The sequence below is a fragment of the Hydra viridissima genome, unplaced genomic scaffold, assembly GCF_058129835.1.
Source record: "Hydra viridissima isolate aposymbiotic clone 2 unplaced genomic scaffold, HvirCarnegie_v1 scaffold_1, whole genome shotgun sequence".
NCBI lineage: Eukaryota > Metazoa > Cnidaria > Hydrozoa > Anthoathecata > Hydridae > Hydra > Hydra viridissima.
In genome coordinates this window covers 10,546,142-10,658,211 of record NW_028324300.1, presented here as the reverse complement: position 1 = coordinate 10,658,211, position 112,070 = coordinate 10,546,142, and the positions used below count along the sequence as shown (strand labels likewise).

The 112,070-nt window shown below is 29.7% G+C and overlaps 8 protein-coding genes, 1 long non-coding RNA gene and 1 pseudogene across 16 annotated transcripts; 6 read left to right on the top strand and 4 right to left on the bottom strand.

Annotated features, from left to right (window-relative positions):
• Positions 1-3,439: 3,439 nt before the first annotated feature.
• LOC145187946 (alpha-methylacyl-CoA racemase-like) lies at positions 3,440-9,025 on the bottom strand. Of its 2 annotated transcripts, none has more exons than XM_090069829.1 (5): positions 8,555-9,025; positions 5,453-5,545; positions 4,761-4,894; positions 4,242-4,428; positions 3,440-4,169 (listed from the first exon to the last, which is right to left on the bottom strand). In XM_090069829.1, the coding sequence occupies exons 1-5, from the start codon at positions 8,904-8,906 to the stop codon at positions 3,763-3,765; spliced, it is 1,173 nt and encodes a 390-aa protein (XP_089925955.1). In that variant the 5' UTR covers positions 8,907-9,025; the 3' UTR covers positions 3,440-3,762. The 2 variants fall into 2 exon arrangements, with proteins under 2 accessions (XP_089925955.1, XP_089925961.1); XM_090069835.1 differs by lacking the exon at positions 8,555-9,025 and adding an exon at positions 6,715-7,265 and having other exon boundaries at positions 5,453-6,244.
• Positions 9,026-10,427: 1,402 nt separating this feature from the next.
• LOC145188081 (uncharacterized) lies at positions 10,428-11,458 on the top strand. Its single transcript, XM_080064641.2, has 3 exons — positions 10,428-10,563; positions 10,660-10,902; positions 11,185-11,458. Exons 1-3 carry the CDS (start codon positions 10,535-10,537, stop codon positions 11,390-11,392), a joined length of 480 nt encoding a protein of 159 aa, XP_079920767.2. The 5' UTR covers positions 10,428-10,534; the 3' UTR covers positions 11,393-11,458.
• Positions 11,459-13,391: 1,933 nt separating this feature from the next.
• On the bottom strand, positions 13,392-16,469 carry LOC149893309 (E3 ubiquitin-protein ligase RNF220-like). The gene is made up of 3 exons (XM_090096405.1): positions 16,137-16,469; positions 15,174-15,942; positions 13,392-14,325 (listed from the first exon to the last, which is right to left on the bottom strand). The coding sequence occupies exons 2-3, from the start codon at positions 15,926-15,928 to the stop codon at positions 13,926-13,928; spliced, it is 1,155 nt and encodes a 384-aa protein (XP_089952531.1). The 5' UTR covers positions 15,929-15,942; positions 16,137-16,469; the 3' UTR covers positions 13,392-13,925.
• LOC145188309 (cytochrome b-c1 complex subunit 7-like) lies at positions 16,450-19,007 on the top strand. Its single transcript, XM_090096413.1, has 3 exons — positions 16,450-16,605; positions 18,497-18,666; positions 18,888-19,007. The coding sequence occupies exons 1-3, from the start codon at positions 16,509-16,511 to the stop codon at positions 18,963-18,965; spliced, it is 345 nt and encodes a 114-aa protein (XP_089952539.1). The 5' UTR covers positions 16,450-16,508; the 3' UTR covers positions 18,966-19,007.
• A 6,568-nt stretch (positions 19,008-25,575) lies between these two features.
• LOC145188308 (long-chain-fatty-acid--CoA ligase ACSBG2-like) lies at positions 25,576-62,869 on the top strand. 4 transcript variants are annotated; one of them, XM_090081237.1, is made up of 19 exons: positions 25,576-25,676; positions 28,679-29,105; positions 29,841-29,929; positions 31,537-31,657; positions 40,747-40,827; positions 41,002-41,103; positions 43,444-43,491; positions 56,722-56,832; positions 57,117-57,185; positions 57,520-57,578; positions 57,714-57,836; positions 58,302-58,350; positions 58,479-58,724; positions 58,885-59,001; positions 59,201-59,234; positions 59,391-59,530; positions 59,674-59,865; positions 60,379-60,433; positions 62,664-62,869. In XM_090081237.1, the coding sequence occupies exons 2-19, from the start codon at positions 28,701-28,703 to the stop codon at positions 62,738-62,740; spliced, it is 2,118 nt and encodes a 705-aa protein (XP_089937363.1). In that variant the 5' UTR covers positions 25,576-25,676; positions 28,679-28,700; the 3' UTR covers positions 62,741-62,869. The 4 variants fall into 4 exon arrangements, with proteins under 4 accessions (XP_089937363.1, XP_089937380.1, XP_089937368.1 ...); XM_090081254.1 differs by lacking the exon at positions 25,576-25,676 and adding an exon at positions 25,887-26,025; XM_090081242.1 differs by lacking the exon at positions 25,576-25,676 and adding an exon at positions 26,310-26,540.
• Positions 43,868-56,706, bottom strand: LOC149893307 (uncharacterized; annotated as a pseudogene).
• Positions 50,721-53,446, top strand: LOC149893308 (uncharacterized). Its single transcript, XM_090081264.1, has one exon. The coding sequence runs from the start codon at positions 50,801-50,803 to the stop codon at positions 51,563-51,565; it is 765 nt and encodes a 254-aa protein (XP_089937390.1). The 5' UTR covers positions 50,721-50,800; the 3' UTR covers positions 51,566-53,446.
• Positions 62,870-65,412: 2,543 nt separating the features above from the next.
• Positions 65,413-67,977, top strand: LOC145180743 (uncharacterized). The gene is made up of 2 exons (XM_090074963.1): positions 65,413-66,456; positions 66,560-67,977. The coding sequence occupies exons 1-2, from the start codon at positions 65,874-65,876 to the stop codon at positions 67,945-67,947; spliced, it is 1,971 nt and encodes a 656-aa protein (XP_089931089.1). The 5' UTR covers positions 65,413-65,873; the 3' UTR covers positions 67,948-67,977.
• Positions 67,978-84,120: 16,143 nt separating this feature from the next.
• On the bottom strand, positions 84,121-93,510 carry LOC149893305 (uncharacterized). Of its 4 annotated transcripts, none has more exons than XM_090071727.1 (6): positions 93,390-93,510; positions 87,861-88,103; positions 85,531-85,709; positions 85,262-85,332; positions 84,904-85,154; positions 84,121-84,722 (listed from the first exon to the last, which is right to left on the bottom strand). In XM_090071727.1, the coding sequence occupies exons 1-6, from the start codon at positions 93,451-93,453 to the stop codon at positions 84,358-84,360; spliced, it is 1,173 nt and encodes a 390-aa protein (XP_089927853.1). In that variant the 5' UTR covers positions 93,454-93,510; the 3' UTR covers positions 84,121-84,357. The 4 variants fall into 4 exon arrangements, with proteins under 4 accessions (XP_089927853.1, XP_089927879.1, XP_089927861.1 ...); XM_090071753.1 differs by lacking the exon at positions 93,390-93,510 and adding an exon at positions 91,190-91,342; XM_090071735.1 differs by lacking the exon at positions 93,390-93,510 and adding an exon at positions 89,793-90,060.
• Positions 90,228-92,714, top strand: LOC149893306 (uncharacterized). The gene is made up of 2 exons (XR_016446903.1): positions 90,228-92,058; positions 92,406-92,714. It is a non-coding gene; the product is annotated as an uncharacterized LOC149893306 (long non-coding RNA).
• Positions 93,511-112,070: the final 18,560 nt, after the last annotated feature.

The following is a 112,070-nucleotide window of genomic DNA, read 5'->3' as shown; positions in this document are numbered from 1 at the left end:
GGTATGGGATTGAGTATAAATGATAAATTTAAGCCACTCTAATATGCTCCATTTTTATTTACGGTCAATTGTTTAAGAAATTAAGCTGGAGGAGGGGAATAGAGGTGGAGGTGGGGGGAGGGGGAAATAACTTTAGAGAACGCTTCTTTTGATCCTTTCAAATGAGTGGAAACTCTAAAAAAGTAGCTAAGCCTTTTTTTTTCTATATCAGATGGTGCCAAATCAGGGCTGTATGGAGGATGCGGCATCACTTCCCAACCAAGCTTCAATAATTATCCACGGGTTGCTAAAGACATATGAGGTCTTGCATTATCATGGTGGAACACTATTCCTTTCAGATTTACCAATTCCGGCCGTTTTTCCTTGATTGATTTATCCAGATTCATTAGTTGTTGACCGTAAGTCTCAGAATTGATTGTCAGGTTTCTCGGAAGCAGCTCAAAATACACAACACCTTTGTATTCCCATCATTTTGACAGTATGATCTTTTTTTATGCAATTCAGGTTTTGATGTGGTTTGTGATGGTTCATTTTGCTTACACCATGATCGTTTTCGAATGATGTTGCTGTAGACAACCGATTTTTCATCACCAGTAATAATTCGCTTCAAGAAAGGATCAATTTCATTGCGCTTAAGTTGCATATCACAAATGTTGATTCGTTGTGTCAAGTGAATCTCTTTCAAATCATGACGGAACCAGACATCGAGCTTCTTAACAAGTCCAAGACTTTTCATGTGCTTATCAATAGTTGTGTGAGATACATTTAACCTCTCTGCATTCTCTTGAACAGTTATATACGGCGATCATCTTGAACCATGACTTTGATTTCATAATCATTAACTTCAGAAAGCCGACCGGTACGCCACTCATCTTTGAGAGAAAAATCTCCGGAAAGAAATTTTTTAAACCAATTCTGACATGTACGCTCTGTTAGACCATAGACCTATAAGACATGGACGTGCAACCTTTTGTTTTACATCAAAGAGGCCGCAGAAATCAGGGAGCCATGTGAGTTTCCGACAAGCTCTAAATTTTCACCCGTCAACAAAAAAATCTATTAAAATGGCTGCCCACAGTTTTAAAACAGAAACTCTGATCACGTGGTATTAGTTTAAGCTTTTATAGCAATTGTTTAATAAGACTGTTCAGGATAAAGTAACTACTTCACGCGTTGACAAATTACTAAACAAATTACACCAAAGTAAAGGAAATTAGTTATCGGCACAAACAGATTTTCATCATTTTTCCAAGATAAACATTTGTAAGTTTGGGAACTTTTTTCTTGTAAACAAAGTTCCGTCAATTATAAAATAGACCTGTAAGGATAATTTTAAAATGACTAAAAAAAGTATAGCGAAATATAAAAAGCTTATGTAAAGTTTTCTGTCAAGATCTGGTTTCAGTCAACTCCTTGGTCCTTCATTCACCAGGCTTAATTTTGTGTACTTTTTTTTAATATTTTTTCCGATATGTCGACAGTTTTTGCCTCGACTACTCTATAAGCTCCATAATCTATATTCATCTATTCATTATTTTTTAGTAGGTGTATTTTCTAATGAGATTTTTTATAATTCATTTGATGAAGCAAAACCTTTTAAAAAGTTATTAAAATTTATAATCATCTTGCAAAATGTGGTCAGATACTTCATGTTTTCGTTTTTCATATTTTCATATATTATTTCATTTGTCATAAAAAGTACGTAATAACCCATTTGTTTTTGTCAAATAAAAATTAGTTTATATATAGCTGCCGAATCATGTTATGTTAATATCAAATACTTAGTTATTCTTGCGGTTTGCCAAAAATTGGCTTTGCTAAATTCTTTAAAACTGTGACAAATTATTTTTTTCTTTATTGTATTTATATTGATTTTATGTATAAGTTATTTATCCTTAACTGTATATATTTCTGTTGTTAAACATAAAAATTGAAAGTTCTATAATTCATAAACTGGAAGTCTGCAGCAATATAGTTGATGGAGTAGTTCCTTGGAACCATGGTGCTCTAGGTTGCTACAAAGCTAGTTGATATTTTGTATTATTTATTATATCTCTAGTTATACATGTACTAAAGTTAAGTAAATGATCTCAATTTCTATATTACCATCAGCATTATTTCTTAAAATATTAAGAATGTCTAGCTATATAAAATTAAGCATAAAATCTGATTCTATTGCTGTTATCTTAAATAGCTAAAAGGAAGTTGATGTGACTGGTTAAATGAGACCAAATATTTTCGACGAATCCGACTTTAATATAAATATATAATCCGACTTTAACATAATTAAACTTCTATTGTTTAAAACAAAAGATTTGTAACAATACGCAACGAGCATGGTTCGCAAAAAAAAAAAACAATAGGTTGCACGTCCATTTCTTACAGGTCCATGGTTAGACGATCAACACCACACACTTCGTGTATTTCTTTGTGAACTTCAGTCGCTTTCTTTTCTTTGCGAAAAAAAAAGCAAAATGTGCTGAAAATGTTCATTTTTGCACTCCATTTTAAAATTGATGCACAGCTGACATGTACACAAGTACTCAAGCACCACTTGCTTCTAAAATACCTCAATATGTCTTGTATTAAATGTAAAAAACTAAAGTACATAAAGATTAACTGGTCGTTAAAAAAATAAAGCATGCTATTTATGACGAGAAAACCGAAATTACTAAGTTGCCAACTCAATATTATATCCCATTTGCTAAATAATGTGAATGACGTAGAAAGGAGACAGTTTTAAGAAATTCGCATTGCACTTTAAATAATGGTTTGGTAGTTTTATCGAGCATGTTTTGAAGGTCAATTTCTGCATGTGTCGAAAAGGTTACGCCACCTAAAGGGTAGCAACCTTTTCGACTTACATAGATTATATGATGGAAACAATTAATATCCTGCCCTTAATGACCACTTCGCGTCTTTTTATAAGAATGACTAGTACATTTAGAGTCGACGTAATCAGCTAATGCCTCAAGACAATTCGACCTACCACCACAAGGCTTCATTTTATGTGATTTCGAACTTTTTCTAATTAAAGTAGCTTCTGTAACATAACAATCGATCAACGGCTGTGACTCTTAACATTACCAAACCTAACGAAAACAAGCAGCCCATAATCAGAGAAACACTCCCCTTACAATATCTTCATAATTTACCCTTGTTACAAAAATATCAAACAAAAAAATTCAGGTATTTTTAAAAAGATCTCTGTGATTCGAAAAATTATGGATAATTTGCGCGAATTTGCATAAAGATGACGATTGCGATTCGTCTACTTTCATGAAATTCCCCAAACTTTGTAAACAATTACTTCCAGCGCCGGTTGAGTTCCAGCACGTGGCTAGAGAAGCACACTATTCGACAACCTCTATGTTTCATAGTCTGGAAAGAAACGACGGAGAGCAAAAGCTATTGGCACCAGTAAACAAAAATAAAAACGTTTAGACACTAAAAAGTCACTAGAGCTTTACTATGGAGCTCCTTTTTTATGACACCTACATACACTTTATTTCTTAAATCATCTTACAAAAAACTAAACCGTGGTGATGACAATAGGCTTTGAAAATTTGCTAAAAATAAAAAGCAATGTAAACGCCGAAAAAAACAACAGCATCAAAAAATATTTTACTAATTAAAAACAAAAAAATTGCTTTAAAAAATCAAAAACAAAACTTCGTTAAAAAGATGAGTGATCAGTTATTGAAATATGAGGAAAAACAGTAGTAAGAAGGAAAAAAAAGGATGCAGTAAGTGTATTACAACTTACAAAGATGATTTCGGTTTATACTGTTCAATATCATTATTTCTTAAAAGCTCATTAATTTCGCTTAAGTCAAACCCAGACTCTCTAAGCATTTCTACAGTGTGCTCTCCTATATTAGGATCTGGCCTCCAAAAATTTAGGCCAGGAGTCCTACTGAGTTTGGGAGCAGGACATGGTTCAAAATTTCCGTCATCATTTTTCATGAAAGAATTATTATCTACATTGTGTTGATAGTGAGGAGCTTCATTTAACTCTAAAACTGGTGTTACACATGAATCTGTTTTAGAAAATATTTGCATCCATTCTTCTTGAGTTTTTGTTTTAACAATATTTTCAATACTTTGCTTCATAGAAGTCCACTTTTCAAAGTCGTATTGACTATTTAAAAATTCTTCTAAGTTTAAACCTAAAGAAAAAAAGATTTAGTGAGTTCTTAAGTTAATTTTTTTTTTCGTTATCATAGTAATTAACTGTTTACCTTGAATAAAATTTCTATAAAAATGTGTTTCAATTGCACCAACGGATATATACTTTCCGTCTTTTGTTAAATAGGTGTCATAAAAAGGAGCTCCAGTGTCAAGAACATTTTCACCTCTACTTCCCAACCAAATGCCAGTGTCACTTGAGCGATGGAGAAATGAGGAAATATAAGATGTACCCTCTGTCTAGTAATATTTAGAATTAGTCTATTAATAATAAAAAGAAAAACATAAAGATAATTCATTGGAATAATAAAAGGATTTTTTCACAAAATATATACATACAGTTTAAAACATAAATTTTAAACAAACCTCATATTGAGTAACAAGATTTTAGGCAAGATCTGATATTGAGTAAAAAAGAAACATGTTGAAAATTTTTGATGAAAATTTCAACATTTTTCTTTATTACTCAAAACATCATTTTTATGAAGGAAAAAAAAAGTTAAATATCTATATGAAATTGATGTGTGGTAAAGGAAATATGTAAAAAAAAACAACAGCACAAAATATCTTACTATTGAGGTATTAACTATTTGACCTTTTCCAGAAAAAGACCTTTCAAATAAGGCAAGCAGTATCCCTGTAACAGCTATCATCCCCCCTCCTCCAAAATCTCCTAACAGATTAATAGGTGGAGTAGGCTTGTCAGCTGTAAAAAAAAAAAACAGTCATTTAACAGTTAAAAAAATAGGGAGTTAAATAAGCATATTAGTTTTAAATTAAAAGTAGTGCTACAACATTGTTTTAAAAACAAGCAAAAAATATTAAGTTTTACAGATTCTTTAGAGCAACAGTTAAAGACTTAATGCTCATAGCACAAAACAGAGTTAATGCCTAGTGATTGGCTAGAGTTTCTAGATCTTTACCAAACTTCAAAAATATAAGAACATACATGCATACATACACATACATACATACATACATACACACACATACATACATACATACATACATACATACATACATACATACATACATACATACATACATACATACATACATACATACATACATACATACATACATACATACATACATACATACATACATACATACATACATAAATACATACATACATACATACATACATACATACATACATACATACATACATACATACATACATACATACATACATACATACATACATACATACAATTATGACAATGCTGATTGTTGTAATTGTTGCAAAAAAAATATTTCATACCTTTACGACCTAATCTTGACAAAACTCCAGATACTGCAAGATAGTTAATATCATGGCCAGCTTTTAAAGCCAAATCTCCATCTTTTCCATAGCCTAAATTGTGTTAACTAAGTAAATTTATATGATTGCTGGACAAAATTTTATCACAAGTATCTGCGCAAATTAGAAAGATCTGCAAAAAGAAATATATTGAGCTTTTAAATTTTTTGTAGCTACATATTTCACCATTCATATTGATTTATACTTAACAATCATTTAACTCTCACAATTTATGGCAGAGTTATACAAAATCGTGCTTTTACAAGTAAAAAGTGTCAACTTTTTGCATTTAAGTCTAAGTCAAGGCCCAAGTCAAGCTAGGCCAAGTTGACTCAATTCTTAAGTTAAGTCCAACAAAAACCAACTCAAGTCTATAACTCCTGATTCAAAAACAAATCATAATTTATATTTTAATCAAATTTAATCTCATTTCATATTTTAAACTAGGGTTAAGCTAATATAAACTATGTTAAGCTAATATACTAAATATCCACAAATGCTGTTATAAATTTATCTATTTCAAAATGCATTTATACATTTTATTTAATCTTGATATAAGTTTCTTATGATGAATTGCATTTGCAAAAGATCAATTTTGTCTATTTAACATTGTTGCCAGAGGAGGCTCAGTATTATGTTTTCATAGCTTAACATATTCCACCAAAGCACTAGATGGAGACACTGCCAAGACCCTGAAGGCTATTTAGGACAGTGAAGGTAGAGCTTCCATGTTTATTGCCCAGAACAAGAGGGCTTCTCCCCCAATCTCAGGATTGCCTATCATATGGTGTTCCACCCACATTAAAAAAAAAAGCTGGATCTAAGATAGCTACTTTGAGGTGGACTGGAAAATAAAGAAGTCATTTTATTTTCTGGCCTGATCATTTTCATGTTGATGAGGATACCAAGAAAAAAATAATTCAGGGATTAGTGAAAACTTTGGACGAGGTTGCACAAAAATTGAACTTGTTGAGCCTATTTTTACAAGTTATTGAGGGACAAATTGGAGGAAACAACAGAAATACTAGTGACTATCCTCTCCTCATGTAACAAATGCTTCTCCAAATGGTTTGAGAATGTATACCAATTTCTTCAATTGATCATATCCTCATACTGTTATGAACAACTCTTTATGTATGAGCTTTAAAATGTCACAAGTGAGTATGCTTGTTTCCCTAAATTTAATCTCAATTGCCTCTTTAAATTTTGTGCTTGTATGTAGCAGTGAACAGATCTTTAATAAATTAGAAAGAAAAGAAGAAACTATTTTTGCTTTTTTCAACTAATCTTCCACCACCAGCTGCAGGCTGTTAGCAAAACATTTAAACTGCTTTTTCTAGAGTTTTCAGTTAAAAATATCTTGCCATAACAAAACTCTATTTTTAATGTCAATGTTCTGCAACACAGGGTTGCACTAACAATTAACTACTGTCAGAAAGTAATCAAAACTCTTGTTATCCAGAATAGACAGAGGCAAGTTGCAATTGATAACTATGCTGGATATTATCACACTGGTGGTAGCTTTCTGCTTTAGATGGTTTTTGCTACAGGCCAACACAGCTCTCCATATAATGTACTTTTGTTTACCTGGTATTGTTCATATCTGTAAGATGTAAGCATATTAAACAATTGTTAAGAAATGCTTTACAAAGTGCTGATGTTTTACTATTCTTTGAGAAGCTTCAACTAACAAAGAAAATTGGAAGTTGTCAAGTCTCTATTTGTAATTTTAATTCCACATGATTTGCATGTTGCAACCTTTTTTTTTTTGCTTACTAAACTTAAGTATTTTTATCTAAAAAAAAAATTTTTTTTGTATCATATTAATCCTAATAACATCTGAACAAATAAGTTGATTCAATTTTAAATATATTTAATATCACACACAAATAACACAATGCAAGCAAATTAAATATTTACAAAATATGTACTTTGTAAACATTGCACTGCACTTTTGTCATAGGCTAAAAGAGGACATAAAAAAACTTTATATTGTGGGAGGTATTTACTATATTTCCCTCTCCAAATGATTCAAGCTTTACAATCACTTGAAGTTCAAGTCAAGTCAAAAGTTATTGGCATCAAAGTCAAAGTCGAGTTTCAAGTCTTATTTGATTTTGTCAAGCGAATAAATTTGTAACTTAAGTACAAGTCTCAAGTCCACAATTCTATTTTATGGAAAGCCTATTGCTCAATATTTTATTAGTCAGCTTTTTAATAAACAATGGTTAAGTAAGTTTTGGTTAATTTTGGTTAAATAAAGTTTGGTTGAATATGGTTAAATAAGTTTTGAAAATATTTAAATGTTAAAAGTGATTTTCTACTTATAAGGTAAAATTTCTTATTTCTGTTTTTCTTTATTTCTTGATACCACTGCAACAATATGCCTTATTAGTTGAAAAATAAATAAGATACCTTTAAAATCAAATAAAGAGAGATTAACCAAAAATGCAAATGCTTGTGTTGGAAACAACTGGATTGCTAACCCAGCAAGCACACAACGTTGAAATAACATTGATTGACGTTGATCAATGTTATTTCAATGTTGTGTGCTTGCTGGGAAGTCTATGAATAAGCACTCCCATATCCCCCAGATAAACACTAATATTCACAACCTTCACAAATCTACCCTGAGTTTGAGTTTCAACTTTAATAATATTCTATTTTAACTACTTCATAAAACATTGTACAATCTTGGTAATGTAACTTATTAGTTTTACATAGCATAGTGAAATTGGTTATGAATAGCCTTCAGATTAAGTAAACAATCAACAGTTCTTAACACAAAACAAAATAACTATGCAGAATTTCAAAATACACTTTATCATACTCTAAATATTTTTACCGTTAAATTTAATTATTTTATTGAAAGTTCAGAAAGTTCATTTTGGAAGTATTTCTTCAGATTTGATTTATAACACAGTGTGCAAGATTTATATTTATATTTAGACCATTACAAGAACTGCACAGTTATAGTGTTTAATGTAACAAATAAATTAAGTTTTATTCATATAAGTATACAGTTGTATATTAAAATTAAAAATAATACAATATTCCATTTACCATTTAATCTGACATATATTAGCTTTTCATTTTGTTGACAAAGAGATTTTGGACAAAGCTGTAATTTTTCCATAACACCAGGACGGAAAGGTTCGATAATTACATCACTCAACTTACTTAGCCTCTTAAATACTGATTTTCCATTTTCTGTTTTTAAATTAACCGAAATTGACTTTTTTCCTCTTGAAAGTACATCTTTTGAAGTGTATTCCCCAACTCTGTTTACTCTCGTAACTTGAGCACCAAAGTCAGCGAGAACCATTCCACAAAAAGGAGCAGGAGCAAGTCCAGCTAATTCTAGAACTCGGATTCCAGAGAGAGGAAGTTGAGATTTAGTGACTGCTGAAGCCATCTTTGATAAACTAAATTAACATGTGATTGAAAATAAATTGATAAAAACAATAACAAGTTTGTTTTTGTACCATGACGGAAACATCTTGTTTAAAATTAAACTTCCGCAGAGACATCCACATGTTAAACATCAGGGAAACTCAGGAACCTTTTTTTACGCAGCTCCGCAAAACAATAACACTCTATTATCTATTAATTAGCCCGTGCAATACCAGGTTAAACAACTCTGCTTCTGCTAAATAGCCAATCCCAGGGGGGAGGGGGGGAGTAGGGTGGCTGTCACCCTCCTTTTGAAAAAATTGGCCGGTTTCAAAATTTTACTAAATTTATGGTTTCGCTTATTTTTTCATTAAATGTGCACATCCACTATGATTATAATTTTGATTTAGATCATCTCGGATGCAATTTAGATGTTGTTTGCATTTAGATGCAAACGGCATCTAAATTGCATCCAAGAAGATTAGAATTTGTCACCTTTCTTTTAGACGATGAACATTTGTGGTAATTAGTTGAATACTTATAATTGTGACCAAATATTTATAGTTTTTTTTTTTTCAGTTACATTATATACTACATTAATTATAATATATTTTAAAAAATATCTTTTAAATTTCACTTTAAAAAAAAGTGGGCTGCAGTAAAAAGTTTGTCACCCGCCCCCTCCCATCGCCCCCGCCCCAAAAAAAACAAAAAAACAACAACAACATTAAATTCAAGAAAACTTATATAAAAATTTTTTGCAGTAAAGTTATTTGGTTATAATACAACGCAACTTGTTTGAAATAAGTTGAGTCTCAGAACTTTGCTTACCAATACTACACAATATTAAACGAGATATTACGAGACCTAAAAAACTTCATCATCTTACGATACGAAACGAGAAATAATGATACTTTACAGATAATTTTTCTCGTATTTTAAAAACGAAACTAGGATGAATTGAAGGATAGCAGTTGTTTAGTGATGTTTAGTTAGTTGAACTTTAACTTTTAACAAAGTGTAAATTACAGACCTTCTTGAAATTATCTTAAATGAGGTTGAAAATGAAATAAGATTAGAACATGTAAATAATAGAATATGTGATAAGTTATGAAGGTTAAAAAAAATATAATATGAATTTCTAAACGAAACAACAAATACTTGTGTTGATTATTGACTCGATTTCACCTCTTATCGGAGATACTATTCATAACAACCGTTAAATGTCATTCCCACCAAACTACTTTGAAATTATGACTTTATATAATAAAATTCGAAGGTTTCTGAAATAATTTATAACTTGAAGTAAATAAACTGAAAAATAGATATGCTTGATATATATCTTATTCCTAAAGCAAATCATTCTCTCGTTTTAAAGCAATCTGAATCTAGTCTAGCCATTTCTTATTTAAATCATAATATTAGCTTAGTCTCTTTTGCAATTGAAAACTACAAGGCCCATTTTGTCTCATGGTCACATCTTATATTGTATCGCATCGTTAAAAAGTAGCATAACGATACAAAATAATGTTTTGAGATGCAGATCCGTAAATTACCATTGTTTTAATGACGTCAAATATCAATTTGAATGAGCAACATTCAAACTAATTTCTCGTCACTAAACTTTCAGTTTAAAAGTGTGCTAAAATAATGGCAAGTAAAGCAACTGAAACAAGAGGGTATTAGAATAAAGTAGTATTAGTTTTAATTTTAATGACTTTTTCTTTGCAAGATTCATTCGCGTTTTTATTCTGTGTTCTTTATACTTTTCGAAGCGGGATATTGGAATTTTTGTCAAGACAAACTCGAAATTTACGTCGTGGAAGTTTGCCATGCGCTACAAAAGTTCAACTTTTTCGAGAATCTACTCAAATCAAAACGCAAAGCATACCCAACTACTTCTGTTCAAAACCAGTAAAGCTAGACTACACGAATAGTTACCACGTCCTACCTCATTTTCCAGAGAGCCGAACAAGAAGTCGAAGCATTCCCATCGAACTCTCTCAAGCAAAAAATAAGTATAAGATTTATCTTTTCATTTGCAAAAAATAAGAAATCATATGTAACCTAGTTATAGTAATATCATTTAAATCAATTTATAAAGCAATTAATTTATGAAATAGTTTATGACAAATTGATTTATGAAGAATTCCTCGGACTGAAATTTTCTAATCGTCATATTTTGCGACAAACTATGATTCTAAAAACTGTGATTGTAGGATAAAGTGTTAATCAAAATTGAAACACAAAAGTGAGACAAAATATTACCATTTTCATGATCGACCTGTTTTTTATTTTAGTATATTAATGAACATTGATTCAGAATGGCGAGGAAATTTCCTGCTTGCAGATAAAGAAGAGCAAGAATACAAACTACATCGGTGCAAAGCGATGTGCAATGCTCATGTTAAGCTGGAAGATTTAGTTGACACTAAGACAGATAATTCACTGGAAGAAAATGACTCAGTCTTTACTCAAAGTCAAGAATTAGAGTCTATTGAAATATAGTAGTTTGCTTTTTAGATGCATATTCTAATTGTATATCATTACTGGCATTTACATATTCTTCTCAAACTCTTTCTCTTTCATGATTAATGATATTACTAGTATATTTTTATACCGATTCTAAAGGGATAAAGTGCCGCGAATTTTAGAGCAATAAGAACGAGTTTTAGAGCAGTGAGTTTTAGGCAATAAAAACAAGGGAGTTTTAGAGTAATTAGGCCAAGCGAGTTCTTATCATATATACGAGTACAAGCGAGATTAAGTATTAAGCCTCAAAATTACTGGTAGGAAAAAGATTAAGTAGTAAGCTTCAACATTACTGGTAGGATTTATCCTGAGTTTTGATGCCTTATTTAGAAAAAACATAATGGTCCTTAAAATGTTTACTTTGCAAAAGTATTTTGTCTAATCTGAAAGTGACAAATTCAACTGTTTTTTTTTAATACTAGCCTCGACTTAGTAAAACAAAAGTTAGGTTATGGAAAAAGCGGCAAAACTTTGGACTAAACTGCTAAATAAAATTGAACATCCAATAAATGAATAAAATATTAAAACTATGATGCTTTATAACAACTCCAAGAGGAAAGTGAAAAATAGTTTTTTTTGGTAATTGGATTGCTCCTGAAACTAATTATTGACCATTTGTTACCTTACCAAGTTCCTATTTCTGTTCCATCGGGAGTTTTGTTACCAGATATATAGTTTATAAGATTTTAGCTGTCCAACTTGCTTCCATGCTAAACGTGCCCCACTCCATCCTACCTTCTGTTAATCTCTTTATTTTACCCCTCTTGATATTCTTCTTCGTTTACAGCTGTTTGTTTTCTTTCTGTTAGCACAATCTCGTTTTCTGCTTTTTACCTTTTTTATTTAAGTATAACTAACCGTGGTTATAAAAACTTTCCTGACAGTTTTTTGTTATATGTAGTGAATTCGTAATTAAAAAACATGGTGTGCTAAATAAAATCTAAAATTAAAAACATAATAGCAGTTAATTTTTTTAGTTTTTTTTAATTTCTTATTTGGCCCATTTTTAAATACAATTTTGGTCGTATTTTGAGAGAACTGTAGTTGATACAAGAAAACTGATTCAAAATACTTTTTCATCACTCAGAAACACATAAACACATAAAATGGATTAGTTTAAAAAGTTCTCATAACATATTTGCTCACTGGCCTGTGTAATTATCAAAACTGATAAATATCAGGCTAATACCTTTAATAAGTATAAATTAACAATATCTATCCAAGAATATTTTGTTTATGCATAGGCATAAGAAGCTGCTCCCACATCCAACACATTCTCCGATCAGAGCTCCCACAGACTATCAATTCAATTGCTCGTTGAAAAACTGGCAATTGAATAAAATTTACTACAACTAGGATGACTAAGTAACCTATGTTAGAGCGGGCTTGCATTCAAAAACCGTAACTTATCTGCCCATTGGATCAAGATCATAAATTATTCATAACAGCAGAAATACTTTTAGTTTATCAAACATTAATTTTAAATGAAACATGTTTTGTAAATACCTTTCAGTAAAATCAAGCATATTTCTCATGTTTATTTTATTTCTGATAGTTATTGAGTTTTTTTCTGGAAGTTGATTCACAAAGGACGAAAGAAATATACCCTCTTCATAGAATGGTTCTTTGGGCATCAATACAAAAACAAGGAGCTCAAGAAAATAACGCAATTCTTGGAAACAATGAAAATAACTTCACGGATTAAAATTCATTTTGCACAGATGAATCAACTTATATCAGTTAATTTTCTAAAACAGTTTCAATTTTTGGGACAACTGGCCTTTAAATTTTGATTAAATGTTGATTCAACTTAACTGGTTCTATTGACCATTTTGAAATATTTAAATTTCAGACCTGATTTAATTCGAACTTTAAACCCTGATTCTTAGTAGTGATGCACCAAACATGGCTTTTTTAAAATAAAAATCGTCCTTATAATAAGTGGAAAGCTAATTTCCGATTTAAAAGAACTAAATTCTCTAAATATGTATTTCCTTTTCCACTTCCACTGGCAAATAGTGTAATATTCTATAAATACCCAGACAATTTAGTCGAGAAAAAAGAAGCAATTATTCTATATCGGAATTCAGAATATAAAAGGTTTGCAACAATAAAATTGTAATACTGAAACTTAAGTATGATAATAAAAACAAATTTACTGTATAACTGAAAACAAGGCAGAAATAGTTAGCGTCTCAATAAAACGTCAACTTGATTAGTATTTCATTAAGTTTAAAAACCTTTTTTCAATTATTTCAATTTTGAAAATTGAAAAAATTGAAAAGAAAAAAAAAATGACATAACAAAAAAGTTCAATAAAAAATGAAAAAAATGACAACTTGACAGCCTGTAAATACGATAAACGCAGTAAGTGGAAAGTCACCGAGCGTATAAAACATCAGTTAACCAGTCCGAGTACTGAGTTAACTGTAACTCTGTTGATAAAATGAAAGTTGTATAAAACGGCAAATGGACCTTAAGAAGCAAACATTTTGATAGCTAATTTATTTTACAAAAATATTTTTCTTAGTTGTGCAGGAGACACTATGCTACCACATATAGGACACAATTTTTTTGTGCCTAGAGAACGTAACCAGCAATCAGTGCAACATACATGCCAGCAACTTGTGGATACCAATGGATTATTATAAGGGCCTACACATATTGAACATTTTAAAGAATTGTCTAAGTGTCGACCCATTTTCCGAATTTCGGCTTTTAACAACTCTATAAGTTTTTCAGAAACTCCGTTTGCATTTTTCTCTAACTGCTCGAAACTCAAAGTTTCTTCATGCACAGACACCTGATCAAGACTGTTTATATAAGATTTTTCATCTTCTACTTCTGCAGAGAAAATTTTTTGCTCGTTATCAACTTTCAACGAGGAAACCACGTCTGCTTCAGAAAACCTTTTTTTAAAAACGTTTGTTAAGGCTTTCATATTATTATACATAAACATATACACACATTTACCGATGTGATCGGTATTGTAGTCACGGCGATTGTTTATCCAATCACCACTAAAGCAAAGGAACTTACAGGCTTTGCAGGCAAAAACATTTTCTGATATTTAAGTCAATTATGGTGTTACGAATCAAATAGGTTCTCTAGACATAATTCCTTCATTTTTAATAGTTATTTTGCCATTGGTTGCTGTTCAGTGTTTTAGTAAAAATCAGTTTAATTATAGGTTTTAGGACAAGGAATCAAATGAACATTAAAAAAACAAAGCAGAAACATTTGAGCTGTGTCATAAACTCACTACTTTTTACTACTGCTTTTCTTTTAGAAGTTTACTAAAATGGTTTTGATTAAACCTGTGCCTCAGGATCCTTTTTTGTAATGGATTTAAGCTTTATTGCAAATATCTGGATTATCTTTGAGGACATTATTCTAATTTTTTGAGGATGGTATTCTAATTTAAAGAAAATGCACCAGTGAGTCTCTATAAGAAGAAAAGCTGGAAACAGTTGATTAGAAATTTTGAAAAACAAAGGATGAGAAGACTTATTCAAAATATTCTTAAAGGTGACCAGCAAACATCAGACGATTAAATTATCTAATGAAGAAAGGCCTTAGGTTGATTCAGAATTCTTACATTTCAATTATGAAGTTAGTCTTTTTTGGATACTACTGAAAGTTTGATTTTATTAAAGCATTAAACATCTTCAACCTTTTATATTTAAAAAATATTGACATTTAGGAATGGATAAATGTATATCAACAAATACTGAAGTATACAAGTATAAAAGGATACTGTGTTAGTCCATAGGAGTCTTCATGAGAGTCCCCATCCACATCCAATTCCTCATCTCCATCCTCCATTTCAAGTCTCATCAATTTTCCTTCTCTTCGTAAGAATTCACTATCTAACAATGGTGCTGTTCGAATCCATGTTTGTCCAGCCCAAGAGAACTCTTCTACTATTTCATCTTCTTCATCCTCACTACTTACATAAATACTAAATTCATGTTCTTTTTGTGATAAACATCTTGATAAATGCTTCAAAGTTGAATCATTTGATGGATTTAAAAAGCTGTTACATACAACACAAGATATTAATTCATCTTTTGATTCATCAAAATTGTTCAAATTTCTTGTAGCATCTCTATTTATTTTATTTGTTGAATTATTTTTTTCATAGCACTTTTCTTTACTGAGTGACATAACATACATGTTTGAGTATCTGCAGTATTTTCTTCTTTTAATGTTTTTTAAAGCTTCTTCTCTTTCTTCTAACTTCATTTCTGATGAATTTTCTTCATCTTCAACTGAAGAACTTTTTCTCCTAATATTTGATTTACTTCTAACATTCGGTCCTATTTGATCTAATGCTGTCATTTTTAACTCTTCCTCATAATGCCTTTCAAAAGCTTTCTTGCCACGAATAGTTAAAGTACACACAGGACAAAGTATGGAACTTTTAGGTTTTTTCCTTTCTGCTCGATTTGTTAAATAACTATGGGAATGGTCGATATGACATACTTTTCTTCTTTTGCGTATAGATTCCATTTTGGAATATTTTTCTAAAAAGAATATATGCTATGAAATAAATATAAACATAAGCATTAATTTAACATAATAGGCATTAAAAGTATATATCCTATAATTCATAGTAGCTAGGTACAGTATATGTATTTCTAATCATTTACTTTTAATCACTAATTATCCAGTTAATCACTGAATGAAAATAAAATTATAAACAGGTTTGTATACAGACCTTAGCGAGTAGCATATACTTTTAAGCTTTTTTGAAATGAATCAATGCTCATTTAAAATAACTTGTTAGATCTTTAGTTAAATCATAACTAAAATTTAAAAGTAACAGCGTGTGTTTAGGCCATCTATGATCAGTAAATATAGAAGATTGTCTGGTGCCATTTTCATATTCTCTTAGGATTTACTTTCATATGCCAGTAACACGCTAAGACATTTGACACATGAAAGGTGTGCAACATGACAAATGCGGAAAATAAAGTGACAGGTTCGGACTATGATTATATTTTATCCTGTATTTTAAGGACGACCTAAAAACCGTCTTTAAAATACAGTTAAGAATGACGTCATAAGATAGCAGTTGAAGCTTATCAACATGGCCGCCGCCAGAGTAGGCAATATATCCACCTTTCAAAAATATTTCAACGCCTTTCGAGGCTGGTATTTAAATATATCAGGCTACAAAAAATATGGTATATAATTTTTTGGAGTAATTCTTAAATGTTTTTAGATATTAGAAAGTCTAAATTATTTGCTACAAGAGAAAAAGGAACAAGCTCAGCAGATAATCGTTTTTCAAATAAAGCTTCTTCTATCCCTTTTCTTTATTTCTTTTGAATATCGTTTAAGTTATATATATATATATATATATATATATATATATATATATATATATATATATATATATATATATATATATATATATGTAAATTTAAAAGAAATTATATGTATGTATGTATGTATTGATTAGTGAAGTGCTTGCACTACTTCATAAGGAAATAGAAATTGCCAAAACAGTAATTCTGGTGGTTCTCCAGCAGTTCTTTAATTTTTCTCAATATGCTAATGTTCTTATTGTTGTTTGTTCCATCACATTATTGCTTTTATACTTGTACTTTTATACTTATTATAATACATTAGAGCCATAATCTGTTTTTTATCAAACCCAACACATCTCAGTTTCTTCATCTCATTACTATGTAAGTTAATCTCTTGTTTTCTCCAAAACTTCCTTTATCTCTTTATTTTACTAGGGTCAATTACTGTTTTTTGATTTTAGGAAGCTTAGATCTTTCAATACTGTATTCACAATTATACAAGCCTCTCTGTTACTGATCTGGAATTTATTGAGAGCCATACTTGGATACTTGTATCTATTTTGTAGAGAAAGCGAATTATCAATTGACTAGTCACTTAAGAATATACCATCATCACTGTTTAACATGCCCCTATGATCTTCTCTTCTTCTCCTTCTTCCTCTTCTTTTTTTTTGTTCTTTTTCTTCTGTTTTTTCATTATCATTGTAATATTCATCAGCCATTTCTGGTGAAAATTCAAGTTTAGTTTATTTCCTTTCTTCTTTCCTTACAAGCTTAGATGTTGTAGCCAATGTCAACTTTGCCAATAATGCATTTTCTACTTGTGTTTTGATCAACCCAAGAATTCTATTCCACTGCTGGTATTTTGCATGAAAATTTAAACCCACACTGATTTCTGTCAGATAATTTTGCACTTAAGCATTTGTAAGTGCACACGTCAAACAACTTTTAAAATGGTTGAACTTTATTTTCAAATGATTAAAATGATCTTTTTTCTAATGAGTTCCAGTAGCACAAATTGTCATATCTGAAGTATGCAAATTTATCTATGATTCAAGCTAATGCTATTAATATGATTCATTAAAAAATTAAAATTTTAATGACTTTATCCTGCAATAATACATCTGTTGTATAGTATTTTTATCTATGCTTTACTAAAGACGTGATTTTTCAACTTGTTTGCACAATCAGGTCAATATTTAACAAAGGCACAAGTTATAGTTACATTGATCACTCCACACTTTACATCCAAATTTTTCTCAACTCATCCAGTTCTTTTTTCATAACTAATGGTTTTTTAACTCAGATGTCTTCCAAAATGTTAGCATCATATAAATTTCTTTTCACTTTTTTGTTTGTGTGTAATCAGTATCTTTTACTTAAGCAGTTTTAAATTTAATTAGGAGCAAGTCACCTACAATTTAAAAAAAAAAATGTAAAATTGGAGGTAACAAGTAAACAACAAATTTCCTACTAATCATAAAAAATAAGTTTAACTTGATAGTGAAAGTCAGCAAACCAAGTTCGTCACTGTATAGTAATAAATAATTTGAAAATACTCATAACTGTATGTTTTGCACAGAGCACTGCATTTTCTGCTCTATGGTGTTACTGTTCTGACCCTAAAATAATGCTATGGTATATCTATATAGCATTCATTTCTAAGGGTTTAAAAATTTAGTTTGAGCAGATATTATTTGTATAAGTAATGTTAACCCTTTTAAATAAGATACCTGGATTTAAATCTTTTTTTTTTTTTTTTTAGGATTAAGACTTGATGATCTTTTAGCAGAAGATGATCAAGATGTAAAAAATGCTGTAACTAGGCTATCAGAAGAGGAATATAACTTGCGTGCCTTTAGACTTAAGAGAGCTCATGATCTTAGTTTGAAGCATCAAATATTACCCAAAGATCAATGGACCAAGCCTGATGAGGTTAAAACAAAATAAAAAATTGAACTATAGTTATTACAGCATTTTTTAAAAATGTCTTTTTAACGTTTACTTAATCCTGTCACAGTTTTCTACATTACATTATGTACTTGTTAACTATCATCATCAGTTGTTAGTGTTAGTGGTACGAATCTCTTTCACCTTTCTTTAAAATTATATTTATAAGATTTAAGTGTTTATAAACATGTAATTATTTAATTTAGGACGTGTTTTATCTGAGTCCACTTGTTGAGGCTGTTAAAGCTGAACGCAAGGAACAAGAGAGTTTGGATCGAATATAGAAATGTTAGTTAGCAGTTGCAAAGATTTCATTTGTCTTTTGATTGATCTTTTGAATTCCTTTGAAAAAAAATTTAGTTTTTCAAATCTGTTCATATTTGAAAGATCATCTAAAATGGTTGCAGTTTTTAAATCATAACTTCACATACTCAAAACAAATAATTTGTTTTAATCTGTAACTTTATCCCTTTTTTACATCGTAACTTCGCCGCCGTTAAAACAAATATTTTATGACAATAAAAAAATTTTACTGTTTTAAACTGAAACTCAATATTTGTTGAAAGTTTTTTTTTTTTTTCAATAATAAATTTAGGAAGAACTTTTCGATTTTTGCGCGAGACAACTGGATTATTTTCAAAACTATTTTATAGATGATTGAACTTACAAAATCTTGGATCAGTTTTATGTTGCGCTCAGCTCCATCATTTAGCAAAAAATGTTTCTAAATAACTTTGTGAAATGTTTTAACTGATTATTAGGAGCTAAATTTTTATCTCTCTCCCAACTTTTAATGTCTGGTTTAGTGATGAATTTAAGTCTTAAAATCAAGTAACTGTTTTCATTGGCTAGCTCTATTAGTTCTACGTTTTTAGAAATAAATACTTTATTGGTTTTTTCATCTAAAACATTTCAGCAACGTCGTATTCGAGTAATATTTGCCAAAAAAAAAAAAAAAATCTTCAATATATACAGTACTGTGAATAAGTTTTAGCCCACCATAATTTTATAATTAATTTTGATTTTATCGTAAAGATATGAAGGACCTATGAAGTAAAAAAAAATCAGGTTTATAGACACATGTAACAAACAAAGATATCTAGAAATAATTTAATAAAATATGATACAAAAGAAAAAAACAATTAATACTTCGTATGTCCGCCTTTTGAATTGATCACAGAAGCGAATCTCCTGGGAATTGATTCATATAAATTTGTAGTGAATTTTTGTGGAATATTGGCCCATTCTCTTTTTAGTATTTGGAAACATTCGTCGACATTTTTGGAGTTAAAGTCAGCCTTTTTTTATCCAAATAATCCCAAACATGTTCAATAATGTTCAAATCTGGACTTTGAGGAGGCTAGTTCATTACTTCGAGAACTCCCTCCTCACACATGTCCTGTAAATATTTTTTGGTCACTCGGGAACAATGTTCGGGATCATTGTCTTGCTACAGAATGAAATTATTACCAATAAGTCACATTCCAGATGGTAATGCATGATGTCTTAAAATTTCTATATGTTATTCTCCTGTCACCTTTCCATCAATTCTGATTAAATCACCTACTCCAGATGATGAAATACAACCCCAAACTAAAACAGAACTTCCACAATGCTTGATTGTTGGATGTAGACAATCAGGGAGATAAATCTCTCCAACCCTTCTTCTTACATATTGTCGTCTACTACTACCGAACAATTCAAATTTTGATTCATCTGTGTAAAGTAAATGGTTTAAAATTTCTTGCGTCCAATTATTATGCTGTTTTGCATATTTAAGTCTTCTTTCTTTCTTGCCACAACGTAGTAAAGACTTTCGAACTGCAACACACCCTCCTAACCCAACATTTAACAAATGTCGTCGAATGCAAGATGAGGAAACATTTGTCCCAGTAGCAGCCTAATGTCTTGGGTTAGTTCATTAGAGGTATTTTTCCGATTTCGCAGAGACAAATTATTTAAATACTTTATATTATGTTTAATAAGCTTTGGAGGTCTTCCACTTCGGGTTTATCATCAAGAGATCCCGTGTTTTTAAATTTTTTTAAATTTCTCTAATGGCTGTCCTTGAATATTTTGTTTTTTGGACAATTCGTTGTTGAAAATAACCTTCTTCATGAAGGGCGATAATTTTTTTTCATTCAAGTAGTGGAATTTTACCCATTTTAGTACTTTAATAACAATAAACATAATAATACAAAAGAAAAAAAAACTTAAATTAGAATAAGTTTTGCTCTTAGAAAAACAAAAAATAATATGAAACACATGTTAAATAATATTAAGTATCTATGAAATATCTTTGTAAACTGTACTATCATCTAATATGAAGCCTTCACAGCAATAAATAAACAAAAAAGCAAGAGCAAACTAAAAACAAACGAGCTGATATGAATTGGGTTCAGACCAACATATAATAAAAATAAACGCGTTAGATATCTAAATACAAAAATTTATTTAAAATTTTGATAAATATTGCTTTTGTTTGTTAAAATAGTGTTTAGTATTGTTTGAAGTTAGACATTATTTTATATAAAAAAATGTTCAAAACATACTATTCAAAGTATGTTAAAAAAACATGAGTTTTAATAAGTGGGCTAAAACTTATTCACAGTACTGTACATCTTTATCTCCGAGTCAATCACTATATGTGCCATCTTAAACTCTGAATTAAAGCTTAATTCATGTTAATGTCAATCTCTGTTATAGCGTATAAGGTTTTGATTGCCAAAACATCAATAGCTGGGACCTTGACACCAAGGAACTTTTTAAAGCGAGTGAACATTACATTTGTCAACAAAAGAACTTCCCACATTAATCTTTACATCATTATCCTTTGTCTGTCTTGAGTCTTGTAGGTAAGGATATTAATAGTATCAGCTATATACCTGGCCTTGTGGAAGGCGCCTAGCTGATGAAATCTAAATTTAGACATGTGCTCTCAAAAAAAAACACTTAGTTTACAAACAATTGCATAATCGTCTTGTGGAGGTTTTTTTACCTTTAGTACAAAAATAAAAAGAAAGCTTTTACAACCAAGAAGCCAACTGCGAACTTTCGGCTCTTTCAATCAAATTTAGACAAGCTTTCTCTCTTATTTACTTCTTTAAAGGTAGTAGGGAATCTCTTTTTAAGCTTGACATAAGGTTTTTTTCTTTAGTCCTTTGTTTTTTCTTCTGTGAACGCAGCCATATAGTTTGATACATGTACCTAATATGTCTCCACACATAATCCATAGTGTATTGGAACCTTCGAAGTAACAGATATAATCTAAACTTCATTATGTCAACCTGTATTGGTAGCTATTGTGTTTAGATTCGAAATGAACTGATCTTTGCAAAAAAATTTATTAAATCTTTGTAAATAAGACCTTAAAAAATTATTCGATCTTTTGTTCTTAAATTTCTCTTCATTGGTACTCTCATTTTCATATTCAGGCTCATAAGTGATTATTTGTTGTTCTTCATCATTTCAAAATAAAATTTTCGAGTTCATGAATCTCAATCATATCATTTAGCTTTTATTTTTCACTTTCTTTTAGTTTGTGTAAATGTTCTTCTCTTTCTTTTGCTCTTTATCCTTTCCAGTTAGTATAATCTTCATTTTCAGCTGAATCAATACCTTATTTTCTTTTAGATCTTTGATAAAGAAAGAATATGTTTTTTTTGGTTGGTTTTGTCATTTCGCATTATGTCAGCTCTAATGCCCTTTTCAAAACTTTTACTTGAGATATTAAAGAGTTTAAAGGAATACTCAGTAAAACTATTCTCTAAATTTGAAAATTTATCAGGACAGCTGTTGCAGTCACGCGTAGATAGTTTTATCTTATGTTTTTACTAATTATGAAATTTTAATACTTTGGTCTTAATGGAATGCACAAACATTAAGAATTTTGTTCCAAAGGCTTATATTTGTTACTATTATTACCATTATTATTATTATTATTACCATTATTATTATTATCATTATTACTATTATTATTATTATTATTATTATTATTATTATTATTATTATTATTATTATTATTATTATTGTTATTATTATTATTATTATTATTATTATTATTATTATTATTATTATTATTATTACTATTAATTATTATTATTATTATTTTTATTATTATTATTATTATTATTATTATTATTATTATTATTATCATTATTTATTATTATTATCATTATTATTATTATTATTATTATTATTATTATTATTATTATTATTATTATTATTATTATTATTATTATTATTATCATTATTATTATTATTATTATTATTATTATTATTATTATTATTATTATTATTATTAGTATTATTATTATTATTATTATTATTATTATTATTATTATTATTATTATTATTATTATTATTATTACTATTATTATATTTATTACCATTAAAGAGAAATTAGCTATATCGCAAAGCATCACTACTTTTGTTAATTGAAACCCCATGTTATTTTAATTAGCATATAAACACTATGCAAACCTATAACGCATGAGTTTTATGGCTCAACATACAAATTAAATTTCTTTGAGCTTTCTTTACTTTTAAAAACGCTTTTGTGGAATCAGATCAATAAATACATGTATAATACACATCGTATAGTAAATCTCGAAAGAATATATATATATATATATATATATATATATATATATATATATATATATATATATATATATATATATATATATATATATATATATATATATATATATATATATATATATGTATATATGCAATCATTACGTCATTGTGATTATGTTAATGTTTTACTAATAAAATAAAGGATAAAACCTTTGTTTATATGCTTTAATAATGATTCAAATTTTACTTAGAAAAAATACAAAAAATTGGAAGAAGTCTATATTATATGAATATAGGCTTATATAAAATCTACATTATATGAATATAGATTTTTATAGTATATAGAAAATATTTATAATATAGAATGTAGTAAAAATTTATATTATATGAATATAGATTTTTATAGTATATAAAAAATATTTATATCATAATATATAAAAAAAATCCATTTTATATGAATATAGATTATTTCAGTTGTATTATATTTGTTTAAAAAAACCGTCAATCAATTGCAGCTAATTTAAAAAAAAAAGTTCAGTGATACCAGTTAAAATTAACTATATACAGCTTTGAGCAAATTTATAGGTACAATACAACTTTTCTTACAATATTTTATAAGTAGATACATACATGCATCTCAAAGAAATGCACATTACATAGCAGAAACTAACATATTTATTGCATGTGATCAATATCAATGTTTTATGGCTGTAGCTGCTAAATCATTTAAGCACAAGACCTCATGCATACATGCATAAATCCATATTTTGTACATTATTTGTCAATTAACTAGGCACATGTTGCTGCATGGCTTAGATTACACTACCATGGTTTTAGCAATTAAACCTCAGTAAATGGTTAACCATTTAATTCCCATGAAATACTTCTGTAAGGTTACCCTATTCTTTACTAAGAAATACTTTCTTAGCTGTCATATAAATGAAGAGATCGTTTGAATAAAGTTTATTTCAGTGGAAATAATTGTTTGATAAACAATTGGAAAGTATTATAAACCTACGAAATGAGTACTCCCCACGGGGAATATTATTTACTTAAGAACATATTTAGTAGCCTGAAATAAATTGTTGGATTATCTTTTTACTAGTAAAATAACTACTTGAGGAGTGATCATAGGCTGCTACATTTACAACCAATTGTCTGTTAGAAGTGATGAACTTAAATTTAATTTAAAAGGTGGTCCAAAAGCTCATATTAAAATGTTTCGAATTTCAAAATTAATTGCAGAGCTCCTATGCGAACAGGTAAATTTGATCAATCGATTAATCTATTCAGTGAGTGAAAATTATTATATGCAATAGAAACCAAGTAATAATTAAATGTTTTTTAATTAACTTGCATCATTCATTGTCCAATTGAGATCAAAGTTACATTTCCCACAACCTCATTTAACTTTGAGTATTCCGACTTATGTTTACTTAACAGATATGACAATTTTTGTGATTTCTCTCGTCTGCAAAAATAAGTAGGTAAGGACATTAACTTTTTTAGTGTCTTCAGTGTGACCATTGTTAAAAAAAAGTTATTATGTTAGTAAATTATTTCGGTAAAGACCATATTATTTTGTATGTGTAATTGCTAGAAAGTATTCTATATATTACACACATGCTGGAGGTATTCCGTATTAACCAACCCTTTTCTCAATAAGTAAAACTGAACTTTTTAAACAATTTTGGGAATTAAAAATTTTTTTTTTTGGTTAAAATTTGCATCGTTGAGCAGCTGCAAAACTTTATTTCCTTATCTATTTATACTTTACCTCATGAGGTCCAATATAATCGAAAAAAAATGCATTTTCATATTACCCTTTCTAACACTACATAAATTGCTGTAAGAAAAAAAGTAACGTTAAACGAAAACAAAAAACTGTTTGCTTGGTAAAAAACATTGTTTATTAAAAATTGAAACTGGAAGTTCTTTCAATGAACTCTACTATTAAAATCTAGTTCGCAGCGGATGTCGGTCTTTAAAATAGATTTTTTTTCCTTCAAAATAGATTGAAATAATACTATTATTTTCGACGATAAACTTTTTACAACATTTTGACTCAAGTTTCTAATTAAAAAAAAGCAGCAGCTAACAAGGTTTTTATATATTCCTATAAAAATTTTGTTAAACTTCAATATGAGTTCACTTTGATAAACTAATTCAACCTATTATATTGGCGCAATAATTTCAATTCCAATAAAACCGACACATTTACTTAAAAGCCCGAACGGTCTGGTCTGAAGTTTACATATTAATGTCATTTAACACAGCTCATATTTTTAAGAAAAATATTGACTATTATTGATGATTGAAACATTTTTTTTTTTTTTTTTTACTTATTAGTTTTGAAAGGTATTAATATGTGTTTGTTTCATTGAACAAAGTAATAATACAAACAGACAACCGAGGTGAGTTTTGTAATAAAAATATGTTAAAATAGATGTAAACGAAAATAGTTTTCTATTTCTGAATAGACATTTTTTTTAAAGGTTTTTAAATATATTTGCCTTTTTGATTTTCATTTATAACTATATAAATTGTTTTCAATTTATATAATTATAAATTAGAGTTCATTAATGCGCGCGTTTATATACCCCGGTTGACAAAACCCAAGTTTTGTCTTCATTTAATGATCTCAATCGTTTAAAGTGGAGAACATGAACAAAGCAGTTGCTAAATTCTTGGATGGTCAATGACGCTTTAGTTTAAATACTAAATCTATCGTTAAAAAGATTGCATTTGCAATTATCAAGAAAGGTATAATACTGACTATTTTAAAACGTTTTATCATCATTTCTTGGATAATTTCTGCTACAGTTCTTTGCTGAACAGTTCCTAATATTTTATAAGGAAATTGTTTTAACAGAAAATACATTTCCTATTGAAGTGAAATATTAAAGTGATATTCTTTTTTTTTTTTTTTTTTTTTTAATACTAAAACCTTTAAATAGTTTGAATAATAAAATATTGATTAAATTAATATAAATTAATAATAAATATTATTTTATTTTATTTCAATGATTTTTTTAAAAGATAAATCTATCCTTTCTAATCAAGCAGAGAACGAACCAGTAGGCAGTTTCTCAACAAAAAGGAGTTTTTTTTTAACCAATAAAAATTTTTATTAATGAACACCAAGAGACTTAAAAGTTTTCAAGTTACTATTTTAAATCTCGGTTAAGAACGTCGAGCACGTGGTTCTACCGATTAAGTTTTATTATTAACGAATCACGGCTGTCCTTGGATTTTCTTGGATTAAACATTCATTGATGGTAAGCAGCAAAACATGCTTCTTTTTAATTATTACAATATAAACTAATATCGGGCGTGGTTCATTAAGATATGCGTTTTTAGTTTGACGCGGCGTACTCAAAATATTATATCAATGAAGGTAAATAGCTATGATGTTAAAAATATTTTTGGAGAAAGCAAACTGTTGAATAAAATAATTTAACCAAGTTGTTTACCACGCGTCAAATCTTGTAAATATATTATGCGTTTGAATTGACAGATTTGTCCGTTCAAATGCTGAGGTAAAAAACAGAATACACTTAAAAGTTAAACTATATGAATACGTATTCAAGAGTATTACCTGGCAATCTTAATATTATCTCTAATTGTTTTACTTTGATTCTACAAGTAAAGCTTAAACATACTTTAACAGATATTTATGCCCTAGCTTATTTGAATAAAGTTTTAGCTCGTTAAGTTTATTCCATCGATACCTACTGCCTGAATAATGAATGCATAATGTTTTGATTCATTATTCCATCGATACCTACTGCCTGAATAATGAATACATGATGTTTTTTCTACTTGAATGATGTTAATTGCCTTCATTGTAAACTTGGACTGTCTATTAGGCCAATTAAGCTTTAATGATAAAGAGTGTTTATCACGTGTGTGGAAGCATTCTATTGCTACTAGTACTTCATCAACTTGTAATTCATCCTTCATCAGACAGAAATTCTGGTCCAGAATATGATACTGAAAGTTATTAAAGTGTTAGTTGTAACAGCAAAGATCATCTTTCTTGCATTCCATAAGTTGTATTCATCAAGAACTGTTACTATCTTTCAATTGCAGTGCATCCAATTTTACTTTGATTTTCTTATTTTAAAGAACCACTACCTGATGCTTATTTTGCTCCTTAGCATCATGTGACCATTGTTTATATACTTTAGCAGCTTTATTTGTTGATACTCTTGTAGATGTAATCAAGCTAGTTGCAGCTTTGCATTTGTTGTATTTTCTGGCTGGTTTTTGTTCTATCTTTATATTTGCTGCTTAGTCTCAGTAATACTAGGTACAACTTCAAGAGTTTTTGAACTGAAACTGAGCTTTAAGAAATATGAGTTTATTAAACCTTTTGGCTATTTAAAAGTTATTTAAACGATTTGTTTATGGTTTTACAGTTTAAAATTTGTTAGATTGATTTAATTGAAAGTCTGCTGCATTTAGTGATAAAAAGTTTGATTGTAAGATTTTGATGGTGAAGCTGATTCAGTAAGCAGTTTTCATCTTTTTGAAGGGAGAATAGTTTTTTTTGATTGGAACTTGACCTTTGCTTTTCACTTTCTGATTAGCCATTAACTTTCTTACTTTGTTTCTGCTTCAAGAAAACCATTTATTTTTAAAAATTGTATGTATGCGCGTATGCATTTAATCTTTGGGTAAATATATTTTAATTACTAACAGGTGATTGCTAATTAATTAGAATATACTAAAGTAGTCATTTCTAATCCAATAAAGAAATTTAAATTTTGTAATAAGCACATGATGCAGCAGCTTGTAACTCAAGCAGATGGTGACAAAACAGCTTCACCTTATTTATGAACAGCATCAAAAATTTTGTAAACACTACTAATCAAAGCTTGTACAGAGTTCTTCCCAACCTTTTTCAGTGGTAATATAACTAAACCAAACACCAGCATTGGCATTTTTTTAGTAAAAAAAAAAATTGGACCTTGAATTTTCCAATTGACTCAATTTTTGTAATAATTTATACCAGTCCTTTGTAGATTAGTTTAAACGATGTGAGCGTGACTGCAACTGAATTAAGTTGCCAATTTACCACCAAAATCAAACTTATTTTTTCTACTTTTAATATTTAATACAAAGTTTTCAGGCTGTACAAGCCATTCATAAAGAGAGGTACCATTTCAAAACATGATTTGAAAAATTTAGTATGATTAATTAGTAATGACCTGTTACTAGAATCAATGGTAAGTTGATAAAGGTTCTTTTTCTTAAGTTTTTTATATTCAGGTCCATTTTCATATTTTACTCATAAAATTTTCATTAAATGAAATTTTTTAAAAAAAGCTTTTGATATCAGTATTTTTAATTTTTAAATTGAGACTTTAAACTTTTTAACTTTTATCTGGTACTTAAATACCTTTTGGTTTAGTTATACAGTAGTAAAGTATAAAATGGGCGACTCCACTTTTGATGTTGGAGATATAGATATTTCAGATCAACCAGAGGATAAAAATGATGCTGAAAATGCTAACAATGGGTTTGTAATCAATAAAGAAGCTAAAAATACTCCCTCAAATGAAACAGTGTGTGAGCCAAAAGGTATAGCATGTAAACTTGCAGATGCTGACGAATACTGGACTTGCAAACGTGATGGTGCTGTTAAAATACGTATCTCTGGTGAAAAAGATTCTCTCACTAATATGGCACCAATATCTGTTATAGAATATTTTTTACGTACTGTTAATAAGTTTCCAAATCGTCCTGCTTTAAAAGTGGAGAGAGATGGAAAGTGGATTACCTGGACATATAAAGAATATTATGAAGAAATACGAACAACAGCCAAAGCATTCATTCAGGTGAGATAAAGAATAACATATCTTTGTTTTTGTATCTTTGTTAAAGCATAAAAATGCTTCAATCAGTTGGGGTTTAATTATGTAATTTGCATGGTGAACTCTAATTGTTGTTAAGCAATATAGTTTCTACTGCACATAAAAATTCTGGCTTCCAAATAGTTATAGAATAAATGGAATTAGTTATGTATTAACACATTACATAAATTTTCATTATTACACAAGTCTAGTTGTGCAATTTTCAATTTCAAAGTATTAAATTTATTGGATTGATGCCTTAGTTATTACCACCATAGTTATTTATGACATCATTTTATTTGAAAATATAAACAAAATATATACACAAAACATACATACAAAATATATATTTAAAAAAAAAAGTAGTTTTAGCTGAATTTATGTTAATGCTAACAAATACTGATTTTTTATTGATACTGCCTTAGTTACCATCATTACCATCATATTTATTTTATGACATTATATGACAATTCCACCATAGTTATCTGCTGACATGTTGGAAATAGTAATACAGCAATTACAAAAAAAAAAAAAAAAAAAAAAAGCATTTAAAAAAAAAATTAGAACAGAAGACAGAAACCTTTATGATGTTTTTTTATTTTTGAAATAAAGTGGTGTGATTATGGAGCAATCAGTTAATAGTAATAGCAATGATGATAAAAGTGATGATTTTTACATGACGCATTACTATTTTATTTGTTGTCAACTTTTATGTTATAGCTTGGTCTTGAGCCTTATAATGGAGTTGGTATACTTGGTTTTAATTCACCCGAGTGGCTGTTTGCTGATGTTGGAGCAATATTTGCAGGGTTCTTATTTACTTTTAACTTTTTTATGTTTATTTATTTGTTTGTTTTTTTATATTTATTTTTTTATGTTTATTTAATCACTTAAATCTCTAATCACTGAAAGTAAAAATTGATGAAACATTAAATTTTCAGTTCCTTTTATTGACAGAGAATCTTACCCAATCCAGATAAGTGTACATATAATCACTTCCTTTTACATAAGTAGGAGCTTGTAAATAACTTGAGATTGGTTAGAATTTCAAAAACTTTTTTGATCATGATCCAGGATTACTTGTGTCAAAACTGGTGAAAGTTTGAATCGCACATTTATTAATGTATACTTTTTCAATTTATGTAAATATCAGTAATACTTTACTAGTTTGGTTTTTAGACTCAAATGTGCGTGCAGTCCAATGTAGCTGCAGCTCCAGGATAGTGAAACTTAAATTTGTGAAGAAAATTTATCCGAATATATATCGGAAATTCAATAAACATTTATAACCTGCAATAATTAATGACACTTTTTCATATACAATTATGATATTCTGAAAGTTCAATCAAAATATAAATTAGGCATTAAAAATTAAAGCTAAAGCCAATTTAAAAACTGAACATAATATCTTAACGTTGTGCAGCTTTGCATCAGTAAAAGCATTAAACTAACATCTTTTCTAGTAATTATCTAAAAAAAATTAAGCTTATCTTTGCTGTAAAAATAAGAATTTAGTTAACACGATTCAGGTTTATATAGTTTAGAGATTGAATTTTTAATTTCACAATCAAACAGTAACTTTTCTTTTCATCTTGACTCGCACAATTATTAGCAAGGTGGAATATAATGGAATTCAATCAAGTGTTTAAACTAACACAATTGACGCTAATAATTATTGTCTTATGAGAGAATGGTTTTTATCTTTAAGAAAGAAAAAGATTTTTTACAGCAAATTTTTAAACATTCTTTTGTAAAAAAAAAAATTATGCTGTCCCAATTGTCAAGATTATTGTTTAGGAAATATACAATTTATTACAGATGTCAATTATGGAGTTGTATAAGATTTCTTCAAGCACTCCAAGAAACAGAGCAAAGTTCCTTGAAAAAAGGCACTATATATATGCACTATTGCATATTATCAATAGTTAATTCATTTAAATTGCTTATAGCAAAAGAAATGATTTTGTGCCATAAAATTTTAATTATAGATTATTACAACTTTTTCAAAATTTTATTTTTTTTTCTGAACTTAAAAAAAAAATTTTTATAATTAGTGGTCAGCACAAAGTAAGAAACTCTGATAAAACTTAAAGCTTTCAAGAAACTTTGATCTGGATTGACAATATGATCTGCAATTTAAATTAAATAATTTTCAAATAAGTTGACAGTTAAAAAAAACCTGCAAAAATCATTCAGTATGAATACCCTGAAAACTTTATTTCAAATTTACTTCAGATTAACTTTACTTAGAAGGTAAAGAAGTAATAATCTCCTAAATAGATTTTTTAACTATGAAATAATTTAACAAAATTTTATTGTTTTTGTAGATTTTTTTTTTAATGTGGAGTAGTAGCTAAGATACAATTTATATATAGTATAAGAAATCTAACTTTTTTCTGCTTTTTATTAAAAATAGGGGCTTGGCAGTTGGTATATACACTACAAACAATTCAGATATGTGTCGCTTTGTTTGTGAAGATTCTTGCTGCAATATTCTTGTTGTTGAAAACAATTTCCAACTTCAGAAAATATTACAGGTTTCTACTTTATTTTTAACATAAGCTTAAGAGTGTTGATCTAATCAATAGTTCGTCTGTTTTAAAACAGTCAATTGATTAACCATCAGTTGACTGTTTGAAAATAAATGTTATATTTAGTGTAAGATACAAATCTACAAAATTTTATGCAAATGGGCAGAATTATATACAAATGAACAGAATTTTATACAAACATATAGGATTATTTATAAATGTACTCTCTTGTAAATGTTTTACAATTAGGATTTACAATTTTAATTTGGTGAAAATATCTCTTTAGGAAAATTATCTCTTTAAGAAAAATAATTCTTTAAGAAAAATATCTCTTTAAGAAAATTATCTCTTTAAGAAAATTATCTCTTTAAGAAAAATCTCTTTAAGAAAAATATCTCTTTAAGAAAAAATATCTGTAAATTTAAGATTGTCAATCGTTGAAATCATCTAAATGTAAAAGGAAATATTTTCTTGAAGTCTGAATTTATTCTGGTTTTGGTTCAAATATATTTAGCAGTTAGGAAATCAACCAGCCCTGAGATCTGCACATTCAGTTCCTTTTTCTTTCTCTTTCCAGCTCTCTTGTACTTCTTTTCAAATTCTGCCATCACTTTCCTCTCACTTTTCTGGTTTTCCAAGTAGTAAATATTACTTTAGCATTTAAAAGATCTAAGAAGTGCTAATACCCTATTATTTAAAAAATAAAAATTTTATTGGAGAAATCATTTAAGAACTCTCTTAAATGCTCACATTTAAAAACAACTGCAGCTAAAAAAAATTGGTCTTGTTTTTTAAAGATCATTATTTCTCTAACAACTCTAACAACAGTAGTAAATAAATAAAAAGTAAATGTCTTCAGATTTTCAACTCTCATACATTACAGTATACAGTAGCGTGCAAAAGTTTATAAACAGCTAAATTTTTCAAGTTTTTTTATCATACCTTTTAGACTTTTCAGTGAGAATAAATAAAATTTTCAGCAATTGTTCCTATAATGTGATTACATACTATAAATTACTCAAAAAATGATAACTTGTAATGGAATGGAGAAATTCAAATTTTATTGAAAACATAATCGTGCAAAAATTTATAAACAAATGAAAAAAATTCAAAAAAGAGATACTATTTCTAATTCCTCCATAATATTTCATCACAACACATTTGTATTTTGTTAGATAGCCCCTAGACTTTAACATTTCTTAACAACAACAAGGTATAGAGTCAACTAAGTTGATCAGAACATCTATGGGGATATTTGCCCAAAAATCCAAAAGCACCTGGAATAAATCATTTTTATTGATCAGTTTTCGCTTTTTAATTGACAATCGAAATATTCCCAAAGAGATTCTGTTAGATTTAAATCTGAGTTTTGAGAAGGCCAGTCTGGAATAAGAATTTTTTTCAAATTGAAAAAATTTTTGATAAAATTTGTATGGTGCTTTAGATTGTTGTCTTGCTGGAAAATCCAACCACGAGGCATTTTGTCCTTTCCATTTGGCAGCATAACATTTTTGATTATATCTAAATATAATTGGTGCATTGATTTACATATATTTAGATATAATCTATGTATCAATTAACTGTCAGTCTTGATTCTATTGATCCACTTCATTGCATCGATTACATCTAAATAATTGATGTGATGAAGTGGATCATTAGAATCACGACTGAAAGATCCCAAACCATTATTTGCCCCCACCAGATTTAACTGTTGGCATTTGATACTTAGGAGCAAGTCTTTCATCTTTCGGACGTATCATGTACTTAATACGATTGCTACCAAACATACAAAACTTTGATTTGTTACTAAATAAGACTTTTGACCATTCTTTGGAGGTTCAATGCATATGATTTTTTGCGAATTTCAATTGGGTTAAGCGATTATTTAATAATATTAAGGGTTTCTTGGCAGGATGATGACCAAACAAATTATGCTGATGCAGGCAACATTTTGTAGTATCTATGCTGCGCTTAACAACATATTTATTGCTCAAAATGCTATTTAATTCAACAGCACTTTTGTGAGGGTCTAGTTTTGATTTTCTTACAAAAGATCTGTCTTGATGTTCTGTAGTTATCTTTGGCCTCCCTGAACAATGCTTCTATATCTTTTAACTGGCATGCTAATTGTTGATTTAGTCACATCATAAAGCTCAGAAATTTGCTTATAAGGAACCTTCTTCTCTACAGCCTGTATTATTAAGTATTTCTTTTCTCTTGACAATTACTTTGATTTTCCCATTATTTTTTAAATTCAAATTAAGTTAAATACTACATCCAATAAATTAATTTTAGTATAAATACATTTTTCTTAATGAAATTTTAATTTTTTTAATGGGGTATGGAATTGTTTGTAAACTTTTGCATAGTTACGTTTTCAATAAAATTTGAATTTATTCCTTCCATTACAAGTTATCATTTTTTTAAGTTATGTATGTCAAACCTTAATTCGTTTTAGAGCTTTTTATTAGGTAGTCTCTTAACATTATTTCCTTATCTTTGTTAAATACTTGTGCGACAGTATATTTAGTTGTCAAACCAAGATTGGTCTTAGATGATAAATTTTTATACTTCTTTATTCTGTAATGTAAAGTATTACGTTTTATATTGTAAGTTATAGCAGCTTCGTTTGGCCTCATTAATCCATTTGCAACTTAGAGAACAGCATTATTAACACCATCCTCTATGACTTCTGTCACTCTCTTTTTTTATAACTTCGAACCATTTTTATATTTAAATAATCAAAATTCAAGCCCTAGTAATCAAGCAATAAAGTGCGAGAAGTTTAAACAACAATTCAAAGGTGCCCCATTCATTTTATTCAAAGCTGCCCCAAAAGCGATTTAAATAATAAACAATGATTTTTCCAAACAAAATTATCTCAACGATTGACATTTTCTGCTTAATTGTAAATCTTATGAGTTATCCTATCTTATAAATGACATTAAACATCTCACAATGTAAGAAACGTGCTAAAAAAATTCTTATAACTTTATATCGAAATGTTTACAATTTGTCCTCAAAAACAAACCAATCATATATTTTGTCCAGTTTATGCCAAATGCAAGGAAGGACAGGTGACAGTTGCAAAGGTAAATATTATCTTCACAAAATATTTAGTTTTATTAAGTTTAAATATAAAAGCGCTTCAAAAATGCATTTTTTCAAAGCTGCCCCCGTTCAAAGCTGCCCCCCTCTTCCCTACTATATAGTCACATTATAGGAATAAATATTAAAAATTTCATTCATTTTTAGTCGAAAGTCAAAAAGTTATGGCAAAAAAACTTGAAAAATTTAGCTGTTTATATCTGTATATACTGTGAGGTAGATCTTATTATGTTACAGGTAGGATATTAATATGTGATTGTGGCACTTTTTTACTTTTAGCACCTTTTGTTTTAAGTTGGACTTCTTATTACTTTACTTTGGTTAAGATTATGGAGTAAGGTGTTGGTGGTTTAGAAATTCAATGAATCGCCTGAGTAAGGGCGTGGGGTTACCTCAAGGTTCTGTGTAATGATAGCACTTAGACTTAACTATACTCTGTGTGTACTTCTTTGGTTATGATTTATTCTTTTTATATCTAATAATAACAATCTTTTCCAAAGAACATCTTTTTTTATCAATAACAAACTCTCAGCTTTGAAGTAAAAACTATTTCTTACTCTTTGTTTTCTCTCTTTAATAATCTTTATCTTGGCATGTCCATCTTTATATCTCCTAGCCTCTGTATACCTGCCCTGTGTGTCCCCTATGGTTGTAACTCTTCTTTTCCACTTCTAACTCTTTTGTTGCCTCATAATCTTGTCTTTAAATATTTTGACTTTTTATATTGATTCTTTGTTTTAAGCTTTGACAACTTTTTTTTTTTTTTTTTGTTGCGTAAAATATTAATGGTTGGTTTTGGGTGGTTAATTAGTTATAAATGCCATCTTGTTTACATTTTCTATTGGAATTAACTTTACGATGCAAAATATTAATGTTATATAAGTCTACCATTAAAAGTTATAGTTTTATACACATGTATTTTAAAATGTTGTAAGAATAATTTTAAAAAACCTGTCCTACAAATACAAATGAGATATAACTTCAATTTTAATAATTTTTTAACTTAATTTCAATTGCCCGGGTAAAATTTACTTTACTCTTTAAAATTTTTTTCATAAATATTATTGTTGCTAAAAAAGAATTTCAATTATTTTAAAAACTAAACAAACTGCAAAATATATTTTTTATATATGCTTAGTTCATTCTAAAAAGTTTTCAAAACAATTTTGATCATTACACTAATTTGTAAACACTCTATGAAAACAACTTTAATCTGTTCTTCTTATTTTATTATTTTTGTATAAACAAATAAGTCTATTGAAGTAACTGCTGGAATACACAGTCTTGTTCAAAACTTCTTGTTTGGAGAGTGTATAATTTGGAGAAAAAGTTTTTGTAAAACTAATTTACATGTCTTGAATAGAGGAGAGATTGCAAGCCTAAAAATTGTTTTGATATTTTATCAAAAAATATTTTATCAAAACAATTTTTAGGCTTGCAATCTCTCCTCTATTCAAGACATGTAAATTAGTTTTACAAAAACTTTTTCTCCAAATTATACACTCTCCAAACAAGAAGATTTTCAAGACATAGAAAATCAACTGCTGTTGATGCAAAGGCTAAATTGTCCAACTGATTTTATAATGCTAAAATACTTTTATGAAAGGGATAATATGATAAATTACAATAGAATATATATTCATATATCTTTATATATAATCTTTTGTAATAGCAATTACTCACTTTTGCTATAAAAGTCCAGCTGTTAAAAATCTGATTGGTTTATCAAAAGTACTGTGAAGTATATCCAGCAAATAAGTTGCTTCAATGATTTTGAAAAATAACAAAAGATCTTTTGAAATAGCGCAGAAAGTAATGTCAGTATGTCTGATAAGAAAATTTTAAAATATCCCTAAAGAAATTTTTTCAGTCTATTATGTATATTTGAAACTTGCTCCATCACCTCTGTTGAAAAAAAAACTTTTGGTTTTATAGATATCGAGTACGAAAAATTTTTGATAATGTAGGAATAATTAATTTCTTCTTAGTTTTTGTATCTTGATGAACCTGCACAAAAATTAAATAAACAGATTAGCACAAGATTTAAACATTGATTGGTATTATGTTCAGAAGCTGTTGTAGATTATGTTTAGTAACAATTCACAGAATGTTTTGGATAAACTGGATGAGTAAGAAGTAAAACTTTAGATGCTGATTCAGTAAAACCAAAAAAAGTTTTTCAACAACCATTGATTATAAACCAAATTCCCTTTTTTCATTCCGATGCTTTTGGAATGTCCCTATTTTAATTGCAAATTTTTCTTGACTGAAAACAGTCCTTAAACAACTATTTAAAAATCATCAGGTTTGCCTCCATGAAAACTCCTGCTACCAGTTAAGAATTAGCTCAAAATTTTATCATGTATATTTCAACTTATTCCTTTTTTCTGACATAGTCAGCATGGACTTTGCGTATATGCGGAAGATGTTGAAGAAAATGTGCACCACTTCACTATTAAGTGGGGAAAAAATAAGACTGTGCAAACATTTTGAGTAATTATTTAAATATTCATGTTAATGTTAATAATTGCTTGTAATATGCACTGTATACAATTTTGCGTAGGAGAATATTTTTGTTTTTTTTTGTTTTTTTTTGTTTAAAAAAAAAGTATTAAGTCGTTTACAGGGTGAGGCAGCAACTCGCAAACTTTTTAGAAGGTTTTTCAAAATGAATTTTTAAACCACTAAAAAATTATATTCATGGAATATTAATAGGAGAAAATTTTAAGATAAATACTTTTCCCACCTTAACATTCAATTAGGTTTCCTTTTTTTTTTGGCCTCTGGCTCAAGCCTAGGACAGAAGGACTGGCAGGTGCTTATTACATTAGTCCCTTGAAATTGAGTTCCAAGCACAGGTAATTGATGACTTTAGTGACTTGACACTTGAGTGGGCATTTTAGCAACCTTTACTCTCAACTATGCTCCACACACTAGTCAAGGGGTTTCAGGCCAGGGCTGGATAATGGCCAAAAGTGTTTGGGCCAAAAACTAGCCATATTGTCCCGAAGATATTGTTAAGTTTTTCTGGACCCATAATAAGGTGCATTGTCCTGTTGAAAAATGTTGTTATTTTCTTGGAATGTCTTCGTCAGCCATTGCACCACATAGCATTTTAGTAAGCTAATATACACATCAGAGGTAACTTTTTCTTTCTCTTTGATGTAGATTGGTAGACATTTCTCTCCATTAGAAGTGATGATTCCTAGCATCATGGTGGACTGAGGGTCCTTGGTGTGACATACAGGTGGTGCTTTGTCACTCTTGAATGAATCTGTCATTATGCCTATTTATCACCCAGTGAACACTAAAAAGTTTTTCATCTGAGAAAACTTTAACTGTTGACGAAGAATGCCTTTTTAGCTGATTCAGAAGCTTCTTTGATCACTCCAATTGTAAAGTTTTTAGTCTTTCTGTCAAAAGTTGACATGAAGGTTGAGCCACACTGACATTTCCAAGTGTTTTTAGAGTTCTTCTGACTGTTCTCTCATCAACATAGAATAGTTTTGCTGTCTTTCTGATGGATACAGTAGAATTCTTTTCAACATGCTTTTTAAGCTTTTCTGTGAACTTTTTATCAACTTTTTTGTTCACTGTAGAAGGCATTTTGGCTCTCTCAGCACTAACACATTTTTTCACCTTGTAAAATGTAGTTTTAGATACTCCAGAAACATGAATCACTTTATGTGCAGGCAAACCTACATGATTCAAATTTAAAACTTCAGTTCTTTTGGCTTCTATTGTAAAAACTTTAACAAAAATATTTTTTATTCACAATTTTATTAAAATCTAGGATGGTCATTGAACATTAATAAAAAAAACAACAAATTGCAGAAGTATTTTATTTGCATCACAAAACCTAGCCAAAAATTAGTTTGCAAATTGCTGCAGCACCCTGTAGGTTCTAAAAATTGTTTAGAGATATTTTTCCAACATTAGTTGGGGATGCTGGGGCTAGTTGCAACACAATTTAAAAAACTATACTTATTTCCAACAGCTTGGATTTTTTAAAGATATTTTTGTAGAATGATAAAATAGATCTTAGTGATAATCTATCATTGATAGTTACAATACAAAATATATTTCTTCCGCAATAGTGAAAATAAAATGAAAAAAGAAAAACAATAATTTAAAAATATAAAACTTGCAGAGTCCTCAGAATTATTATTAATATGTAAATGTAATTAAATATGTTTGTAATTTATATTTTTTCTAGTGTTGTTATCGACTAAATCGACTAAAAACTGACTAGTCAAAAGTCGAAACAAGTTGACTTTGAAAAATTGCATAGTCGATTTAATCGACTATGGATCTCCTACTAATCGACTAAAAGTTGATTTAGTTGGGTTATCGTCCTAATATCCATATTTCAATTTTTTCACTTTATTTTATCAATCTCTAACATTTAATTTTATCAATCTCTTTAATTTTATTTAATTTTATCAATCTCTAACATTGTTACAATGCTGAACAATTAGTAAAGAGATATATTTATAATAGTTTATATATAGTTTATCTTGTAAAGATATATTTTTTATAACTATTGAGCCATGCTTAAAAATATCATTCATAGCGGTTTTTTAATTTAACCAAAATATCTCAACATTGAACCTAATTTGCTGCATCATACAAACTTAACTTTTAGCTTACTGTATGTAGTACCACTTCATTAATGCTTCCTTTTTCTCATTATAGTAACCAGTTGATGCTTTCTAAACCAAAATGTTAAGTAATGTGTTATGGTACTCAGTTAAGGATGTGAAAATGTATTATAAATCTGCCACCCCAAAAAAAGTTTAGCTGCCCCATCTGCCCCCACCTATCTACGCCACCATTTTTTTTTAATTGAATTTTCTGTTAATTTTTTATTTTAATTGGTGTGAAAAATGGTATAAAATGCCCGTCTGTATTTTTTTTCTTTAGTTTGTGATAATAGTTTCTGTTTTATTTAGTTTGTTTATTTAATTTGCCATTTCACAAATAGCAGTCCATCTTTACTGCACTGAAACATAATTCACCTCTTTTCAGCTTTTTATTGATTTTAGGTAAATATTTTCTATTTTGTTGCACGTTCCTAAAGCGCCATCAACAAATAAAAATATATTCATTTCAAGCAAATTTTTTTTACAAAAGATGTCTAGATCAGCTATGTAATTAAGTGGTACATATATGTAACGAGTGTCTCGAAAGGGTTAAATTATGATATAATGATAAAATAATTAAATTATGATATAATGATAAAAATGATAAAATTTTTATTCAAAGATTTTGACTAAATTGACTTTTAGTTGACTAAGTCAATTTTAAAAATGTATTAGTCGATTTTCGTCGACATTGAAAAATAAAATATTTGATTTAGTTGACAGTTGAATAATATCAAAGTCTTAACAACACTAATTTTTTCACATAGCCTTTAGAAAAAAGTTCCAAGAGAAATTTAAGGAAACTTCTGTATATAAATTATGCCTAAGTATTGTAAAAAAACTAAATTAGAGTTTTTTTGTAAACAATTTTTGTCAATTATCATAACAAAAATGTCCATTATTGTTATGAATAAATAGAAAAAGTGTAAAATCAATCAAAGCCTCAGTTATATTTTGATTCAACTTCCTCCAAGAAATTTGATTCAACTTATCCCTTAGGCATCATGATCTTTCTAATCAATGTTTACAACTGTATTTATCTTAAATAAATTTTTAGCTTATTGTGTTTGAAAAAGTTTTTTTTACTTCCCTTTACTTTAGTCTGTTCATATACTCAATTGTTCATATACTATTTTGGAACAAAAAAATAAGTCAGCCTTTCAATGGCACAGTTACAACTTGCTCTTGTTGCAACTAGTCCTAGTCTCCTCTAATTATTTTTATGCAAAACGTTTGAGTAAACAGTGACAAAATTTCAGTTTTGCAAAATTTTTGAATTACTTAGTAATTCTTGTTAATGTAACTAGGTTTTATAACTCGTTATAACTTGTTTTATAACTAAAGGTTTGGGATCAACTTCCACAACTGAAAGCAATAGTCCAGTATACTGGTGAACTTAAAGAAAAAAAACCAAATTTATATACTGTAAGTTAAACTTTTTTTTTTTACTTTTTAGAGGTTAAAATTATCATGTAATTAAAATATTTGTATGATGTTTTTTAAAAAATCTTCTAAAATGAATTCATTTTAATGATAAATTTGGTGGTTTAATTGTAAATTGATTGCTCATTTTTACTGTTGTATTAATTTGTTTTGTAGTGGAATGAAATAATGGAGATTGGTCGTTCTATAAATGATTCAATTCTTGAGCAGCGTATGAATGCACAATCACCAAATAAGTGCTGTACATTAATTTACACAGTAAGGTTTTCTATCAAAAGTTTTTTAGAAACTAGAATTTTTAATTTTTGCCTAATTAATTTTCAATTTATTCAATTAAATAATGTTAAATATATATCATTTGTAATATATCCTATGATAAACTGTAAGCTATATATATAGCTTTCAGTTTTTTGTAGTATATATTATAAAAGTTTTAAATTTAACTTTGGCACCCATCCATTCTGTTCTTAATATTAAAAAAAAGTTGTGTGCAAAAAATCATTTAGGGTTAGCCCTCAAGCTATAAAGTTTTATATATATTAAAGTTTTGCAACCAGATTAGCAAATGGTAATATGTTTAATTATTATTTATTTAGACACACATCCTGGTAATATTAGAATTTAAGTTGAAAATTGTTCATTTCTAGTAAAATAATTTTAGTCACATAAACTGCAAGTGACAAAATGTACTTTCACTGCTAGTGACAACTTCAAGTGACAAAATGTACTTTCACTGCTAGTGTTGTGTCCAAGTAAAGCTAGTATAATTGTTTCATTAGAGTGTTCAAATGGATTAAGTTCAGTTATTGATCATTAGATCATTATGTGCTAAAAGGCTTCTTTCAGTACAGTCATAAACCTGATGTCAATGGTCCATGATAATCTAATCAAAGAACAAGTTGATCCTCATTTTTTGTCAGCTTTTTATTCAAATCTTAGATAGGGAGGTTCACTCTCAAACCTGACATTGAGAACTGCTAATCTTTTGAATACTTTATGTATTTGCTCATCATTCATCTTTTCGCTCATCAATCATCTTTTTGCTCATCATTCATCTTCTTCTCAAAGTGATCTCTGGTTAACAATGTGTCTGGGACTCCAGGAATAGTTTCTTTGAGTTGTCTTTACAGAATTGCTCAAGACTTGAAGTACCAAGAAATGCTTCTGGTTATTCATTGGGCCTTTTTTGTGGGTGATCAGATCTACTTCATTCACATTTAGCAAGCATCAATCTTTTAGAATTGTGTAACACCTTAATATCAAATAAGGTTGACTAAACCATTTCTTCTGATGTATACCACAAGTGAAGCCCAAGATTCTTGCTTGTAGCAGCCAAAATAGTTTTATGTGGATATTTCAGCAGTTGTACTTGTCTGAAGTTTTTCAGTTGGACTTCAATTGCAGTTGGTCTAGTCATCCAAATTCTTAGTTGTATGACAACAGAAAAGATTACAAGATTGTGATTTGCTTGATACTACTGAGAACAAAAGTTGAATATCTTGATGAAGTCTTTGTTCTAAAATGGATGATAGTCCAGGAGGAAGTATATTAGTTTGGGTCATTTTTGATGCAGTTGTCTCAGTTTCTGCTGGGAGTTTTCTTTTTTTATCTTTAAATAGATGAACAAGTAGCTTGCATAATAAGCTGGCTGAAATAGGCTTTAATATGATCATTTTTGATACCTCACTTTTACCTCCTACTGCTTTGATTTATGCTGTTTTTTCATCCAAAAGGATGATGTCAAACAGTTTGCCAAGCTATTCCAGTAATTCTTACTCTTCTATCTTATATCCTGGAATTGTTCTGGCTTTATGTTTCTAAAAGTTTTCAATTCAGTAATTATTGCTTCCAGCTTGTTGATGCGATGTTTACCTGCTCAAATTAGTATTCTAGCGTTTTTGTCAGCTAGCATCTCAAACTGTTATTTTCTCTGCTTTGTAGAGATGTATAAAGTAACCAAAGGCTTGGCAAATTGATGGTAGCTTTGCATCCAAAAACTTATGCTCATATGAACCAAATAAACATTATACTTATCCTTTGATTTCTATTTTAAATCCTAAAACAAATAATATAGTCAATTATTATGAGTAAGATTGTCTAATTGATTTACAGTTAGTAGGCTGAGTACATATATCAGTACAATTAACACAATTATTGGCTAAAAAAAACTAGTTTTGTACAATTAGTTTTGTGCATTTTCATTTTGTAATGGATGTAATAATTTAGTTACATTTTTACTTGATTGGTAGTGTAAAATGCTGCCATTGAATTATCAAATTACTTTGATTACATCAACATTGTACCATAAAGTATATTTTATGGCACAATGTTTAGGTTTAGATAAGTAAAATATATACTGACTATGAAATTAGAAAAAGATCATTAAACAAATGAAACAAAAAACAATCATGTTATACATAGAGTTTTTGCAGACTATCACTCAAACATTAAAGCCACTAGGGTTGCTCCTAAGTGTTGTTTGATTTTAATGATTTTTTGCATAAAACTTTTCTCCTATAAATAAAACAGATTGAAAGGGATTATTTTAACATATCATTTTTAAGGGCCACTCTTAACTTTTTTTTAATTAAATTTTAGTCTGGAACAACTGGAAATCCTAAAGGTGTTATGATTTCTCATGATAATGTAAGATGTTTTTTCTTTTAATCAAGGTTTACTATGTTAATCTAGCATTAGATATATCAAATAGCAAGTCTGCTGTTAGTATATGTAATAGGATAGATTGATTTTTTTTTTTTTTTTTTTGCGTATAAAAAAAAGTAGTGCTGCAGTCACTGTTGTTAGGGTATAACTATAGCTTCACCAAATTTCAAGTATGCTGTATTAAAAATAGGTTGCTGATTTGTATTTAAAGCCCTCAGTTATGGACTAATTTTGTTAAGTTGCTAAATTATTTTGTAGTTCAATCTTAAATTCTAAACTAGTTATCTCATTTCAAAATATCTTTTTTTGAATATGTAATGCAATACAATTTTTGTTTTGCTACAGCTACTAATCAAATTTAGCATATCTAGATGTAAAAAAAATAGGTATGAAATAGTAAACATAAAAGTTTCAACAAGAATTATAAATGTTATCAACAATACAAAAATCCTGAAAGTGATAGTTATACTTATTTCACGAAAATAAGTAGAAAGAAGTATGGTTGTGGTTCATGTAAGTTAATAAAAGATCCAAGTACTTGCAGACAGGTTATTCAATACTATTATCATCTTATTCATAAAAAGCTAACTGCAGGTATCATAGATGTAACTGATCCAATTAAAAATTATTTAAAATCAATTTGGGCTGCAGTGAATCCTAATCTACCTCTAATTACTGTCAAAATTTTTGCCAGAAAAGTAAAAGATCTTCTTATTCTCCTGAAAAGAATTGTTTGCAAGCATGATGGAGCAAGTACCAAACAAATTTAGATGAATACTTTGATATTTCTGCTTGTACATGTTCATCAGATACCTTGCGATGATAGAAAGTATCATGTAATAAAGCAAGTTGTTCAGAAGTACATGATTTTACTTATTTGCTCTAAAAATGTGAAAGTACCTCTTGAAGACAGAGTTTATCTTCAAAATCTATTTTCTTAAGTTGATAGAGTAGCTTTCAAAAGATATAAGAGGATTGATAATGAGCAGCAACAACTATTTGAAAAGGTAGTTGATGAAGCAGACTTTTTCTTTTTTTTTTGAAATAAATTTTAATGCCAATTACTTGTTTGAATTTACCTCACTGCTCTAGACATGAAACCTCCAACCATGCAACATTTTTAAATTCAAGAAGTTCAATGCTTCATAGACAATTCTGTTAAGCAAAATTTTCTGGACTTTCCATCTCGATCCCTGAGTGTAGAACAAAGTTTTAAACTAGTATTGGAAGCATCCCATTATGTTTACAGGTTTGAGAATTGACACAGCTACATCTTGACATAATTGCTTAGTAGAAAAATACGTCAAGTATATATATCAAAAGGATATTATTCTTATTCATATGATGATATTTTTGAATAGATTCAAAAAGTTAGCTATTTATATGAGCAACCTTTTGTAAATTTATAATCATAGATGATAACAATAGCATATAGAAAGCTATAAAACAGTCTCACAATTTAAATTTTTTTTCCACTTGTAGTATTATTTATAGCCTATTTTTTACAATCACAATGATCTTTAAAGTTAAATATACAAACAGTTTTTCTTCTAAAATAGCTAAAGTTTTGTGAGTGATCTTATTTCAACTACTTCTAACTAATACAATATTCTGAAATAGATCAGGGTAAAATCGACCTACTCTAAAGTGTAATACATTTTGTTGTTTTTTATTAAGCTGAAAAGTTTTAACCTTTTTTTAAATATATGTATATTTCTTATTTATTTTTAATTTTATGTAGTTCAAATTATTGGTTGACTTTATAAACAAAATTGTAGAAATCTTGTTCTAAGTCATTAAATAACTCCTCTAAAAAGCCTGACCATAAATTATTACTTTATCAAAAATATTGTTAAATTTCCACTCAATATTATAATTTGTGTACTGTGCTGAAAAATAAACAATAAATAAATTATTCTAATAGAGAAGGTTCTTTAAAAAAACTTCTTTTTTCAAACTTTTGTTTTCATTGAAACATTAGATAAAAATGTTGATGAAATTTTTAATAATTTTCAGTCTAATGAAATAGTTTTCTTTCTAATTAAAAGATCATTATTTAATTGTTATTAAATAAAGAAAAAAAAAATTTTATGTAAAATTAACAAACTCACTTTTCTCACAAAAGGGATAATTATTAATTTAAAAAGATAATTATCATAAATAGGTTTAGAAAAGTAATAGTTATAAACATCTTTGGTCACTGACAACTTGAAATACTATTATTCTAAAGAATATATAAAGTGCAATGGTTTTCTCTACATTTTATATTTGATCAACATAATTGCATTGTAGTTAAGTTTTAGTTAAGTATATCAATTTTAAAATGGCATTATTACATCTCCTTGCTTTGTTTTATCTGTATTATTATTATTTTTATTATTATTATTATTGTTTTTATTATTATTATTATTATTATTAATTATTATTATTATTATTAATTATTATTATTAGTATTATTATTATTATTATTATTATTTATTATTATTATTATTATTTATTATTATTATTATTATTATTATTATTATTATTATTATTATTATTATTATCATTATTATTATTATTTTTATTATTATTATTATTATTAATTATTATTATTATTTTTATTATTATTATTATTATTATTAATTATTATTATTATTTGTATTATTATTATTATTATTATTATTTATTATTATTATTACTATTATTATTAATTATTATTATTATCATTATTATTATTATTATCATTATTATTATTATTATCATTATTATTATTATTATCATTATTATTATTATTACTATTATTTCTATTATTATTATTAATTATTATTAATTATTTTTATTATTATTATTATCATTGTTATTATTATTATAATTATTATTAATTATTATTATTATTATTATTATTATTATTATTATTATTATTATTATTATTATTATTATTATTATTATTATTACTATTATTATTATTATTATTATTATTATTATTATTATTATTATTATTATTATTATTATTATTATTATTATTATTATTATTATTATTATTATTATTGGTATTATTATTATTATTATTATTATTACTATTATTATTATTAATTATTATTATTATTATTATTATTGTTATTATTATTATTATTGTTATTATTATTATTACTATTATTATTATTAATTATTATTATTATTATTATTATTATTATTATTATTATTATTATTATTATTATTATTATTATTATTATTATTATTATTATTATTATTATTATTATTACTACGGAGGTTGTATTATTCTGCAAGTGGTTGTATTATTATGCCTCTGTATTTTAATGGTTGCATTATTCAGCAAAAGGTTGTATTTTGGTTGTATTAAACGACTGGTTGAATTATTCATATTTTTGGTTGAAGTATTTGTTATGAACAAAAGTGGTTGTGTTATTACTCTTTGAAATCAGGAAGTCTCAATTTCAATCAAGAGATCTAGGTTCTTTAATGTTTCCAGCTAAATGCAAGGACTTAGCGAAACAATTATTAGTGAAAAAAATAATTAAATTATAGAAATACAATTATAAAAACAAATATTATTACAAATATTATTAGCGAAACAAAATATTAGGAACTTAGCAAAACAAAGTGTTAGGAACTTAGCAAAACTAAATATTAGGAAATTAGCAAAAAAAATTATTAGGAGCTAAGCGAAAGAAAACTTTAGAACTTAAAGATACAAAACTAAAATTTTGACAAGTTTTATTACATGGTTTGAAGACAGGTAAACAGTTTCTTAGAATCTTCCGTCCACGATTTTAACTTTAAAATTTCATTCTTTTCTAAGCATTTCTTTTGTCTTTTTTGAATATTTCACCATTAAAGATAGATAATTAGAATTAATTAGCATCTCATTATTATATAGTGCTTCATTTATTTTATACAAATTTATTTCAACATATATAAACTTTAAGTAGCATACTTCATCGTCTAGCCAGCCTTCCTTTTCAAATCTTTGAGTTTTTTTTCTCTGTGGATAAGACTTTTTATCTTTTAAAAGAAGTGACTGTTTCTTCCTCTAAATTTTATAATAATTTATTTATACGCACTTATTGCCATTTACAAAATGATTACTGAAATTTTATAATAGTAAAAATTGCAAATAAAAATATAAAAATTACTAACTTGAGAAGTGGATTCGGAATCAGATGAAAGTATGAGGTTTTCATTAGCATAAGCATTCTAAAATATAAAGGAAAATTGAGAAACAATCTAAGTAAAAAAACAACAAATTAGTTTAAAAAACTCAATATACTACAATACACGTTTGTATGTTAAAGTTTCAAATAAACAATATTAACTGTTTCCAACATTGAAGTGCTGACACTTGGTTTGCAGTGACCTGTTGACGCATCTGTATTTGAGTCAGATTCAGTCTAAACTCTGGAAAAATTTAAAGAAAAGTAATTTTTAAATATTTTTACAACTTTTTATAATTGCTTAACAATAAAAAAATTGTAAGAGTAATACCAGATTATTTGAACTTTCACATTGATCATTGTCAGTGTAAAATGACACATTGTTTTCTGTTTCTTTTAAAATATTCATTGTTTCAGACATTTCTTTTGGATCAACAATGTTTTTTGAGTTTAACCACTCTAATATATGTTCTTTTGAAGGGATGGTTTTTTTCTCCTTTATATATAGAGTTGGTGAGATCTTCTATTTCTGCCTTCTCTAAGATTTTCTTGTAATTTCCAACCTCAAAAGTATTTCCAACCAGCATAGCAAGCTTCAAAGCTTCTCTATGGTTTGAAAAAAGATTATAATAAATCTGTGTAGTGTCCTCCTTGTTTTTCATGAAGTGTTTGGCAAAATACCCACTATCAATTCCTTCACTCTTGCACCCAAATGTTGCACATGAGCAACGTATTCTTATTGGATAAATTCTTTTGTACTCTGTTTGCCCAAACACCTTGGTCTGTTTAAAAATTAATGTTAAAGCACTTCTTATTGCACCATGTGACTATTTCTCTGCATCAGATGAAACAAACAAAAAGGACAGATCTGATGGATTTAATATTGGCAAAAGTTGTTGTATGTAAAATTTGAGATGGTTAAATATATTTACAGGCGAACTTGTTGTGAAAATCTTTTTGTTGTTTTAAGTTTGTTTTCCTGATTATTTATTTCCTTATTTAAATATTTCATAATTTCTTGAACATGAAGTGAGCGCCCATACTTTATCATATGTGAAGGGCTCATAAGTCTTTTGAGCTTTGTTTTTTGTATATCTGTTTTCCGTTGTGCTATAGGCTTTGTGAGATCTGAATTCCACTCTTCCATGTAATCTTTTAAGTTATTTAAATCATCTCTTTTTAGGCCAATTTACAAATCTCTTCTTCTAGAAGACTTCAAGAAAAGTCTGAGAGCAACAAACTTCACTCTAAGACTTGAAGCTTCACTCCCACCATTACCAATCTGTGCAACACTAAGGTTGTGATATATATCTTCAACAAGCAACACATTACTAAAAGCAGATTTTGGATAGATACTCATTTTCTTATCAATAACTAACCAACTGAATTCTACATGATTATGATAGGCTACTGCTCTGCTAACAGGATGCCTTTTGCTAAGCTCATTCTTAAATCCATTTAGCAGATCAGAAGCATTTTCATAATACATTAGAAAGTTTTCATTTTGAATATCCCATTCTTTTGCTTTCTCATCAGAAATTCTTTTAGCACCAATAGGCACATATGTTAGATGACTTGGATAACTCTCAGTCAAAACTTTTTGAGTTTCTTCAACTGGCTTTGCCACAGTTTTATGCCAGAGCATGATTGATCTACACTCTCTGATAACCAATACTTTGTCCTTGCTTCTGAAATAGCATCTTTAATTTGATCTTTATAGAAATTTATGCTTTACAACTAAATGATTTGACAAACGACTTTGCTTTACCTCACAAACAGGGCAGATTATATAAAAAAACTCTAAGGTTGTTTACTACTTTTTTCTTCTTCATAGTTTCAGAAAGTCCAACATACTTATGAAGACAAGCTCTTACTTTTTTTTTCTTTCGCTCTGCTTTTTTTTTTTTTTAACAAGTTCTTGTACTTGATTTTTTTGGATGCTTTTTACAGATTGATTTTTATTTGTTCTTGATTGATCATCACTGTTAGACATGTACTCCATCTCAGCAGCCTTTTCTGCCATTTTTAACCTGCTTTGTAATATTTCTATTTCATCATGAAGACATTTTATTTTATCATTTTGAAAACCTGTAACAAATGTTAAATGTAATTATATGTAACACAAACATGAATTTTAGCTGAAATTGTTTAATTTTTTATATTATTAATTTATGAAAGTTTTTGTAAGTGTTTAATAGACTGGATGGCACAGAAAAATAATTTGAAAAATCAATACCATTTTCTTTTGATATTTTCTGACAAACATCTAAATTTTATAATGAAAATATATAACTGTAATATATAGTCAATTACAAAACAAATAGTTGGTATTATTGACAGTATGTATTAAAATTTTAAAAAGTATTAATATGTACATTGAAACACTGGGATTTTTTTAACATTTTGGAGATATTATGACAGTACATTTTAACTTAAACAGTGTTTTTTAGCAATAAATATTTTGAACTAATACCAGTGTTTGGTCTAAATAGTGATCTTTTTAAATGCTTTTTGTCTGGAATCTAGAGATTAAATAATGAATATATATATATATATGTACACCTATGCATGTTATGTATGTATGTATGTATGTATTTATGTATGTATGTATGTATGTATGTATGTATGTATGTATGTATGTATGTATGTATGTATGTATGTATGTATGTATGTATGTATGTATATATGTATTAGGCCGGATCATAAAAATTAATTTTTTTTAGAATTTGTGAAAAGTGGCGTGATATAGTGTTGTTTAATATTTACAAACAAAATATTTCTAAAGAATTGATTATACTTTGCATTTTTAAGTTTTAAGGTTTTATATGCTAAGTATATTTACTTTAGTACATGCATTAACTGAAACATGCATTTAACCCTAATACTAGATATAATCCCAAGGTTATGAAATTGAACCAAACCTATACCTACCTAACTAAATTAACCCTAATGATATGATTAACTCCAACGCTATTATAACTTTATATTATTATATTATTATTATTATATTATTCTATTTTTATATGATTGTTTATTAATTTCTGCTTTTATCAACTGATTGCAGAATTTATCCGTCTCATCTTGTATTTTTAGAAATTAACTGAAATTCTGATATGTTATAAAATTGTAAAACAATAATGATTTCAAGATCTAAAGCTTCAAAGAGTCATCATATACTTTTTGGAGAAGGTCGTGAATTACCCAATTTTTGCTTGCTAACCCACAAGCAAGTAGGCAAACCATACTTGTCTGAGAAGAATTATGAAACTGAACCACTACGGTCTGTTTGTAAGAGACTAGCAGAGAAACTTTCTCAGATATGGATTAAAGCATCAGTTCCTACTATAAGTCTTCGAGGCATAGAATTACAGCTGGAGAAGTACATAGGCAATGTTCAGAAAGTGATTCAATCAAAGTCTGCAACAGTCAAACAAGATGAAATAGAAAAAGATCTTGACACATTGTTTGACATTTGTTCGTGTAAATGCAAAGAACTTTCGTCTTGTTGCTGTCCAATGGTTCTGAAGGTGCCAGGTGTTGATTTTGGTATAGAACATATGGGGCCAGTGGATCGGAATAAAATTCGCAGAGAACAAAAACTACTGAGAACATCCTATAAAAATGCTGATTGTAGAATTACTGGATTGTATTTTGATGGAACGAAAGATCAGACTTTAAAACTTGAGGGGGATAGGCAGACTGTGATTTCTGAGGAACATATTTCCATTTTATCAGAGCCAAATTCAAAGTATGTTGATCATTGTACGCCAACAAGTGGATCAGCCAAATCCATTGCAGATTCAATAATTGATACTGTTGACTGCACGAACCTTGTTTGTATTGGTTCTGATTCAACTAACGTTAATACTGGTTTAAACAATGGAGTTATACGCAGAATGTAAATTGAACTTGGTCGACCACTGCACTGGTCCATTTGTCTTTTACATCTGAACGAGCTTCCTTTGCGACATCTTTTTCACTCCTTAGATGGTGCAACAACTGGACCCCATTCATTTAATGGACCAATTGGCAAGTCTATTTCAATGTCTGTTAAGAAACCCATAGTCAACTTTGCCATACTTGTTGGTGAACCTATTATATGCAATAAGCAGTTGTTAAGCAGTGATCAACTGTACTTTTTTGAAATTGTTAATGCGGTGAAGACAGGTATTGTACCAGATAAATTTAATTCTAGAACACCTGGGTGACTAAACCATGCAAGGTGGTTGACACTAGCAAACCGTGTTCTACGCCTCTATATATCTACTGAAGATCCATGAAATGAACTAATACTTTTGGCTAAATTTATTGTGAATTCATATGCGGTTTTTTGGTTTGACATTAAGAAACATTCAAACTGCTGGAATGCTGCTCCACACTATTATAAAATTATAGAAACATCACGATTTCTTCCTGTGCGTTATCGAATAATTGTTCAGCAAGTTTTGAAGCGCAATAGCTACCCGGCTCTTATCGAGAGCATTATTCTGGCTATGCTCAAAGACAACCGTCAAGTGATCTGTAAGCTTGCGTTGAAGAGAATTCTTCGTGCTCGTGAAGATGGCATACCAAATCGAAAATTTCAACTCCCTGAGATACGATTTCAAGCGACTAGTTATGAAGAACTGATTGACTGGTAAACACAGCCCCGCTTGGAACCTGTTCTGACAAAACATATTCCAACTGTACAAATATTGGCATGGCTTTCGTCAGTTGAAGACATAGTTATTGACATTGAGCCATTTCCATGTCACAATCAAAGTGTTGAACGTGTGATTAAAATTGTGACTGAATCAGCATCTAAAGTTTATGGTCATGAAAATTGTGATGGCTATATTCGCGTTCAACTGGAGTGCCGCAAGTTGATGCCTCACTTTGACACAAAATCTGAATTTAAGAACATTTAAGTATAGTTTCTAATCAACGTTTCAAATAATTTGAATTTTATTATAAATTCAATCAATAAATTATGTAACAAATGAGCGTTTTTAAGTTAATTTATTTGAAAACCTCAAAGGTAAAAATACAAAGTATAGCAAAGTAGTAGCGAAAAACGGTTTGCAGCATTGCATTCAGCGTATTTGAGAGCCAATTACTGGAAGTTATGATCCGGCCTAGTATGTATGTATGTATGTATGTATGTATGTATGTATGTATGTATGTATGTATGTATGTATGTATGTATGTATGTATGCATGCATGTATGTATGCATGTATGTATGCATGTATGTATGCATGTATGTATGCATGTATGTATGCATGTATGTATGCATGTATGTATGCATGTATGTATGCATGTATGTATGCATGTATGTATGCATGTATGTATGCATGTATGTATGCATGCATGTATGCATGTATGCATACATGCATGTATGCATACATGCATGTATGCATACATGCATGTATGTAATAAAAAAGTTTAACTGAATTTTAAAAAATATTTATTTGCTTTACTTACTAAATCAGGTTTTGATTTTTTGTGTTTATCACTAACCATCTTCCAAACATCTTTGGCAAGAATACTCTTTTCTAGGAAAACAAGGCATTTACACTAATTATAAAAATAACAATTAAGTCTTGCAAAAACTTGTTCAAAGTTTACCCTGCTGAATTAATAAAAACTGCCACTACCCTGCTCAGGGTAATAGTTAAATTTGTAAGCACAGGTTTTTTAAAAACTATACAAACTTAACAATTAGATTAAAATGTTGTAAGAATAAACTTTGGTTAGCACCACAAATAACTATAGTCATCAACATATATTACCAGAATTTTTTGCATACCCAGACCACCTTTCCATTTGAATAGTTTCTATTAAAAATAATTTTTCTGATATAAAATTGAATGAAATGCTAAGATGAAAAACAAAACTAAAAATATTTAAGAAAGTAGGCTAACATGCAAAATTGTTTTAATCCCATGTCTTCAAAGAAGATATTTCCTCACTATATTATTCAACAATTTGACTTTATAATTATATCATCCAGTAAACTGAATATGTGAGACCACTTATCTGTCTAATTTTAAAACAACTTCTTTTTGATAATTAGTTTTAAACTAACCAGATTCATCTGAACTAGAAAGGGATGTTTGAGAAGAATTTTCAACTTCAAGCAGGGAAACTAAAAGTTAGTTCTATGATACCCTTTTTCTTACAAGCAATATTTTAAATGTTTTTAACTAAAAAATAGCTTCAAATAGTATAAAGATAATCAGGAAAATCTCTGCAATAAAAGTTATTTAGAAATATTATTTACAATTGTTCTAATGAATGAAAAACTCACTAATATAACTCAGTAATCTACACAAAAAAAAAAAAAACTATTAAACTTAGAAAAAATGTTACGTAGCATATTTTAATGTTTATTCATTAAGAAACTATATTGTATCTTTATTAAGCCAACCTTGAACTTTGGCAAACATTTTTATGATTGCTTCTAGGATGAGGACTTTGTAGATATAGTCATTAAACTAAATAAATTTGTACAATAAGGCCAGAAAGTTCAAATTTTCAATTTTATTTTTTCAGATGATAATTTAAAATTTAAAAAAAAGATAAACCTTAAAAGGAAAATTTTTCCCCATTTCAGAAGCAAGGAGGTCAGCTTGATTTTCTGAGAGAAGATTAATCAAGTCAACATCACACATTTTCCCTGAAATCATAATACTTAAATTTATTTTCAGTTTTTGATGCTTCCAGCAGATATTACATACAAACTGATATCGTATATGAAATGCTAAATACAGAAAAGTTAGTTCTTTTAAACCTTTAAAATTTCTACAGTCACTATTCTAATTATACTGATAACATACTTTTTGCTGTACCACCTTCTTTAAATATATTGTGTCTGTAGCTATAGTTCTAGAAACAAACCAAAAATTGTTTTATTTCAGAAGCTAATCTGTAAATGTTTTGCAACATAGTTTAAAAATAAAACCATACTTCACTAGAAATTATCAATTTTAAGCTTCGTGAAGATGCAACATCTTTAATTATCTTCTCGGAAAACTTTTGAAAGGCTGCAGGAAAAAGATTTTTAGCTTCTAATTTTACATATCAAAACATAATTATGTATATTTATATGTATGTATGTGTGTATGTATGTATTTATATATATATATATATATATATATATATATATATATATATATATATATATATATATATATATATAAATATATATATGCTGTCAAAGTACCTGATATTTATATTGGATTTATAAGAGTTTTGATTCTTTTAGATAATATGGAGGAACTAAAAGAATCAAAACTCTTTTAAATCCAATATAAACATCAGGTACTTTGACAGCATATATATATATATACATATACACACACACACCCACATATACATACATACATACATACATACATACATACATACATACATACATACATACATACATACATACATACATACATACATACATACATACATACATACATACATACATACATACATACATACATACATACATACATACATACATACATACTTACATACTTACATACTTACATACTTACATACATACATACATACATACATACATACATACATACATACATACATACATACATACATACATACATACATACATACATACATACATACATACATACATACATACATACATGCATGTATGTATGTATGCATGCATGCGTGCATACATACATGCATGCATGCATGCATGCATACATACATACATACATACATACATACATACATACATACATACATGCATGTATGTATATATGCATGCATGCGTGCATACATACATGCATGCATGCATGCATACATACATACATACATACATACATACATACATACATACATACATACATACATACATACATACATACATACATACATACATGCATACATGCATAAACACACACACATGTGTAGATATAGGTAGATTTAATTTAAATATAAACGGGTTTAATTTAAATCGAGCTACTAATAAACATATACTTTTATAGTTGTAAATCATAAATACATAACTGAGCTTAGGAAACTCAATTAGTAAGTATAAGTTAATATTTACTTGGCATTAGTCATATTTTAATACACCTTAGTTTAATTTTCTTCCTACATAGATACCCAGTTAACCAAAGTTTATAGCTAGCTTATCGAAACATAGCTAAAGAATTATAATAAGTTGACAAAAAAAAAAAAAAGCGGAAAATTGATCCCAATAACGGTTGCAGATATGTGGGTTGATTATTCTGCAAATGACCCTTTAAAACTTGTTTTTTGAGTTAATTTTAAATTCTATTCACTAGATGATTTAATCTTACTTGTGCTCCCTATTTTTACTTGATTAGTTTTGAAAACTTGATTAAAGGTGAAAAATGAGAACACGTGAACTTTTTTTTATTACTATTATTACTAAATTATCCGTTAAAACAAGCATTCGTAGAACAGTATAAAATGTACTTGTATTTCCAGAAAAAGAGATCTTTCTAATATTTTAACAATGGTTATTAGGCAAAGAAATTTAAGCAAATGAAAAGATTGATATGAGAAGCTTAATAATACTATTTAATCAATCTAAAAGTATTTCAGGCTTGAATTATTGTCATGTTCAAATGGTTGTATTATTTGATAATTACTCCTAAAAGGAGCATTAAAGATGAGATTCCACCTTTTTTTTTTAAATTTATTATCAGGGGCAAGATATATTTGTATTAACTTAAAAAAAACCAACTCATTTCACTCATTTTTAGACATGTTTTTTTTAGGATTTTACAATAATTCAACCAAACCGCGAATATTATTACTATTATTATTATTGTTATCATTATTATTATTATTATTATTATTATTATTATTATTATTATTATTATTATTATTATTATTATTATTATTATTATTATTATTATTATTATTATTATTATTATTATTATTATTATTATTATTATTATTATTATTATTATTATTATTATTATTATTGTTTTCATCATGTTTTAGTTTCAAAATTGAAAGACTTTTACTTCCTTGACTTTTTTCATTCTCATTTTTTTTTTTTTTAATTCTCATTTTTTATTTTTTTAGCTTATAATTTGTACAATAGCTGGTGCAAAACATGTAGGTATAAATGCAGATGATCCAAGCTTCCAACATCAAGATGTCAGTTATTTACCACTGTCACACATTGCAGCACAAGTAATTGTTTTAAAATGAATATACAAAAATTACAATAAAAAACATGTAATCATTGAGTTCCTCTTTTTTAAATAATTGATTATTCTGATGTAGAGAGAAGACAAAACATTGTATAATGTTTTTTCTCAAAATATTTCAAGTGAATATGTTTGTTAATAATTTTTTTTTATAATTGGACTTTTTTTGTACTCTGATAATTTTTTTTTTGAATTTTATTACTTCCATTATGACTATAAAGCAATATAAAATTTATTATTTATATTATTTTTTTATATAATTTTAAGTTAACAGATATTTGGATACCAGTTTTGGCTGGAGCATGTGTGTGGTTTGCAGGACCTGATGCACTTAAAGTAAGGATATTAGTTGACCTTTTTGGTTATCTATCTTTTGTTTGCTATCAGGTAACTTTCATTCAATTAATCCACATTAAATGTTGAAAAAAGGGTTGAAATAATTATTTTAGAAATTAAAAGACCTGTTGACTAAATTGGTTTTTAAATTTTAAGAAGAGTAGTTAGATAAATAAGAAAAGTTTATTATAGCATGTTATAACTTATTAAAGTTTTTTGCATTTGTATTAGTTTATTGCTGCCAAAGTATATGATTGCTGTTTGAAACCTCCTGTTTAATGAGCTGATGCGTTAAAAAAGCAATAAAAGCAAGAAACTAATTTGTTCTTTTTAGGGAGCATTAGTTGACACTCTTAAACAAGCTCGGCCTACACTATTTGTTGGTGTACCACGGTATATTTTCATCTACTTTCATAGTATTTTGTTTTTTGTTTTTTTTTAATTTCTTAACTTATTTTATTTATTTATTTTTTTTTAATTACATATTTTTATTAATACTGCTAAGAAAATTTAAAAATGATTTATTAGAGTTTTTGAGAAGATAGAAGAGAAGTTAAAGAGCATTGGAGCTGCAACTACTGGTGTTAAAAAAACAATTAGCGGTTGGATGAAAGCAAAACTTTTGCTAGGAAATCAGTTGAAAGAAGCTGGGTTTGTTTGTTTTTTCTCTAATACAACACCCATGTTTTCTATTGCATATTTATTGGTAATTGAGTATTTTAGTATAATAATTGGTAATTGAGTAATATTATAATAATTGATAATTGAGTAGTAGTATATTTAATGGTACTGGTAATTTATTGGTAATGTAGCATCTCTATTGGTAATTTACATTATCTCGATTGGTAACGTAATATATTACCAATAGCGATAATAGAGTTAAAAATGTAAAACATATTGTAATTAGTTTTGTAATATTTGTATTATAAAATTATTTTAAAAAGGTTACATAATTTCCTTTTTTTTTCTTCCAGAACTAAAACTTTTATTAATAATAAATCTTAAATTAATAATTATCTAATTTAAATTCAGGTTTCTTTTGCTTGAAATTTCTTTGTGATTATATGCAGTTATTATTTTACATATTACCATATTACATGATGTATATACATTTAGAAAACCTGTACCTTATGGGTGGACAATTGCTAGCAAACTGATGAAAAATGTAAATAAAGTTTGGAATTTTCAAAAGTGCTTAAACAATTGTTGTTATTATTGATAAAAAAAATTGCATACTAGTTTTATTTATTTGTTACTTTTTTTTATAAGTAATTTTTTTAACAATTAATAAAGGTTCACAAAAGTCTTGGATTAGATCGTTGTCATTTAATTTTTACTGCTGCTGCCCCTATATCTAAACAAACTTTAGAGTATTTTCAAAGTCTAAATTTACCCCTATTGGAGATATATGGCATGAGTGAGTCAACAGGTCCAATAACTATTGCTACACAAGGGCGTTCAAGAATAACATCTATTGGGCATTTACTAGAAATTAATGAAGCTAAGATTGGAAACCCTGATGAGGATGGTAGTGGTGAGGTATGTCTTTTTCTAAATATGTTTTAGAAAATATATCAAATGTCATAATAATCATAACTTTGGTCTAAGTAAAATTGTCATTTAACTTTCTGCAAAATGTTTTATTGCTGTTTTAATGCATCCTTGTCAAGTGCGAGTAATATCAAATTATATATTTTAGCTGTGCTTCAGAGGGAGAAATGTAATGATGGGGTATCTAAATAGCGAGGAAAAAACAAAGGAATCCCTTGATGAGGATGGATGGTTGAAATCTGGTGATGTAGGGAAGTGTGATCAGGTAACTACTTCAGTATTATTTTAAAAGTATAATAAGAGTTGTATAAAGTATAAGTATATGATCTTAAGTAATGGTCATCACTGGTAACAATTTTAATGATATTAATATTTTAAGTTATACTATTTGCTGTATAATATGTTATATTGTTATTATAAATGGGTTCTTTAAATCAAACATGTTTGTCATTTCTTTTTAATAGGATGGGTTCTTTTACATAACTGGAAGAATAAAAGGTGTGCTATAAAATTATGGCATCATTATGCTATGCTACAGCCCTTTTAAATTGTAGATTTATATTTTTTGTTACTTAAGTAATTAGTTACAAACTATAGATTTATATTTACTGTTACTTAAGTAATAATCATAACGTTTCATCATTTTAAAAATAGAATTAATTATTACTGCTGGTGGAGAGAATATTGCACCCATTCCGATAGAAGATAACATCAAGCTTGAGATACCACTCGTTTCAACTGCAATGGTAATAGGAGACAAGAAAAAGTTTCTATCGTGTCTTATTACACCTCATGTAAGCATTTTTCATCTTTTTTTCTTTTTTTAAACCTTCCTGAAAAGTGCAAATGTTAAATCAAATTTTTGTTAAAGTTTCAATCAAGTATTTTTGATTTGAGTAATATTTTTTTAGCAGTTAAAATTTTCGTATCTTAAAAGGTTGAGATTGATAAAGAAACAGGGCTATCAACTGACAAACTTCTGCCAATAGCTGTGAACTACTGCAAAGAACTTGGTCTTGATGTAACAAAATCTCAAGAAATTGCTCCTAATGTCCCTGAAGTTCTTCAGCGAGCTATTCAAGCTGGTTTTGATAGAGCTAACAAAAAAGCTGTCTCAAATGCATCAAAGGTAAAAAATGTTAAACTTGTTTTAAAGATTATTTTAAAAAGTTTTCTTACTTTATGAATCTGACCTTTAAGTAGTGTTTGTAAATATTAGTAATGTTCAAACCATAAAAATAAAAATATCTTTTGAGATGTTTAAATTTTTAAACATTTGATTGTAAAATCTCTATATTTGATTTTTAATTCAATATACAACCAATGAAATATAATAATCAATTAAATCTTACATATCTTTCATCAGCCTGCAAAAGTTTTTTTTTTTTTTCAAAGTTTTTTAACAGTAATTTTTTTAACAGTAACATCTCTTAGCAACTTAACAATTAATTTCTTAGCTTCTTTAAAAACTTTGCAAGTTTTGGAGAATTGATGAAAAAATGCAAAAATTCCAAAATTTCAGGGTTGTGCAAATCTAATCCCAGCAAGCAATAGAAACAACTATAAAAAGTCCATTTTATTGTTACCCAGTGCTGTTTTTACATATTTGTGTAAATGTTTAACAACAATTATTTTCCAACAGGTTCAAAAATGGAAATTGTTGCCATTAGAATTCACTACAGCTGGCGGAGAACTTGGTAAGCAATTTGAATGATTTTAATCAATTTACATTTGTTGTTTGTCTATCTTCTTTTTATTATTATAATTATTTTTTTAATTTATTCTTTGTACAAATATTACACAGTAATATTTGTACAAAGAATAAATTTAAAACATTCAACTGGTCAAGTATAAAGGTTGGGATGATAAAATATTTAAATATGAAGTTAGATTAAAGAAAATGTAAAAGTTCCATCTGGTAAATGTTTTAGACTCTTTTGAGGTAAAGCATTGCTATTGCATGTATAGTAGGTGTAGTCAGAATGAGGAAAATCTTACAAAACTGAAATACCACACCCTTTTTTAGATTTGGAGACAAAAAATGTAAAAATGTTGCTATTAAAAGTCTAAGGATTATAGCTTATTATCCTCATTTTATTATTTTATTATTATCCTCATTTTATTAATGATTCAATTTTTATATCGCACAAAATATTTTAAATTCAGATTTTCTTAGAAGTGTAATAGCTTCAGAAAAATCCAATGTTAGGTGAAAAATGAGGAAGGAGATAGTAGGAAACAGAAAATCAAAGGAGATTGAGATCTGAAAAGAAGCAGCTGTTCATGATCAGAGAAGCTAAGCCATCCATAAGAGGTAGTTGTCAATTGTATAATAAATCATTTTAAGTAATGATTTATTATACAATTGACATTTTTATAGAAATTTACTTTGACAAATATTATACAATAAATCATTACTTAAAATTCTTGAGATCAACTTTAGTATTTAAGACTTCAGCTTACAACAAAAATGGAGATTCTAAAACACAACTTAAAACCAATTTTTACTACTTAAAACATTGCCTATTTCAGAAAAGTGTTTGAATATCCTGATTTTGCTTATGATTAAACTGAACTGACCAAGTTTGATTGGAAGGGAATGAGTGTGACTCTTCTTGAGAAAGCTTCCTTTAAGTTTCTCATTTTTTGTCAACTTTAGAATAAAAACACAGATAGTGAGAGTAGATAGTAAGTGAGCTGGTAGAATTAGTTGTTAGTTTTTCTTTTACATCTTTAGTCAAACTCAGACAACTGGTGCAATCTATGCTAGGCTCATGCCCAAGTTTTTATACCTAATGGTATGTTTCAGTTTAAAGATTCTATCAAAGCTTTCTTCCTAGATATGGATGCTCCAGTGTAGAGGAGTTTGCCAAATCACAAGCTGTTAATGCTGTACTGGACTCTTTGTAAAAGCATAGTTTTTTTTGGATTTAACTATAATACCTCTTGCTCTGTTGGATAGATTGAAAAAGCTGAGGAAAAAGCAAACGTTCCAACAGCCATTCAGAGTTAGGAATTGCTAAGTTCTCTTTATCAAAAAATTTAAAACGAATCAAAAAAAGACATCAAAGATAAGTAAAGATCTGCCTTCCTAGGACCACTTGGTTGATAATTTTCATATCTTCTGTATGACATGATTGGGTTAGAGGAGCAGAACATACGAGATTGGATTTCTCTTCTATCTGAGAATTGGCATACTTAATTTGTCTTTAAGAGTTTTCAGAGGGATGTTGGAATGATGCACAATCGTTTCATTGAAACAACGATGAGAAGAAACAGAAAAAATGAATAACTAAAGAGTATAAAGCTTAATATTTGTATTGTTTGTCAAAAAGCTTTTAGAATATGCTAGCAAATTTGGTATGATTTTTTTTGTTATTACTAAACTTTTTTAAATTATCTGTCGACAAAATTTTAATTTTCTACAGAGAATAAATTAAAAAATTTAGTTGAAGTATGTTGATTTTTTCAGAATCAACATATTTAAATTAAAAACACATTTACTTATTTAACATTCGATGTTTTTTGGAAGAAAAAAACTGTAATACCTTCATGTTCTACTCAAATATAAATTTTTATATTCTTAAAAAAAAAAAAAAAAAAAAAGATTTCAATAATATTTGCCTTTTGACTATTTTCCACATTTTTCTAAAGAACGTGGCCAATGATTAAGTGATCCTATTGAGCTCAAACTTTTTGCGAATGAGATCTTACTAATTGGCTCCTTATCTTAGAGTATGGTATTTCAACTTTTTTAAATTTGCTCATTCTGGCTCCTCTATTATTTTGTCAATGTATACGCCTATTAAACTCCATATCAACAGATCGTGAAAGTTATTAAACTTGTTTATTTAGAAAATATTTGTTACATTTTAGAGTAATTTTTAGCAATTTTTCTTTAGCGTTTAAGATTTTGTTTTACTTTAGGTCCTACACAAAAATTACGGCGACCTCACGTCATGAAAATGTATAAAGAAACTATCGATGAACTCTATGCCGACTAACTACTGTGTGACTTGTTAGATTCTCTCTCCGTCTAATTTTTTATATCGAGATTTAATTTTACTATTGTTTAGAAATAAACTGTAGAATTAATAGCAATTAAAAAATAGATTTGTTCGATTTTTTTCAAAGTCAATTTTGATTGATTTTATGTAATGAACTCCGTATATTTGTTCGATTGTGAAAATAAGATTTACATTTGATCATTCTTTTCGGAGAAAAAAAACACATTTAAACACAATGGCTGTAGAGTGAAAAACGCTCCAAAAATTGTTTAAAGTTGGATTTTTTTTTTAATGGTAAATTTCTCTGAAAATCACGATGCTGAATGCCTGGGTGGGGAAAGACCATCTTATATAACCATTCCACGATTGTTTTGGAATAATGGTAAGCTGCACCATTTTGCGTAAAGATCTGTGTATGATGGATAGTAGTGAAAAGTAATAAGTAATGTTGTTATCGACTTCGACTAAATCGACTAAATTAGGGATCTAGTTTCCTTAATTGTACTCTTAGTGCTATTTTTTTAATTTGATTTTTCGAGACTTAACGCTTTTTAAATTTTGAGTTTTTTTAACATCTTTACAACAAATAATCCCTAAATTATGAAGCCCAATTGAAAATCCATGTTTTCACTCAGTAGATTACCTACATTTTTTAATTTTGACTTAGGGGGTACAATATTGGCAACCTTACCCTATCACATAAACTTAACTCTGCTTACTGTATGTAGCAAAACTTTATTAATATGCTTCCTTTTTCTCATTATAGTAACCAGTTGATGCTTTTTAAAACAAAACGATGCGAAAAAGATAAGAAGTTTAATAAATCTGTCATCCCAAAAAAAGTTTAGCCGGCCCTATTTCCACCTCGCTACGCCACTGTTTTGTTTTTTTAATTAAACAGTTTATTAATGTTTTAATTGTTGTGAAAAATGATACAGAGAGAATTTAAAAAAACTAACATTTCTTAAATTCTCTCTGTATCATTCTTATTTAAGATAAAATAATGTAAGAATATTGCTTATATAATTTCATTTGAATTTAAACAGAGAGAATTTAAAAAATCAACATTTTTAAAATTCAAATGAAATTACAAGTATTCTTATATTTAATTAAATTCAATACATTATGTAATGATTGGTACACAATATTTCACAATGGACATAATCAACGCTTGGTTTAACTCCCTTTAGACATTACTAAAGATTGCTATAGCTCCCTTTGGACTATTAATGATTGGTACACAAATAAATAGAGTAAAATGGGGTCAAATGAAATAATTAAGAATTTCAATTTTTTTTTAAGGGAAAAAAGTTTTCAATTTTTTTTTTTTTAAAGTTGTAGAGAAATTTGAGCTGTATTTATATAAATATATACAAATCAAGTAAAAAACTAAAAACTTTTTTTACTTGATTTGTTTTTTAAATTGTTATTATTGGTTGCAATTAAATTAATTGAAAAAAAAAGTTTTTTTATTCTACCCTCACATTCGGGGAGAATGAAATACGCAAATCTATGTGTAATTAAAACAATACTTAACTAAAAAAAAACAAAAAGCAACCAATAATAACAATTTAAAAAACAACCAATAATAACAATTAAAAACAACCAAATAAAAAAAACTTTATTTTTATGATGATGTTGAGTCGTAGAGAGGTACTAGAGGTTGAGCTGAATGGTCACTTGTGCGGCACCTTTTGGTGCAATAAAACTCAGCGCCTTTTACATATCGGTTTACATATTTTGGTATGCATGTTTGACAAAGCCAAGCCTTGCATTTCGAATTTTCACAATGATACCATTCCATTTATTGACTTGTTGAAGCTTTGCCTAAAACTTTACGGCACTTTTTACACTTGACTTGGTTTACAGCTGTTATTGTTGTTGGAGTTGCTGTTGTTGCTTGATTATTTGCTGCTTGTCATTAAAGCTTAGCTTACGTTGTTTTTTAGCTTGCTTTGCTGCTTTTTTGCTCTCAGCATTTTTCAATCTTTTGAGTATCCCAGGTTTACTGAGACACTCCCCATCGAACCTTAGTACATCTACATTTTTTAGTTTTTTTGTGTAAACGTGTTGGATGCGAAACATTTATTGCAAAGCTGCTGCAAACGATTGGGCCGATTGCAATTGTTTTTCCTCTTTTTGAATTTCTTTTTGAACAGCCGGAGTTACTTGACTATTGAGGTTTGTTTGCAGGCGAGTTGGCTTTGGAGGTGACTTTGAAGCTGATGCTATGCAACGCATACTGATGCTAGATGTTGTTGATTTAGATTCAGATAGCAGTGGCTGAGATGATGTAGTTCCTGGTGCTAGTAGTGGTTATGGTACTGGTGGTTGAGATGATGAAGGTTCAGGTTGAGATGACGGTGTTTCAAACGTATTAGCAATTTGCAATTTTGACTGATCGATTTTACTGATGTCGAGTGGAAACAAGCCAGTATTCTGAAATTCACTAACTTTTTGGGTGTGTGTAAAAACTTCACCAAAGCTAAAAAGTTTTGCTTGCAGTTGGCTAAAACATTCTTTTGATAAGTTGCTGCTCTTTATCTCTGCATAAAACTGTTGAAGTAATTTGCGCCAAACTCTTTTGACATGACAATAAACACCGACATCTAGTGGCCACTGTTGTAAAAAATGACCAAAAACTACTTTGAGCTGACCCGAGAAAACCGCTTTGACAGGGTGAAACTACAATGTTTCCTGACTCCAAAAATGTAAAATTTGAAATCTAACTATTTCGTCCGAGAAAATAATTTTGATTTTTAGTTTTTAGTACTTTGCACAATAGGGCAAAATGACAGCTTTTCAAATTTTGCATTTTTACAGCATTCAAAAACTCTCCAAAATTAGCATTTATTACTCTAAAACATAACAGTCTATATAGCAAGTATAATTTGTATTTATTTTAACTCAGAAGATAAAATTTTACCTACAATTTCATGGTTGAACTATATTATAAACATTTTGTTGCATCAAAATTGTAAATAAGCTAAAAATTCCGGGAATAGGCAGTGAACATGTTTGTTTTAAGTTTTGCATCAAAATTGTAAACAAGCTAAAAATTCCGGGAATTGGCAGTGAACATGTTTATTTAAAGTGTTTCACTTATCAGTTGTGTGAGAAAAATTTCAAAATGCCAAATTTTTCAAAAAATCATGAAGATTGTCGGAAATCTGTCTGTGTCTTGTGTCTGAAGAAGTGCTCTCGAGAGTTGACACAGTTCCTTGTTGAAAAGATCCTCAAGCATTACCATACAAGTCTTGATTTGACTGATACCAGAGTGCCAAGAGGCATTTGTGACTCATGTCGAACAATTCTTCGGAGAAAAGATGAAGGAAAAGATGTTAACCTGCCACCTTTGTTTCCTTTCTCATCTATAAAAGTTAGACCACCAACAAGAGATCAAGGTTGCAACTGTCTTATTTGTCAAGTTGGACATTTGAAGTTGAATGAGAAGAGCCCAGTGGACTATTCTAAACCTGTGGAAGATTGTACCCCTCAAAGATGTGGTGATTGTTTGAGTCTAGTTGGAAGAGGTCTGCCACATCAGTGCACTCCATTCACTTTTAGAGAGAATCTCAAGCAGCTAGCTACAGCTGATCCACTCGTTGCAGAGCAAATAGCTACTCAAGTCATCTCTACTAAACCTTCCACACCTGGTGGTACTGCCAAAATATCGCATCCTAAAGGCGGCCCACCACTTAGAGTTAAAACAGGTGATACTTTTATATATACATATAAAGATGGCAGGTTCAGAGGGAATACCTTTAATTTTAAAACTTAAAATTACAAAAAGTGTTAATATAATTTCATTTTTAGGAAGCTCAAGTGCAAGAGCTCTTTTTCCTGAACCCAGCATCAAAACTGAAGATCTTGTACAAGTTCAACTAAACACAGGACTGTCCAACCTTGGCATGAAGAAATTGGCATTAACCATCAACAGAGTGAGTGACACCAAGATTGTGGAGACTAGTTTTCTAGCTAAGTTTGAAGCCATTGGCAAACAGTTGACTGAGTTTTTTACTCAAACTAGCATCCAAGTTTTATCAGAGAGTAACTCCACTGACTTTGTGGTTGTGCATTGCAAGGATCTTGCCGAGCTTTTGAATGAAGTCCTGCTTTCTCGAAGAGTTTTCCAGAATCATATTGTCAAGTTGGGAATTGATGGAGGTGGAGGATTTCTGAAAGTTTCTCTTGGCATCATGGAGTTGGATTCTCACTGTGATTCAAGGTCACCACCACGGAAAAAACTTTTAACTCAGAGGACTGCCAAAGACAGTAGTGTAAAGCGTCAAATGCTTGTGGCTTTATCAGAAGGACTACCAGAAAACTTTGAAAATGTGAGGCAGATCTTGTCTTTAATCAAGTTAGACAAAGTCAACTTTGTTGTCTCATGCGACATGAAACTTGCCAACATCCTTTGTGGCCTTCAGAGCCATGCAAGTACTCACCCTTGCTCTTGGTGCAACACAGAATCAAAGCATCTTTCTCAATCAGGATCTTTGAGGACACTAGGCTCACTTGTTGCCTGTTATCAAGAGTTTGCTAAGTCTGGTGGTGATATCAAAAAGGCAAGATCTTTTGGCAATGTAGTGCATGAGCCTTTGCTATCTGGTTCTGAAAACAAACTCATCTTGGAGCTCATACCACCAATGGAACTCCATCTTCTCCTTGGTGTGGTCAATCACATGTACAAAGCCATGACAGAAGTTTGGCCCAATGTTGTAAAGTGGCCCTCAGCTCTCCACATTCAACAAGAACCATACCATGGTGGGCAGTTTGCAGGGAATGCCTGTCACAAGCTTCTCAGCAATCTTGACCTCCTTCAAAGAATTGCAGAGACTGAGTCTGCTTTTCAAGTCTTTGGAATCATTGATGCCCTTCGAAAGTTTAAGTCTGTGGTGACAGCATGTTTTGGTATGGTTCTGGAGGATGACTTTTCTGAAAAAATTGATCGCTTCAGAGACTCATATTTGGCAATCATGAACATCAATGTGACTCCAAAAGTTCATGCTGTTTTCTTTCATGTGAAGCAATTCATTGAGATCAAAAGGGCTCCCTTGGGGATCTTTAGTGAGCAGGCAACAGAATCAATGCATCATAATTTCAGCTCACATTGGCAGAGATACAAAAGAGACCGCAATCATCCTGAGTATGCAAAGAGGCTTCTTTCATGTGTTGTGGACTACAACAGCAAGCATTTGTGAAGAATCAAATATTGAGAAGAATTTATTTTATGTACCACTTGCTCTTTATGTGTTTAGAATCAAGAGGTTGTTTTTGTGTTTTGGCTTAGAATAACTAAAAGAATTATTTAAGAAAGTGTTTATTATTTCCATCTTGTTAATGAAAAACTATATCAGTTGTGTCAGAATAAACTATTATTCAAGTGAATTTTAGACAGTTATGTTTTGGAGTAATAAATGCTTATTTTGAAGAGTTTTTGAATGCTGTAAAAATGCAAAATTTGAAAAGCTGTCATTTCGCCCTATTGTGCAAAGTACTAAAAACTAAAAATCGAAATTATTTTCTCGGACGAAATAGTTAGATTTCAAATTTTACATTTTTGGAGTCAGAAAACATTGTAGTTTCACCCTGTCAAAGCAGTTTTCTCGGGTCAGCTCAAAGTAGTTTTTGGTCATTTTTTACAACAGTGTGGCTGCAGAATGTGTGACGTATGAGCTGGTAAGCAAATTAACAAGATATTGTGTTTGATACAAATAAGTACGACCCGATAAGTGACATGTGTCACATGTCCATCTACGACTACACGGTTATCATGAAATCCAATATTGCCAACCTAGCTGACCCAAGAATGCCACTTATATGGGGTGATAGTGTACACATCCCAGGGTCACTTGATGCAAATTTTAAAATCTTTTAGGTACGTCTGCGGGAAAAAAATGACTTTGAAGTTACAAAAATGGAAAAAATTTACCTTCATTTTTGACATAGAAAAACTGCTGTAAAATCCATACCATTTGTCATAGACCAATAAAATTTGGAGGCGATGTAGCCTATGTCAATACCAAGATTTGGGTAAAGTTTTATCCCAATCCTTGCAGTATAACAAAAGTTATGGTAGTTTTAGTGTTGATTTTTTGTTGATTTTTTCACTTACAGTGCAAAACTTTTCTGATTATGGCCTATTACAAGCTCCCAGGCCATAATGTGGGTAACACACGTGCTCCAGTTGAATATACCAATAACATTATAAAATAAGAATTTTCATGTTCTTACCAAAATTTTATGTTTTGGGGGTGAAAACTGTTGTTCTTGATTGAGCTCTATTTACAGCATATGCACCTTTTTCTATAAAAAACTTTATATGACAGTGCTATTAGTGCCCCATAAACATTCTTTTAACTAAACCACTACCTTAGAAGTTAGTTGAGACATTTTAACAGATTTTTTGATGAAAATTATGAAAAATCTTGACATTTTTTACTCTTGTAAATTTGCGCTTATTCTACACATCGATTTAGCCCTGAGGATTTGTGAGCAAAGCAAAGAAATGTGTTGAAAACCTTTTGCATGTGATTTTTAACTGGTCAACATGTGTTGTGTGTTGAAAAACCCATTTCATACATAAAATCACCAAAAAATGCCTAGAATTTCCTTAGTGCTTTGTTTTCAAAATCATTATCAAATGTACAAACTGTAAAGTTCAGTAAATTTATACTAACAGTGAATTAATTTCTAAAATTGATTCAATTCTATTCATTTCTTGTGATATCTTGACACTCTTTAATTTATTTGATATGACATTTAAATCAATGGTCAGCTTACTATTCTCAAATGGCACTAAACTTTGAAATAAAATTGGCACAAGTTTTAAATATTTTTTTTTGAAATTGACTATAATTCATCAAAATGGTTTCTTATGAGCTTAAATTCTCTTCTAACAATTAATACTAATCCACTAAAATGAAGCTGAATGGATGAAAATTCTTAACAATTTTCTAAAGGTGTTTGCTATTCAAATCCACAAGTCAACTGAACAGCCTTCCTTTGTATTCAGGGTGGGTTTTATCTCTCTTGTATCGTGACCAATGCTGGTGAAAATCTTGATGTGCAGTCTCAACAGCTTGTTGACCGAATTGTCCTAAGGGCAATTGTTTCATGTTTACAAAGTCCTTGATGTGGTGGAATACTGTGTAGATTTTGGGCGTGACACTTCCAAATTGGATTGCCAAATATGTGGCTTTAAATTGATCAATCTTGAAAGAAAAATCCTTTTCTTGTACTTTTCTAAAGCATGAAGTCACAATCAAATTAAACTTTTTTTAAAGTTTCAATGACAGCTCTGCAAGCAAGGTTCTTTGAGTCAATATCACACCAATAACAAGGGTGCATGCTTGAGTGTGTTTGAAGTCCACAAATAATGTTGGCAACTTTCATGTCACATGCAATAATCATTGATGAGTGACCAGACCTTTTGAATATTAGAATGAGTGTCTGGCAAATCTTCAGGGACTGCTACAAGAATTTGTCTTTTCACACTTGTTGCTTTTGCTGCACTGAAACTCAAAAGTCGCCTTTGAGGTGGTGAGTTCGATTTATCTTGTTCTGTGGAACTCTCAATAACACTGACACAAAACTTGAGGAAACCTTTGCCTCCATCAATGCCTAATTTAACAAAGTAGCCACCTGGAGTTTCTCTAGATTGAATGATTTGACTAACTAGAACAGACAAATATTTGCAATGAATAACAGCATGGGTTGTGTCACAACCTTTGGAATCTGTGGTTTTTAAGTCTGTAAAGTAAAAAACTCCTTAGGTTTTTGACCAGCCATTTGAAAATTGGCATAAACGTTGGGCTCGACCATCTTCTTGTCTGATGACTGATGAACAGTTTTCACTAATTTTTTGATCCCATTGTTGGAGAGGTCAGTGTTAATTTGTACATTGATTAGGTCTTGGGTTGTCAATGTTGATGTGGCAGAATTTAATCTTGCTGCACTTGACCCTACAGAAAATTTTCATTCATTACCTCCAGCAAACAAAAATTACAAAAACTGTCATTTTATAATTAATCACTTACAAAATTATAATATTATAATTAATTTTTGATGACATTGTACCTGGAGTAACAGGAAGTGGATGACCTCCAGATGTTTTTGCCAAACGAATTATGGCTTTTGGAGATGCTAACTTACTTTCAATCACATCGGATGCTATCTATTCTGCAGCTTTGGCATCTAATGAATCCAATTTCTGTATATTTTCCCTGAACTTTAGCTGTGAACAATGATGTGGTAATCCCTTACCTAATGGGCTGAGGCAGGTACTGCATCTCACAGCTGGCATTTGATTCACTTTCATTTTTTCACAAGGTTCACAAGGCTTTTTCTTGAAACCTAGACTGTCCAATTTTGCAAATCAAGCAATCACACACATGATTACGTGTATTAGCTCTGACTCGGATAGTTTTGAAATCAAACAACTTTGGCAAACAACATCCTTTGCTTCCTCTTTTCGTCTTAAGGCAGTTCTGCATGATTCACAAAGACCTTGAGGCACACAAGAGTCACACACATCAAGATTTGTCTGGTAAATGCGACAAACTCTTTCAGCCTGAAAAGCAGTCATCTGTCGGCCAGATTTTTGGAGGCAGAGTTCTGCTCATGGTTTCTTGCCTGATTTGGCATCTTAAGGAGCCAGTGGATTGTAGCTGTGTACCTAAACAAACTTAGCCATAATATGAAATTGAAGAACATGATTGACAAATATTAAGATTTCTGGCAATGTTATTTCATTATTAACATTACTAGCGGACTCTGTAATGTCATCATAAGAGATGCCTAGACTTTTTTTGATTGGATTTCAAGATTATGATGTGCTTTAGAATCCTGCCATCTTTGATAGTTTGAATTTAACACACTAACATATACGTCACATTGACTCAAGCAGGTGTATTTCAAATAAATAACATATTGCTGCAAGTAGAGCTACATATTTACCTAAGCAGTAGGCTTCAGCCTAACAATTTCTATATTATAAAAATGAAATGCAAATTTTTTACCACATAAAATTTTCAAGTAAAAGGTTTAACAATTTTGGATATTTTTGATAGCAAACGTTTCATTTCAGTGCTACAAAAACAAAGTTTTGTTGTTATATTAAGTTTTTATGATATGTACGTCACAGCATACAAAACCAAAGCAAAAATCAAGTTAATAATGTACTTCTTATTCACCTGATGAAGGTTTGACATTGTTAATTCCTCTTATGCAAACCCTTTTTTTTTTTCTAATCGTTGTAAAAACAAAAATGGATCAAGAGCAAAATTAAAACACTTAAAACTTTGAAATTAAATTTAAGTATATCTTATGATAGAGCAGATAAAAATATTCATTTTAAGAATAGTACGCTGACCATTGATTTAAATGTCATATCAAATAAATTAAAGAGTGTCAAGATATCACAAGAAATGAATAGAATTGAATCAATTTTAGAAATTAATTCACTGTTAGTATAAATTTACTGAACTTTACAGTTTGTACATTTGATAATGATTTTGAAAACAAAGCACTAAGGAAATTCTAGGCATTTTTTGGTGATTTTATGTATGAAATGGGTTTTTCAACACACAACACATGTTGACCAGTTAAAAATCACATGCAAAAGGTTTTCAACACATTTCTTTGCTTTGCTCACAAATCCTCAGGGCTAAATCGATGTGTAGAATAAGCGCAAATTTACAAGAGTAAAAAATGTCAAGATTTTTCATAATTTTCATCAAAAAATCTGTTAAAATGTCTCAACTAACTTCTAAGGTAGTGGTTTAGTTAAAAGAATGTTTATGGGGCACTAATAGCACTGTCATATAAAGTTTTTTATAGAAAAAGGTGCATATGCTGTAAATAGAGCTCAATCAAGAACAACAGTTTTCACCCCCAAAACATAAAATTTTGGTAAGAACATGAAAATTCTTATTTTATAATGTTATTGGTATATTCAACTGGAGCACGTGTGTTACCCACATTATGGCCTGGGAGCTTGTAATAGGCCATAATCAGAAAAGTTTTGCACTGTAAGTGAAAAAATCAACAAAAAATCAACACTAAAACTACCATAACTTTTGTTATACTGCAAGGATTGGGATAAAACTTTACCCAAATCTTGGTATTGACATAGGCTACATCGCCTCCAAATTTTATTGGTCTATGACAAATGGTATGGATTTTACAGCAGTTTTTCTATGTCAAAAATGAAGGTAAATTTTTTCCATTTTTGTAACTTCAAAGTCATTTTTTTCCCGCAGACGTACCTAAAAGATTTTAAAATTTGCATCAGGTGACCCTGGGATGTGTACACTATCACCCCATATAAGTGGCATTCTTGGGTCAGCTAGGTTGGCAATATTGGATTTCATGATAACCGTGACTAAAATATGAATGCCTATAATTGGATAACTATAACTAGATTTATTTAACGACCGTATATACTCGCGTATAAGTCGAGAAATTTTGGACGAAATATTTACTCTAAAACAGCAATTCGACTTATATGCGGGTCAGAAAAAAAACAAATTTATTACTAGAAATTTTTTTTTTCGTATTTCTTACTAATATTGATTAAAAAATGTTTCATTTAATATTGATTTTGTATTGATTTTTGGATCGACTTATACGCGAGTATATACGGTAAGTAATTAATTGATTAAAGTAAAGATTAAACTAATTACCTGGATTTTTTTTAGTGGCAGGAACATACACGCCATCTGGATGGATCTTCCATCCATCCAGATGGAGATATGTCGTAAACGGCATCGTCTGAACCACTTAAGAACCAACTTCTGTACAGACATTTTTTTGATTTAAAAATAATAATATATGGAGCAAGACGATTACCAGCAACATTGATGCAATTTCCAACTGTATAATGGATTTTTTGATTTTTGCCAACCAATTTCAATGGTCTTTTTGCACCACGCCGGCCAACTATATGTTGCTTGCCTTGATCACCAGAAAATCCAATTTCATCAAAGTTTCACTAATGATATGAAGTACTTTCATTGATTCCTGCTTCGTTGAATTCTTTTTGCAGTGTGTTAAAATACTTTGCAATTATTTCTTGTGTGCAAGAAGCGGCTCTAAGTGATGAAATATTGCCTATGGCCCTGATGCTTAACTTATGACTCCACCGGTTTATGAAAAGCTTATACCAATATCTCCCTGGTGTACCATTAGGAAACAAATGAGATTGACCATGGTGTTGCAAATAATCGGTAACTAGTGTGATGACGTCATTGTAAGTTCTACCAAAGCCCCAATCGGATAATTTGATTAGGATACCTACCAAAGTTGATTCAAGTTGTTGCAACAATCTCGCGTTTGAACCACTTCCAATTGTTTCATCTATGCCGTGGATTTGCCTGTGAAGAGTTGCTACTGGTATGCTGAATCATTGAGCAGTTTTGTTAAGTGAAAATTCACCTCTTTGTACTTTGGCCACTGCAAGCGCAACTTGCTCTTCAGTGTATGGTTTTTCTTTTTTCTTTGAGAGCAACTTGTTTCGAGGCATAGTTTATATTAGAATAAATTTAACACGAATTGATTTAAAGTTTATACAAAAAGCCGCATTTAACAAGTGAGCAAATAGCGTATTTCATTCACCCCACATGTCTCCGTTTTTATCTCATAACTTTTTTCCCCGAATAGCAAATTTAATTTTGAAAAAAGATTCTTGACCAGCGTAAAAAGTTCTACCACTATACTTATTAAGTTCATTAACATCAAATTTAATTCCGAGAGTTTTATGTCCATTTTTCAAAAAAAGAAAAAAAGTATCATCACGCATTCGAAAACTTAACAAATTATCAAAAAAACTTTTTTTTTTCTTAATTAAAATTTGATATCATCTTATTCAGAAAGAAATCCTCTACAACATGATCAAAAAATATTTGCAAAAAGTTTATTCAATAACTAATTAAAAACAAAAGAATAAGCATAGTCATAGCTATTTCATTCTATCCTCTATTTCATTCTACCCTGCTTTACTATATATTTCAGGATAACAACAGCAGCATAAACATAAATATATATAGCAACAATTTCATGTACATACATTGAATACAATTGAGCAGCAAAAAAATAAGTCTTTTTAATGGTTAATTTTACGTTTCTTAAGACAATAAGCACGTAAAAAACATAAAGCATTAAGTGTTTCATCATTTAACCTTGACCTTAGTTTAGTGACAAATAGACCACTTGCAGAAAATGACCTTTCAGCCTCCACACTTGTTACTTGGATTGACTTCAAAGCCGTGTGCAACAAATCTAAGTTGCTTGTTCGTTTTTTTGTTAGCTCAAATACTGCCATTTCTTTGAGCATTAGTTTGTAATTTGATTCTATTTTTTTGTTTCTTTGATGAAACCCCTTTGACTATCTCTCTGATAGAGAACTCGAGCTCTTCTGACAAAGAAGTATACTGTTGTACTTTTTCCTGACTAGTTTCATTATCTGACAAATTTTCCTCATCTATAGACTAACTTCTCTTTTGCTCAATCACGATTAAACAAACTTGATACAATAGTAGCAATTGCATTTCTCTTTGGCATAGAATTTTCGAAAATGTCATAAGTTGCTCCATTAATGACATCAGGATTATTCAGGTATTTAACTAAGTTTACTAATATAACATTCCTCCTCTCAGTGACTCTTTTAGTAAATGAGTCAACTAGCTCTTGATCAAAGGTGTTTTCCTGGCTTTTTAGCTGCTAGAAAATGAACTTCAAAATGCCATCAGAGGAGAGCAAGTTCAAATCTCTTCTGCAAAGTGCTTCAGCACCAAGCTTGATTGGTTCTAAAGCATTTACTAGATTTTGTAAGGTGGTAAATTCAGACTCAGAAATCATAATATCGCTTGACAACTCAATCAGTGACATTTGAATACATTTCTTAAGGTTAAAAAATCTTGAAATCATATCTAGTAAGCTGTTCCAAAGAGTCTTAGAGTCTAAGATTAGCTGCAGCTCCTTTCCAAACTCAGACTGGACACACTTTTTTCAGAATCATGTCATTTTTAACTGGAGACTTTCGAAACAATCTGACATATTTTCTGACCTTGTTGATGAGTTCTGTGACATCCTCCCTGATCATTGGAAGAGGTGGTGCACCTGCTTCTGCTGAAACTTCTAATTCTACTTCCTTATTGCTGTGATCATCTTCTTGGTCCTCTTCTAGAATAGTAACTTGCTCAGGTGTGCCATTATCTCCTTCCCTACATAGAACATCACAGGCAGCCAAGTGGATTCCATGTGCGAGGCAGAGCTAATGGTGTGTTAAAATTGAGCTACCAAATTTTTTCATAACAGCAGCTCCGTCTGTGGTTACTGCAACAATATCACAAGCAAAACGTTGCCCAAATTCTTTCAGCTTCTTGTCAACAATTACACAACATTTCTCTGGTGCTATAGACCAATCAACCCTTTTTTCTTGATATCTTCATAATGTTTCATCAGCAGAGCTTTAATCGATTTAGCATCTTTGAGCAACTTATATCCTTGTGTCTCTAAAGCTGTTCTCAAAAGTTTACTAGTAAAGAAAACACGAAAGGGCAATCCATCACATGACATAAGCTCAGCCAAACAACATCAACAGGATCCTTTGTCTTAAAAAATAAATCAATTTGTTTGATGACTTCGAGTTTCCTCTCAGGAGTAACAACAGCAAATGTGATGTTGTGCTTTGTCCTCAGGTGGTTCCTCATGGAGCTTGTGGTTCCTTCGTTGTACTTAATTTCTTGGTTGCAAAGCTTGCACTTGACCAGTTCAAGTTCTTTTGAGTGCAAAAAGTGCTTCCAAACTGGTGTGTTATCCTTGTGGATTTCAGAAAACGACATTTTCGTTTTTTGTGAAAATTTGTTTCACTTTTTTACATCACAAATTACAGTAAAATTTATTAAACTTAATTGTTAAAGATGTTCTTGTAAAAGAGAATGAGCAATCAACTGAAGAAAATGATTGCGTTTTCATAATTTTTAAGAAATGTAGGAAACTGGTTGAGTTATTTAAACATAGTAATAAACTTTTTGCTCAGCTAGTTTGTTGTGTTGAATTAAATAATATGAAAATTTAAAATCCGGAAGATAAATGTTCAATTAACAAATTAAAAAAAGACGTACCTACTCCATGGAATTCGACCTTTTTAATGCTGCAATCAGTTTTTAAATTTAGTAACTCAATCAAAGACGTTTTAATCAAACCAGAGAACAAAGATAATAAAGAATTGTTCTTAAAAGCTGGGAACTGGAAATCATTGGCGAGCTAATTGATTTATTAGAACCAATACATGATTTTACAAAAATTTTAAGCGGATCACCACTTGTTCAATTATATTACCAGCCGTTTAAAAATTAACTGATTGTTTTACTAACTTTAAAAGTGAATCAAATAATCGTACAATTATGAATCTTGCCATTAAACTCAAAGAAAATTTTAATCGGATATGTGAAGATTTTCTCAAAATTGAAAAGTTATACGCAGCTACATATTTAGATCTTCGATTTCGTACTTTTAAATTTATATCGAACAAAACAGCAAAAATTGTTTGTATTAAAAAAGCTCATTCTTTAGTTGTTCAATTTTTATGCCATGAATTGCAGCTCACACCGACAAGTCTTCAGTTGTCTAGCCAAGAGTTGTCATCTAGTCAAGGAATTCCATCAAAAAAAAGAAATACACTGTTATGTGATGAACAGTGTCGTCAAAAGATTTGTTATCAATGGACGACGAAATCATCAATTATCTAAATATGAATATAAAAGTATCGGAAAAATCATGTCTCTCTTGCATTTTATAAAAATAATTTAGGTCAATTTCCCGTTTTGTCAAATGTAGCGAAGATGCTTTTTTGCATAACTGCTTCATCAACGCCTTCAGAAGAGTTATTTTCAAGTGCTGCCGAAATCATCACAGAACGGCGAAATAGATTTAAACCAGATTTAGCAGAGATATGTGCCTTGTTGAGCCAAGACATATAAAATGCCAATCTTTGTTTTTTTTCTTCTTTACTTTTTGATTGTAATTTCCGTTTTATTTTGATTGTTAACTCGATTTTAATTCATCTAGCAGATTAGGAGAATTAAAATCGAATAAAAAAATGCTCTTGTTATAACACTATGTATTATTGTAACAGTATTACATATCACCAAGGCTTTTTATTTACTCTCTTAAAGTTCTATTTGTTTTATACCATCTAAAAAGTAAATTGTCAAGCAACATTAAAGTATATGATTATAATAAAATTTTTTATTCAAATATTTCGACTAAATCGACTTTTAGTCGACTTAGTCGATTTTAAAAATGTATCAGTCTATTTTGGTCGGCTTTAAAAAATACAAAAATCGACTTAATCGACAGTCGAATATTTCAAAGTCGTAACAACACTAGAAAAAATCTTTAAGAAAGAATCTTTCAGAAAAAATCTTTCAGAAAAGCCTCTTTTTTAACCGTTCTTTCTCTGTGTCTGCAGATTTTTTTTTTAAATCAAGTGTTGTTCTTAAGTGTTTTTTTTCGACATCTAAGTCAAGGTCGAACTTTTTTTTAGATTTAGGTTTTATCAGTTATCTATTGATGAGCATTTGTCTATTGTCACAGCTTGTTTGTAAAAATAATAGAACTACAGAATATTCGCGTACCTTACTAATTAAATTATTTTATCAGTGCAGTTACAATTAAATGTAGGATTGTTTTTGTGAAAATAGTTTTAAACTTTTATGGTATGAATGATTTGTTTTTCATGCAATTCTTCGTGCGTATCCACCTGATGTTTCAGCTGTCACGCACGAAACGTTACATGTTTGAGCAGAGTAAAACTTTGAGATTATGTTTATGATTTCTTTTGTTTTCCCTTCTCAAATTTTTGTAATAAAACAAAAATAAATTATTGTTTGAATTTTAATTTTTTTCAGAAAATCGCAGTACTTTATTAAAATTGCTAAACGAATTGAGAACGACTTTAGAATATCTTAATTATTAATCTTTCGTTTTAATTTTATGCTTTCTAAAAGATATTGCAGACGCCTTTAGATTTTATCTGATGAGAAGTTTATGAATCTGATCCCTCAATTTATGTAACCTCGATGTATTTGGTGAGTGTAACATCTGCAGAATTATAGAAAAAAGAAAGTTGAGAAAATCTATGCTATTTATAAATCCAACTTTAGACATATCAACTAAGGGTCTGCGTATCGAAACTTTTCTTATTACGATACGATACGATAAGATATCGGAATGTACGTATCGTAAGTTTTTTTCTATTACGATAATATCGTACCCAAAAAACTTGCACGATAAAGTTGCGATATTTATCGATTCATTACGATATTTATTGTTCAGTTACGATAATATCGTAACTCATATCGTTACTCAAACGATAACGATACTTATCGATTTATTACGATATTACTTTTTCCGACTAAAAAAATAATTTTTAAAACTAAATAGTTCTGGTATATACCAGCATTTAACTAACTACAAAACCGGTTAAAATTTCTGTTACGATTTTACTTCGTAATCATTCCGATGACACTTTTTTTTTCCGATATTATATCGGTATGATAACGATTATGGAAATGAAACGATATGCAGACCCTTAATAATAATAACAATAATATTCAAAAACCCCATTACAATGACATTTGGCACTCAAATTTGCTTGAATAAATAAATATTTGAAATAATAAAATAGCTTTGTTTTTTACTGACCTATTGGATATAAGGCAATTAAACGATCAGTAAGTAAAATGATTTAATTAAAAGAAGAACATGAGAAAAATTTTATAATTTAAAGTTCGCTTAAAGATTGATTTTGAGAACAGTAGCTTGAATCAATTATGTCACGTGAATTCAATTAAAGTTACCACAATACTGTAATTGAAAATTGATTTACCCACAAACGATTATAACGCCAATATAATTAGGAAATCATCACGATCCCATACTAAATAAAAAACAAGTCTTCTAAACTAAAAAAAGCCTAATTAAAGTTTCGGTTTATTATGGTAGTCCACAGTGGGCCAGGTGGTCGACTAATGTAAAAAAAAAACATTCTCAAAAATGACATTTGAATGACAATTGAATGACAATGACATTATTGAATACCATTTTATAGCTTAAACATCCAGCTTTTATAAAATGTATATATTTTTGTATAATTATCATGGCGTTTGCATTTGAAGCTGTTGATAAAAAAGTTTTTTCTAATTTTTTTTTTTTGTGTGTCTCACTAATAAGCATAATATAATTAATAATTTTTAAACCTCTCTTTTTATTGCATAGTTCAAGTATTGCCTTTCAAATGACCTATTGCAACACTATTTTGAACGTAAGTTATGTCAAATAAATTGATTTCAAATGATGGCGTATTTAAAGTACTTTTTTAAATCAATTTCACTCATAAATTTGAATACTTTTGCGGTCCAAGATGGTCCAGTAATTTGAGACATGAAGTACGTTGTCCAATATCTACATTACCAATATAAATTTGATTTTATTATCCGTAGATGTCTGCATGGTCTTTATTAATGATTTTTACAAGTTAAATGATGTATCCAACTTTATGTGGTGAAAATATTATATTCATTTTATTTTAAATGGTCATGTAGTAATTGGATCTCAGTAAGTCTAGGTTAGTGTAAAAGACTTATTTTAATAAACATCTTAAAATACCTATTTATAATATTTTGTAAATGTGCACATGTCATTTATGTTTTTAGATAGTGTAGTTAAAACATGAAATATATTGATATTTATTCATATGTAATACAAGAAAGCTTGAAGTTAGCTAATCCTAATATTTTGGATGCAGTTGTAAATGGTATGAATTTAAATGCAAATAATAACTTTGACAAAGGTGGCATGAATGCAAAAGCTCTAAAGTTCGTTTCGAAGAGAACAACAAGAACTAAGACAAGGACAAGATTTTTGTTAAATTAAAAAAGAAAAAAAGTTGAACAAATAAAAGAAAAACTTGGACTTGTTATTAATGTCCCTAAGTCGGGTGGTTCAGGTACATTGAATGATGGAAATACTGGGAGAAGGTTTTTTGAGAGTGCTCAAATAGCATCTAGCATTTCTGGATTTGATTTATGCATAATGAAAATGATAAATGTTGTGTTACAAAGATTATCCTCAGGATTGAAAATTGATCCAGATGCCTTCCAAGTGTATTGTGTAAATGTTGCAAATAGATTTGTAGAGCTGTATTCATGGTATTATGTCACAAAGTTTACATCGTATTTTATCACATGGACATGAAGTCGTACAACAACTTTGATTGCCTACTGGATTGCTTTCTAGAGAAGCTCAAGAACCACGCAACAATCATTTTAAGAAATTTCGAGAGCATTTTTTCACGCAAATGTTCCCGAAAAAAAACATAGATGCTTCAAGAAGGCTTCTTTGTTCCTCAGATCCGCTTATCAGTAGTTATAGAAAAAAAAGTTCAATCTAAAAGAAACCATTTGATCCAGAAGTGATACAACTTTTAAAACCACCTTTATTTTCTGTTACATCATAATCAATACCCTCTTGAGTATAAAAAAAAAATTTTAACCATAACTTTTATATTATATACACAAAAAAGGTTTAAGCTTTAAGTTCTTTTTTTACATGAAGTAGGTAGTTTCAAGAAATATAAAATTGAGTCCATGAACTGTATAAAAACACTTAAAATTAGTAATTGGCTATTTATTTAATCTTTCAAATGCATAAAATAGTTTTCAATCAAACTGCCACATTAATATAGTCTAGTTTAAAACTTCGTTGTTTTAAGAAAGTCACTTAAGCTTGCAACTATGCAAAATTATTAAAAAAAAGCGGACTTTAACAATGAGTTTTAATCAAATAAACCACAATTGTTACGACTATTTAAAGAATAACTTTTTCTTTTTTTAAAATTAAAAATTCTTTGGAGTGCTTACCTTGGTTTGACCGAACAAAGTCCTATGCTTTAAGAAAGTCTTAATTTAAGAAATGACTAACTTCGTATACATAAAATAAACATTTAGAGAAAAAAATTTAGTTATTTTATCTAACTAGATATCTAGTTAAAACAACAAAGTTATTTTCCGCAAAAGTTTCTTTTATATATATACGAAATTTGTCATTTCTTAAATTAGGACTTTCTTAAAGCATAGGACTAGAGATAAAGCAATCGAGTTATGGTCGTATATTTTCGTATATAAGTCGTATATTTTTTGTTCGATTTTGAAAGCCGTCACACAGTTGGACGAAATTCCGATTTCGTGGCCAAAAGTCAAATTTTTCAGTTTTATATTTTCGTCTTTTTACGTTCAGATCTTGTTTACAGATAGTCCTAGAACAAAATTCCGATCAGGGCCTGGACATCAGTTGACATTTAGCCTCCGTTCGGTACGCACTAAACAAGTGGACACGCCGAAAAATTCTTGCCTGTTTTAAAGTGCTGTTAAACTGAAGAAACTATTTCAATTGGAATTCGGCAAAATGCAATCACTTTCTGGAGGCATGTAGAATATATCGTTATGCACTGTTATTGCTAATTTTTTTTTTTTAATATTTAAATCGCGCGACAAGTAAACATTAAAAATTGTAAATTTTTTATCTGAAATTGATTTTCTAATGTCAAAAATTTAACCGCGGTTATCCACCTTCTTTTCACAAGGAACTGATAGTGTATAGTGTTAAATATAACATATAAAAAAACTGGCTGCCATTGAGTGCCATTTTAATAGTGAGACTAGTTTTTATTAGGAATGCGTGGTGCGACATAATTCTATTAACATAGGTTAATGTCTGAAAATGGTCATGGAAATTAGTGAATTAACATTATTTAATGGCACTAATTACATTTTAATACAATAATTTATTATCTTAAATATATGCTTTACAAGTTACTTCTCGTTCCGTTTTATGATAATCTCAAAATTTTATAAAATAGTCCTCAAAGAACTCTCACCAGTTGTAACGGTATTTTTTTTACAGAGTCTTCCAAATCTTCAAATATGGAATTTTGAAGAAAAGATATATTCTTTATGGTGAAACAGTTAAAAATGAATATAAATTCATCATTGATGTTTTGACAGATGCAATTTTCAAAAAAACGGAACATGTGATACAAGTAGGCGAGGATGAAATGTCATTATCACGATTTTTTTTCCTTAAAGATTTTACGCATAGTATACTAATAGTTAACAAAGGAGTAATGGCTTGTTGATGAGAATCATAGCCATTATCTCTAAAAACTGTTTCAGTTCTAGCAGGGAAGAGATCATTTTCATTAAAAACAACACAACCATTATAAGATCCATTAGTAACACATTTTTCACATGAAGTATATCCACAATGACCAATAATGCGCTTTAAAAAACATCTAGCAGGAGTACCACAAATAAAATTTAGAATTTCCACTGCTCTCTTTTGATCATCTATAATAGTACCATTTTCGTTTAATTCCTTGTATTTGTTAATAAAGTCCTCCAAGTAGTCATCCAGAGAATCAGGTTTCCCTGTGCCATAAAAAATTGCAATAGTAAATATGTCAAGACCATCAAAAGAACAAAGGATTGGCCATAACTGAGTACTGGATGATTTTAAACGATGAATTCCATCTATATTAATAGATAAACGTATAGTCTTAGTATTTTAAGTGTCAGGTGTTCCATTGAATACTTTCAAAATACCATTGACCAATCCAAAGTAAACATACCCGAACTTTTTAATGGTAGAGACTTTCCTAGGTGTTTTTATCAGTGTGTGGACATCTTTCGGAACATTCAACCCTGATCTTTGTAAGATAGTTAACAATTCATTAACAGAAGAATGAGACCATTGGTTTTTAACCACACAAGATGCTAATTCTTTCCATAGATTAAACTCTTCAACAGTCTCCTCAATGTTTTCTCTATCTGAATAACTTTCTCTGGTGTCATCAGAACTACAAGAAAAAATTTCACTTTTAAAGTTATCTGTATCACTTAATATGGTATCAGATTCATTTAAACTTATATCTGTGTTTATTATTTCAATGTTTGGGTCTTCAAAGTTAATGCGATATTCATTATTTTCAACTTCATTAACATTCTGTGCAATAGACGATAAAACTTGTCTATTTATTCGCTTCCATTAGACCTCGATCCAAGATATAAAAATGCTATCAGAAAACAGTTTTCTTGACCTCCTTCTCATAACTACTTTATCTTTTCCAAATTTGCGTTTTAAAGTATACTGATTCTGAATTTGAAAAGTTCCCAAGTTTTCGTCTTGCAGTTTTCGAGAAATTTACGATTTAATTTTATATTATCGAGTGAATCGATTTTTATCCTGTAATATAAAACTTATTTAAAATTGAATTTCTATGAAACTTCAAGTTATAAACATGCAAACTACAATTGTATTGTTACTTATTTATTAACTTTCTTTTAAATATTTACAAAGCATCTGCATATTTATAAAATTAAATACTTATAAATCCATAAAATTAAAAAAAATAATTTATCAAATAAACACATGGTGTTGTTTAAGATAAAGATTAACTTGTTTAATTTGATTATGAGTACGCTGAGATTTTTAAATCAAGTTAAAACGAGAAGTACTTTTATTTACACCAAAAAACCAAAATAAAGAATTCAATGATTTTTGTTTAAAGCCATATGATTGCAAGCTCTTGTTTCCGAAAATGATGAGCTAGGTATTAGGTCAACACTTAACCTCGTGTTAGAATGGCTTAAGTGATAATTGTGATCTTGATTTAAGCATCCTGGAAGGGGTTCTATTGATAGCAAGTCACCATGTGATCCGCTTCTTCCATGTCTTAAGTTACTGCTTTCAAGTTTCGGACCTTGAAAAGCTGATGAAAAAAACCCAAATATTTCATCATGTTCAGAACTTTCTAAAGTTACAGGAATTTTTGATTTAGCCTTTGAAGAGATGCTTGAAAGAGTGCATGTTGAAGTTGATGAGCAGTCACTACTTGTCCGAACTATACCTTCATCTAAATAAAGGAAGAAACCGTATTGAAAAAAGTCTTCAAAAATTTCTTATACAAAAAAAAAATATTTTTTGCAATAAATGTTATGTAAGGAGTCAGATACTTAAACCCATTATTACAAACACCAAGGTTTTTTTTTCACAATTATATATTTATATTGATAAACTAAATTGAAATGTGCAACCTGTGTCAGAATCATCAATGTGATAATGCAGTTTGGTCGAAGGGTATTTGTACTGAGATGAGATGGGAGATATACTATCATTGTCCAATATTGGAATCTTACACATCACACTTGACTCTTGTAATGACACACGTCGATTTTCTTGGTTTATTTTTAATGGATGATAGTCTGAAAATCTATCAGGATTTTCAAAGAATTTAGCTGCAGTCTTGAATGGCGTAGTTTCATTTCTTGTAGTTAAATGATGAGAGCTACAAAGTTATTTGCACATTTAGAAAAAAACTGTAAATTAAGATATTTAAAAGTATATAGGTTTTTTAAAATGTTTAAAATTATCAACAATATAAAAACCACTCACTTCTCAGTAACATTTTGAGCAGGCTTTAGACTTGAAGACTCGGAACAATAATTCGATGGAAAACTTGAATTCTAAGTAGTAACACTTTTATAAGCAATAGAACTTAAACACAAAAATATAGAATGAAAACAAATGAAGAACAAATTTATAGTAAAAATTTATAGTAAAAAAACTGCAATATTTTAAAACAAAAAGTCTGCATACTGACTCTCTCATAACTCAAACTATAACCAATTCAGTTATATATAAATTTTTGAATAAAAACCTACCCCAACACTACTTGAAAAACTGTGATATTTTAACTTCTCAAACCAACTATCAACAACAGTTTTGTGCATTCCGCATAAATGCCAGACACGATTATCTGTGTATATATCTATGACATATTTGTAACCATGCAAGCTGCCATGATGTTTAACCAGGTTTGCATTTAACAATGAAATTTTACCTTAAAAAATTAAAGCTTTTTTTACAGAAAAGAAAATCACTAATCCAACAGAGAAAAAATCTCTTCCGCCAATAAAAATTTAATTATAAACATTAATTTACAAACACTCAATCATTGTTGAAACATTTTGGAAAGCAGCACTATATAAGCTTGACTAATATTACCAGAGTATAGTACACCTTAGACAAGACAGATGTGTAGCAATAAATAAATTTCCAGTCAGTTATACAGTACTGTACAATTATACATACTGACATACACTGCAGGCCAAAAGTTTCCGGACACTTGGATTTTGTTTAATTTTTTAATTCAAACTCCCATAATTATTTCAATAAAATTCAAATATCATATTTATTTTTTAAAAGATACATATAGTTACTATTTAAGAAAAAAAAAAGACAAAAAATGAAATAAAAAAGATACTCACAACACTATTATTATTAAACTGTCTTTTCGTCAAAAAATAGCCCACAAGTTTTTATCACTTTTTTTGCGATCCGTGGCATCCTATTTATTAATTTATTTATTATTTCGGGTGTAATTGATAACCAGGATTCTTCTAATATTTGCCACAGGTGCTCTTTGCATGTTGGGCATTTTTGTCTGACCTTTCTGTCCTATTCTTCCCACAGTAACTCTATTGGGTTCAAATCTGGTGATTGGGCTGGCCAGGTCATGTTTTTGAGAACACCATTATCCTCTTGCTCCTTTATATAGCTCTTACATAACTTTGAGGTGTGTTTAGGGTCATTGTCCTGCATAAAAACAAAACCAAGACGAATAGTTCTTAAGCCAGAAGGTATAGCATTGTTTTCTAGAATTATTTTATATTGTTCTTTTTTCATAAAACCCTAAATTTTAACTAGGTCACCTACACCAGCTGAAGAAAAACATCCCCATACCATAACTGACCCACCACCATGCTTGATTTTCGGCACTAAACACTCTGGGATCATTTTTTCTTTTGTTGTTCTTCTGATGCAAATTCTACGTCTTTGTCCCAACAGTTCAAATTTGGACTCGTCGGTCCATAGTACTTTTCCCCAGTCTTCTTCTGTCCAATTTTGGTGGTCTATAGCCCATTGTAACCTTTTCTTTTAATTTCCAATGCGTAGCAACGGTTTCCTGACCACTATACGACCAGAAAGTCCTGCTTGTCTAAGACGTTGTTTTGTAGTGGTTAATGAAATAGATTTTGAATGACTCCTATTAAAGCCTGAAGTTATTTCCGGGGCCGTAAGTCTTCGACTTCTTTTACTCATCAATATTATACTATTATCTTCAGCTTTTGTTGTCTTTCGTGGTCTATCAGATCTTTTTTTGTCTTCAAAAATGCCTGTTTCTTTCCATCGTTTGATGGTATCTTGTACAGTACTTCTGGCAACTTGTAATTTTTTTCAAATTTTATGAACTGAATAACTTTATTTATGTAATGTAATTATTTCAGAAAGTTTTGCAACCGCTAAAGAAGGTTTTTTACCCATATTTTTAATTAAATAGTCGAATTATAAAATTTTAAAATTTTTTTGAAGATTTTTAATACAACCGTCATTAATACCAAATGAAAACTAAACAAAACTAAATATTCTTAATCATTTTAGTCGGATATCATTACATTATAAATATTTCCTTCATGTTTCAACAAATAAATAACTTTAACAAGACCAAACTCTTAAGAGTAATGTAACGCTATATATCAAGTTAAAATAAGCAATTAAAAAAAACAAACTTATTTATGTAAGTTTGAGGCCAGTAATACCTAATTACTGACCTCAAACTTACATAAACACTTAAAACTAGTAAGTTTAAGTATTATAAATTAATATTATTGATTAATTTAATGATACAGGATAGATTTTAGCTTTTTATATAAAAAATATCAAGTGTCCGGAAACTTTTGGCCTGCAGTGTATATGCATGTTACAAATTAAAAATTATTAATTATGCTATTCCATGCAGCAACTTTAGCAAAAATGTGCTTATTAATTCTTTTGAATTCTTGTGGATTATTGACTGCTTATTATAAAAGCAAATTTCTTTAAAATTGAAGATGTATATTGATTATATGCAAGTGTAAAAAAACTACATTTTACACTTGCATATATTGATTATATGCAAGTATAAATGTATTATTAACTATAAGATGTTTACCTAATGGTCTTTCACCAGCATTTAGTGAATCTTCACCTTTGTAGTAGTAAACAAGAACTTCTCTTTCAACTATATGATCAATTTCTGCTCTTGCCTGTGTATCATATAACACAAGGAAACGCAAATGCCATCTTGAAACTTTTCGCATCACATGTTCCTGTGGTGGTGATTTCACAAGATATCCTTTTTTAATTATGCATTGAGGGTCAAGCTTTATTGTTGCTGTCTGCCCAACATGGCGAGCTATTATAACAAAAATAATATACTTTTATCAACTATATATTTATATATATATACATATATATATACATATATATATATACATATATATACATACATATACATATATACATATATATATACATATATATATATACATATACATATATATATACATACACATATATATATACATATATATACATACACATATATATATACATACATATATATATATATATATATATATATATATATATATATATATATATATATATATATATATATATATATATATATATATATGTATATGTATATGTACAAAATTTAAAATGAAATCTATTCAGCAAAAGATTAAATAAAATATATTTAGTAAAAGGAGAAATATTTCTACTTTTAATTTGATGTTTAAAAAAACTAGTAGTGTTGTTTGAAAGGTTCGTTTTTTTTTTTTTTTTTTTTTTTTTGTGCTAAAACATAAATACAGATCATTACATTATATTTTAATTGAACTGGAAAGCTTTTTGAAGGAGTTTATGGCATGAAAAAATTGTTAAAGATTTGCAGTTGTTTTAAAAAAAAAACCTTCGGACAATCCAATAGACTTTCCCGGATTAGAAATTTTTCCTTGGAAAATACCGTGGCGTGACCTAACCAAGTCCTTTGCTTTAAGAAAGTCCTGATTTAAGAAATGACAAATTTCGCATATATAAAATAAACATTTGGGGAAAATAACTTAGTAATTTTAAATAGGTATCTAGTCAGTAAAAATAACTAATTTTTTTTTCTAGATTTTTTATTTTACATAAACGAAATTTGTCATTTTTTAAATTAGGACTTTCTTAAAGCATAGGACTTTGTTAGGTCACATCACGGTAGTTTTACGATAACATTATTTAGCATATTTTCATTAGCATATTTTTACACTAGCATAAACAAATGCATATATTCCATACGATATTTTAAAAAAATTGGACGTAAACATTTCCATTTTAAAATAGCTTGTTTTTGCAAGTTTTGTGGTAGAAGTTATATGGTTAAATTTCTTAACATAAACGTTAAATCTTTCCTTGCAAACCTTTCTTAGATATCCTATGTGCCGAAAGAGCAGTTAAATTTAATTCAACAACTTTAATAGAAAAGCTACTACTACAGCAGCAAATTCAACAACTTTAATAGACAAGCTACTACTACAGCAGCAAATTGATGCAACGAATCCTGAAGGAAAGTGAAAAAATGATTTGTGATATGAAGAGCTACATCAAAAAACAAACAAAAAAAATATATAAAAATTTTTGTAAGAAAAAAACAAGCAAACGGAAAACAGAGTTTAGTTCGTTATAGAGACACGGCCTCGTTGTGACCAGACTGATTTCCTTCTTTTTGACTTTTTAAAAAGAATTTTTTTTCTAACTGTTTACAATCACCTTATGAATCTGGTTTCTTAACACAAAACTCGCTCTGCGTATACTTATACATATTTATAAATGTGTATGTAAAAATATAATTACTTAAATGGTCCTTTTTTAGTTAGGAAATCATTAAACATGTGCAAGCACATGTACATAAACATGTACATAACATGCATTTTAAATGATTATCTTTTTAATAATGAATAAATTTTCATCATCCCATTTTCTTTCCTAAAAAGTTTTCCTAAAAAGTTATTTTTAAAGTAATTTTTTTTTTTTAAATAAACGCAAAGTAACTTACAGAAAGACAAGGTTTTCGTTAATTTCGTGATTCCGTCCATAGGTAATATTTACTCAACACTTTACTCTTTAATCAGTAAAAATAAACTCGCATTGCTTGTTAATCCTAATATAAAATAAACCGCTGATTACTCTTTTCCTTTATTCAAACAAACGTCCTGCAGCAATAAACTCGACTTTAAAACGCATAAATTGTGGTAAATAATATTTGCCTTATTTTTTACATTACTTGAAACAAACCTTCGTGTAAACTAATAGGGTTTAGCGCAAATCAATTTCTTAGGATTTGGTTATATACAATTGCTTAATATTATATTCTAACGGCTAGCGGGTGAAAAGAGCGCTGATAATAAAGTTACGCAAGAAATGCTTTTAAAGGCAAGAAAAATCCTTGTTTTAAACGTTTAGCCGATTTACATATTTTAATATAAGCTTTCAGCGCGCGTAAGTGCTAAACCGCGTGATAGATCAGCATTGATTTCTTGGTTTTTGAAAACTAAACTTTTAAATGTGGTGTCGATTAGTTTAAAAGCAATTTTCATATTTCAAGAAACACTTGATTTTGACAAGTATACGAGGAAAGCTATGAAATATAAAATGACCTGATTCTTCTTAAAGGAAGGAAAACACAAGTTAAACAGATAAAAGGTTCCTCTTTAAATGATCGACTAATCCTATTAGATTTAAGTAATATGTAAGATGGCAAGATTGATAAATTACTGTGGTTTTGATTCATCAATAACCTTCAATTGCCACGATACAATTTTTTTTTACAAATTTTTATGAGTTCCGAGAAGAAATTAAAGCAAGCTGTTTTGGTTTTTGAATGTTTATCGTATTGTAAAATTAAAATTATTTTCACGTAATCAGTTAGTGGTTTAACTTTTTTTTATTTACACGTCAGCCGATTTAGGCAACAAGATTACTTTTATGGTTTTGAATAATAATTGCGCGTCTTCACCATAACAATTTCACGACTTGGAAAGTTTTAAGGTCCGTTTTAAAGCTCGTTTTTAAGAGCTGAAAAAGGGCTTTGAAGTCGTAAAACAAAACTTTTTACTCAGACGTTTGGGATTATCAGATTAATGGTTTTTTAATCATGACCTTTCTATTAAACTTCGAAATCTCAAACTATGTCAACGAAAGTGTGAACTTTAAAAAACGAAGTAGATGAAGGTACACATATACCTTGATCACATTTTCCTGATCACTTATACCTAAGTCAGGGACAGCGGTTTATTTTCAATTTATTTTACTAACTAAACACCTAACGAGTGCAAAACCTTGTCGATTCAATCGAAGCACCCTCCCCTCCCCCGCCTGTGGCGTAACCAGACGGTATCAAATATCAGAGGTTGAAACATACAAAACACTTAAAAACACATAAAGTCTTCTTACTTAACACTTCGTCTCAGATGCCGCCCTCTAACTGCACCACTATCAAAATTGGGTTAATTTCTCCTTAAAAAGTATCTAAATGAGGAGTATTTTTTTGAATACTCGATCACTTTAGAAATGTTCTTTTTTTCCTGAATTGTTTTGAAAATTTTCGAACTCATCTTGCTGTCGTCGATTATTTTATAAAAAAACCACTGTTCAGCTGTGGGGGAGGGGATTGGCTAAATTTAGAACATTTAAATGTTCATCTAAAGCAATTGTCAGGAAGTATTTTACTGACAAAATAAAAGTTAATCTTGTAGCGCTGAAACTTGCTGCAAGATTCTTAAAATTCCGAAAACAAAAAAACGTTTTATTATTTAGAATAACAAAACGTTTATTGTTATCAGAGTTAATGATTAGTTATCAAATAACTATACTGAACAAAGAGTTTAATTTACTCTACAATCAAAACGCATCGTTGAATTCCTTTAATCCTAGTTAAGTGCTTACAGATATAAGCTTAAATTCTTAAATTTTGTTTTTTTAGAAAAGCCTTTGCTTCACCACTTAGGTAGCACATGACTTACAATATTGTTGAAATTTCAGAAGAGCAGGCAAATAAAATAGTATTATTGCAGTTTGCTTAATTAGGTTAACTAATCAAGTTTCAGATTTCTAGATTTGAGCCACATGTTTACTCCGACCAGTTTAAATCCGTGAAATAACAAAAGCAATATTACATATTATATTGCGTCAGAAACATAAAATCTCTAAATGATATTAAAAAAAATAATAATGCTAAGTTTAAATTGAATGATGATTAAAATAATGAAGTGATCGTGCAAAAATAAGAGAGCTGTTTAATTCAAATACAGGGAGGGTCAAAGGTTACCATGAACTTTTTTCGCAACGAAATATTTAATAATTTACGTTCATTTTTTTTATCTTATCATTTTAATACAGAATTATTAAGAAACGATGGAGATTAACCAAAGGAAAAGTTCACAACTGAAAAATGAACACTTATCAGTGTTTTTGATAATAAAATTATGAAATTTTACTATCAAAAACACAGATAACTCATAAAGTAAATTTTCGCCATACGTCATTCGCTCGTTACGTCCGCAAGAAGAAGTGAAGCAAGTTTCTAAAGTTTCTAATGCCGGTAGCCGTTTTATTTAACTGACAATAATTCAATTTTATTTTGCTTTGATATATCATTGTTTCATTTCAGATTGGCAAAACAAACCTGGCTGGCAAAAAGTTTGCTTCACTGCGGAAGTGCGAGTTAGATATCTAGCTAGATATATATCATTGGAATCATCTTATTCTCATTTGGTTTCGGTTTATTATTAATATTGAACCGAAATCAGAAATTAGTTGAATGCTCCAGCCGAAACCGAAATTTCCGCATTATTGTGTTGAAAGCGAAAGCGAAAGCAAACCTTTACAAAAGTGAAGAAATATTTGATGAATAATTTTTGGTAAAAAATGTTTTGTAACTGAATGTTAATAATTGAAAAGCTTTCTCTACAAAAAGAAATTTTTATTTCGTTTGTTTAAATATGTTGGATGAAGTTGGTGGAGTAACCTTCATTGGGTAATTTAAAAAATTACCCACTAAAAAATAGGAAAACTCTGACCAAACAGTAAAAGTTCGATCACTTAATACCTAACCCCAACAATCAGTACAATATTACCTCCAGTCAAAATCTAACATACTTATACCACAAATAGAGTATTGCTCGAAAGTGTAGCAGAACTCGATAATTACTCCCGCTCTAAAGGTCTCTACTTAAATAATAACTATCTTTATATATAAAGAATTCTCACTAAATTATTTGTCACAACTATCATATCCAATTACATAATATTTATGTTAAGTTATTGATGGCAAATGAAAAAATATTGCCTGGAAAGTATATAGCAATTAGTTAAGTAACAACCAAAAAAACGCTATTTTCGTTTATGAAGTTTCTTTTTCGAAACATAGCTGCGTCCAGTGTGTGCTTGTGATGACAAAAGTTAATCAACCGATTAATTTTGGGTACGTTTTTTAACAAAGTTATATAGAAAACTTTATAAGAATGTTCTACAAAAATATTTTTACTTACGATTCACAATATACATAACGTGAATAATTTTAATTTAACTTTCCACCAATATGAATATTTTTCCAGCATGTAAAAACTAAATGTAATACAAGTAAAACACTCACCCTGATCAAGAAGTGCTCTGTTCTCTCTACTCCCAGAAAGTTGCTCCTGGTTTACCTTATCCATTTTCAAAATCTGCTACTGTTTTAATACTGAATAACTCCTTATTTACACGGTTTAAAGACAACAGACCAATTACTTCTCATTCTCAGAAGGAAGTTACAACATATAAAAATAAACTTTAAAACTATCTACAAGAGAATAAAAAGTGACTTTTTGTTACAATTACATTATAATTAGATTACAGTCTTATCATTACTTACGCTATAATTATATTACAATTAGAGTATAATTATACTATAATGACATTAAAAACTCTGAAGAGCTGGATAAAAGTAAAGGAATTTATTGGCATGGGTACAATGGTGGGAGGCCTAATGACAAGAACAGTAACAATTTGCGGCAGACAATTGAAGCTTTGAGTGAGTTCGTGGATTCTACGTTCCGTCAAAGTTTCTCCTAAATATTGAGTAACATTGACAAATGTTTTAGTAACACACTTGGTGCCATTTACAACAACTTGCAGTTGTAAAGATGTTGTTTTCTTGCTAAGTTTTGTGATAAAAAGCTAAAGTTGCATTTCTTTTTTAACAATTCCCACATATAAATTTATCAATTAAAATAACTGAAATTTGTAAGAAAAAATGCTTGATAATTTTCAAATCCATTTTTTGTGAATTAAATAGCTTTGGAACTGTGAAGTGTTTTAAAATGCATTAGAATTCGGACAAATTCTTTCTAGATAGTTCACGCACTAATACTTGTGTGTAAAGAATGGTCAGATTAATCGAAGAAATATAACAAAATTGCGAAGCTTCGTAACTAAAATATCTAACTCTTAAATTCATTTAAGCGAATGTATTTTCATTGGCTTTATGTACTTAATTGTTACTATAAAATAATTATATAGTGTCGTCTTAACGCATAGTCAAGGTAGGCTGCAATATTGAGCCCCCGATTTTAGGGGCCCTAAAAACGTGTCAGAATTTTTTTATTTTCAAAATAGATTAAGAAAAAAAATTATACTTCTAAGTTTTCTGAAAAAAAAAAGATGGGCCCGCTAGGTATTAATTATCTTGATAATAAGAACTTAAAATTTTTCTTTCAATGATTGCACTGACGAGCGATCATTTTTAAAACTAAAAGCTTGTCATAAATGAGCTGCGTTCTAGCATGTTACAAAGAAGTTTGAACTGCCTGTCTTTTATGTCGATTGAATCTGATCTTCTTCTCAACACGGATTTTGATGATCTTTTAAAGAGTTTTTAAAAAAAAAAACAATTCTTTTCAAAAATGTTTTCTATTTAACTGCTTTATTTTGTTTTTAAAAATTTAGAAAAAATTTTCAGTCTAGCCTAGGATCCCCGTTGACCTTACAAAGGCCCTGTTCAGATATACTGTTTATTTGGATTTTACCAAGTTTCAGAAATTTCATGTGATTTGATAAGGGACAATTTTTGAATCGCATAAATATAGTTTTAAATCTTTATCGTTGATCAATTTTGCCTGTGGTAGAAATCAAGTTGATTTCTACCACAGGCAAAAAAAAAGCAACTTTCTTTGTCATACTTTTATTGTTATGATAGAGTTTTTACATAAAAAGGCTATATCCGTTATTATCTTCCTATTATTCATCAATTTGTACATCATGTACATTATAATGTTCATGAATACTTCTTAATCTCCTTGTTTTTTTTTTCACCTCAATAAAGTGCCTAATTAAACATATATTAAAACTTACACAGGAAGTCTTACAAAAATCTTCATAAAGTTAGCAAAATTAAAAATCGTGAAACTGTTATGAGCTTCAATTATGTAGACATTAAATACGTAACAATCTGAATTCAGAACAACGTTACATCGATTTTATTGACGATAATGGCAAATTCCACGTGTTTACATTTTTTTAATGAGTTAAAATTTCCAACAATAAAATTATATTTATTGTGTAGAGTAAAATGGGGTCAAATGAAATAGTTAAGAATTTTAATTAATTTTTTTTTAAGGGACAAAGGTTTTTAATTTTTTTTTTTAAAGTTGTAGAGAAATTTGAGCTGTATTTAATACATACAAATCAAGTTAAAGAAGTTTTCAGTTTTTTAAAAAACTTTATTTCATTGAAAAAAAAAAGTTATTTCATTCTATTCGGGGAGAATGAAATACACAAATCTATGTGTAATTAAAACAACACTTTACTAAAAAAAACAAAAAGCAACCAATAATAACAATTTAAAAAACAACCAAATAAAAAAAAACTTTATTTTTGTGATGATGTTGAGTTGAAGAGAGGTACTAGAGGTTGAGCTGAATTGTCACTTGTTTATTGAAACACTCCCCTTCGAACTTTGGAACATCTACATTTTTTCGTTTTTTTGTGTTAACGTGTTGAATGCGAAACATTTGTTTAGACCACTTTAGCACCAACCTCTGTATAGACGTTTTTTTGAAGCAAGATGATTACCAGCAGCATTGATGATATTTCTAACTGTATATTGGATTTTTTTCGAGCGGCTCTGAGTAATGAACTATTGCTTATGGCTCTAATGCTCAACTTAAGACTCCACCAGTTTATGAAAAGCTTATACCAAATCTCTCCCTGGTGTAACATTAGGAAACAAATGAGATTGACCTTGGTGTTGCAGATAGTTGGTAGCTAGTGTGATGATGCCATTATAAGTTCTTCCGAATTCCCAATCGGATAATTTGATGAGCGTAATTGATTTAAGTTGATGCGACAATCTCGTGTTTGAACCACTCACAATTGTTTCACCTATACTGTGGACACGCCTGTGAAGAATTGCTACTGGTATGTTGAATAATTGAGCATAGGGATTGCAATCCCGCACACTTTTCAATCCCGCGGGATCCGCGCGGATTTTTTTAATTTTTGTGCGGATCCCGCGGGATCCCGCGCGGGATTAGTAGGTTTCTTATGCACATTATAAAAGGCAAAATGACAATTGTATTTTTCTTTCAAGTATTTTAGAAAAAATATACTCAACTTATTAGATTGATAAGATAAGGTAAATAAAGCCAAAAAACGCAATTCATTTGTAAATCAATATAATTCTTAACATTTAATGAACAAAAAGATAAGCCAAAGTACATAGAACATCTTTTAGCTTTACGTAGAACTATTAGCTTTATTTGTTTTTTGAAATATCAAATTGAGAAAATGATTGTAAGAAATGGGCTCTTAAGAAACAGACCCTACTTAAAGTATCATCACTTAATCTACTCCTCAAAGGACTGCATATGTAACCAGCAGCTGAAAAAGCTTGCTCGGCCTCTACGCTTATTGGTGGTATGGTCATCAAGTAACTATGCGCTATATCTAGAAACGTGCCTCTTACTCCATTACTTTTATAGGCAGACATTTCCGGCTTCAATAATTTATCAAAGTCTAAAGAATCTAAATTTGGTTTCTCCTTTACATTTTCTGTCCAGCTGTTCTTGTCTTTCTGTGCTTGATTTTCCAATTCTTTTTTCAGCGATAGAATTGTAGGAATAAGTATTTGGGAATTGTTAATAAAATCTACAGCTTCTTTTTCTTCGAGTTCATTTTCTTCGTCGGATTTTTTAAGTAAACTAGTAGTCCATTTAAATTCTTATTACGACGTTGTGTAAACCTCTCACGAAGTGCCGCGGCTAAATCTTTGCTCAAAAGTGATGATTGCTTTCGCAATTTATTTAGCATAAATTGAAAAGTTGTTTCCCCCGTGACAAGGTTCGATTCACTTCTGCATTAAAGTTCGAGACCAAGTTTTAGTGGTGCCAGGCAAATAATTAAGTCATTGATTTGGGACCACTCTTCTTGGGTGAAACGAATTTCTGACCCAACATTAATTAAGGCTTTTTCAATACACACTTTTAGTCTATGAAATCTTTCTAACATATCGAACATACTGTCCCACCTAGTGTTACAATCAAGAATCAACTGAAGCTTTTTCCCGTGTTCTTGTAGGATATCTTTCTGTAAATATTTCCTTTTTGACAGGAGAGTTTTTAAATATTTTTACAACCTTTCTCACTTTTTTCATGAGATCTTTGTAATTGCTAACCAATTCAGCTGATGCTCGGTCCAAAATCATTGTCAAACCATATTCTTTATTTATAACTTCATCATCCTCAGTTTTACCACATTCATCTTCTTCTTCACAATTTTCATACGTAGTAAACGATTCTTCGACTTCTTCGCTGTTTTTCTTGTATAAGATATCAATAACTTCAAGTTGTATTCCATGAGCATAACATAGCTGTTGATAGCAAGACATCATTTTACCGACTTTTACCATCACACTTGCTCTATCAGTGGTCATGGCAATAATGTCTTCTTGGAGGTCAATATCGAAGCTATTTAGCCTTTCTGAAACTAACTTGACGCAATATTCTGCATTACACGATCCATGGATTCGAATCAATCCAAGATTAAAGTGTTTCGCCTCTATATGTACATTTAAGTTTAAGTATCTCTGACTATTTTGTGATGCCCATTCGTCAAACGTTATCTAAAACTTTTGATTTTGCTTTTTTAGTGATGTGAGTTTTTGCATTATATCGGTTTTTACAGAATCTGAGAATTTAACTACCATCAATCTTATAGTATTAGGTGAAGTAGGGAGCCGGAAACCACTCTTTGAAAACAAGTACCGTAAATCTGAAGATGTGCAAAAACTATTAAATGTAAAGCCATCTTTTGCAACCATGCGCGATACCATTTTTTTCCATAGAAATTTCCTTTACGAAAAACGTGTCAATTGTTCTGACTTTTTTCGATGGAATTACTTCTTCGTCTTCGCAGTCGATGTATATTTTAGGCTCTAGTTCAACTGATTCATGCTGTTTTGAAGTTGAAGCTCTGTCTTGTTGTAAAACGTTTGATTTTAAATCGGTGCCACGTTTAGTTTTTAAATGGATTAATAACCCTTTAGTTGATCTTTGATTAATTTTTAAAATAGCCGAACATAACATGCACTTCGCATCTTCTTCATTATCACTTTTTTTAAAATAATTCCATATAGTTTTAATTTGCGACATGCTTAGTACTTTTGTTTTAAAATCTTGATGTAAATAATTTTTAAAGACTTTTTAAAAAGTAGTTTTTAAAAGTATATTTTTTACAATTATACACGCACGTTTTCAATTTCACGTTTTCAACATACTCATTAACAAAAATTTGAACATACTCATTAGCGAAAATTTCAACATAATCATTAATTAAACAAAAAAAAATTTGAACGAGTTCGACTAATGTTTTGCTAAATAATTGCTTATTTTTGAATGATTTTTTTATATTTATAGCTAAGAAAAATATTTTAATAGCTGAAGATAAATTTTTAAATTGATTTGTTTCACAAATACAATAAACACTTTTAATTTCATCTTTTTTACCTTTTTTGTTTAAAAGCAATTGTTTCAAAATCCCGCAAATCCCGCGGATCCCGCAGTAGTTTTTGCGGGATCTTGCATGCGCTAAATTAATGCGGGATCCCGCGGGATTGTGGGATCCCGCAATGCGGGATTGCAATCCCTAAATTGAGCAGTTACGTTAAATGAAATGTCACTGCTTTGTACTTTTGCCACAGCCAGCGTAACTTGCTGTTCGGTGTTTGGTTTTTCTTTTTTCTTTGAGAGCAACTTGTTTCGAGGCATATTTTATATTAGAATAGATTTAATAATAATCGATTTAAAATTTATACACAAAATTTATAGAGATTGATTGGTCACTTGAGATTTAATTAGTAAAAGCCGCATTTAACACGTGAGCAATTAGCGTATTTCATTCAACCCCACATGTCTCCGTTTTCGTTTTTATCTCATAACTTTTTTCCCTGAATAGCAAATTTAATTTTGAAAAAAGATTCTTGACCAGCGTAAAAAGTTCTACCAGTATACTTATTAAGTTAATTAATATCAAATTTAATTTCCGAGAGTTTTATGTCCATTTTCCAAAAAAAGAAAAAAAGTATCATCACGTATTCAAAAACATAAAAATTTATCAAAAAAACTTTTTTTTTAAATTAAAATTTGATATCATCTTATTCAGAAAAAAATCTTCTACAACATGATCAAAAGTATTTGAAAAAAAATTAATTAAGAACAAAAGAATAAGCATAGTCATAACTATTTCATTCTACCCTCTATTTCATTCTACCCTGTTTTACTATATTTTTTTTGTAAGTTTTACTTAAAGTTTGTTTTTATTCAATTTAGATGTTTTCTTTTGTTTTTTGTTTTTGTTTTTTTGTACACTTTTGTGTTTTTTTTTCTTTTACAGAAATATCTTGTTTAAATATATTCAATTATAATATTTGTTTGAACCTTTTAAAAATGGAAAAATGTTTCGGTTAATGACTCTTACTCTATGTAGTGGTTCATATCTTAGTAAACTGCAAAAGATTCCTTAAAAATAATAACAATATTTTTAAACTCGGTGACGAAAAGTAGCTTCCGCGAAACGGATAATAAAATAAGGTGCTATGTTAAAAACTGGCTTCAAAAAGTATCCAGAATGGTCTGTCGAATGATTATAAACAAAAATTGGGGTGGCTATGAGTTTACTATATTTATTGACTCAGATTATGAATAGGGGAAAACCTCAATGAATGGGACAGTTTTTGAAAAATGCTTTTTAAACGTAGATAAAATTGTTTAATATATTTATTTAAATATGTTTGATAACCACCGACTCTTGCTCAATGATATATTAAAACAAAAAAATTGGATTTGCATTTGGCTATTGGAAAAAAGAGAGTTTTATTGGAGCATGACATTTGTCCCATTCATTAAGTATGTCTCATTGAATGGGACAAACATAAAAGAATTAAAAATAAACGTATTTAATTCAATCATTTTTCAAATTAGTTTATTAATTGTAAATGTAGTTAAATATATAGATACATACATAAAGACCACACAAAAAATATTTTTAACTTTAAACATTTTAACTCTAATTAAAATTCAATTAAAGCAGAACTTTCTCATTTTAGAATATTACATTTAGTGATTTTTTTATTTAAGTAAAATATTGCAGTATAAAAGTGTGTAAATAATACCCATTACCCATGGGGATAAAAGTAAGGGACTGCAGCATCCCTCTGCTGAGCTGTAAATAATACTTTATTAAATTCATTCAATAGGTAGTACTTTGTCCCATTCAATATGCGCATCACTTTATACAAAAATGATTAGTCACACCAAGAACACCATTAAGCTTGAATGTTTTACTCATTGTAGTACTAGAGACTGCTATCTATTTAAGCATGGATTTTTATTTTCCATAACTTCAAAAATTGCTGCAAAATCAGAAAAAAAAAAAACATTTTTAAAAATTACTTTTTACATTCGAAAACACAATAACATCTATCGTCATTACGGTCATAGAGCAATAGGATGGATGAGTCGGTCAGTTGAGTTCTTGTTTCTATCACTATTTCTTACAGGAATTTGAATGTCCATACATCGATGCTTGTATAAGAATCTGAGTTTGTCCCATTCAATAATCGTCCCACTCATTAAGGTTCTCCCCTACATACTATTTCCGCTATAAAAGTGAATAGACAATTTTTTACTTATATTGTCAGATCTGTTTTTACTGTTTAATACTGTCGTATATTTTCATAATATGTAATAACATTTTAATAAAGAGTTTTATAATTGTTGCAAACAACTTGTTAGATTTGTTTTTTTCGTTAATGAAAAAGAAATAAAAACGAAAACCAAACATTTTCGTTCAACGAAAACGAAATAAAAACGAAGGCATTTCTAAAAAACGGAAACAAAATAAGAACTTAAAGTTAATGCAGAAAAACGAAATGAAAACGAAAAAATGTTTTTTTTAATTAGGAACGATAACTAAAGATTATCTTCGTCCTATTTTGGGATACCGTATGAAGTACATTTTTTGCACTAATTTTTTTATAAGAATGAGTAGTGCTCCTAATTATAGTGGAAGGAAAAGTGAAAGCTGCACTCATGATTTTTACACTTATTTGCAAATAAGTGTAAAAATCATGAGTGCAGCTTTATGTAAAAATCATAATATAATAAAAAATAGTATGAAGATAATCTTTAGTTATCGTTCCTAATTAAAAAAAACATTTTTTCGTTTTCATTTCGTTTTTCTGCATTAACTTTAAGTTCTTATTTTGTTTCCGTTTTTTAGAAATGCCTTCGTTTTTATTTTGTTTTCGTTGAACGAAAATGTTTGGTTTTCGTTTTTATTTCTTTTCACAGAAATGTAAAAGTATGTGTATTGTGGGCAATAAAAGCCTGAAAGTAACTGGAAAAAATACAACAATTTTAAATACTCAACTTAGAACTAATCATCCAGAAATTTATAAAAAGTTAAAAAGTGATGATGAAAGGAGGAATAAAAACATAGCAAAAAAACAGTAACTAAATGATTTTGTTGTTGGAGGTGCGAAAGTACATACATTACGGGAGTTTATTGACAAAAGAGGTGGTAAATGGTCTACAGGTTCTGTAGACTATAATGACCGAGTTCGTGCAGTTCATGCATGTGTTTAGTATCTAGCTGTCCGATGCAGTAAGTGAATATTCCTGAATTTAAAAGTATGCTATCTGCTTGTGACAAGAAATTCCTAGTTCCAGGTGAGGAGCGTCAACGATATTTAATTGTGTGTAAAGCTATAAAAACATAAAGCAATAGCTATTAACAAACACAAAGTAATGAGACAACGAGTGATTTAAATGTACAATACAATTATACAAGTACTGTCCAACGCAGATTATCCGACTGAGAGAATTTAAAAAAAAACTTGAAATATACTTTACAACTGGGGTACGCTAATTTATTTAATTTTTTTTCCTGTTAGAATTAGGATCAACCACACTAAACAAGTATCTAGATAAAAAAAATTGAAAATCGCGAGGCGCTAATAAAAGAAAAATTTAAACATTTAAGAAAAGGAATTATGTTCTTCTAACTTGAGCAAATCGGCAAAATTATTTGACTCGTCTATTTAATGGACATGTCATGCAACTTTGGAGGTTATAGAAGTGACTCGTCCCCATACAGGGCAAGCAATTTTCTAACTTGTTAAAAATTGCTTTAATGACTGGAACTTGCTGGATAAAACACTTTTGATTGTATCAGATAACGGAGCTAATATGACCAAAGCTGTGTGCATTATTCAAAAAGAAGCAATACGTCAAGATGAAGCTTTGCAGAAAGAAGAGTTACAAAAAAAAAAAAAGAAGTATAAAGTGAAGAAAAAGCTACACAAAGACTCCCACCAAAAACAAGTTCTGATGTCTATAATGAAGACAGCTCAAATGAATATGGTGATGAAAGAGTAATGGAGAATGAAGATAACTTTAGTGAAATTTAAAGTAGTGAACAGGTAGACAATACAGAATATTTTTTGTCATACGCTGAAATGTCTTACAAAAATATGCCATATTTTGCATACAGTATTCAATTATTAATTAGGCCATACAAAAGAACCATTATTCCACTATTTTAAGTAATGCAAGAAAATTAATGAATATTGTCAGGAAAAGTTCAGTGATTACACAAGAATTTATTCGAGTGTAAGGCAAAACTTTGACAATTGAGTGCCCAACAAGTTCGAACAGAACATTTTTATATGCTGAAACGTTTACTACAAATACCTTACATCATCTAATAATACTGTATTCAGTTGCTTAGCTTTTCTTGTGTACTAATCACGTGACTGCACTGCTCTTAGAATATTTGCTAGGCTACAGCACGTGCAACAAAATAAAAATGAAATAAAAAGGAAATAAAAACAAATTAAAAACGAAATAAAATCCATAATTTTTTTTGAAGCTGAAAAGAAATAGACAACAAAACGAAAACGAAATTAAAACTGAAATGAGATCAGCAAACATGAAATAAAAACGAAACTGATTTAAAATCATAAAATTAAATTATCACTGCCTGTCAGTGGTGTATATTTGTAATAACACAATTCTTTGATGATGAATATCATTGCTCTTTAGTGTTTAAATAACAACATTTCGAAATAATCTTGCGCTTTACAAAAAAATAGGTGCAGTAGATGCACAATTGACTGCTATCATTGACTCGAAGTAATAATAATAAACGGTTGCAGTTAAGTAGCAGCAACGCAACGCTCGAATATTTTGCAACGTATTAAGCAAACGTTATTTTACACCGTTTCTAGCAACTTTCCAAACAAATTTATTGTTATATTGCTATAACGTAGCAACATCTGTTTGTAGGGTTAGCTATTGTTGAAAGAGACATAACCTTCAATATTTTCTTGCTTCATTCTTTACCATAAAGGGCAGGCCTTTTAGTTTTGATCTTGGAGGTAAGGAATGGATCATGAGAGAAGTAAAAGAGAGTTTTAATAAAGTTTTTAAGAAGAATTATAAAAAGAGAGAATTTTTGTGATTGAAAAATATTTCAAATAAAGAAGAGAAATTTGTTTAAAAAAAAGAACAAAAAGAGAAGTAATTGATAAAAACAGCATCGAACACTACAAGTAGAGCAAGAGAATATTATTTGTATTTATATAAACGTAATGAATAAAAGAGTGCTAATCATTAGGGTAAAGCGGGGTAATAAGATCAGAGGGGCAATAGGATCAATTTTAGAATAATCTAATTTAAATTACTTAATGCAGTTATGTAAAAAAGAAATTACTTATTTTTACATAGTAGAGGTTTACTTACTAAATCAGGGAGTAGTTTAAAACATTTCTTGGGTTTACAGCTATTTTATAACCATTATTAATTTGATATTTAATATCGATGTTTTTTACGGCAGTTCAAAGGCTTGTTCAAAGTTAATGAAAAACTTTGCCGAACTAAGTGCTTTTAAGTTTTTAATTAAAAAGTATATATCCTGCTGTTTGTTTTTATTTTTCTTGAAAGTAAAGTAGTATCTTAGTTATGTAAGCACTTTCTTAAATTTACACAATTCTACTTAAGTAATGTTTTGACATAAAAAAATAATTTAAATGTCTTATTTTTTCTAGTTAAAAATAGCGAAGTCGTTGAGCCGTCTAATAAAGGTTTACATATTTTAAACATATACCTTTAAGATTAGCTTACACAAAAAAAAATTTGTATTACTAGCAAAAGTAAGACTTATTTGAGATGCTTGTATCTAATTTTTAATATTTTTGTTTAATTAGAGTATAAAACTTTTATTTAAAAAATAAGTTGCTCTTAATGCCCTCCCTGACGAGTAAAAATGGCAAAACTTTTTTTTTTTTTTGTTTAAATATAATTTTTCATGTATATTTGAGAACAAATCTTGTTTATATTTTTTTCTAGAATAAATATATTAACAGGTTTTTAATTTCATATAATAATCATTTTGTGTTTGAAAGTTATGGTCAAGTAATATATACAACCCCCTCATTTTGGAGAGGGTAAAAATCTCACATGATCATAGCTTTTTATCACTAAAAAATTATAAGATCAAATTTAAAAACTTTTGATAAATTTAAATGTGTTATAAGATAGTAAAAAAAATATTTTTATCAGCTCATTGCCCCCACCTATGGGGCAATGGTGTCAAAAGTTTGGGGTATTTAAGTTCCCAGGCTCGAGTCAACACAATATTTTGCAAAACATTCTCATTTGACATTTGGATGAATATACTAAAGTTAAATGCTTCCACAATGCCTAAAAGTGAACTATCTAAAACATCAAAAAAATCCTGTTTCCCCTAATTGTCAGTGTGAACTACTATATAGCTGTCAATTCTGTATAAAAAGTTGTTCACCTTTCACAAAAATGTGTTTTTTTTAATAAAAGGATTTTCGCTTAAGATTTTTTAAAATTAGTTTAAGTTACTTAGAAAGTAACTTAAACAAAAAAAAAAAATTCTATTAATTGAAGATAGTAGTGATCATTTAAGTAGAGGTAAAAGGAATAAATCGGCGTGTTATTGCATATTTGACATTTTATCCAATGCCAAAGGCACTTTAATTATATAAAGAGATGATATTTAAGTTATCAAATGGAAGTTTAACATTTCGCGCTAAGTCTTGGTCAACATATATAGCTTGAATATACCTGGTCTTATTGCCCCCCTTTTCTTTTTTTTTTGCAATTATTTTTTTTAGCTTCAAACCAGTATTGGCACTATAAGAAAATTTTTTTTTCAGAATAAAGTGGTATGCCTGGTATAAACATATGTTGTCTGCCTTTAGGAAAAAAAAAATTTTAATTTTCACAATAGTCATTTATTTTAATAGAAAAATCTAAAAGTATATAAAAAAAGTGGTCTTAATGCCCTCCTTTGCCCTACACACTAATAGAACGTTTATTGAGTTATATTGTATAATAGAATATACTGAGGACGGCAAACACAACATTTATCCTTTAACAATTAAACCTTGCCCCTTCCTAAACAAACTATCCCCAAGATTCTCTCTTTCCTAACCAATTATCCCCAGACCATCAACCTTGGTCCCAACCTACATAATACAACATTCTACATATCCATAGACCCAAACCCTCACTAATCCTGAACCTTGCTACAACTGCACACTACAAACAACTAACAAATATTAATTCACTTAATTTATGAAAAAAATAATAATAATAATACAACTGCCTGCTTATGTGTTAACTCTAAGATAATTTATTACTTTCAACTCGGACAAGTGGGATTTGATATTTTCTTTAAAAAATTTCTAAAACAATAATTTAAATGTAAACATGTCGTTGTCGAAATTTTTATTACAAGTCCACTTATTCATTGTCTCATACACCTATTTACACTTAGTAAAAATAATATACCGTTAGAAAGTTTTATTTATAAACTGTACCCCTAACCTATATGTGTGTGTATGAGTGTGTGTGTGTGTGTGTGTGTGTGTGTGTGTTTATAATAACCATAAAAACACTATATATATATCTATAAAATATACCAGTTAGCTTAGCAGAAGTAGAAACAATTCTATAAGAAACATTAACAAAAAACTTATTGTTAAACCTTCCACACACTTATCATTTATGAAACATCACTACTAGAAAAGGCGGGTTCTGGGACAAAACCATTTTTGCTTCCCGTTTAGAGTTTTTTTGATAATTGAGGGGTGTGAAAATGTTTCGCTCTCCGTTTTGTATTTTTTGGTGATTTATGGGGTGTGAAAATGTTTTGATGCCCATTTTGATTTTTTTGGTGAGGGGTGTGTTTTTTCATGAGAAAAGTATCCATGAAAAAATTAATGGGTGTAAAGGTGTTGAAATCGTTCGCGAAGTTATGCGTAATAAAAGACTTGTCCGAGAAGAAGGTAGAAGCTTCCGGATTGTCCGACTTGTGCGTCGCCGGAGTTGAGAGTGACGACGAGTCTTCTTCCGGCTGCGACGCTGGGCATGGAATCGGCTTCTCCGAAATTTCTGTAAAAGGAAATGGTGGTGGTGGAACCGATGGAAGCAGTGGATTGATACAGAAGTCCCGTCGATTTGTTGTTGAATGAAGTTAAGTTTGATCCGTTCCACGAAGACAAGTAAAAATCTTCCAGTCCGGATGAGGAAAAGAAGCATGTGCTGTCACCGTCGTAACCAGGAAAGTAGGTGTAATTGTTGGTGTTGTATGGATTCCAAGGAGTGAGAACGGTTCCGTTTCCTGGAGGCAGATTTCCATCGTACATTCTGACTCTGGATTCCCACCAGTTTCCAGAAGCGCCGATGATGTGCACCCTGATGTATTTCAACGAGACGCCATTTCCTTTTCCGTTGGTGTTCATCAAAACGTATTCGCTGCCATAAGTGGTGTTCATATATCGAAACGACTTGCAGTACAGCTTGAAAAGAGGGATGGAAGCAGGAATGGAAGCAAGTGTGGAGATGAACGGCTGAATCCAATACGTGATGGCTGTGGCATTTCTGTTGACGAGTTGAATGGAGACATCGTTTCTGAAAGGCATGTCCAACGTGAAATATCCTCCCAAGGAAGTAGTGTTAAACATGTTGCATCCCTGCAAAGAGTTGGCGTAAAAAGCTCCTCCCAAAGGTGAAAAAAGCAAATCGGTGGCAAGACCAGTTGCGTCCACTCCGATTCCGTCGGTCACCTCAATGTAGTTCCCCACATTGATTTCTCCGTCAGTGAAGATTCGAATAAAAACTTGTCCGGGAATATTGGTTCCAGAGGTGCTGTATAAAGCCAGCCACAACCTTCTCAGCACTCCTGATTTTCCGGAAAACGCAAACACAGGAGAAGTGGTTAACGCTGCCACTGTCTGAGACTTGAAACCTAAACTGGTGAAACTCGAGCTTGGAACGACACTGGTCAAACTCGATTTTTGAAGCAACAAGTCGACGTAACTTTTTGTCGCTCCGTCTTGCGCGCTTGACGGGTCGAGTACATTGATCAATTTGTGAGAATTCAAATCCAAGTCCGCGGTTCCCACAGTAGTTGACGCATGCGTGTCAACGTAATTTTTTGTGGCTGAATCTGAAGCGGAAACAGGCTCGGCCAAATTGGTTAATTTGCGAGAAGTCATGTTGATGTCGACGTATGAAATATTGTTGTAAGAGACTTTGGTGTCGACGTAGCTTTTTGTCGCTGCGTCTTTTAAATTGGTTGGATCGGAAACGTTGATCAATTTGTGAGAGTTCATGTCGATGATTCCAGTGATCGTGCTTGTCCCGTCTGTTTTAACGCACAGACTTGAGCTGACATCGACGTAATTTTTTGTCGCGGCGTCATGAAGAGCTGTCGGCTCATTCAAATTGATCGCTTTGTGAAAATTCAAATCCAAGTCTGCAGCTCCAATCACCGTTCCTCCTCCTGTCGAATGCGTGTCCACGTAAGTTTTTGTGGCAGCGTCGTGAGAGTTGGTTGGTTCTGCCAGGTTGATGATTTTTTGAGAGTTAAAATCAATGTCAGCAGTGATGGTGCTGGATCCGTCCGTTTTGATAAAAACGTTGCTTGCTGAGTCTGTTGCAAGATTGTCGAGATAAACGCTGAACTCGTTTCTGTTGAATTTGTCAATCATTTTTTTAAAGGGTGAAAATTTTTTTCAGATCCTTCAGATCCGTGATCACCAAAGGGTATTGACAATGTCTTGATAGCTGTTGAGAATGTCTTGAAAGCTGTTTCCTTCATCCAATTTTTTCAGGACGTAAAGACACAAGTGACCACAATAAGACGTGTTTCCAAATTGGACCCTTTCGCTGTTGTAAAAGACAGGGCTTTTCAGATATTGAACCAATTCAACGAGAGGGGGTTGACCGTAAGAATCAAAACTGCATTTCTTATCACCGTCTTTGAACCAACACACCCAATGAAACCCTCCGGTGCTCGAATCCCCCGTGTTGATGATCCCGCATTCTTTTTTTCTCGGTTTTTTCGGCAATATGTCTCCGACAAAAACTCCCCGGAAGCTTTTTATTTTCAGTTTTTTTGCTGCTTCCATCAATTGAAAGTCGGACAAAGCCTTGTTCGGCAAAATGACTCCTTCCACATTGATCATTTTGTTCATTTTTTTATTTTGTTAATTTTTTTTGTCTTTTTTCCCGCATTTTTTTGTCACTTACCTTTTTTCCCGCATTTTTTGTCACTTACCTGAAATTTCTTTGTTTTCCTCGATTATCTTTCTGCACTCTGCATCGTGTTCTTCCTCGGGTCTTTTTTTGTAATGTCCATAAGCCAACGTGTGGATGCCATCTTCCAAAATGATCCTTTTGTCGTCGGCGGCGCTGAGAGAGGTTTTGTTGATCTCTTCAGTGTAAATGTCGTGAAAACGAGATCGGATGACGTTCATTTTGTTCATCTGTTCTTTTTTGGTTTCGAGACATTTTTTGTAATCGTCGTGGGTGATGTATTTTTCGACGACATATGTTTTCACCCCTTTGCATTTTTTGCATTTTTTTTCTTGTTTTTCTTGATGTATTTTGTAAGAGTACAATTTTGACCTGAGACCGACAAACTCTTCAATCTGTTTTCCTCCGGTTTCGTCTTTGAACATCCCAATGACCTTTTTGTTTAAACCCACTTTGAAACCAACGTTTTGAATGGCTGGATGGATTTTGCTGAAATCGCTCGTGTCGAATTTGCTTTCCACATCGTCGGCAATGTCTTTGTAAAAATCGTCAGTTTTGATTTCATAAACCAGCGAGTCCGTGTCCGTCATCAACAGCTTTGCTTTGCCGGGATATTTTTTTTTTTTGATGTAATCGTAATGGAACTCAAACATCAAAGTTTTGCTCAAATCCAAAATGGTCATCCCCAAATAAATCGGTTTGTTGTAAAAAATTTTTGTCCTTTTCATGTGAACGGCAATCAAGTTTTCGTCGAAAATCGTGTGTCGTTCGTAATTGGGTTTGGAGGAAAATTTCACGGCTTTTTCCCTTTTTGTGGCCAGTCTCACGTCCACTCGCTTTTCGATGTTTTCCATGGTTTTTCCAAACACCGAATTGTTCATCAGCTTGAAAAATTCCTTCTCAGATTCGCTGGTTGCTTTTGTTCTCAATTCTGTGTTGAGGTCAATGTAAGGTTTCAACCAATCCCGTTGCTCAAATTTTATTCCTCGGTGCACCTTTGAAATTTTCATTCCCAATCGTTCATACAATTTCAGGTTTTCGCAGTGGAGAACGTAATTTTTTTTGTCGTTTAAATTTGGAACGAGCTTATCCACTTTTCCGATTTTCATTCTCTCGGGGGCCAACGGATAATCGTTGTGTTCATCGTGAAGGCTTTCCGGATAATCCAAATCAACCTCCAAAACGCACGGAACCGTTCTCCAATCGGACAGTTCGTCTTCTGTCATCCATTCGAATCCTCCAACGGGAAGAGGTTTGCACATGGCCCATCCGTACAGGTTGTTGGCGTCCAAGTATTGAATGAATTTTGATGGTTGGCTTGGATCGAACGAGTCGCCCATGTATTTGTTGTTCGATTTTCCATGTCGATTGGAGATCATGCTGATCCCTCCGCGTGTTCCTTTTTGGATCATTCGAAGCATGTCGGGGTCGCTCAACAACTCCAATTTTATTTTTGTCAGTTTCAAACAAGCGTCCCATGCCAACCCGGGAGATGTGAAATACCAGGCTGGGTCGAGCTTGCAATATTTAATGCAAATGTCACTGAAATTTTCAAAGACGTCCGCCAGAATCAAAACGTCAGACACGTTGTACAAATCATGATATTCTCTGAACGTTTTGCATCCAAACACGTTCCAAACTTTCTGCGCATGCGCGTAATCTTCGTCACTTATTTCCTTGTGGTTGAGTTCTGAGAAAAACGCTTCTTTTGGAGGCAATTGCGTTTCTTGAAATTTTTCGAATCCATCCACCCAACCGTAAGGGTAAACACCTTTTTTTCGAAGCAAATCGAATTTTTCTCCTTCAAAATATTTTGAGAGGTTTTTGAACTCTTCCGGCTTTAAATTTTTCGACAAAGTGTCCAAACTGTAGGAAAGGAATTTAAAGCTGTCGATGAACCTCAATTCAATTTTTTTGTCTTTTGGTTTTCCGTCTTTCCCGATGTACTCTCCAACTTTTATTTTTTTCGAGAAGCTGATGTATTTTTCCTCGTTGCATGGGATGCAGGTTATTTCTCCTCCCAATTTTTTGATGAACAAATGGCTGTCGTAACATGACAGATTGTGAAAAACGACAGGAATAAATTTTGGGACTTTGCATTTTAAATTGCATTCGTTGTGGGCCGCTCCTCGATATTTTCCAGTGAAATGACAGTGGTAGCGCACTTTTTCTGCATCGAGAATTTTTTCTTCACAAATGTGACAAACGGTTGCGGCTTTGAAATTATTTTCATCGTCCTTTGTGAAAAAAATATTTTTTTTCTCAATTTTTCCAAAGACTTTTTTTATTGCTTTTTCCAAGCTGTTGACAAAATATTCACCAATGTCATCGTCCTCGCTTTCCGACTCTGAAATTGTTGGACCTCTGTTGTAAATGGTTTCGTCAAAACATTTGATGTAAAAGGCAAATGAACTCGGAACGTGTCTTTGAAACTTTTTGGTGTAAGACTGGTCTGGGTTCTGTTCGCGCGAGTCCATCGGTTTGACAAAGCTTTCAAAATCTGCGTAAACGATGAATGGAACCCTCATCGACCTTTCCATGTGCTCAAATTTCATGAACGAATTTTTTGGAGGAAGATCCATTCGAACCGCGCTGTGCTCTCTGCAATAGGTTGAATGCTTTGAAAGATCTTCCTCGCTTTTCATCCCCTGCAAGCAGTTTCTGCAAAAATATTTTTTCACGTTTTTTTTGGATGCTTGGGAGGAGATGAGTCGACTCAGATTTTTGACCAGGCAATAATGGTTCGTTTTTTCGTCTGAAATGAGCATCAAATCGATTTCATGCTTTCTGTTCAAGCACTTCGATATTTGCAAAGGGTAGATGTATTTTTTTTTGCAACCGAAAACGTTGACGCTGATTTTCTGTTTTTTTCAAATTTTTTGATTTGGTCGAGCTTAACCGGAAAATCGATCCCTTCCCAATTCAACGCTTTCGATTTTTCAATCAAGTCTTTGTCAATTCTTTCACCGTGTTTTTCTTTCATGTTCAACGCTCTGGTGACGCACCACTTGAAACATTCGTTGTCTTCGTTCTCCATGTTGATGATTGCTTTTTTGTTTGCCAAAAAGTCGTCGAGAGGGATGTACGACCGACCACCGATGGGTCTGTAGTCAATCAAGTTGATGTCCATTTTCAAGATGGCTGACACAGTGCAATTCGAGCCC

What these genes read in the sequence shown, in the direction of transcription:
- LOC145188081 (XM_080064641.2), top strand. Translation starts at nt 10,535, where the DNA reads ATGGCAAGTAAAGCAACTGAAACAAGAGG. An exon ending in AAAGCAACTGAAACAAGAGG is followed by an intron (nt 10,564 to 10,659) that starts GTATTAGAATAA and finishes TACTTTTCGAAG; the next exon opens with CGGGATATTGGAATTTTTGT. An exon ending in CTCTCTCAAGCAAAAAATAA is followed by an intron (nt 10,903 to 11,184) that starts GTATAAGATTTA and finishes TTTTTATTTTAG; the next exon opens with TATATTAATGAACATTGATT.
- LOC149893308 (XM_090081264.1), top strand. Translation starts at nt 50,801, where the DNA reads ATGATTTCAAGATCTAAAGCTTCAAAGAGTCATCATATACTTTTTGGA.
- LOC149893309 (XM_090096405.1), bottom strand. Translation starts at nt 15,928, where the DNA reads ATGGAATCTATACGCAAAAGAAGAAAAGTATGTCATATCGACCATTCC. An exon ending in GACTCCTATGGACTAACACA is followed by an intron (nt 14,326 to 15,173) that starts GTATCCTTTTAT and finishes TTTTAAAAAAAG; the next exon opens with GTTTTCTGAAGCAGACGTGG.
- LOC145180743 (XM_090074963.1), top strand. Translation starts at nt 65,874, where the DNA reads ATGCCAAATTTTTCAAAAAATCATGAAGATTGTCGGAAATCTGTCTGT. An exon ending in ACCACTTAGAGTTAAAACAG is followed by an intron (nt 66,457 to 66,559) that starts GTGATACTTTTA and finishes TTTCATTTTTAG; the next exon opens with GAAGCTCAAGTGCAAGAGCT.
- LOC145188308 (XM_090081237.1), top strand. Translation starts at nt 28,701, where the DNA reads ATGGGCGACTCCACTTTTGATGTTGGAGATATAGATATTTCAGATCAA. An exon ending in CATAACTGGAAGAATAAAAG is followed by an intron (nt 59,235 to 59,390) that starts GTGTGCTATAAA and finishes TTTTAAAAATAG; the next exon opens with AATTAATTATTACTGCTGGT. An exon ending in TACAGCTGGCGGAGAACTTG is followed by an intron (nt 60,434 to 62,663) that starts GTAAGCAATTTG and finishes GTTTTACTTTAG; the next exon opens with GTCCTACACAAAAATTACGG.
- LOC145187946 (XM_090069829.1), bottom strand. Translation starts at nt 8,906, where the DNA reads ATGGCTTCAGCAGTCACTAAATCTCAACTTCCTCTCTCTGGAATCCGA. An exon ending in AATATATGTCAGATTAAATG is followed by an intron (nt 5,546 to 8,554) that starts GTAAATGGAATA and finishes AACACAATTTAG; the next exon opens with GCTATGGAAAAGATGGAGAT. An exon ending in TTATAGAAATTTTATTCAAG is followed by an intron (nt 4,170 to 4,241) that starts GTAAACAGTTAA and finishes TTTTTTCTTTAG; the next exon opens with GTTTAAACTTAGAAGAATTT.
- LOC149893305 (XM_090071727.1), bottom strand. Translation starts at nt 93,453, where the DNA reads ATGGATAAGGTAAACCAGGAGCAACTTTCTGGGAGTAGAGAGAACAGA. An exon ending in GTTTTTCAAGTAGTGTTGGG is followed by an intron (nt 85,333 to 85,530) that starts GTAGGTTTTTAT and finishes GTTACTACTTAG; the next exon opens with AATTCAAGTTTTCCATCGAA. An exon ending in CATTGATGATTCTGACACAG is followed by an intron (nt 84,723 to 84,903) that starts GTTGCACATTTC and finishes TCCTTTATTTAG; the next exon opens with ATGAAGGTATAGTTCGGACA.
- LOC145188309 (XM_090096413.1), top strand. Translation starts at nt 16,509, where the DNA reads ATGGCCGCCGCCAGAGTAGGCAATATATCCACCTTTCAAAAATATTTC. An exon ending in ATCAGGCTACAAAAAATATG is followed by an intron (nt 16,606 to 18,496) that starts GTATATAATTTT and finishes TTTTTTTTTTAG; the next exon opens with GATTAAGACTTGATGATCTT. An exon ending in AATGGACCAAGCCTGATGAG is followed by an intron (nt 18,667 to 18,887) that starts GTTAAAACAAAA and finishes TATTTAATTTAG; the next exon opens with GACGTGTTTTATCTGAGTCC.